The sequence below is a fragment of the Myxine glutinosa genome, chromosome 13 (genome assembly GCF_964187855.1).
Source record: "Myxine glutinosa chromosome 13, kmMyxGlut1.1, whole genome shotgun sequence".
NCBI classification, from domain to species: Eukaryota; Metazoa; Chordata; class Myxini; order Myxiniformes; family Myxinidae; genus Myxine; species Myxine glutinosa.
Window position 1 is genome coordinate 7,113,801 of NC_136273.1, and position 142,154 is coordinate 7,255,954.

Below are 142,154 nucleotides of genomic sequence, written 5' to 3' on the forward strand. Positions count from 1 at the left end.
AATGATTGGCAGATGATGAGTAGTGATTGGCAAATTTTTGATTTGTTGAAATTTGATGTGCAAAATTGGTAGTGGGAGATGCCCGATGTGGTGGGATGGCAACTCTGTCATCCCTCACAAACGTGGGGCAAATGCGCAATAGTTTATGGGGTGTATGGCAGTGAAAACTAGCCCGGGTGGGTTAGGTTATATTGTGTGTAGGTATCTAGCGAAGATGACATTAGGTGACGTTAAGGTTAGTTAGTGACTGATACCTGCAGTGGGGACGCAGGTAGATTAGTGTGGATGATAATGACGAGGGAGCGCAATAGTTTAAAGGGACGACTGGGAAGCGCAAGTTTCAGAGGGGAGTAGTTAGATGAGATGATGCCGTGTGTGTGAGGATTGAACAGGTGTGATTGAACAGGTGTGATTGCACAGGTGTGCAACTGAACAGGTGTGTGGAGCAGTGTATGAGTGAGTGATGGTGATGTGTGTTGTGTTGACCAACTGGTCCAGGAAGAGGAGGAGGGTGCAGGTGGCACCAGGTATGATTGCACAGGTGTGCAACGACAGGTGAATGGAGGACAGGTGTATGGAATAAATGGTATGGAGTATTGGAATGGATGGTCGTGGAGTGAGTATGGTGGGAATTGTGGAGTGGAGTGGATAGTGCGAAGGTGTGAATGGGGGAAGAGTGGACCCCCATCACGGATACCCGGGGCGGGTAGTGTAAGTGTTAGGTAGAGGGTACAGGTAAATTGTGGTTGGATATTGGCATCTGTGGTGCGAGTGAAAGAATGGTCTTTGGATGGGTGCATTAATGTTGTGGAAATGGCTGGGCGTGTAGCCTGTTAGTGTGTGTAGTTGGTTTGGGCACTCCACCACTGTGAGGATGTCGGCCAGGTGAGGCCGCAGGTGGGCTCTGGGAGCCGGTAGTAGTTGTGATGGATGGGGCCCGAGGATCCGGAGGACGGACCCGGGTAGCCCAGTGCCAGAGGGCACCAAGGGGTGACAGAGCCAGGAGAGGGCCTTCCCCAGTTAGTTAGGTTAGGGTGAGGAGCTAGGTAAGCTCGGGTGGCAACTGCAGTGGTGGAGGTGTGCAGGTGGGTAGACCTGCTGGGAGAGCTACACGTCGCAGCCCAGAAATTGTGCGAAGGCACCGGGAGATGAATCGGGGGAGTGAGACCCCAAATTGAGAAGCACCACAGTTTGGTCAATGGGAATTGGTTATTAGAACCCATAGTGTAAGTTGGCCAATGGATTGGCAGGGAGAGACCCCGGGGAGTGTAAAGTGTGTTAATGTCATTTAGAAAGTAGTTAGGATGAAGTCTCCTCGCACCATCTGCATCCACTCACCTGAGGTGACAGGTACTCCGCACCATGCCATGTTTAATTATTTTTACTGTGCAAATGTTTGGATTGTGAGACGCATCATGACGTGGGTGTGACATTGTGCTTTGATGTTCCATCTCTGCCTCCTTATGAGGATTGATGATGAATTTGGTGATGGCAAATTTTGAAGTAGAGGGATTGTGGTGACGAATTTGGTATAGGGGAAATATGGGGAAGACGTGACAGTAGTGACGAATTTGTAAATGTGTAGATTTTTGTACATATGGGGTAAGGGCAAGGGTAGGGTAGGTGACAGGGGGGTGACGTACGGTAGGGACGAGCTTTCTCACTTCGCCCTCCGTACGCATTTCGCCTTGCATTGCCTTATTGATGTGTACCCTTGTGACCTTACCCCTCGCTCAATTGTCTTTCCCCTTTTGTCTCCCACATGACCTGTGCGCCATTGGGTGCCGAGGGGAGCGTGCGTGGGTCGGCCATTGTGCGCCCGAAATTCCCAGAACCAGCTGTCTGCATCGATGCACCACATTATGGACCACATGTCTGTGGCCGAGCACCACTTATGGACCCCATGGGTTGGGGCATGGCCCCTCTGCTGGAACCGGCCATGAGGGCCCGAAATCTTGCTAGCGGACCTTGGCCACAGGGCACCGATGCCCCACAGGTGAACCACACTAGTCGGCCCTGTGGGCCATAAATAAAATAAATAAGAAGGACACATTGGGTGCAAGTTTTAATACAAATAGGCCGCCAGTAAGCAAAGCAAAAGAATGACAACATCTGGAAGACCAAATAATAATAACCAGCAGAGGGAGCCGAAGAGCAAGAGACCACCTGCAGGGTTAGGGGTTGTTGATTTATTTTTTATTCTTGAACAATGGTTACTGCACCGATTGGTGCTTGGGGGTGTATGGGTGCGTTTTTGGGTGCTTTCATGGTGCGTCGATGCAGAGCAGACTGTCTCCCCCCCCAGAAAGAACAATCACAGGTCCTGGGTTAGTTTTGTAAATAAAAATAGCGTCATTGTAAATAATGCTTCCCACCGTCAGTGTATAGTTTGAAGACCATTCCGCGATTCGGTTAACTGTGGGCGTAAGTCTGTTAGGCAGGGTGCAATGGAGCAGCGGGACACATTTATTTATGTTTTAAAACTGTCGCACTCAGGGTCAGGTTAAAAATAGAGGGAACTACACCTACGTGTCACACTAAAAATAAAAGTTGTAGGCCCGGGACGTGCCTAAGAGGAGGAGGGTGCAGTGTTGCGGAGATGAGGACTGTATTTTTTTTATTGTGTGCTGTATTATTATTATTATTGTTTATTCTGCGCCCCCCTACCTCCGGAGCTGTGTAAAGGTGAAAGGGCATCCCATAATTAGTCCACAAGCATACACGTCAGCCAAGTAATAGAATACCCCTGTTGATAGTTATCTCTTATTCTGTGTTCTAGGGTAAGGCTGTGTCTCCCATTAATTGAAGTACTCCATTGCACCAGTGAAAGAGAATAGATCCCCTTTCATTCCCATCCCCAAAAACCTCCATTTCCTATCACATCCCCTTTCGTCATTGCCGAGCCTCGATTGCCCATATTACATCCCCTCTCGTCATTGCTGAGCCCTCGATTCTCAATCACCTCCCCTCCAATAACCGCCATTGACCACGAGGCAGGGTCGGAGAAGAAAGGCGTGTCTCCACCTCGTCATGGAGGGGAGGAGGGGCGTACCCGCCCGTCGTCATCCAGGGCGGAGCCCGAGGGTCGCGCGACCAACCAGGGCCGAGGTGAGCACCCCGATGGGCGTGTCCAAAACGCCGGCGGCTTAATCGCTGGAGGCGCTATAAAAGGCGCAGACGGAAGTGAGTCGTGAGTTGGTCTGAGTTGGTTGAGAGTCGGTCGTCAAGTGGAGAGTGGTGAAGAGTCAGTCAGTAGAGGTGGTGGTCAAGTGGTTGCGTTGGTTGCGGTGAGGAGTCGGTGGTAAAGAGTGAGGGACCAAGAAAGAGTTGAGGGTGTGGACCAACGAGTCAGACAAGTCCTGGGAACGCAGCGGAGGCCGCAGCAGCAAGAACACCCAACAGCCAAAGGGGGCCTGAACGGCGGTTTGGAGCAGGGCCGAAAAGGAACGGCGGCTGCTAAACGCGCCGGTTGAGCTGCAGGACCCCCTTGGACCTCCCTCACCCTCCAGCCATCCACCTCCTGCCTTTCCATCCTTCTTGTATACGTGAGTTTGTTTTGTTTGTTCTGTCCCTGGGTATTTAATTAAGTCTGTAGGTAAGCTAAAATTTGCACTGTGTCACCTGCGTCTTATGTGTTGTAAATAAACCTTGATTGCTCCTTTTTGCTTGTGTAAATAATAAATCCAATTACTCTTCTGTCCGTCTATTCGTTTTATTCCTTTTCCTCTTTGCATTCGTCGTTTTAGTCTTTTCCCCTCATTGAGCAGCTGCGGTGCGATCCGGCCAAAGTCCTGGGTGAATCGGGTGAGTCAGGGATCCTGTAACGGTCGCGGCAATACCACCGCTCGGTAAATAACATCTTAATCCGCGATCAGTAACAATATAATAACTTACTCAAACACAAGAATTATAAATATGCCCTAAGAATATATATTTAATGGATATATGGACCAATATAGGTCAACATATTAAAGAAAATGAACAAATTCCTTAATATCACTTATCTTTTTAAAGATAAGGATCATATTATATTATTAGTTATAAGTTTAGAAGTAGAAATTGTTAGTAGTCATTATTAGATATAAGTTGTTATATTTGTTATTAATCATTATATGTTATAAGTAAAACATGTTTTAAATAATTAAGTAGATTAATTAAGGTGTTTTTTTTGCAGATCAGATCCAGAATTCTTGCAATATTTAAGAAATATAATTTTCTATAATTTATTGAATTGGTGTGGTTGTGTTTCTAATATAATCATTGCTTCTGTCTGTTTCAGATTGTTGTGAGTGTTAATCTAATCTACTGCTCATCATCATGAAGAAAATCTTCAAACTAGTTCAAGCTGGCAGTGATATCACCACGTCTGTGAATGAGGACGATACACCGATGGACTGGAATAAGTGTCTCGTCTGCCAGGAAAGCACCAGTGAGAAACTCACGTGCCCAGCAGACTTTGCAGAAAGGTTCCAAGGAGCTGGGTATACGTCTATTGTTCAAACTTTATCAGCATTCAACGAACTCGGTTGCTTGCCACCAAAGCTTAAGTTGACTCGAATGGACGATGGTAATGGACTGGAGAAAACTTTTTCAAATAGGAAAGCAAAATTTCATAAAACATGCAGACTTAAATTCAACCAAAATGAACTCAAACGTGCAGCTAAGCGGAAGATATGTGTAACGGACAAGAGGTCCTCTTCTGGTGAAAAGGAAAAATTCAAACGTCAAAAGGTCTCCAGGACTGGTGATGCTGTTAGCCATTGTTTCATCTGTGAGAAGCCCGCATCTGATGCCCTACCTCTCCATAGAGCCTCGACGTTTGGCCTTGACACTCGAGTGCGACAGTGTGCAATTAATCTACAAGATGAGCGTCTGTTGGCAAAGCTCAGTGAAGGAGACTTAATCGCTACAGAGGCTGAGTACCACAGCCAATGCTTAGTGTCATTGTATAACAGAGATCGAGATAGACCAACAACATCACATGACGAATGCAACACAAATATTGCTCAAAACACTGCATTTGCTGAACTTATTTCATACATGCAAACTGCTCTTGAGGATGACAACATTGGCCCAGTTTTCAAACTATCTGTATTGAAAAAACTATATACTGATAGAGTTAACCAGCTGGGAGAGGGCTCCTCTGTAGTTCACTCTACACGATTCAAAAATAAAGTTCTAAGCTACTTTCCTGAGTTAGAAGCGCACAATGAAGGTCGCGATGTGCTTCTTGTCGCCAATGCAAATATTGGGTAATCGCTAAGAAGTTCGTGCCAGCTCGACGGTGACAGTGAAGCAGTGTTCATTTCTCGTGCTGCAAACATTGTTCGTAGAGACATGTTAAGAATGAAATGCTTACCATTCAGTGGTTCATTCAAAGAGGATTGTCAAGAAAATTCTGTGCCTCACTCGCTGCTGATGCTGGTCACAATGATCATGTATGGGACAGATATCCAAAACCAAGAAAACTACTTGTCACAGCCAGCTTTGTCTGTGACATATAACAGCTGTGTGCGTCGACGACAACAACCATCATTGGAAACAAGACATACTGAACAGCGTGAGACACCACTTCCACTATTTCTCGGATCATTGATCCACTCAAGGACAAGATCTCGAGATCTGGTTGATACACTTTATAGGCTTGGATTGTCAGTTTCATACGACCGTGTGCTAGGCATGTCTGCAGATCTAGGAAACTCTGCCATTAGCCACTTTGAAAGTATTGGAACAGTGTGCCCACCTGCACTCCAAATTGGAGTATTCACAACATCGGCAGTCGACAACATTGACCATGACCCGACAGCAACAAGTGCGCATGGATCTTTCCATGGAACGGGCATCTCCTTGTTTCAGCACCCTGACACTGAAAATTGTGGGACTGAGCAAATGCGCATACCTTTAACAAAATCTGGCAAGAAGGTCCGAAAACTACCAGAAAGCTACACACTGGTACCTGCTGTCTCTGCACTGAAGAACGGGCCGCCAGTTCCAGAAGTATGTGGCCGCATGCAATCAGACTGCAGTCTAATGACTGCAGCAGTGGCAGAAGAGCAAAGGTGGTGTGATCATATTAGCAACGTTGTTGATGATGGAAATGCAGATAAGGATATACATGTGTCATGGGGTGCATATCACGCTACAAGAATATAATCATCAGAGACCACTGATAATGGCCCCACAGCAGTCAGTGCTCTTCTCCCTCTATTCCCTGACGACTCAAAGTCGATCGCAATGATAAGACATTCAATGGAGGTGGTGAAAAAAGCTGTAGCCATACTCAATCCGGGACAAATTCCAGTCATAGCGTGTGATCAGCCATTGTTCAAACTTGCCAAAAACCTTCAGTAGATGTGGCCAGAAACATATGGCGAAGGCTCATTTCTGGTAATGTTGGGTGGTCTGCACATCAAGATGACTCTGCTTAAGGCACTTGGTGATCTGTTAGGTGGCAGCGGTTGGACATCGGCAATAGTGCAAGTTGACATAGCTACACCAGGAACTGCAGACTCATTTTTGAAAGCGACTCATGTCAAGAGAACTGCTCGTGCACATCAAGTGACTGCATGCACACTGCACAAGCTTCTCCATGAATCTTATACCAACTACCAAGTATCCCAGGCAGACACTGATGCTGTATCATTTGAAGAGTGGTGCAAATGCAGAGCAGAAGCAAGTCCACAATTCTATTTCTGGCAGCTTGTGCTGGAAACACAGTTGAATATACTGGTCTGGGACAGATCTATTCATGAAGGCAATTTCCTTTTGTATGTGGATGCCTTGACACAGCTGCAATGGCTCTTCTTTGCTCTTGACCACTACAACTATGCAAGGGCTGTGTCCATTCACTTGCGGGACATGGTGGTGCTTCGCGACAAACAACCAGGTGTGTTTGCAGCTTTTTGCAAGGGAAAGTTCACCGTCAACAAGACATGCCGACCATTCTCAAGGATGTCTTTGGACGAAAGCCATGAACAGAACAATGCCTGTGTGAAAGGTGATGGGGGAGCAGTTGGTCTCACCGAAAATCCAGCAGCACTATTGAGGTGGATGGTGGCTGGACCAGAGATTTCCCGGGTGGTTGGTGAGTTTCAAAGTGAACTGGACAGGAAGGAAGCAGCATCACACCCACACCATCACGAGGACAAGCCAGGTAGGTCTTATAAGTATCTCCATGAAATTTGGCTAGTTTTTGTATTGCATTACTTGTTTTGTAAAACTAAATATTTTGACAGTTGTGTAACCCACAATTACTCTATATTTTCAGGAACACAAGTGGCATTCCTCAAGAATGTGAAGTCTCTGATTTTAACAATGAAAACTATGGGCAACCCCTTCTCTGACACCAGTGGAGATCTCTTGGTCCTCGGCACGCGAGAGGTGGTCGATTCATCTGTTGTTGATTCTGTTCGCAAAATGAAACTACTTGGTGAAAATCAACACAACGAGTTCTTTAAGAGTCGGCTGGTGGAGCGCACAACTGCACTCAATGATAGAATAACAAAGAACAATTTGCCTTTGTTCAGATGGCGTCCTGAGAAAGAAAAGTCTCGCACCCAGGAGCAGCTGCTGTCCATGAAACGTGACCGCAATTTGTTTTCAACATTGTACATTGCCAGTCAAATACGTGGAGCTGACCTGGAAGATTTTTTCCAGCATGAAAATCAGTCATTTCCACCTTCAATATCAGACTACGGGAAAATGAGACTTGGCAAAAAGTCAGACTTGCTCCAGTGACTGGAGGATCTGGTGCCACATAGTGATGATGCCGACCACACTACATCTGAAGTAGACATGGTCATCATTGATGGTGCAGCTATTGCCAACGTGATTACGCCTGGTACATCAGAGACATTCAATGAGTATTCTGAAGAGTTCATGAACTATGTACGGAGGCAATTCACAGGCTCTGTTTGCCGTGTTGATGTGGTATTTGATGTATACAGAGAAGATAGTCTGAAGGCCGCCACAAGAAAGAAGAGAGGGAAGGGCATACGGATAAGAGTGGAAGGAAACAAGAAGCTGCCTGGAAACTGGTCACAATTCCTACGGGAAGATGGTAACAAGACAGAACTTTTTAATCTCCTGAGTGAACGAGTGACAAATGAAACATTTCCTGGTATAGTGGTCATGACTCACGGAGAAGAGCTGCGTTGTTCAGAGACAATTGACTCAGACTGGTTGTCCCCTTCTACACAGGAGGAAGCAGACACAAGAATGCTGCTGCATGCAGCAGATGGGGCCAGGCAAGGTTGCAAGAACATCTTGCTTAGAACTGTTGACACAGATGTTGTCGTACTAGCAGTCAGTCTTGCTCACAAGCTTGACAGTGCACAGCTAACTGGAGCATTTGGAATGGGAAAATCGTTCCGTTACCTAGACGCAACTCACATGGCACAGACGCTGGGAAATGATAAGTGCAATGCAATACTTGCTTTTCATGCACTGACAGGGTGTGACACCACATCCAGTTTCACCGGCATAGGAAAAAGAACAGCCTGGTCATCATGGAATGCGTTTGTTGATGTCATGCCAGACTTGTGCAGACTCGCACAGACTCCAACAACAGCTAGCATAACCCAGCTTCTCCCAAACATCGAGAGGTACATTGTGCTTATGTACGACCGTGGAAGCTCTGATGATAATGTGAACATGGCCAGGCAGACTCTGTTCACACAGAAAGGCAGGAGTGAAGGAGCTGCGCTCCAACACGAGTCGAAAGAATTGACGCGACCAAAGACGGAATTCGTCCGAGTTGCTTTATTGAAACAAAACAGCTCAGGTATTCTGACAAAAGCCCGTTTATCGGGCAGCAATATATATACACATTTATGTCGGGAAGTTTGCCCGGCAAAAGCTATACCGGGCATGCCCGGGTGTCAAGGGCGAGCCTTGGAAAGGTAAGTCTGGACCTGCCCGGGCGTGTTTGGCTGCGGCCTGGCAAGTCGAGGCTGGGCGTGCCCGGGCGCTCTGGACGAGCACTGGAAAGGCGAGAGCGGGCATGCCCGGACGCTCTGGGCGAGCCCTGGAAAGGCGATAGCGGGCATGCCCGGACGCTCTGGGCGAGCCCTGGAAAGGCGATAGCGGGCATGCCCGGACGCTCTGGGCGAGCCCTGGAAAGGCGATAGCGGGCATGCCCGGACGCTCTGGGCGAGCCCTGGAAAGGCGAGAGCGGGCATGCCCGGGAAAGACGAGAGCGGGCATGCCCGGGAAAGACGAGACCGGGCGTGCCCGGGAGGTTCGGGCGTGCCCGGGAACAGTGAGTCCGGGCATGCCCGGGAGAGGCGCGTCTGGCCGTGTTCTGGCCGGTGCAAGGCGATTGTGTGCATCCAGCGGTAACCGCTACACACGCCCCTCCAGAATCGACCTGCACCGGCAGGGTCAATTTAAGGGGCTCCGGATGACCCAGCCGAAGCGACCCCTGGAGGGTCGTGGGGAGGGGTCCGACGTGGTGGTGGGTGGTCGAGCGGGGGGAACTGTGGACGGGGGGCGGCCTCGCCGCGGAGGAAGGGCCAACCGTGGTGGTCGGTCGACGTCCATGTGCGCCGGTTTGAGGCGGTCCACAGAGATCCGGTCCGACCGGCCGCCAACGTCGACGACAAAGGACTTGTCGCCCCGTCGCAGGACCCGGAAGGCCCCGTCATACGGCGGCCGGAGTGGCCCCCGGTGCGCGTCATGACGCACAAAGACGTACTCCGCTGTGCGAAGCGCCGGGGGGACGTAGGACTGGGGGCCACCGTGGCGGGACGTTGGCACGGGGGCAAATCGGCGGGCGGCCTCCTGGAGGTCCGAGTGCTGGTGTGCGGCGGACCAGGCACTGGTAGCGTCGGGCATGAACTCGCCCGGGACGCGGCGCGGCTGGCCGTAGACGAGCTCGGCGGCGGATGCCCGGAGGTCCTCCTTGGGGGCCGTGCGGAGGCCCAAAAGGACCTACGGCAGCCGGTCGGTCCAACCGTCGTCCTGAAGGCCGGCCATGAGTGCGGCCTTCATGGAGCGGTGAAACCGCTCGCACAACCCGTTGGCTTGGGGGTGGTAGGCCGTGGTGCGGTGCAGCGTGACCCCCAACGAGCGGGCGACCGCGCCCCAAAGTTCGGACGTGAACTGTGGGCCGCGTTCGGACGAGATGTCCGCCGGTGCGCCGAAGCACGCGACCCAGGTGGCGATGAACGCCTGCGCCACGTCGGCGGTGGTGGTGGAGGTGAGGGGCACGGCTTCTGGCCACCTGGTGGTCCTGTCCACCATGGTGAGCAGGTGGGTGAACCCCCGCGATGGGGGCAGGGGACCCACCAGGTCCACGTGGACATGGTCGAAACGCCGTGCAGGCACGGTGAAAGGTGCCAGCGGGGCCTGGGTGTGGCGGTGGACCTTGGCCCGCTGGCAGGCCGTGCAGGCGTTGGCCCAGTCGCGGACGTTCCGTCGAAGGCCGTGCCAGACGAAACGCGCCGACACCAGCTTCTGAGAAGCTTTCCGGCCCGGGTGAGAAAGGCCGTGGATGGAGGCGAAGATGCGGCGCTGCCAGGAAACGGGCACGATGGGGCGAGGCTGGCCCTGGGAGACGTCGCAGAGCAGGACGGTGCCCGCGAAGGGGATGTCGGCCAGGCGGAGGCCCGTGTCCGCCGCCCGGAGGGCCTGCAACGAGGTGTCGGTGGTCTGGTCGGCCGCCATGAGCGCGAAGTCCACGCCGAGGTGGACCGCGTTCGCGCTGGCCCGAGAAAGACAGTCGGCCACAGTGTTGTCTTTGCCGGCGACATGCCGGATGTCCGTGGTGAATTCCGACACGGCGGAGAGGTGGCGCTGCTGGCGGGCCGACCACAGCTCCGTGACTTTGGCCATTGCGTAGACCAACGGCTTGTGGTCGACGAAAGCCGTGAACGGGCGGCCCTCCAGGAGCTGTCGCAAATGGCGAATGGCCAGGAATAGACCGAGCAGCTCGCGGTCGAACGTGCTGTATTTTAACTCGTTCGGCCGGAGCTGCCGGCTGAAAAAAGCGAGTGGCTGCCAAACCCCGTCCACCCATTGTTCATGGACGGCGCCCACCGCGTAGTTGGAGGCGTCCGTAGTGAGGGCGATGGGCGCGTTGAGCACTGGGTGAGCCAGCAGCGTTGCGTCAGCGAGGGCCCGTTTTGCGCTCGCGAAGGCCGCGTCCATGGCCGCGGACCAAACTATGTCATGCTTGGCCGGCTTGCCCCGGAGGGCCTCATAAAGGGGCCGCATGAGCTGAGCAGCGCGGGGCACGAATCGGTGATAAAAATTCACCATGCCGAGGAACTCTTGTAGGGCCTTGATGGAACGGGGACGCGGGAACGTGGTGATGGCCTCGACCTTGGTCGGCAGCGGCACGGCCCCGGTCTTGGTGATGCGGTGGCCCAAAAAGTCAACGGTCGTCGTGCCGAAGTGGCATTTGGCCGGGTTGACAATTAAGCCGTGCTCGCTGAGGCGACCGAACAGTGTTCGGAGGTGGAGGAGGTGCTCGGCGCGGGACGTGCTGGCGACGAGGATGTCGTCCAGATAGACGAAAAGAAATGGCAGGTCGCGCAGCACGCCATCCATTAAGCGCTGGAACACCTGGGCCGCGTTCTTGAGGCCAAACGGCATCCTCAAAAATTCGAACAGGCCGAACGGCGTTATGACGGCCGTCTTCGGGATGTCGGCCGCCCGGACAGGTACCTGGTGGTATCCCCGTATCAGGTCAATTTTGGAAAATATGACCCGTCCCGCCAAACGGGCGGAAAAGTCCTGGATGTGCGGGATCGGGTACCTGTCGGGGGTGGTAGCGTCGTTGAGGCGGCGGTAGTCACCACACGGGCGCCATCCGCCCCCTGGCTTTGGCACGATGTGCAGTGGTGAGGCCCACGCGCTATTGGAGCGCCGCACGATGCCGAGGTGCTCCAACGCGTCGAACTCGGCCTTTGCCACGGCGAGCTTGGCCGGGTCGAGGTGGCGGGCCCTGGCGTAGACCGGCGGGCCCGTAGTGGGTATGTGGTGCTCGATCCCATGCCGCACTGCGACGGCCGAAAACGTCGGCCGTGTGAGGGCCGGGAATTCCGCGAGCAGGCGAGCGAACTCGTTCGCCGTCGGGAGGGCGCACGCCAGTTCGGTCGGCACGGAGCTGCTCATCGTGCACGCCAGGGAGCTGAAGGTCTCGGCGTTGACAAGGCGACGACGTTTGACGTCGACCAGCAGCCCGTGCGTGCAGAGGAAGTCGGCGCCCAGCAAAGCCATGGGGACGCAGGCGGTCACAAAGGTCCACTGAAAGCGCTGGCTGCCGAAGCAGAGGGTGACGTTGCATGGGCCGAAAGTGCGTATGGCCGAGCCATTAGCAGCGACCAAAGAGGGGCCGCAAACGGCGTCCCGCCTGTCCTGCTCGGAGGCGGGTATGACGCTCAGTTGGGCGCCGGTGTCACAAAGGAAAAGCCGCCCGGACGCTTTGTCCCGAATAAAAAGCAAGTTGCCCGAGTGGCCGGCGCTCAGGGCTGGGAATGAACGCCGGCCCGGCCGTTTCCCGACTTGCCGAAAGTGCACGGGGGTCGGCACGTCCGAGCCTTGTGTCCGAACCTGGCGTGGTAATAACACCACGCCTGGTCAGGTGGAGGCCCCGGCCGTCGTGTCGGAAGCGTTCGGTGCGGCGTGGCGGCCGCCAGTTTCACCGGCAGTTCGGCCTCCAACCGCGCAGGGCGCTCGGGCGTCGTGGGCGTCGCTTCGGACGGCGGCAGGCTCCAGGTAGCCGCGCCGATGTGTTGGCCCGCCGAGGAGATCTTATCGGCTTCCCTGGCGAGGGCGCGGGGATCGGTGATCGACGTGCCAGCCAGGGCGAGGCGTACCGGGTGAGGCAGCTGGCGAAGGAACAACTCGTGGAACAGAAAATCCGGAGAGTGCTCACCGAGCAACGAGAGCATGTAGTCCATGCGCTCGGACGGGCGCGTGTCGCCGAGCTCGGGCAGGTCGAGCAGGCGCCGTGCGCGTGCCGCCGGTGAGAGGGCGAAAGCGTCGAGGAGGAGCGTCTTCAGTGCGTCATACTTGTCGGCAGCCGGCGGGTGCTCGAGGAGGCTCAGGGCGCGGGCCGCGGTGGCGGAACCGAGTGCTGCCACGACGTGGTGGAAGCGGGTGTTGTCCGCGGTGATGCCTCGCAGGGCAAACTGGGAGTCCGCCTGGGCGAACCAAACAGCCGCGTGAGCCTCCCAGAAGGTAGGCAGTTTAAGAGTCACTGCCATGTCCATGTCGGTAGGTCACCAGTGAAGGAGCTGCGCTCCAACACGAGTCGAAAGAATTGACGCGACCAAAGATGGAATTCGTCCGAGTTGCTTTATTGAAACAAAACAGCTCAGGTATTCTGACAAAAGCCCGTTTATCGGGCAGCAATATATATACACAGTTATGTCGGGAAGTTTGCCCGGCAAAAGCTATACCGGGCATGCCCGGGTGTCAAGGGCGAGCCTTGGAAAGGCGAGTCTGGACCTGCCCGGGCGTGTTTGGCTGCGGCCTGGCCAGTCGAGGCTGGGCGTGCCCGGGCGCTCTGGACGAGCACTGGAAAGGCGAGAGCGGGCATGCCCGGACGCTCTGGGCGAGCCCTGGAAAGGCGATAGCGGGCATGCCCGGACGCTCTGGGCGAGCCCTGGAAAGGCGATAGCGGGCATGCCCGGACGCTCTGGGCGAGCCCTGGAAAGGCGAGAGCGGGCATGCCCGGGAAAGACGAGACCGGGCGTACCCGGGACGTTCGGGCGTGCCCGGGAACAGTGAGTCCGGGCATGCCCTGGAGAGGCGCGTCTGGCCGTGTTCTGGCCGGTGCAAGGCGATTGTGTGCATCCAGCGGTAACCGCTGCAGGAGCATTGAAAACATACCTCCGACTCAAGATGTTCTCTATCGGCATCTACTTCGAGTTGGTTATCAGGCTGGCCATGTATGGGGTCAGGCCCTGTTAAAAGCACCTCACCTGCCCAGCCCAGCAGAGTTTGGATGGACGCGAAAGAACAATTTGGCCGAATGGGAAGTGATGTGGAGGAACCTGCCCCCTGCCGGTGCAGCATGCCGTGCTGTTATTAAGTGTGGCTGTATTAAAGGCTGCAGAGGAAGATGTAAATGTGCGGAAGAAAATCTACCCTGTACATTACTCTGCAAGTGCGGTGGTTGTGAGCGAGAAGGGTGACAAGAGAACGGTTGACATTGAAACATGAGTGTTCTTGGACGTTATTGTTCTATCTCATGCACACCAAAAAACTTTTGTACTACTACAGTGTAATTTTCTGAAGTGTTTTCCTAAATGAAAGGAAAATAACACTTTGTACAAATAAACTAGTTTATCGAAACCAGTTTGTGCTACTTTATTCCTGGAATTTTGCATTTTTCCCCTCCAAATGCCCTTAAAGTGACACCTAGAGGTCCCCAAAACAATGAAAAATGAATATTTATGTTATCATATATAATCCTTGGTGATACTTTAGTGTGCAGATGATATTAAAATAACAATTTGATATTTTCTGATGTAACATAAATTTATTCTAGCTAAATAATGATTCTATGTAGGAGCTATGCTCCAACGTAAATCGGAAGAATGGACGCGACAAAAAGCTGGAATTCGTCCGAGTTTCTTTATTGTGTCAAATCAACTCGGGTACTCTGAAAAGCCCGTTTATCGGGCAGCAATATATATACACATTATCCCGGAGCGTTTGCCCGGGAAAGGCGAGAGGGGGCGTGCCCGGGCGTCCTGGAGGAGCCCTGGAAAGGCGAGGCTGGGCGTGCCCGGGCGTTCTGGGCGAACCCTGGAAAGGCGAGTCTGGACGTGCCCGGGCGTCCTGGACGAGGCCTGGCAAGTCGAGAGCGGGCATGCCCGGGCGTCCTGGATGAGCCCTGGAAAGGCGAGGCTGGGCGTGCCCGGGCGTACCCTGGAAAGGCGAGTCTGGACATGCCCGGGCGTCCTGGACGAGGCCTGGCAAGTCGAGAGCGGGCATGCCCGGGTGTCCTGGACGAGCCCTGGAAAGGCGAGGCTGGGCGTGCCCGGGCCTCCTGGATGATGCCTGGCAAGTCGAGAGCGGGCATGCCCGGGCGTCCTGGACGAGCCCTGGAAAGGCGAGTCTGGACGTACCCGGGCGTCCTGGACGAGGCCTGGCAAGTCGAGAGCGGGCATGCCCGGGCGTCCTGGACGAGCCCTGGAAAGGCGAGGCTGGGCGTGCCCGGGCGTCCTGGACGAGCCCTGGAAAGGCGAGTCTGGACATGCCCGGGCGTCCTGGACGAGGCCTGGCAAGTCGAGAGCGGGCATGCCCGGGCGTCCTGGATGAGCCCTGGAAAGGCGAGGCTGGGCGTGCCCGGGCGTCCTGGGCGAGCCCGGCATGGTGATCGCTCCGCGTCCTCGGTAGGTGCAAGGCGATTGTGTATACCCAGCGGTAGCCGCTACATTATCTATCTATAATTCCAGTAATCTCTGTGTGTTTGTTTGTACGTTTGTACGTTTGTACGTTTGTACGTTTGTACGTTTGTACGTTTGTTTGTCTGTGACCGCTGTTTCTCGACAACCACGAGTCCGATATACTTTAAACTTGCCAGGTATATTGCTGGGGACCCGAGGATGTGCCTTTTCAAGGTTTCATATTAATCGGACAATTACTTACCGAGCTATGTCCAAAAAACGATTCAACCAATCAGAGAGCAGCGAGCTATCGCGTGTGCCGAACGTGGCGGACACACTCTGCCTCGGATGGCACATTTGAGAGCGTATTCATTTATTTCACGTTTGCAAACTATGTTGGCGCTATGTTGGCGTTAAACTATGTTTTAAAACTAATAAAAACCCCGGGGGGATTGTCACTGTACTCGCAAGCCGTTCGCCGTTCGCTTTGGCGTTGCGAATGGACCAAAACATTTCATGCACCAAACCATTTCATGTAAAGCGTTCGCCGTTCGCTTTGGCGTTGCGAATGGACCAAAACATTTCATGAACCAAACCATTTCATGTAAATAGAGGGGGGGATATAATTTTAGATATAGATATAGTACGGGCATGCCCTAGTCATATATAATCCTTGGTGATACTTTAGTGTGCAGATGATATTAAAATAACAATTTGATATTTTCTGATGTAACATAAATTTATTCTGGCTAAATAATGATTCTGACTAGCGGCCATTTTTAAAATGGCCGCCACGGGTGACACAGGACAGATCCAGAATGCCTCCAATCTTTAAAATGTTCCCCATAATGTCTGGTATTAGTGTACCAAGTTTCATGCTTTAATCATAAAATGCACGATTATTCACCTATCCGCTGGACTATTGGCTAAGTCTCCCATAAAGTCCAAAGAACAATGAGAAAGAATCTGAAAATGCAAAGCCCATCCACGTCCACTTTGTATTCGGACTTCTTCTTCTTCTTGCATATACGAAACATGACAAAAACAGCTAAAATAAATACAAAAAGATTGACTATTTAAGGCAACCTTGATGATTGGACCTCAAAAGCAATAGGCTTCCGGGACCCAACATGCAAACTCTGTTGAAACTAAGTCAATCAGATGAAAAGTGCCAATTTTGTGACCTTGACCTTTGACCTTCTTGACAGAACATAGGAACACTAGATGAATTGGGTCATATTGCGTCACTGACATTGATATGACTGACAGTGATATTTAGCAAAACGAGTACCAGCTTACTGGAAACATCACGGGCACGACACAGCAGCACGGACACAGCATGACAGCAGCATGGGCACGACACAGCAGCACGGGCACAGCACGACAGCAGCATGGGCACGACACAGCAGCACGGGCACAGCATGACAGCAGCACGGGCACGACAGCAGCACGGGCACGACAGCAGCAGCACGGGCGCAGCATGACAGCAGCATGGGCACGACAGGCACAACACAGTAGCACGGGCACGACACAGCAGCACGGACACAGCATGACAGCAGCACGGGCAAGACACAGCAGCATGGGCACTACACAGCAGCACGGGCACAGCATGGCAGCAGCACGGTCACGACAGGCACAACACAGCAGCATTGGCACTGTACGACACAGCAGCATGGGCATGACAGCAGCACGGGAACGACAGGCATAACACAGCAACATGGACATGACACAGCACGGGCACGACACAGCAGCACAGACACAGCACGAGATAGCAGCAGGGGCATGACAGGCACAACACAGCAGCATGGACACGACAGGCACAACACAGCAGCATGGGTACGACACAGCATGGGCACGACACAGCAGCACGGGCACGACAGGCACAACACAGCAGCATGGACACGACAGGCACAACACAGCAGCATGGACACGACACAGCACGGGCACAACAAAGCACGGGCATGACACAGCAGCACGGACACAGCACGAGACAGCAGCACGGGCACGACAGGCACGACACAGCAGCACGGGCACGACAAGCACAACACAGCAGCAGAGACACGACCCTGCAGCACGAGACAGCATCACGGGCACGACAGGCACAACACAGCAGCATAGGCACGACCCTGCAGCACGGACACAGCACAGGCACACACAGCACAGCACGAGGCAGCAGCACAGACACGACAGGCACAACACAGCAGCATAGACACGACCCTGCAGCACGGACACAGCACGGCAACAGCACGGGCACAACACAGCAGCACGGACACAGCAGCATGGACACAGCAGCACGGACACAGCACAGGCACGACAGGAACAACACTGCAGCATGGACACGACAGGCACAACACAGCAGCACGAGCACGACAAAAGCACGACACATTAGCACGGGCACGACAGCAGCACGGACACATCAGCACGGGCACGGCAGCAGCACAGACACAGCAGCATGGGCACGACACAGCAGCACGGGCACGACAGGGCACAACACAGCAGCATGGACACGACAGGTACAGCACAGCATGGGCACAGCACAGCACGGGCACGACACAGCAGCACGGACACAGCAGCACAGGCAAGACAGGCACAACACAGCAGCATAGGCACGACCCTGCAGCACGGACACAGCACAGGCACAACACAGCACAGCACGAGGCAGCAGCACAGACACGACAGGCACGACACGGCAGCACGGGCATGACAGGCACGACAGCAGCACGGGCATGACAGCAGCACGGGCATGACAGCAGCACGGGCACGACAGCAGCACGGACACAGCAGCACGTACACAGCAGCACGGACATAGCAGCATGGACACAACAGCACGACACAGCAGCATGGGCATGAAAGCAGCACAGGCACAACAGAGCAGCATGAACACGACAGGCACAACACAGCAGCATGGGCACAGCACGGGCACGACACAGCACAGCATAAGACAGCAAAACGGGCATGACAGGCACAACACAGCAGCACAGACACAGCAGCATGGGCACAACAGGCACAACACAGCAGCATAGGCACGACCCTGCAGCACGGGCACAACACAGCAGCACGGACACAGCATCACAGGCACAACACAGCAGCACAGGCACAACACAGCAGCACAGGCACAACACAGCAGCACGGGCACGACAGGCACGACACAGCAGCACAGGCACGACCGCAGCACGGGCACGGCAGGCACAACACAGCAGCACGGGCACAACACAGCAGCACGGGCATGACACAGCAGCACAGGCACAACGTAGCAGCACGGGCACGGCACGATACAGCCACCTTGGAGACCCCCAACAAATACTTCGTCCCACCATCACAGGTTGACCTGGTGTCCTGTGTTGTGGGATCATCCCATTTAGTACTTTCCCGGGACGCAATTTGTGTCTCCATTTAAATCTCACATGTCCATGTGCTGGTAGCTCAGTAAAGATGGTGTTGTAGCGTGGTGCTACGCACGCAACTTGTTTGGCAAAGAAGGTAAGCCACAACGCGTAGGGTCAAAAGAGTCTTTATTGTAAAGCTCAAACTGTAGCACTGACTTGCTCGGGGCTGCGAGCCCCGTGTATATCCCGAGGCCACGCCTACCCCTCGGGCGTGGCCGACACCCTCTTGGTGCGCGGAATGATGTCAGCGAGCCATCGTGTCCGCCACACGCGCCCCCCAGAATTCCCGCGCACCTGAAGGGTCAGTTTGCGGGGCAAACGGATGACCCGGCCGAAGCGCCCTCTGGCGGCTGGCGGCGTCTGGGATGCCGTCTGTGATGCCATTGGCGGCATCTGGGATGGGTGCAGGCCAGGGTGGTGGCGTGCCAGCGGGGCTGGGCGGTGCCGGGGGTCCGCCCGCCGGGGGGCGGCCCCGACGCGGGGGCCGAGCCACTGGCGGGGGGTGGTCCACATCGAGGTGGGCCGGCTTGAGGCGGTCCACGGAAACGCGGTCAGGAGTACCGCCGATGTCCAGGGTGAAGTGTTTCACCCTGGTCTCCAGCACGCGGAAGGGCCCGTCGTACGGGGGCCGCAGCGGTGTCCGGTAGGCGACGTGGCGGACGAACACGTACTCCGCCGTGCGAAGCTCCGGGGCGACGTGCGTTGGCGGGCACCCGTGGTGCGCTGTCGGCACCGGGGCGAACCTCTGGGCGGTCTGCTGCACTGCGGAGCGCTGCTGCGCCGCGGACCATGGTGCCGTGGAGTCGGGGAGGAACTCGCCCGGCACCCGCAGCGGTTGTCCGAAGACGAATCCCGCCACAGATGTGCGCAGGTCGTCCTTGGGCGCCGTCCTGAGGCCCAGCAGGACCCAGGGGAGCCTGTTGACCCAGCCGCCGTCGCGGAGGGTGGCCCGGAGCGCGGCCTTTAAGGAGCGATGGAAGCGCTCGCACAGGCCGTTGGCCTGAGGGTGGTAGGCCGTGGTGCGGTGCAGCTGGGTGCCGAGCCCCCGCGCGACCGCCCCCCAGAGCTCCGAGGTGATCTGGGGGCCGCGGTCGGACGAGATGTCCGAGGGGGCGCCGAACCGGGCAACCCAGGTGGCGATGAACGCCTGCGCGACGTCCGCCGCCGTCGTCGCCGCCAAAGGCATGGCCTCCGGCCACCGGGTGGTGCGGTCCACCATGGTGAGGACGTGGGTGAAACCCCGCGAGGGGGGCAGAGGTCCCACCAAGTCCACGTGAACGTGGTCGAACCGACGTTCGGGCACAGTAAACGGGGCCAACGGGGCCTGGGTGTGGCGGTGCACCTTCGCACGCTGGCACGCGAGGCACGTCCTGGTCCAATCACGGACGGTCTTCCGGAGGCCATGCAGACGAACTTGTCGGCGACCAGCCTCTGGGAGGCCTTCGTGCCCGGGTGGGACAGGCCGTGGATGGCGTCAAAAACCCGGCGCTGCCAGCCCGCGGGCACGATGGGGCGAGGCCGGCCGAGGGAGACGTCGTGCAAGAGGGCCGTGCCCGCGCCGTCGAACGGCACCTCAGTGACGCGGAGGCCCGTGACGGCGGTTCGCAAGGCCTGGACGTCGGGGTCGGCGGTCTGGTCCGCCGCCATCCGGGCATAGTCGATCCCGAGGTGGACCGCGTGGGCGACGGACCGGGAAAGGCAATCCGCCACCGGGTTGTCCTTCCCCGCGACGTGCCGGATGTCCGTCGTGTACTCGGACACGGCCGAGAGGTGACGCTGCTGCCGGGCCGACCACGGCTCGGCGACCTTGGGCATCGCGAAGACCAGGGGCTTGTGGTCGACGAAGGCCGTGAACGAACGGCCCTCGAGCAGATGGCGGAAATGCCAGACCGCCAGGTGAAGCCCGAGGAGCTCGCGGTCGAAGGTACTGTACCGCCGTTTTTGCGGGCGGAGCTGCCGGCTAAAAAACGCCAGCGGCTGCCAAGCTCCCTTCACCCATTGCTCGTGCACCGTGCCCACCGCGTAGTCCGACGCGTCGGTGGTGAGGGCGATCGGTGCATCGGGCGCCGGGTGCGCGAGCATGGTGGCGTTAGCCAAGGCGAGCTTCGCGCCCGCGAACGCCGCGTCCATCGGCTCGGTCCAAGCAACGTCACCTTTGCACGGCTTCCCCCGGAGGGCCTCGTGCAGGGGGCGCAGGAGCTGGGCGATGCGGGGCAGGAACCGGTGATAAAAGTTCACCATGCCCAGGAACTCCTGGAGCCCCTTGATCGTGCGGGGGCGCGGAAACCCCCTGACCGCCTCCACCTTGGCCGGTAAGGGGATGGCCCCGTGCCTGGTGACGCGGTGCCCCAAAAAGTCGATTTCGGCGACGCCGAACTGGCACTTGGCGGGGTTGATGATCAAGCCATGCTGGCCCAGGCGTTCGAAGAGCATGCGGAGATGGCGGAGGTGCTCCTCAAGGGACGCGCTTGCGACGAAGATGTCATCCAGGTAGACGTAAACGAAATCCAAGTCGCGCAAGACGCTGTCCATCAGCCGTTGGAATGCCTGAGCCGCATTCTTCAACCCGAAGGGCATCCGCAGAAACTCGAAGAGGCCGAATGGTGTAATGACGGCTGTCTTCGGTATGTCCTCCGGCCTGATGGGGACCCGGTGGTAGCCGCCGATGAGGTCCACCTTGGAAAAGAGGGACATTTTCGCCAACCGGGCGGAAAAGTCCTGGATGTGAGGGACCGGGTAGCGGTCGGGGGTGGTAGCATCGTTGAGGCGGCGGTAGTCACCGCACGGCCGCCATCCCCCGCCGGGCTTTGGCACGATGTGCAGCGGCGATGCCCAAGCGCTCTTGGAGCGCCGCACGATGCCCAGCCGCTCCAGCGTAGCGAACTCCGCTTTCGCCACCGCGAGCTTCGTTGGCTCGAGGCGGCGTGCCCGGGCATAGACCGGTGGCCCGACGGTGGGGATGTGATGCTCCACCCCGTGCTTGACGGCCACCACCGAGAAGGTGGGCCGCATGAGGGCCAGGAAACTGGCGAGGAGGCGGGTAAAGTCATCCGCTGCCGGAAGCGTACAAACCAAACTCGCCGGGACGGAACCGTTTTGCAAGCCGCTTGGTGAGCCGCTCGGTGAGCCGCTCAGTGAGCCGCTCAACGAGCTGCTCAGCGAACAAGCGAGCGAGCTAAAGGTTTCGGCCTGGACGAGCCGTCTGTGCTTTACGTCGACCAGCAACCCATTTGCACATAGGAAGTCCGCACCGAGCAATGCCATGGGCATGCTGGCGGTTACGAACGTCCATTGAAAGCGCTGCCCTCCAAAGCGCAGGGAGAGGCAGCGCTTCCCGAATGTGCGTATGGGTGTACCGTTGGCTGCAAGCAACGCGGGGCCCCGGCCCGCGGTTCGCTTGTCGGACGTGTGGGCTGGGATGACACTTACCTGCGCTCCTGTATCGCAGAGGAAGCGGCGCCCGGACAAGGTGTCCGTGATGAATAAGAGGCTGCCGGAATTGGCGACGCTCAGGGCCGCTACCGAGCATCGGCTCGGTCGTTTCCCGACTTGCCAAACGACCATGGCGGGCAACACTTCTTAGCCTTGTGTCCGAACCTGGCGTGGAAACGGCACCAGGCTTGCGGCGGGAGCGGCGGAGGCCGCGGCTTTCACCGCTGCAGTGGTGGTGGGCGGGGGGGGGGGGGGGGGGGGTGGTAGCATCGTTGAGGCGGCGCTAGTCCCCGCACGGCCGCCATCACGTTGGGGTCACCAGTGTAGCATGGTGCTACGCACGCAACTTGTTTGCCAAAGAAGGTAAGCCACAACGCGGTCGCGTAGGGTCAAAAGAGTCTTTATTGTAAAGCTCAAACTGCAGCACTGACTTGCTCGGGGCTGCGAGCCCCGTGCATAGCCCGAGGCCACGCCGACCTCTCGGGCGTGGCCGACGCCCTCTTGGTGCGCGGAATGATGTCACCGCGCCAGCGAGCCATCGTGTCCGCCACAGTGTTACAGTTTCGAGCGACGGCTGTTTCATCTTCATCATGGAGATGGCATCCCCTCAATCGTGGCAGTGAAGAGCAGGGCCCTTGCTTGAGACGGACGAAGTGACGGGCAAGACACAAACTCGTCCGAGAAGATGTTTATTGTAAACACCAACTCGGGAACTCTGAAAAGCCCGTTTATCGGGCTGCATATATTTCAAAACCAGAAAGCACAACCGAAACCGAAAGCCACGCCTCTCAGGCGAGGCGCGCTTTGGTGGTCACGTGACCGACAGGTGCAAAGGATTATAACCGCACGCGCGGCACGCTTTGGTGGTCACGTGACCGGCCAGCCCGGCGCCGTGGTTTGCCCGCCGGTTACGTCACCGGCTGAAGCAAGGAGATTCTGTTGCTGGTCTCGCTTTGGGGACCCATGGGTCGCTACAGCAGATAACCAGAAGACCTAGCCATCTCTGTTGTTTCATGAAAGTTCTCTGTAAAATGTTCTGAACACAAAAGCGAACATTTTGTGGGCCTGATCCAAACTCGGGCATTTCGGATAAACCTCATCTAATTTCTGACAACCCTCAGATCTTTCTGCCATTCCATTGGTGTAACATTAAACCATCTCGGTTTGTATTACTAAAACCACCAAGTATGAAATGACCCGACATATTTCTATTTGTAAAAATTCGAAAATTATTCGCCATTTGAGTAAAATCGTTCCAACATTCGTTCTTTGCGATGCAAGTAATGTAACCCGTAAACATCATGGATATGGCGGTCGACTTGAGTGTGACGTCACGGCCACGTCTGAAGAAGAGGAAGATTTAGGCTTTTAATCGCAAAATTACAGACTTTATAAATCGGTAAAAAAAAAACACCATGTCTATTAATATGTCGAGTATCAATGGATAGATTAGTGTCAAGGTGGTCTGAGTGTTTGGGTTCCCTTTTAATTGATGTCGGGGATGTGAAAAATGATGTCAAATGTCCATCCAGTCAGAAGCCCTGAGGGAGACAAAGAGCGGGCATTGTAAAGTTCCATTTATCAAAGCAAATTAATCCTTTACACAGTTACACAATGTTATATGAAAAACCAAACATCTTCAAGAGAAGGCATGGCGATTACGAATAGATAAATTACGAATACGTACTGTTGAAGGAGCTGGGGCTCCCACGTCGATCGGAAGAATGGACGCGACAAAGCGCTGGAATTCATCCGAGTGACTTTATTCAAACCAAACACTCAGGCACTCTGAAAAGCCCGTTTATCGGGCAGCAATATACAGTATATACATATTATCCCGGAGCGTTTGCCCAGGAAAGGCGAGAGGGGGCGTGGCCCAGCGTCCTGGCTGCGGCCTGGCAAGTTGAGGGCGAGCCTGCCCAGGCGTCCCGACCGAGGCCTGGCAAGTTGAGCGCGGGCCTGCCCGGGCGTCCTGGACGAGCCCGGCATGGTGATCGCTCCGCGTCCTTGATAGGTGCAAGGCGATTGTGAAAACCCAGCGGTAGCCGCTACACACGTCCCCCCAGAATCGACTTGCACCGGCAGGGTCAATTTGAGGGGGGTCCTGATGACCCGGCCGAAGCGACCCCTGGCGGGTCGTGGGAGGGGGTCCGGTGTGGTGGTGGGCGGTCGAGTGGGGGGCACCGTGGACGGGGGGCGGCCTCGCCACGGCGGAAGGGCCACCCGTGGTGGGTGGTCGACGTCCACATGCGCCGGCTTGAGGCGGTCCACCGCAATCCGGTCCGACCTGCCGCCGATGTCGATGACGAACGACTTGTCGTCCCGTCGCAGCACCCGGAAGGGCCCGTCGTACGGCGGCCGGAGTGGCCCCCGATGTGCGTCGTGACGCACAAAAACATACTCCGCTGTGCGAAGTGCTGGGGGGACGTAGGACTGGGGGTCACCGTGGTGGGATGTTGGCACGGGGGCAAACCGTCGGGCGGCCTCCTGGAGGTCCGAGCGCTGGTGAGCTGTGGACCAGGGACTGGTAGCGTCGGGCACGAATTCGCCCGGGACGCGTAGCGCCTGGCCATAGACAAGCTCGGCGGTGGATGCCTGGAGGTCCTCCTTGGGGGCCGTGCGGAAGCCCAAAAGGACCCACGGCAGCCGGTCGGCCCAACCGCCGTCTTGAAGGCCAGCCATGAGCGCGGCCTTCATGGAGCGGTGGAATCGCTCGCACAACCCGTTTGCTTGGGGGTGGTAGGCCGTAGTACGGTGGAGCTTGACCCCAGGTTGCGGGCGACCACGCCCCACAGCTCGGAGGTGAACTGTGGTCCATGGTCTGACGAGATGTCCGCCGGTGCGCCGAAGCGGGCGACCCAGGTGGCAATGAAAGCCTGCGCCACATCGGCGGTGGTGGTGGAGACGAGGGGAACGGCCTCCGGCCACCTGGTGGTCCTGTCCACCATGGTGAGCAGGTGTGTGAACCCCCGTGACGGGGGGAGGGGGCCCACCAGATCCACGTTGACGTGGTCGAAACGTCGTTCGGGCACGGTGAAAGGTGCCAGCGGGGCCTGGGTGTGTCGGTGGACCTTGGCCCGTTGGCAGGCCGTGCAGGTGCTGGTCCAATCGCGGACGTCCCGACGAAGGCCGTGCCAGACGAATCGCGCCGACACCAGCTTCTGGGAAGCTTTCCGGCCTGGGTGGGAAAGGCCGTGGAGGGAGGCGAAGATGCGGCGTTGCCAGGTGACGGGCACGATGGGGCGAGGCTGGCCTTGGGAGACGTCGCAGAGCAGGACAGTGTCCGCGAAGGGGATGTCGGCCGCCCTGATAGGTACCTGGTGATATCCCCGTATGAGATCAATTTTCGAAAAAATGACCCGTCCCGCCAAACGGGCGGAGAAGTCTTGGATATGCGGGATCGGGTACCTGTCGGGGGTGGTAGCGTCATTGAGACGGCGGTAGTCGCCACACGGGCGCCATCCACCCCCCGGCTTTGGCACGATGTGCAGTGGCGAGGCCCACGCGCTATCGGAGCGCCGCACGATGCCGAGGTGCTCCAACGCGTCGAATTCGGCCTTCGCCACGGCGAGCTTGGCTGGGTCGAGGCGGCGGGCCCTGGCGTAGACCGGCGGGCCCGTGGTTGGTATGTGGTGCTCGATCCCATGCCGTACTGCGACGGCCGAAAACGTCGGCCGCGTGAGGGCCGGGGACTCCGTGAGCAGGCGAGCAAACTCGTTCGCCGCCGGGACGGCGCATGCCAGCTCGGTCGGCGCGGAGCTGCTCAATGTGCATACCAGGGAGCTGAAGGTTTTGGCGTTGATTAAACGACGCCGTTGGATGTCCACCAGCAGTCCGTGTGCGCAGAGGAAGTCGGCGCCTAGCAGAGCCATGGGCACGCTTGCGGTTACAAACGTCCAAGCAAAGCGTTGGCCGCCGAAGCAGAGGGGCCGCAAGCCGCGGACTGCCTGTCCTGGTCAGAGGCGGGTATGACGCTCAGTTGGGCGCCGGTGTCGCACAGGAAGCGCCGTCCGGACGCTTTATCCGTGATGAACAGTAAGTTGCCCGTGTGGCCGGCGCTCATGGCTGGTAATGAATGCCGGCCCGGCCGTTTCCCGGCCTGCCGAAGGTGCACGGGGGTCGGCATGTCCGGGCCTTCTGTCCGAACCTGGCATGATAGTAACACCACGCTTGGTCAGGTGGAGGCCCCGGTCGTCGTGCTGGAGGTGGTCGGCTCGGTGTAGTGGCCGCCAATTGCGTCGGCAGTTCGGTCGTCGACCGTGCCGGGTGCTCGGGCGCCATGGGTGTTGCGTCAGACGGCGGTGGGTCCCATGTCGCCGCTGCGATGCGCTGGCCTGCGGCGGAGATCTTGTCGGCTTCTCTGGTAAGGGCCCGGGGATCTGTGATCGTCGTGCTTGCCAGGGCGAGGCGTACCGGGTTAGGCAGCTGACGGAGGAACAGCTCCCGGAACAGGAATACCGGAGAGTGCTCGCCGAGCAGTGAAAGCATGTAGTCCATTCGCTCGGAAGGGCGCGTGTCGCCGAGCTCGGGCAGGTCGAGCAGGCGCCGTGCGTGTTCCGCCGATGGGAGGGCGAAAGCGTCGAGGAGAAGCTTCTTAATCGCGCCGTATTTGTCAGCGGCTGGCGGGCTCTCGAGGAGGCTCAGGGCGCGGGCCGCGGTGGCCGAACCGAGCGCTGCTACCACATGGTGGAAGCGGGTGTCGTCGGCCGTGATGCCTCGCAGGGCGAACAGGGAATCCGGCTGTGCGAACCAAACCGCCGCGTGAGCCTCCCAGAAGGTAGGCAGTTTAAGGGCGACTGCCGTGTCCATGTCGGTAGGTCACCAATGAAGGAGCTGGGGCTCCCACGTCGATCGGAAGAATGGACGCGACAAAAAGCTGGAATTCATCCGAGTGGCTTTATTCAAACCAAACACTCAGGCACTCTGAAAAGCCCGTTTATCGGGCAGCAATATATATACATATTATCCCGGAGCGTTTGCCCAGGAAAGGCGAGAGGGGGCGTGGCCCAGCGTCCTGGCTGCGGCCTGGCAAGTTGAGGGCGAGCCTGCCCGGGCGTCCTGGACGAGCCCGGCATGGTGATCGCTCCGCGTCCTTGATAGGTGCAAGGCGATTGTGAAAACCCAGCGGTAGCCGCTACACTGTCATACTTACCGCAGCACAAAAATGGATGCTGCACATACACCGCTCCATTCCTATTCCATCCTCAGGATTTGCATGACGTCATCACCAGGCACCGAAGGGGGCTTGTCTTCATTCTACATTTTCGTCATGTCGGTTTGTCTCGTTTGTCTGTGAATGCGATAACCCACGAATGCTTTCAGCTATCTTGGTCAAACTTTTCCAGAGGATTCCGAAGGCCAAAAGTGAGGCTGTCAATGTTTGCCTATATAGGTCAAGGGTCGAGGTCAAAGGCAACGCTTTCTCTCGTTTGCCCGGGCGACATCTCAGCCATCATTCGAGCTCGGAAGCTGAAATTTGGACACAGTGACGCAAGTCATTTGATGATAAAGGGTATTTTTGATTTATTGATTAATCAATCATTTATTTATTGATCAATCGATTTTATTTTTTTTGTATACAAGATCGAGGCTCGTGTAAGAGCTAACATCAATCACAAAAAAAAAACGGACACACAAAACATATGATAAAGGGAGCGGGCGACAAGATGGGGAGAGAGGAAAGCACACAAGCACAACATTTGAGAACAGGGACAACGGGAGATCTGTGGGAGGCAGAAGGCTGGGGGGGGGGGGTGGAGGAGGTATGGGAATGGGGGTGGGGGGTGGGAGAGGTATAAAACACATGGGCACTGCTTGCACTTCCAGAAAAGAAGTTGGTATTTCAAAAAAGTGTATCTGGGATGAATTAACGGGGGTAGAAAAGATCAAGGTTTTGGATGGGGGAAGATAAGAGATGGTGGATGAACAGCTGTTTTGAAGACCTGGAGGGAGGAGTGGGATTGAAGAGAGTGAGGAAGTTTGTTCCAGAGGCGGGAGAAAAGAGGAATGAAGGAGTGAAGGTGAGCAGAGAGTCTTGATTTTGGCAGTTTAACCATAAGAGGGTTGCAGGCTCCCTCTTTTTGTATACTTTGTTTGTCTGGTTGAGTTGTTTGTGAAATAAATGTTAGCTCTTTCACGAGCCTCGATTCAGTGTACAAAATTTTTTTTCGCCCCCCTTGTGTTTTATACTTCTCCCACACCCCCCCCCCCCCTTCCCACGCCTCCTGCCCCCAAGCCCTCTCCCTCCCACACTTCTCCCTGCTCTCAAATGTTGTGGTTGTGTGCTTCCCTTTCTCTCCCCATCTTGTCTTCCGCTCCCTCTTTTTGTATACTTTGTTTGTCTGGTTGAGTTGTTTGTGAAATAAATGTTAGCTCTTTCACGAGCCTCGATTCAGTATACAAAAAAAATAATATTTCGGCCCCCTTGTGTTTTATACTTCTCCCACACCCCCCCCCCCCCCTTCGCATGCCTCCTGCCCCCAAGCCCTCTCCCTCCCACACTTCTCCCTGCTCTCAAATGTTGTGGTTGTGTGCTTCCCTTTCTCTCCCCATCTTGTCTTCCGCTCCCTCTTTTTGTATACTTTGTTTGTCTGGTTGAGTTGTTTGTGAAATAAATGTTAGCTCTTTCACGAGCCTCGATTCAGTATACTAAAAAAATAAAAAAATATAAAAAAGGCAGATCTTGTGCGACCTGTAGGAATATTTGGGGAACAGAGCACAGAGAGAGCTAGGGGAACAAGGCCGGAGAGGAGTCGGTAGAAGACGGAAAGACCACCAACCTGCCTGCGGTGAGTAAGTGAAAGGCCCCCGGAATCAGCTTCATCGCGGGAGATTACAATGATGCTGAACGCTTTGGTTTCAACAGCGTGAAGCCGAGCTAGCTGTGAAGCAGGTGAAAGCCTTGCCTGTGGTGAGGAGCTCAGGATGCCGTCGGCGACTGGCTTTGGACGTCAGCTTAATTTCATTAAGCATTTAATTAGATGATCATAATGGCTTTAGAATCATAATCAGATTAATCATTTAATTAATTTTCAAAAAGTTAGATTTGGGTGAAACACTGGTGGTTTCGGTATGCTTATAGTTAATTGATTAAAATTGATAACTTTACTAATTTTTTTTTTTTTTACGCAATCAATCAATCAATTATTGTGCACCTCTCCCTCCCAATGCAGTGTACGTGCTGCACGGCGGCATCTCCGGCGCTAAGGACAGCCCGGCAATGCCGCGCGCCAAAGGACGTTATTTATTTATTCTTTCATGGGCGATGTACTTTGAATGTAGAGACTAGTTTTCTTGTACCCTTTAGAAAAACAAGTACAAAAAGTTTTAATTAAAACAAAAGCCGCGTCGATGTTACACAATGCCTAGATGCAGCTGTGCCTATAACGTCGATGTTATAGGCACAGGACATTCCTATTGATTCGATTACTTGATGTTATTTTTGTGCAAAGTGAAAATATATCTCGGCAATTTCCCGTGTGTGGCGACGAATTTTTAATATATCTCGGCATTTTCCCGTCTGTTATTTCAGGCGGTGTATGATTGACCATGCCGCGATTTTAAAAAAATATATCTCGGCAATTTCCCGTGTGTGGCGACACGTGAACGAAGCTATGCTCCTCTCTCCACATTATTGTAACGACGTATAAATTAAATATTTCATCGTGACGATTGTCATCAAATCGACGAATTTTTAATATATCTCGGCATTTTCCCGTCTGTTATTTCAGGCGGTGTATGACTGACCATCCCGCGATTTAAAAAAAATATATCTTGGCAATTTCCCATATGTGGCGACACGTGAACGAAGCTATCTCCTCTCTCCACATTATTGTGACGACGTATAAATTAAATATTTCATCGTGACGATTGTCATCAAATCGACGAATTTTTAATATATCTCGGCATTTTCCCGTCTGTTATTTCAGGCGGTGTATGACTGACCATGCCGCGATTTAAACAAAATATATATATCTCGGCATTTTCCCGTCTGTTATTTCGGGCGGTGTATGACTGCATGCCGCGATTTAAAAAATATTGTTACGGTCCGCGGATTAGGATGTTATTTTTACCGAGCGGAGGTATAACCGCGGCCGAACAGTTGTTCCCCGACTCAACCCGATTCACCCAGACGTTGGCCGTATCGCGCCACCGCTATTCAATCGGGAAAAGACTAAGACGACACGGATGTGAAGAAAAGGAAGACGAAGGCAAAGAAAGGTTTGAAATACGATTACTATTTATTACTATTTACAGGCTCAAAGTAACCAAGGAGAAGGAAAGATAATAAAATAATATACAGAAGCTTTTAGAGACACAGGGAAAATACTAGCTTATCTAACAGGCTTACTTACTACCCAGGACAGAACAAACGAAGACACAGACTCACGCGGGGAATTGCAGAGTGGATTGGCTGGAAGGAGGTGTGTGGCTGGAGGGGGGAGGACGGCACGGAGCTGGCTGGAGCTTGATCCCGCACGGGACGTCGGGCTGGACCTCGACGGCCGCTGATGCCACCGAGCCTGTCGTGTGCGCAGGATCACAGGTCGGAGCTGCTTGGTGGAGCCGACGCGCTGGTGGGGGGTCTGGCGTGACGGGTTCTCTCCTCTCTCTTTCTTGGTCCAACCACTCTTTCTCCACCGACAACTCAACGCAACCACTCAACGCAACCACTGACCACCCCTGACGACCAGCTCAGCTCTTGTCATGGACCTCTCTATGCGCTCAGCTCAGCCTTTCAGCTCATCTCTTGGACTCATCTGCTTGTCTGTCAGGGAGCGTCCCGTGGCGGGTTATATAGGCCCGCCCCTCAACCTTTTCGAACCTCCCCCAAAACGTTCTCTCTCCGCCCTCTCAAGCCAAACCCCTTGTTCATGGTTGGTCGAGTGGGGCTGGCTCACTCCTCCCCTCTCTGATGAGGTGGGGACCCGCCTTTCTTCCCCAACCCTGCCTCATGGCCAATGGCGGCTTTGGAGGGGATGTCATTGCCAATCGACGAAAGGTGGAATGGAGGTTTTTGGGAATGGGAATGAAGGGAATCTACTCTTATTTCACTCGGTGCAATGGAGTGCCATTCTAATGGAAGACAAGGCCTTACTCTAATACACATAATAAGATATAAGCTACTGAACAAGGGTTTTATCGTGTCCTGCAATGTGGTGTTTATGGAATAACTACCGAGACGCCCCTTTGACCTTTACACTACGGAGGTATTTACAAGGATCATGACATTTACAAAGGGTGATCTTTACAACAATTTACACTACAACAACAAAAAAAACAAACCATTCTCATATCCACAACACTGCACCCTCCTCCTCTTAGGCAAGTCCCGGGCCTACAACTTAAATTTAATGTGACACGTAGGTGTAGTTCCCTCTACTTTTAACCTGACCCTGAGTGCGACAGTTTTAAAACATAAATAAATGTGTCCCACTGCTCCATTGCACCCTGCCTAACAGACTCACGCCCACAGTTAACCGAATTGCGGAATGGTCTTCAAACTACACACTGACGGTGGGGAGCATTATTTACAATTGACGCTACTTTTATTTACAAAACGCAACCCAGGACCTGTGATTGTTCTTTCTGGGGGGGAGACAGTCTGCTCTGCATCGACGCACCATGAAAGCACCCAAAAACGCACCAATACACCCTCAAGCACCAATCGGTGCACAGTCATCACTGTTCCATGCATAAAAATAAACTCAACAACCCCTAACCCTGCAGGTGATCTCTTGCTCTTCGGCTCCCTCTGCTGGCTATTATTATTTCTTCCAGTTGTTGTCTTTTTCCTTTGCTGGCGGCCTATTTGTGGAAATAAAATGCACCCAACGTGTCCATTGTTATTTATTTATGGCCCACAGGGGCCGACTAGTGTGGTTCACCTGTGGGGCATCGGTGCCCTGTGGCCAAGGTCCGCCAGCAAGATTTCGGGCCCTCATGGCCGGTTCCAGCAGAGGGGCCATGCCCCAACCCATGGGGTCCACCAGTGGTGCTCGGCCACAGACATATGGTCCATAATGTGGTGCATCGAAGCAGACAGCTGGTTCTGGGAGTTCCGGGCGCACAATGGAGGACTAACGCACGCTCCCCTCGGCGCCCAATGGCGCACAGGTCATGTGGGAGACAAAAGGGGGAAGACAAATGAGCGAGGGGTAAGGTCACAAGGGTACACATCAATAAGGCAATGCAAGGCGAAATGCGTACGGAGAGCGAAATGAGAAAGCTCGTCTCTACCGTATGTCACCCCCCCCTGTCACCTACACTACCCTTGCCCTTACCCCATATGTACAGAATCTACACATTTACCAATCCGTCGCTATCGTCACGTCTTCCCATATTTCCCCAATACCAAATTCGTCACCACAATCCCTCTATCCAAAATTTGCCATCACCAATTCATCATCAAACCTCATAAGGAGGAAGAGATGGAACACAAAGCACAATGTCACACCCACGTCATGATGCGTCTCACAATCCAAAACATTTGCACATAAAAATAATTAAAACATGGCATGGTGTGGAGTACCTGTCACCTCAGGTGAGTGGATGCAGATGGTGCAAGGAGATTCTTCATCCTAACTATCCTCTAAATGACTTTAACACACGTTACACTACCCGGGGTCTTTCCCTGCCAATCCATTGGCCAACTTACACTATGGGTTCTAAAAACCAATTCCCATTGACCAAACTGTGGTGCTTCTCAATTTGGGGTCTCACTCCCCCGATTCATCTCCCGGTGCCCTTGCACAATTTCTGGGCTGTGACGTGTAGCTCTCCCAGCAGGTCTACCCACCTGCACACCTCCACCACTGCAGTTGCCACCCGAGCTTACCTAGCTCCTCACCCTAACCTAACTAACTGGGGAAGGCCCCTCCTGGCTCTGTCACCCCACTCGGTGCCCTCTGGCACTGGGCTACCCGGGTCCGTCCTCCGGATCCTCAGGCCCCATCCACAACAACTACCGGCTCCCGGAGCCCACCTGCGGCCTCACCTGGCCGACATCCTCACAGTGGTGGAGTGCCCAAACCAACTACACACACTAACAGGCTACACGCCCAGCCATTTCCACAACACTAATGCACCCATCCAAATACCATTCTCTCACCCGCACCACAGATGCCAATATCCAACCACAATTTACCTGTACCCTTTACCTAACACTTACACTACCCGCCCCGGGTATCCGTGATGGGGTCCATCCTTCCCCCATTCACACCTTCGCACCATACACTCCACTCCATAGTTTCCACCATACTCACTCCATGACCATCCATTCCAATACTCCAGATATTCCACACTACCATTTATTCCACATAGCCACATACACCTGTTGTTGCACACCTGTGCAATCACCTGGTGCCACCTGCACCCTCCTTCCTTCCTGGACCATTTGGTCAACACCACACGCAATCACCACTACTCCCTCATACACTGCTCCATACACCTGTTCAGTTGCACACCTGTGCAATCACACCTGTTCTTCACACCTCCAATCCTCAAACACACGGCATCATCTCATCTAACAACTCCCCTCTGAAACTTGCGCTTCCCAGTCGCCCCTTTAAACTATTGCGCTCCCACGTCATTATCATCCACTCTTATCTACCTGCGTCCCCACTACAGGTATCCTTGTCACTAACTAACCTTAACGTTACCTAATGTCAATCTCTAGGGCCCTACACACGATATATCCTAACCCACCCGGGCTCGTTTTCACTGCCATCAACCCCATAAGCTAGTGCTCCTTTGCCCCCCGCTGTGAGGGATGGTGGATTGGCCATCCCATCACATGGGGCATCTCTTACTATAAATTTTGCTTACCAAATTCCAACAAATCAAAAATTTGCCAATCATCTGCCAATCACTGTACCATTACCAATCACTTTGCCAATCATCAAATTTCGTTTTCCTAATTTCGGGTCCAGACCACTATCCTCATCATTACAGTCTATACTCTAGTGCCTCTCGGTGCACCAATTCACTTCTACAGCCCGGCTTTGTAAAGCCGAGCGATGAATGCGGGTTCTTTGGTGCCAGCGGCTGGATACGTCCCGCATTCGGTGCAGGGAAGGAGGTTTACCCGGGCCGAGATCCCACGCACCACCTCGGCACGGAGCCATCCAATGTCCCGATCTCGACCTGCCGGAACGCTTCAACAAAAAGGGGTCGCCATGACGACCCTTCCTATCGGGCTGCCCGCTCCGCCTAGTGGAGCACGGACGCGGCCGTTCCAAACGCGGCCCAGCGTGGGTCATGTACGGCAGTCCTTTCAAACCCGCCGTGGTTCGGATCCCCGCTGGTCCTCGCGGCACACGAAACCCGGCATGCACCGAGGGCCCGATTCGGCTATAAGTCGCTCTAACCTCTAACCCGGTTACCATCGATGCCTCACCTGCATGCTTACACCCAGCAGCCCGTTCCTTGCTCATACATCCAGCTGTTCCCATGCTCCTCGTCATTGCACCTTCTCTTACACACCCAGGTACACTCATTCCGCTCACAGACTTGGTCGCACACCTGACCACCGAACACCTTGGCACACATTCGTTGTTCGCACACCTCACCAACACACCTCTTCGCGCCCCCTTCTCTGTTACCTCCTCTGTGACAATCACAGATGTGCTCTCACTCGCACACCCAACCACGTGCCTCACGACCAAATCAAGTGTGCATTCCCACACACGCTCTACCATTCCAGGTGTGCATCCTTCCATTCCAGGTGTACATCCTCTCTCACCTGTCACAACCAACTCACGCTCCGTGTCACTCTCACTACTTTCACCTCCACTCTTGACAGCGCACTCACCCTTACTCTCGACAGCGCACTCTTTCCTCATGCACCTGTCCGTTACACACCTTTCTCGCGCAGACTCTTGCGCACACTCTCCCGTTACACCCTCTGTAACACTCACCACAGGCATGCATTCTCCTTCACTCTTGACAGCGCACTCTTTCCCCATGCACCTGTCCGTTACACACCTTTCTCGCGCATCCTCTTGTGCACACTCTTTCGTTACATCCTCTGTAACTCTCACCACAGGCGTGCATTCTCCTTCACTCTTGACAGCGCACTCTTTCCCCATGCACCTGTCCGTTACACACCTTTCTTGCGCATCCTCTTGCGCACACTCTTTCGTTACCTCCTCCATAACACTCACCACACCGCGCTTCCATGTGCTCCCTCGCACACACGCTACGACCGACTCACTCTCGACAGCACACTCACTCCTTGGCGCGCACTTTTTCGTCACACACCCCAGAGTCGGACATTCTCGCACACCTCCTCCTTCGCACACCGTACCTGTCGCACACTTCACCAACGGCCTTTCACGAACACCCGGATCCGAATCAACCCCCAAGCCGACTGAAGCTTTCCTCACATCATATACATTGCCGAATATTTCGCCACTCACCTTGGCACCTCGTCTCCGCACCTCCTTTGCCACCTGCAAACTCTTTATTTGGTTAGTGAGCACAACTTTATGAGTTGAGCACCGACCTTGTACATATTCCATCACCTCCTCCTGTATTTCCCTCTTAGTTTCTGTCCGTCCCTTCTTAATTTCACTCACCTCTTCTTCCACTTCCTCTAATTTTTGCTTCACCTCTTTTATTTCCCGGTGCGTCTCCTCAAGTTCGTCCTCTAAGGCTATCTTGACCGTTTCTATGTGCGTCCTCACCTGCCGGTCCTTCGTCTCCATTATCTCTGTCACCTCGTCCAACCTCATTGTCAGTCCCTCACGTACCATCTGACATTGCTTCTGTGTCGCTATTGTTACATATTTATGTGAATGTATGTGAATTACCATTCAGGTCTTTGCTTATCCATGCGTAGTAGATTAAGGGTTGTTGTGGTTGGAGGGTCAGGAGCCCTTCTGAAAAGTGTCCGGAAACGGAAGTGACCGGAAACGGAAGAGGAAAAGACACGAGGAAGAAAAGCGACGATTATTCTTCTTCCTCGCCCCGCTCCGACGAAAGGTGGGATCGACCTTGCGCTGCGTGGAAAAGCGGCGTTCCGAAGCCCGTCTGGCGAGAGGAGTTACCGGGACGTGTACCTACCCGGTGGAGACGTCAAGTTGACGTGGGGCCGTGCATTGACCCCGCGTCTGGCACCGTTCGCGGCACCGTCTAAACAGATGCGTACGGGTCGCACGTTGGGGCCTAACACGCCTTGCAAGCGGCGTGGGGCTTTTGGCTTGCTTTGCCGTGCCCGCTTCGCGTGGCCACGAGGGGCTGCAGCCGCGGTGCCTGGTACGATACCTGCCCGGTGGAAACCCATCCACCCGGGGTTCGTTCAACCGCCCGAGTGCGGCGACGCCGACCAGCATCTCGGTCGGGAGGGGCCCAGAGACATTGTGAGGGGCAGAGACCAAAAGGGGGTCGTGAGTACAGAAGTGGACACACATATATAAGATGGCCATCTTAATCATATAGGGAATTGATTGTGGATTGGGAATTGTTGATGGTTGTTTGTTGTTGATTGCTCGGGGAATATCCGTGATTGTATCATTGAAATTGTATGATATCCTTACCCTGGAAATATATCATTGAACATCAGTTTCTCTTGGGTGGAATTCATAGGGATTGCGTTGCGAAAGCGCATATATAATACTACTTTCTGGCGAAGGTCCTCTCACGGTCCGGGGGTCACCGAGACCAGGTAGTCACCGAGGGGACCACGTAACAGAATTGGGGGCTCGTCCAAATTACGATTTGCGGTTTCGCAATTGGGTCTACGTCCGGGATCTAAAATTGTATAAAATAATAAAATAATATTTTTATTAATTAAAATTTATTAATTAAGTATTAATTGGAAAATTTTTGGGGAAATTGGGGTAAAGTCTTGGGTGAAGGTTAACAGGTGTTAACGATAGTCACCATGGCGTTTGTGGCACAGAACTTTGCGGTAACACCGAGTGAGGCACAGTTCCGAACGTTACTAAAGTCGGACCTCTTGAAATTGGCCAAACATTTTAACTTGGAGGTCCGAACTAATTTGAGGAAGGCAGAGTTGCAGGCCACGGTGATACAATCTATGGTGGGATTAGGAACATGGGACGAGTTAGCCTGGGAGTGGCTACCCGAAGAACCAGAAGATGTTGAGCTCCGGAAACTGGAGTTGCAATTACGGAGCCAGGAACGGATTAAAGAAGAAGAAAGGAAAGCAGAAAAGGAAAGAGCAGAAGAAGAAAGGAAAGCAGAAAAGGAAAGAGCAGAAGAAGAAAGGAAAGCAGAAAAGGAAAGAGCAGAAGAAGAAAGGAAAGCAGAAAAGGAAAGAGCAGAAGAAGAAAGGAAAGCAGAAAAGGAAAGATCAGAAGAGGAAAGGAAAGCAGAAGAGAGGAGAGAAGAGAAACAAGCAGAGGAAAGGAGAGTGGAACGAGAACTCCAGGAAAGGTTAAAAGAAGAAGAAAGGAAAGCAGAAGCGAGGAGAGAAGAGAAGCAAGCAGAGGAAAGGAGAGTGGAACGAGAACTCCAGGAAAGGTTAGAAGGGAGAAAAGCAGAGGAGAGGAGAGCTGCAAGGGACCTCGAAGCAGAGGAGAGAAAAGCGGAAAGGGAATTAAAGGAACGTGACATGGAGCTTCAGCAAGAAATCAAATTCAAGGAGCTGGAGTTAATGAGAGAACGGGGAGAGGCACCACCCTTGCTGACGGGGTCGACACCTAACCAGAAAACCTGGGATGTGGGCAGACATGTGAGGCTGGTTCCACCGTTCAGTGAAAAGGAAGTCGCGAAATTTTTTCCACACTTTGAGAAAGTGGCTCGACAATTAAACTGGCCGGAGGAGGCCTGGACCATACTCGTGCAAAGTGTGCTGGTGGGGAAAGCTCAGGAAATTTATTCGGCGCTACCAATGGACCAATGTGCAGATTATGAGGTACTGAAGAAGCACATCCTCAAAGCCTATTAGTTGGTTCCGGAAGCTTACAGGCAAAAATTCAGGAATGCCAGGAAGAGGGAGAGTGAGACCCATGTGGAGTTTGCCAGAGTGAAAGAAAACATGTTTGATCGGTGGTGTGAGTCAAAAGGAGTCGGGAAAGACTTCGAAACATTGCGGGACTTGATCCTGGTGGAGGAATTCCAGCAGTGTGTCCACGAGGACATCAAAGTGTACCTGCAGGAAAAGAAAGTACCAAAGTTGTGGGACGCAGCCACCATGGCAGATGATTATGCCTTAACCCACCGAATAGGGGTCCACAAGCCTAACTCCTCGCCTAGACTTCAGCAGGGGAGTTATGGAACACCCGGTGCGGAGAACGACCTTACATGGCGGCGGCCTCGAGATGATTATGGGGACAACTATGATACCCCAACTGTTAGAAATCCGAGAGCTACGGGCCCAAGACAAACTTATTTTTCGGGGGGCTCAAGGCCGACCCCGAGGTTCTCCCCCGGGCCTACTTGTGCTTTTTGCCATAAAACTGGACACTTGATGTCCCAATGTTACCTCCGGAAAAGGGAGAACCCGGAACGGAATCAGTCTAGTGCGACTCCGAATGCACTGGCAAGTGTGAGAAATCATTCTTGGAGAGCAGAGCTGGGGGAAGATTCCCCTGTCAAAGGTACGGCGTCCCGGGAGAACCTTGTTCAGGAGGGCTACAAACATTTCATTTCAGAGGGGTTCGTGTCGCTGGATGGCGACCCGAGTAACCAGAAGCCAGTTAGGGTATTGAGGGACACAGGAGCCCACCAATCGTTGATGCTGGAGGGCATTTTGCCATTGTCGGAGAAGACGGCAACTGGGGTTAGTGTGCTTTTACAGGGGGTCGGGGGCTATGTTAAAGCTCCGCTTCATGTCATCCAGTTGAGTTCTGAGTTGGTATCCGGGCCGGTCACCGTAGGCTTACAAGCCACCCTTCCTGTGGAGGGAATCTCTTTTATTATCGGGAATGATTTGGCCGGGGGGCGAGTTTCGGGTAATCCAATAATGGTGGACAAGCCCAGTAAGAAAAATAACACCACTCGGTTAGAGATGGAGATTCCGGGTATCTTTCCATCCTGTGCAGTGACTCGGGCTATGGGTAGAAAGCACGCGGAAGAGAAGGAGGAAGAAAGAGAGGGGGAGTTGGAACCCTTAGAGGTACGGGAAGACAACTCGGAAAAGGGAAATAACCAGGGGAGGGATTCCCAGGAATTTCGAGAAATGGTAGCGTCTGGAACGCAAGGGGACGTGGAGTGTCCGTCGGAGACCGCGGAGAACGAAGTGGAGCAAACCGCGCTGGTCCGAAGGAGACTAGTGGAAGAACAACACGAAGACTCGGAGATCCAGAGGTTAATTGAGAAAGCCGTTACGGAAGAAGAGGCTACGAAGATACCTGTGGGGTATTTCATGAAGGGGGAAACCCTAATGAGGAAATGGAGGCCCCCAGCGGTGCCCGCAGATGATGAGTGGAAAGTTCACTATCAGATTGTGGTGCCACCGCTGTACCGGAAGGAGATCTTGAGTTTGGCACATGAGACCCCTTGGGCCGGGCACCTGGGAGTGAACAAGACCTGTGACAGGATATTGGTACATTTTTTCTGGCCGGGACTGCGACGGGATGTGGCGGAGTTCTGCAAGTCCTGCCATTCTTGTCAGCTGGTGGGAAAGCCGAATCAAAAAATCCCACCCGCCCCGTTAAAGCCAATTCCAGCTTTTGAAGAGCCATTCAGCCGAGTCATTGTGGACTGTGTGGGCCCTTTACCCAAAACCAAAGCTGGACATCAATACTTACTGACCATCATGTGCGCGTCCACCAGGTTCCCCGAGGCAGTGCCTCTGAGGAAAATAACGGCGGCAGTTATTGCAAAGGCCTTGATTAAATTTTTCACTTGGGTTGGTCTACCTAAGGTCATCCAATCTGATCAGGGGTCCAATTTCATGTCCACGCTTTTCCAGCAAGTGGTACACCTGTTGGGGGTGGAACAAGTAAGATCCAGCGCCTACCATCCCGAGAGCCAAGGGGCCCTGGAAAGGTTTCACCAGACTTTAAAGAATATGATCCGAACATATTGTTTGGAATGTGCCAAGGATTGGGATGAAGGGATACCCCTATTGTTGTTTGCGGCGAGGGAGTCCGTGCAGGATTCCTTGGGATTCAGTCCGTTTGAACTGGTGTTTGGACACGCAGTGCGGGGACCGTTGAAATTGGTGAAAGAACAGTGGTTACTACAGGAGTCCCGGACACCGATGGTGGAGTATGTGTCCACAGTGAAACACCGATTGGCAAAGGCGTGTGAGGTGGCACGACGGAACTTGAGAAGGGCCCAGGGGAAAATGAAGGAGAGACATGACAAGACCTCGCAGATAAGGAATTTCAGTCCTCAGGACCGGGTGTTAGTATTGCTGCCCGTTCCAGGTCAGCCCCTCCAGGCTAGATATTTCGGTCCTTATGCAGTGGAGGAGAGGGTGAATGAGACAGACTACATGGTGACCACTCCCGACCGACGAAAAAAGCGACAGTTGTGTCATGTCAACCGACTGAAGAAATATCATGAGAGGGAACCGGTGGAAGACGTAGTTCCTGTCTCACCGGTCGTACCGGTGAAAATGGACGGAAACGCCGGTGTGAAGTTTGATAACTTGGATGACCAGGCCTGCCCCAAATTGACGAACACCGAAGTGTTGAGTCATTTGGATGAGAAGTTAGGTCATTTAACAAGGGAACAGCAAGGACAACTGTCCAGCCTAATGTTCGAATTTAAACATTTGTTCACAGATGTACCTGGTCGTACGGACTTAGTATATCATGATATCGAGGTGGGGGAGGCCACTCCAGTGAAACAACACCCCTATCGGATGAACCCGGTGAAGATGGAGTATCTTCGGAAGGAGATGCAATATATGTTGGACAATGACATCATCGAAACAAGCAACAGTGAATGGAGCTCCCCATGTGTGTTGGTTCCGAAACCCGATGGCAGCTTCCGGTGTTGTACAGATTTAAAACGGGTGAATGCAGTGACCAAGACCGACTCCTATCCGCTCCCGAGGATTGACGACTGTATTGATCGAATAGGCCCAGCTAAATTTGTTACCAAATTTGACTTGCTGAAAGGGTATTGGCAGATCCCTCTTACCGATAGAGCCAAAGAAATCTCAGCTTTGGTCACTCCGAATGGGTTATATCAGTACAAGGTCCTCCCTTTTGGATTGAAGAACGGGCCGGCTACATTTCAACGACTGATTAATAGGCTCATTGCAGACCTGGAGGGGGTGGAGGCATATCTGGATGATGTAATCATCCACACCATGACCATGGAAGACCACATTAAGCAAATCCATGCATTTTTTCAGACAATGTCCGAGGCAGGTCTGACCATCAACTTAGCCAAGAGTGAATTTGTAAGAGCACAGGTAGTGTTCCTCGGCCATGTAGTAGGGCAGGGTCAAGTACAACCAGTGACCGCCAAGGTAGAAGCTATCGATCGCTTCCAAGTCCCAAAGGGGAAGAAAGAGCTGATGAGATTCTTAGGTATGGCGGGGTGGTACCGGCGGTTCTGTAAGAATTTTTCGGATGTGGTAGCCCCTTTAACGAGTTTGTTGAGAAAGTAGACCCCATTCGTTTGGGATGGCAAATGTCAGGCGGCCTTTGCCCATGTCAAAGCGATACTAATGAGTTCTCCGGTCCTAACCGCTCCGGACTTTCAGGCACCTTTCAAGTTGGCCGTAGATGCAAGCGATGTGGGGGCTGGAGCGGTCTTGTTACAGGAAGATGAGGATGGGGTGGACCACCCCGTGTGCTACTACTCCAAAAAGTTCAATAAACATCAGGCAAATTATGCCACCGTGGAGAAAGAGACCCTGGCTCTCCTGCTAGGGCTTCAACATTATGAGGTGTATTTAGGAATCACGTCCTTTCCCATAAAGGTCTTTACGGATCACAACCCCTTAACCTTCATTCAAAGAATGAAAAATAAAAATCAGAGGTTTATGAGATGGAGTTTGGCTTTGCAGGGGTTCAACTTGGAAATTGAACATGTACGGGGCTGGGACAATGTCGTGGCGGACGCTTTGTCCAGATTGAGTTAATCTGGGGGGGGGGGGGGGGGGGGGGGGTTGAGTTATCTGGTTGGTTTCTCCAAATTGGCCGGCAAAGAAAGTTTTCGCTGGGTTCGAACTTTCTTTCTTGAAGGGGGGGAGTGTTACATATTTATGTGAATGTATGTGAATTACCATTCAGGTCTTTGCTTATCCATGCGTAGTAGATTAAGGGTTGTTGTGGTTGGAGGGTCAGGAGCCCTTCTGAAAAGTGTCCGGAAACGGAAGTGACCGGAAACGGAAGAGGAAAAGCCTCGAGGAAGAAAAGCGACGATTATTTTTCTTCCTCGCCCCGCTCCGACGAAAGGTGGGATCGACCTTGCACTGCGTGGAAAAGCGGCGTTCCGAAGCCCGTCTGGCGAGAGGAGTTACCGGGACGTGTACCTACCCGGTGGAGACGTCAAGTTGACGTGGGGCCGTGCATCGACCCCGCGTCTGGCACCGTTCGCGGCACCGTCTAAACAGACGCGTACGGGTCGCACGTTGGGGCCTAACACGCCTTGCAAGCGGCGTGGGGCTTTTGGCTTGCTTTGCCGTGCCCGCTTCGCGTGGCCACGAGGGGCTGCAGCCGCGGTGCCTGGTACGATACCTGCCCGGTGGAAACCCGTCCACCCGGGGTTCGTTCAACCGCCCGAGTGCGGCGACGCCGACCAGCATCTCGGTCGGGAGGGGCCCAGAGACATTGTGAGGGGCAGAGACCAAAAGGGGGTCGTGAGTACAGAAGTGGACACACATATATAAGATGGCCATCTTAATCATATAGGGAATTGATTGTGGATTGGGAATTGTTGATGGTTGTTTGTTGTTGATTGCTCGGGGAATATCCGTGATTGTATCATTGAAATTGTTTGATATCCTTACCCTGGAAATATATCATTGAACATCAGTTTCTCTTGGGTGGAATTCATAGGGATTGCGTTGCGAAAGCGCATATATAATACTACTTTCTGGCGAAGGTCCTCTCACGGTCCGGGGGTCACCGAGACCAGGTAGTCACCGAGGGGACCACGTAACAGAATCTAGTCCTTTTTTATGTCGTTTTGTGTCGCTTTTAACCCTCCTAGTACCGCAGTGTTCCTTTGAACCTGCTCCGTTAGTTCTTTTTGTCCCACTGTCAGCTGTTCTACTCCCTTCGTCAGACCCTCTATGCCCCCCTGTAACCTAGCCGTATTATTCCTCACCTCTTTCTCCATACGCTTTTCACCTCGCTTTACCTCCTCGCGTACCCCCGAGACCTCCTCACTTACACCTCGTCGTATCTCCTCTTTCATCTCCTCCCTCTCCTTTGTAGATGCCACCCTCATCTGTCCCAATTCATCCCTCTGAGCATCCAGTTTGGTTTCTACCCCGATTTTCACCTCCTCTATCTGCTCTCCCATTTGTTTAATTTCTCGGGCGGATTGCTCCCCTATCTCCCGCAATTTGTCTTCCATCCTATTTTCTAACCCCATTAACCCGTTTTTCACCCCCTCTAACTGATTCTCCTGGGCAGCCATTCTATTTTCCACCCCCGTTAACCCATGTTTCACCCCTTCTATCCCATTGTCTAACCCCTCAAATTTCTTGTCTAATCCCTCAAATTTCTTGTCTAATCCCTCAAATTTAGCTTCTAGCCGTTCCCCCATTTCTCCCATTTTGCCCCCCAATCGCTCGCTATCAGCCCTCGCTTCGTCCCTCATTACCCCCATACTGTTTTTCAAACCTCCAATTTGGTCTCCCATTTTGGCTTCTAGCCTGTCCATAAGGGCCCCCATTTGTAACATAAAAAGGTCCGAATCCCCCAGCGGCGCTGCTACGGTCACGGGCGTGGCTAGATTTGGTGCCGCTGTAACCGCTTGCGCAAAGGCGCCATTTTGCGCGCCTGAAACCTCGTGTGCGAGAGCGCCATTTTGTGCACCTGATACCCCCTCAACCACATTGCCAATGTTCTCCTCCTCTCTTTCATCCACATACATTTCCCCGAGGTCCTGGGTCGATTCTACCCCGTCTATCTGTATCTCTCCCACCGGCATCCCGTCGCCTTGACCAGCCATGGCGCGCTTTCAAAATTCTGGTTTTGCTTTACAACACAAATTTCCAGCAGCTTGTTATTTTGAGCGCGTTTTTTCTAGATGTTTTTAAAATTTGGTTCGGGCCTCGAATCTCACTCCCAGACACCAATTGTTATGGTCCGCGGATTAGGATGTTATTTTTACCGAGCGGAGGTAAAACCGCGGCCGAACAGTTGTTCCCCGACTCAACCCGATTCACCCAGACGTTGGCCGTATCGCGCCACCGCTATTCAATCGAGGACTAAGACGACACGGATGTGAAGAAAAGGAAGACGAAGGCAAAGAAAGGTTTGAAATACGATTACTATTTATTACTATTTACAGGCTCAAAGTAACCAAGGAGAAGGAAAGATAATAAAATAATATACAGAAGCTTTTAGAGACACAGGGAAAATACTAGCTTATCTAACAGGCTTACTTACTACCCAGGACAGAACAAACGAAGACACAGACTCACGTGGGGAATTGCAGAGTGGATTGGCTGGAAGGAGGTGTGTGGCTAGAGGGGGGAGGACGGCACGGAGCTGGCTGGAGCTTGATCCCGCACAGGACGTCGGGCTGGACCTCGACGGCCGCTGATGCCACCGAGCCTGCCGTGTGCGCGGGATCACAGGTCGGAGCTGCTTGGTGGAGCCGACGCGCTGGTGGGGGGTCTGGCGTTACGGGTTCTCTCCTCTCTCTTTCTTGGTCCAACCACTCTTTCTCCACCGACAACTCAACGCAACCACTGACCACCCCTGACGACCAACTCAGCTCTTGTCATGGACCTCTCTACGCGCTCAGCTCAGCCTTTCAGCTCATCTCTTGGACTCATCTGCTTGTCTGTCGGGGAGCGTCCCGTGGCGGGTTATATAGGCCCCGCCCCTCAACCTTTTCGAACCTCCCCCAAAACGTTCTCTCTCCGCCCTCTCAAGCCAAACCCCTTGTTCATGGTTGGTCGAGTGGGGCTGGCTCACTCCTCCCCTCTCTGACGAGGTGGGGACCCGCCTTTCTTCCCCAACCCTGCCTCGTGGCCAATGGCGGCTTTGGAGGGGATGTCATTGCCAATCGATGAAAGGGGGAATGGAGGTTTTTGGGAATGGGAATGAAGGGAATCTACTCTTATTTCACTCGGTGCAATGGAGTGTCATTCTAATGGAAGACAAGGCCTTACTCTAAAACACATAATAAGATATAAGCTACTGAACAAGGGTTTTATCGTGTCCTGCAATGTGGTGTTTATGGAATAACTACCGAGACACCCCTTTGACCTTTACACTACGGAGGTATTTACAAGGATCATGACATTTACAAAGGGTGATCTTTACAACAATTTACACGACAACAACAACAACAAAAAACCATTCTCATATCCACAAAAATATATATCTCAATGGACTTGAAGTTACAGGCCTTTGAGAATTCATTTCGTTCTATAAAGGGCAACTTTCATCGGATTTTCTTCACGTTTTTTTTCAACCGAGTCTAAAACTGTTAGCGACTGAAAAATGAAATGATATATCGAATTTGATTTGAAATAAAACTGTGTGAGAGAGCAAGACACCACGGGCCTACAAAACAGGCCTCAAAGCTATGCGAGTTAATAAAATGGTGGATATTTGTTTATATGAAGCCTCTCCCACAATGGGTGGAGCTATGGTTCCCAGAATGGGTGGAGCTTTGAGGTTTTGTCTTCTCTGCAAGAACAACAACAAGAAGAAGAAGAACAACAGCACAGGGCACTATGAGCAGCGTCTGCGGCGCAGCTAAAAACGTTTTCAGGTTGGGACTGCGACAAGGACAAATTGCTTTGATTTTAGTGAAGATTCGAATACGGTAATTTTTAAAGTGATGCTTCACAATTGAGAGAAAAAAAAAAACACCTTTAGAGGCCATTTTTCCCCGCAAAGCGGGGGTTGGCCTTTTTCGGGCACCGTGGTTGTTGTTTTTTTGGTCCCCTTTTTGAAGCAATGTTTTACGGCCGGATGCCCTTCCTGACGCCAACCCTTTTTGTCGCCTTTTACGACAAACAGGGAATTACCAGTGAACTGGTACTCAAATTAGCCGACCTCGGAAGGATGACAGGCTGAGTCAACCCCCCTGGCGTTAATTCAGCGATCGACCGGGATTCGAACCCAGGATCCGAAGCTGGCACCCTAGCCGCTAGCCCAACACCACAATTGAGAGATGGGGTAAAAATGACACGTATTGTAAAGCACGATATCTCAAAATGTTGTGCACAAATTATGATAAAACTTGATGGATTAGTGGGGGGGGGGGGGGGGGGGAGGGGGGGGAACAAGCTGATTCAGATTTTGCTTAAGGTTTGGATGCAGATCTGGCCTATCAGTGCAATACGAAATGTAAACCATCAAACCTGGAGGAGGTATGCGCTCCACAAGTGCCATTCCATTAAGAAAGGTTGACCCACCTTTTTGCCTCCTCTGCATTCCAGCCAGGTTCGACTTTATTTGGGTGAAACTTGGAGAATCATCACAATACTCCTGAACATAGTGTGACATTCAATACTGTTTCTGCCACTCGTGGGGGTTGTAACCCTCGCTCGGTCTGTGCGTTAAACAGTCGGTCTGACGTGACAATATCTCCTAAATCACCTGTTTGTATGGTATGAAATTACTTTCACTCGGGAGATACCCGTGCCATGCACGGGTGGGAGGCCAGAAGCAAACAGGCAATGCGGATACGGTGAATGCTAAAGCATGAAACCAATAAATTCCACATTCCTGTAGCACCTTCAGTCGCACGTCAGACATAGCCAGCAAGTTCGTGAAGGACTTCCATGAAAAACGTACCCGTTCGCAAACAAACAGGTACGTGTGTTCCATACCCAGGCAATGGCGAATCTGTTTGTCGATCCACCAAATTCACGTTTAGAAAGTAGAAACCGTCACTGCATTTCGTCATTCACTTGAACTCGATATCTTTTTTTATTCCAAACAGCATAACTCCAATCACAAATTAAATAACAACAACAACAACACAACATGCATTTTAAAAGGCCATTTTCCCTGCTAGAGCGGGGGTTAGCCTTGCGGTCCCCATGACAATCTTCTCCATTTTGCCCTATTTTCTGCATCTCCCCTTGTTAACCCCCTTGCCCGCATTTCTTCTTCCACCATCTTTAGCCAAGTCTTTCTCGGTCTTCCCCGTCTTCTACTTCCTTCTACATTCATTTCCATCACTCTTCTCAACCAGCCACTTTCATCCTTCCTCAACACATGACCAAACCATCTCAACCTGTTCCTCTTCACAGCATCAATCACAGGCTCTATTCCCATCATCTTTCGCAATTCATCATTTGTCTTCCTCTCTCTCAACGATACTCCGCACATCCGTCGAACCATTCGCATTCCACCCTTTCCAACCTTCGTTGCTGCTCTACGTTCATTACCCATGTCTCGCTCCCATAAATCATAACACTTCTCACACATGCAGCATACACCTTTCCCTTCAGCTTCAACGACACTCCCCTCATCATCAGCACGCCACTCAATTCCCGAAACTTCTTCCATGCACATCTCACTCGAGCAACCGTTGCCGAGTCTGATCCACCTTCTCCATTCAGCATGTCTCCGAGGTAGCAAAATGTTTTCACACCTTCCAGCTTCACACCGTCTCCAAGATCCAACTCAACATTTCCTCCATCTGCAGCTCCCTCTGTGCACACCTTACATTTGAATGTAGCTGCCACACTGGTTAATGACCCTCTTAGACCACTACATTTTTGATGAACCCACTCAGCGCACATTGTACATTGAATGGAGTTCACTCCGACACCCTTCCTACACACAGCACAGGGCCACTTCCCAGTTCTTTCCACCTCACCACATGCTTTACCACTTGCCATCACCTTCGTCTTTCCGATATTCACCTTCAGACCTTTCGTCTCCATACATTCCTTCCACGTGTTCATCTTTTCCTTCAGTCCATCCATACTTTCCGCAATCAACACCAGATCATCTGCATACAACAACTCCCACGGTAAACCCTCCTTTACGTTCTGAGCCAGCACCTCCATCACAGCTACAAGTAGTAGTGGACTTAGTACCGACCCCTGATGCACTCCCACCTTCACCTCAAACTCACCACTGTTCCCATCCTTCGTCCATACAGCTGTGCGCGCTCTTTTGTACATTGCCATCACTACTCTGATCAACCATTCCTCCACTCCTAACTTCCTCAATGCCCATGTCAATACTTTGCGTGGAACCCGATCGAATGCTTTCTCCAGATCAACAAACCCAAGAAACAACTTCTTCCTCTTCTCCATGTACTTCTCCTGCAACTGCCTCACAATGAAAAGCGCGTCTGTCGTTCCTCTTCCTGGCATAAATCCAAACTGCATTTCGTCGATCTTCACTTTCTTCCTTATCCTCCCCTCCAACACCCTTTCCAATACCTTCATTCCATGCTCCAATAACTTTATCGCTCGATACGAGCCACACTCCAGAGGGTCACCTTCCCCCTTGTATAGAGGGACGAGGGTACTCAGTTCCCAATCCACTGGAATGCAGCCTTCTTTCACCACCAGATTACAGATCTCTGTCATTCTCTTCACACCCCAACTTCCTGCTGCCTTCAACATATCTCCCACAACTCCCGTCGGCCCTCCCGCTTTTCTACCCTTCATTGCTTTTATCGCTTCCTCAACTTCCTTCTCAGTTATCTTCTCTGCCGGTCCTAAAACTGGGTTACTCTCTATGTTGCCATCCCATTCATTCTCTGTATTCAACAGCATTTCCATATATCTTTTCCATCTTCCTTTAATTCCATGTGGGTCGACAACGATTTGTCCCACTTCATCCTTCAAGCAGCTCACCCCCATCACATCACACCTCTCTTTCGCTATCTGCTTTGCAATCCTGAATACCGCTCTCTGACCCTCTTCCGAATCCAAGCGTTCTCCGAACATTTTCCTACATGCCTCCGGCACCTTTGCTATCTCTTTCTTTGCAGCCTTCCTGGCTGCCTTATAACTTTCATGCTCTGCTGTTTCTGCTCCCGTACCCTTCGCCTTCCGCCACTCCTTGAACTTCTTCCTCTTCTCGTCAATCCTCTTTCCAACTTCATCATCCCACCACCATGTTTCCGAGTGCCTCGGTGGTCCTTTTGTCCATCCACATACCTCACCAACGGCTCTCTACAGACTAGCTTTCATTGACATCCAACCACTTTCAAGCTCAACCACATCATCCTCGACCCTACTCAGCCTCTCTTTTAATGCCTCCCTTACTGTCCCCTCTTTCAACCTCCACACCTTCATTCTCAGTTGGTACTTCACCCGCCGAGCTCTCCTCGCACCTTTCACCCTTACGTCGCAGACAACCAAGTGGTGCTGTGAAACAGCCTCCTCCCCCGGGATCACCTTTGTGTCTCGGAGGTGCCCCCTATCTCGCCTACGCACCATCAGGTAGTCAACGGTTGTCGTCGACCCACCTGACGTGTATGTAACAAGCTTATTATCCTCTTTCTGGAACTGAGTATTACAAATCAACAAATCAGCTCCATCAGCAAACTCCAAAATCCTTTCACCTTCTCCATTTCTCACACCATATCCGTAACCCCCATGAACTCCGTCAAAACCATCCATACTCCTTCCCACATGTCCATTTAGGTCTCCTCCTACCACAACTTCCTCATCTTTCACATTTTCCATCAGCTTCTCTATCGCACACCAGAACTTATCCTTCTCTTCATCGCTCCGACCAACCTGCGGAGCATATCCCGAGATGACGTTCACCAAGAGCTTTCCAATCATCATTTTCACCATCATCAACCTGTCACTCACTCTAGTCACACTCACCACACTGTCTACAAACTCCTCAGAAAACAGGACACCAACACCATTCACGCCCTCCAGGCACCCTTGCCACACAAACTTGTATTTCTGTCCCTGCCTACCCTTCACCATTCTCACACCACTTCCCTTCCATCTCGTCTCTTGCACACAACATATGTCCACTCTTCTTCTGACCAATACTTCCACAACTTCTCCTGATCTCCCTGTCATTGTCCCTACATTCCATGTCCCAAACCTCAGAAACCGATCTCCACTTCGGGCTGTACCCTGCCCACATGTAGTTGTAATTGTCATGGTTCTCTTTTTGAGGCAATGTTTTTTTTTATAGCCAGATGCCCTTCCTGATGCCAACCCTCTTAGTCGCCTCCTACGACACGCAGGGATACGGCATACCTATTCTTATCCAGGGTACACACTGGGAAACGTTTAAAACATGGAAATCCTAGGGGGGGGGGGGGGATCACCGCTGCGGTTTAAACATATTTAAATAAATATTTAAACAAAACCATGAAAACAATCTGGGAAAAGTCTCCAAGTGAGAACGTGGATTTGAGAAAGCAGGAGCAGAGGTGAAAGAACAAACGAGAATATAGGGGGCGGGGCACAAGTCGAGACGAGGAGGCCGCACGAGACACCAGGCCGCACGAGGCGCGGACAAAGAAACGACTAATTACACACAAATTTGCAACAACTACAAAACCAAAACCAAATAGAAACACACAATAACACACACAACAAAATACGCAGCGGAAATTTGACAAAGAAACGAACGGGAAAACACTCAAACTTTGATGCCGTGGAGAGATCAAAGCAAGCCCCGTCGCTCGAGGGACCGGAAGCGGAAATCACAAATTAAATAACATTAACATAAATTTAAAAAAAACTTTTAACAACATTCATGACAGAAAGAAATATTTAAATCCTGATGTGAAGTTCTGTATGGTTGGGTGAATACAATTACAAATTCAAAATCGTAATTGTATTCACTCAATACCAATCATTCATTGATACTTTAACAAAAGGATTAACACGATTAACATTTAACCATTAAACATTACGATTGAATGACGGTTGTATTGGGATATTATCAAACCTGCGCATTACCGTCATTTGTCCACTTCCGCATTCGCGGCAGGTTCGTAATTCTCATCAAAATCGAAACAGTATTTGTAGAATTTCAACAAAAGCCACATCAATGTTCATATCGGTAACGATATTATTCCATCATGTTTGGAAAAACTGGAAAATTTTGGAACAATATAGCCTATTTTACTCCCAGGGGTCCCAGGAATACCCACCCAAAATATCGTTGCGATTGGTTGAGCCGTTTTTGCGGTACCTTCGAACGGACAGACAGACATTTGGTGAATTATTACTTTCATACAATGCTATTGGAGCATTGTATGAAATCAGTGTTGATGTGGAATACAGCAATTGCCTCGATTTAACTTGTGGAAAAATAAAATTGTGAAATTCCTTCCGTCTGCCATCATTCAGGAGAAGCATATTTCATTACACAAGAAATAAAGATCCAAACAAAGTCAGTTGCGCAATGTTTATTCGGTGACAAATGAAACCAACAAAGCAAAAATCAAACGTTACAAGGCAGTTGAAAATATGCAGATTAGTAATGGAAAGAAAGTGTTACGAAAATGATCCCAACGAAAGTATTTGAAGCACAACATGAAGTGACCAGGTGAAATCACAGATACACAGATTGTGGAGCGCAAAAGGGAATGTTGGAAGAGAAGCAAGCGCAATGGATAATTCATGATGAAAATTCTAATTCAATGAAAACGCACAAGGGAGTGCGCGTCAGCCACACAGACAAGGTGGTTAATGCCTGTAATAACATCAAATGAAGCAACCACAGAGAACCTCACAGCTTGCCACAGTCGGAAATAATAACTTTCTTCTTGGTAGTACCGTCCTCTTTCCCATATTTTTCCATTTTCTCGACTACATCCAAGCCTTCCACAACCTTTCCGAACACGACGTGCTTTTTATTCAACCTGAAGCAAAAGAGGAACAGGACTCAGGTCAGGGGTAAAACTGCAAAAACTCAAAACACGATCTAAACACTTCTCAGAACGTTTCAACAACTGTAAAAGAACAAGATGTTTGCTCACCATTTACCATCACGTTGATGAACATTGAAAAAAAAAAAAAAAACCCAAAAGAAGTACTAACACACCACCAATAGAACTCCTGATGATAATTTCCCATCTCTAATTTAAAAAAAGAAAACAAAAGATAATCGGGGAGAAGAACAGTCATTAAATGATCAATAAAGAACAGAGCGGTAACAGGAAAACAACACTGGAGAATAGGTAATCATTAAATGATCAACTTGATTGAGCGATAAAGGTAAATTAATGTTAAGCAAACAACATTCAACATGAACTATGTTGCCGCCGCCACCACCACCACCACCACAATACTTCTTGGTTAGGTGGAAAACCACTAATGTTGATCCTCATGATAACATTGATGTTTAACCATGGTACGGTTTTACAACATGCCCCGGGACCAGTTATGTTGCGTCTTACCGTTTCATTTTTAGCTCACCTGGAACGAAGTTCAAACAAACAAACAAAAAAAACCTGTTTTGGGGGGCAACCTCCTCCCCTCCCCCAACCCCATATACCTCACCCACCAATTTTTCTTATTCCTTGAACAAACTTTGGTACAGCATGGGGTGGTGAAGGTTGTGATCAAGTTCCATCAAAATTGTGTTCAGGGAAGTTCACAACGAAGTTCAGGTGAGCTTATGCGATGGTGCATCATCCATAAACACTTGCAACTTATCTGAAACCGCTGAAGGGATTGTGACCAAACTTGGCACAAATTATATTTGTTGTGTTGTGACTAAAGTTTGTTCACAGCATTAAACAACAAAATAAAAATTCGGGGTCGACCGGGGTCAAAGTTGATAATGGTTTTTGCTCCTTTTATCCCAGGTACTGTTACTTCTGATCCCTCAGCCCAATCTATTTACCCATCTTCCTCAATCATACACAACATCGTTCCTCCTTCACTCAGAAAAACCTTAAAAACCAACCAACAACAACAACAACATATCAGGGGAACGGGGACGACGACGGAGGGTCATGGGTTGGGGGAGGGAGGGCGGTGCTCAGTTAAACTCGTCTCAGTTACTCATTTCCCTATCCCTTCTTCTCAAGATCCCCAAACTGAATCTTCACTGAATAAAACGTTTCTCTTTAAAACCTCTTCACAACATTCAATTTTTAAAAAACCGTTTAAAAATGCATCATAAAATGCCTAATTCTACTGTTTAACTCCATTGGGAACAACCATTTCATTCTTCTTCATCAAAATCTTCCTTTATCTTTGACAAGGAGTATTTCCAAAAACCTAAACACAGAGTTCATGCAACCTCCTCTTTCAAATTACAGCTGCGAGTCTGTTGGTATAGGTCTCTACCAACTGTGCACACCTTGATTGGGCAATATTTGCCCATTCTTCTGCACAAAACTGTTCAAGCTCAGTCAAGTTGCGTGCGGGGCGTCGATGGACAGCAATCTTCAAGTCATGCAACAGATTTTCCATTGGATTTATGTCGGGGCTCTGACTGGGCCACTCAAGGACATTGATCTTTTTGTTCCTTAGCCACTCCAGTGGAGCTTTGGCTGTGTGGTTCAGGTCATCGTCATGGTGAAAGGTGAACTTCCGTCCAAATGTTTTTGTATTTTGCTCCATCCATTTTCCCTTCTATCCAGACAAGTGCCCCAGTCCCTGCTGACGAGAAACAACCCCATAACATGATGCTGCCACCTCCATGCTTGACAGTAAGGATGGTGTTCTTTGGGTGATGTGCTGTGTTGAGTTTGCTCCAGACGTAACATTTTGCATTTAGGCCAAAAAGTTCCATCTTGGTTTCGTCAGACCACAGAACTTTTTGCCACATGGCTTCAGAATCTGCAGAGTGGTCTTTTGCATACCTCAAACAGGACTCCAGGTGGGCTATTTTGAGTAATGGCTTCCTTCTTGCTACCCTACAGGCCAGACTTGTGGGGTGGTTGAAATATTGTCACATTCACACAGTCTGCCATAAAGGCCTGTATCTCTTACACAGTTGCCATTGGCCTCTTTGATCATTCTCCTCCTTGCTTGGTCATCCAGTTTGGAGGAACGGCCTGATCTAGGCAGGGTCGTGGTGGCACCAAACACCTTCCACTTCTTAATGATCGGCTTGACTGTGCTCCAAGGGATATTCAAGACCTTTGAAACATTTTTATACCCATCCCTTGATCCGTGCATTTCCACAACTTTATCTCAGAGATCTTTTGAAAGCTCCTTGGTGCTCATGGTTGAGTCTTTGCTGTGAAATGCACCACCCAGCAGAGGAAACCTACAGGAACAGCCGATTTTATTCTGAAATAATCATAATCACTACAATATAACAGTTGGAGACCAATTAACTTGGTGTGTGATTTTGAAGGTGACTGGTTACACCTGAGCTAATTTACAATTGCTATTATAAGGGGGGTGGACACTTATCCAAACAAGATAATCTAGTTTTGTATTTTTAAATAATTTTCTGAAATTTGTACAATTTATTTTTCACTTGGAAGTTGTGGGTTGCGATGTGTAAATAAAGGTGTTAAAGTCTGATTTAATGCAATTTGATTCCAGGCTATAAAGTAACAAAAGGTGAAAATTTTGAAAGGGGGTGTAGACTTTCTATAGGCACTGTACGTATAATATATAAATAAAGAAAAATATTTAAATTTAGAGCTAATATTATCTTGGCCTTGTACACAGAATGAGAGGGTTGAGGCCGCAACTTCAGCGAAGTTTACTTTTTAAACCGATATTAAATTTTTTTGATGGAATAAAATTAGCAGGCAGAAAGATAAAGATAATTGAAAGGGAATGTTTTGGTGACTTGCGTGAATTGAAAGGGAATGTTTTGGTGAGTTGCGTGATGCAGACCTGCATTTACGGTGTCAAAACGGTGGCACTGACAGGCAACAGAGGTTGCAGGTGTGCAATAATTACTGGGCCAGCATGGATTGCAGAAGTGAAGAAGGTGGATAAAAGGAGGATGGATGAACTGAGGGAGGAGATTAGTGTGCCGATAAGCTTGATGATGACATTGGTAAAAAGATGGCTGAAATGGGCTGGAGGAAGAGAAAGGCAAAGAGTGGATCGGTTGAGCGAGCAAGGTGGGAGGAAACGAGGTACATCGTGGTCGAGATGGGAAACATGTGAGGAATGATACCAATAAAGAGGGGGACGGGGGTTAGAGAGTGGAGATAGTTGGCCGAGGACAGCTGAAAGTGGGTGGAGGAGTATCTTGGGCAAGGCAGGGCAAAAGCTTGGTGCAATTGCACCTCACACCTTATAAAGGGAAGAGGAGGAGGACGAGGGATAAAAGCAATAAATCATCTTATTTGTTCAATCCATCGTTATCATTTTCTGAAGGAACCAATTGGACAACGGCTGCAGATATGACTGATTGGTGATTACAATCTGGAACAAAACATTGTACCAATCTTTAAAGCCTTGACATCCATCTTTTACGAGCGCAAAACGAGGCTGTGCGTTATGATAACGTCATCGCTTCGGTGCTCTTTTGTCATATATTAATTTTTAAATCAGACAAATTTTTGTTGTGGTTTGGATGCAATACCCAAGAGAGAATATCGTTTCCTTCAGTTGAAATCATTGCAATTGCTTCAGTCGTTATTGTGCTCGGCACGGTGACATTTGTCAACAATTCTGTGGATGAACAAAGCGGTGATTTTGTGACGTCGCTGTGGCGTATCCTTAGGCTATGAGCCAGACCCTCAAATTTTCGACATTATGCTCAATCAGAGGGAGGATGGCTAACAGTTATTTTTGGCAAGGCCAGGGACCCTAGTGCTGAAACAAATGTGATAGCAGTGTGAAACTCTTAGCCGTATCTGTGTTATCATCACATTTGTCAGACCACCCCAATAACGCTTTCGGTAATTTTTCCGCCTAAGATTTAGGGGGTAGGGTTCGTTTTGGGGCTTTCAAATAATATCTCCTATATGTATCAGTTAGTGTTGTATACCAGGTGAAAGGTAATTGAATTATCTTTCACATGATGTATAGAAAGTGCCTGTGTGATATATAGTAACCTCTTTATGATCATTAAAACATAATTATTTCCGCCAACCCTCAAAAATTTATCACAAAATCCCCAATGAAAACAAAATTAGGCAAAAATTCAGTTTGGCGGATATTAAATGAATTTTTGAATTTGAGAAACACAGTATGATTAAAGTCAAATTTGGGCCTTAAATCTCATACACCTTGATAAAGATGAGAAAATCCAATATACAGTAGTTGCTGTAACCATGACCTAAAATCCATAAATGTATATCTTTCCGCTCTTATGATATATTGATTTACATTTTACGATTTTTGACCGACAGCATGTATATAGTTTGTATACCATTATTGGTCTAAAAATAGTATATATAATATTGGGATGTCAGCCATATATAGGCCAAAAAGTACTGAAATTGGTGTCAGAAATGTCTAATTCTAAAAATATGAAGGCATTATGACCAAACTATGTGGTGTTCTTGAATATACCACAGACGTATGATGCATGTGATGATTAACCTACTCCATGTATATGTATGTATCCTGATGTACCCTAACTTGGCGAGATAATTTACATCATATTCATGCAAACGTTTTTAGTCTTGTAGTGTTGTATGGTTCTCTTATATTACCAGCTATACATAAAGTAAACCAAAGGAAAACAACGTACTTTCTATTTAAGCAACATATATTTATAGACATTATACCATAAAGTACACGAGTTATCAATTCAGCGTACACCATATTTGTTACACATATGTACATGATCTTTCTCCATACAGTTCTACAATTCAGAAGTTATCCTCGTCATCGTCGTCGTCTTCTTCATCGTCTTCTGCCGAACTGTCATCACTCTCACCATACACTCTCTGGTTGTCACATGTGGTGAGTTTGCACATGTCTGTGCACTTCAAACCACTGGCCATGCAGACACACATGGGTAGTGTGCATCTTTTCGAACAGGTGCATGCCAGTAAATCCAGAACCGCCTGTGGTGCGGGCTGTCCTTGCATCCAGTCGACTGCCAGCTGCACACGACCATCCTGGGTATCCCAGTGCCATCCTTTCCCGATTGGACTCGGTACTGCTGGATCCATCTTGAGACTCCTCTTCCAAATAGCGGCTTGATAGTTGGCTCGCTGTGCATGTTTGGTTAAGCAGTCTTTGCACGGAGGTAGCTGGTGACTGTCGATCTCTCCCCTCTTGGCACAGAACAGGTGATATCTCAAGTCATTCACCTTCACTGTCCCCGACTTCAGTGCGTACATGAGACAAGTGAAGTTCTCCAATTTATCCATCAGTTCCTCACTGACGTCCCAGTCCTCTCCCAGCTGTGTACATGCATCCTGCACATCTTTGTTGGTTCTGATGAGTTTTAGTGCAGTCAGTTTTCCTCGTCCAGCGAACGTGCTGACTGTGTCGCATCCGGTATAGGCATGCATTCCAATTAGGGCCTGACATACATTTGTGCCGACTGACTTTCCTATTTTCCCTATGTCTAGGATTTTAGCCCTTGCTTTGGTGCCACATTTCTGAAACAACTTGGCATGAATCTTGGTATGAAATGCCAAGCCAATGACAAGTACGTCGGTGTCATCTGAGCTAATAAGCACAGACTGGTATCCATGTGCGGCAGCATGGGCAGCATGCAAGAACAGACGACCATCTGCTTCCTCGTGTGTGCTTTCCAGGGCCACTACTTCTTGGCTAGCATCAGATGTGATCTGATAACACTCGTCATCGCATGTTACAAAGAGAACCTTTCCCTGTAGGCGTCTGATGTACTCTGGTTTCTTCCACTCTTCGACCAGGAACATGATAAGACTTGACTTGTTCCCAACATAGCTGAGAAACTTGCGCCATTACCTTACAATTTGAGATGCCGTGATGTTTTTCAGCTCAAGTCCAAGTTCTTCCCCCCTGGTTAACCGTTCGCTGTTTTTGATGGAAGTCTCCTTGTAGGTGTCAAAGACGACATCGATCCTCTGGCTACTGCATCCATCGTTCAGGGCCATGGATAGGACAATCATGGCCACTTCGGCAAATGTAGTTTGATCACCTGCCACCTTCTGTATAAGGAGCATCCCGTCAATAATTGTTGCCGAATTGTCGGGTATCCTTTCAGCCGGGGTCACAGTCCTTTGCAAGGCCGTGGCTAGGGCAGCTTTGTTGGTTTTCCGTAGAAGGCCTTTGGGTGTTGCCAGGGCCCATGGCAAGGGACCTAGAGGATGAGATAGCACCTCTGCCATGTGCCATCACGATAATTCTACCAAATAGAGCTCTGTCTGCTTGAAGAATTACTGCCCTGCCATTGCTTCTGCATTCCTTCTTCTTAGTGAGGTTGCTGAAAGTCTTCAGCTTGTTCAGTTGCAAAGGGTCGTGGAATTTCTTGATTGGTGGGTTGCTCTCAAGTCGCTCAATCTTGAAGTTTGTGTCGCACTTGTGTCCGACTTCCCATGCTTTCTCCAGATCCTTGGCAATATTTGGAGGGGCTGCGCGTGCGGTGGAAATACTGATGAGAGAGCTGGCCATAGTGAATGGGTTCACCCAACTCTGGATCAGAGTTATCAGTGATGATACAGCGTCCTCATCTTTCTTGACCCGTGTTTGCTGCAGATCCGCGTGTTGTACATGTGTGTTGCTCACATTCACTATTTCCCTCATCTGGCAGAGAAACGCACTCCTGTGTTCGGATGTGACATAGTAGCGCTTCACTGCTCCAGATTTCAAGTTGAACCTGGTAGTGCCAAGTTCAACTACACTACACTTCAGTGTAGTCAGATTCGTTTGTGGCGGCCGTGTTTCTGTCATGTGCATCTTTAGTGCTTGGTCTCGTGTAACTTCTGTAGCAAGAGAAATGGTATCGTGCTTCAGCTGCCACAATGTCTCTACTTGTGGCAGCCATGATTTTCGTGTCACATTTACGCACGGCACTGTTTCGCAGTGTTTCATCTGCTCTCAGATCAACAGCCTTGCTCAACTTTTCACGGGATGACGTTCCCTTGCACCACTTGGTCTTTCCACAGAATATACAATCCGGTTCATAGATGCGTGATTCCGAAGATGCCTTCTGGCTTGTCTCTTGCTCGCTGAACATGTTGCAGCAGCATCGTCAGTTAAATTGGATTCAGCTTTTCGTTTCAGTGCTTCCAAATCTCGCTTCATGGTGAACACGCTCCTGCACTGCCTGTGGTAGAATACTCGGGGAATCTCCTTCTCTGGCAGCGACTGAGCAAGGTCGAGAATGGGTGCATGGTTCCGTATTTTGGCCGCATCCAGCAATGTAGTCCACGAATCGAATGTTTGAGGGCTTATGAGCGGATCTTCTGGTTTGACATCTAACGATAGCTTATGAATGATACAAACGTCCTTGGGAACTTTCTGAGTGATCGCAATCTCCATTGCAAGTATTTGTTCAATTGTCTATCTGCGGTACACTCTGTTTCACCACCACCAATATCACCACCACCGTCTCACCTGGAAAGACACATAATATCGAATGAGACCACCACCACCACCACTACTACAAATTAGCATCAGTTGCTATAGTTGCTTAAAAATGTATTCTGCACCAACAAATCTACAAAGAGAAATACATTAGATGTCGTGCACCGCTGTCATGGTTGCAAATCACCTAAAATATAATGAAAATATTGACATTGATGACAACATTCGTATTAGCATGTCTACACATATTGCATTGAATTTCATAGCACATCATGATCATATGTGTGAGGATATTGACTCTAATTATATTGTATGTGTGTCTCAAATCGAAACATACCTTTTACATACCTTTTGATTTTTGCCTATTTTTGATCCTAAAATTGGGGATTTTGTGATGAAGTTTTGAGAGTTGGTGGAAATAATTATGTTTTAATAATCATTATAAAGGGGTTACTATAGATCACACAGGCACTTTCTATACATCATTCGAAAGGTAATTCAATAACCTTTTACCTGATATACCACACTAGCTGATATATACACGTGATATTATTTGAGAGCCAAAAAATAACCCCACCCCCTAAATCTTAAGCGGGAAAAATGACCCGAAAAGCGATAAATGGGTGATCTGACAAATGTGATGATAACACAGATACGACTAAGAGTTTCACACTGCTATCACATTTTTTTCAGCACTAGGGACCTTGGCCTTGCCAAAAATAACTGTTAGCCATCCTCCCTCTGATTGAGCATGGTAGACCCCTCAGCTCATAGCCTACCTAGCGCTAAACTGTATTCTGGTGCATTTTTTCATTTTTGTTCGTTTTGAAAACGTTCAAGAACAAAGATATTGCTTTTAAAAGCTGATGACCAAACTCTATAGTTTTTAAACGTATCATTTTGTACACATTTGAATGGGCGGCCATTTTTTCCCCCCATACCATCCCTACATATGGAGAACTATCGTACTCCATCCTTGGAAAACAAGCAATTCATTGTGTATTGAATCATATACATGTAAGTGTTAACATCACACTACCATATATAGTAATGCCTCAGACACAAGTTTGTAAGACCAGTCTTTTAGGTGCTTCATTCCTGAGACACCAAAACAACTCACTTTGAACCCTGTCACAGGCTTTCCTCCAAATTAAAATCCATAATACAACAAAAGCTCAAACTTACCAAGTGGTATCTTTCAGACAGATGAAGAACTGAGAGCCATTCGTGTTTTTTCCAGAATTCGCCATCGAAAGGGTTCCTGCAAAAACAAAAATACAATAAATAAAAATAACATCACTGAAATGAGGCATGCCTTTCCGTCGCTTCACTGTCGGGTTTCATCACGAGACAACACGTTGTATTTCAAACATTACATGTCTATCTGAGCGTCAATGAGGACGCAAAAGCAAAGTGATATGCGTGAAGAAGGATATTTTACAACATGGAATTGTTGTTGTGCTTATTGTTGGTTTACTCCTCCCAATGTTCTTGGAAACAGTTCTTGCTGTGATACAATAATAAATGTTATTGTTGGAACCAACACATTAAAACTCGAGGTCCCACTTCATCAATTCCGGAAACACGGGCTTTTAAAATAGGAAAGTTTGTGATTGAAGGAACAAATATTTTGCCAAAGTAAATCGATTATCACCTTTCCAATGCCACCATTTATATTATTCTCCGACAGCAGAAACTCTTTAGAATAAAGCTTTACGGATGAAGAAACTTGTTTTTTTTTTATTATACAGATTAACATTCAGCAAGTGCATTATTTTTGAAGTCCTTTTTATTGGCATTAGTGAGCTTTTCACCACATACAAAGCTTTCATCCGCAGCCTGATGGAGTACTGCTCTCCCCTCTGGGCTGGTGCTCCTGCCTCACACCTAGCTCGGCTTCACGCTGTAAAAACAATAGCTTTCAGAATCATTGGAATCTCCCGCGATGAAGCCGACAGCCTTTCACTCGTTCACCGCAGACAGGTTGGTGGACTTTGTCTTCTGCCGTCTCCTCTCCGGCCTTGCTCCCCCTGCTCTGTCTCTGCTTTGTCCCCCAAATATTCCTACAGGTCGCACAAGACCTGCCAGTAACCCTCTTCTGGTGAAACTGCCAAAATCAAGACTCTCTGCTCACCTTCACTCTTTCATTCCTCCTTGCCCCCACTGCTGGAACCAAGTCCCACACTCTCTTCAATCCCACTCCTCCCTCCAGGTCTTCGAAACAGCTGTTCACCACCATCTCTTATCCTGCACCATCCAAAACCTTGATCTTTTCTACCCTCGTTAATACACCCCAAATCAACCTCCTTCAAATTCCGTTTTCTTCTCTGAAAGTCTGAGTAGTGTCCATCTTGTTTATCCTGTGTACTCCGCCCCAGCCCTCTCCCTTCCACAGTTCTCCGATATGCCTGTTCTCTACTGTTATTGTACTTCCCTCTCTCTCCCTCTCTTATATGTTCAATGTGTTAGCTCTTACACAAGCCTCAAATGAATAATGTACACAAATAAATAAATAAATGAAAAATCGGTCAGAGACCGAGGACTTGCCGGAATTTACTTTTTTATCGCCCATTTAGGACAAATATGGCTGCCGAACCACGTGACCGATGACGTCATCAAAACATATTTGATTCCCCATGGAGAGTTCTTTACAATGAGCCATGGCTCATTTTTTCTATTCAGCACTTTCGAATATATGGAGGTGCAAAGTTTTTCGGTTTTTCCAAGATGGCGGCCGAACCACGTGACCTATGACATCATCATTAACATATTTGATTCCCCATGGAGAGTTCTTTACAATGAGCCATGTCTCATTTTTTTTTTTTTTTCTGTTCAGCACTGAGATAGAGGTGCAAAGTTTTTCGGTTTTTCCAAGATAGAGCCGAACCACGTGCCCGATGACGTCATCAATTGGGCACAGTCTATTCCAGGGCGAGACAAATACGTGTGCAAAGTTTGGCGATTCTACGTGCAACGGTGTAGACGTAGTGCTGCAAACAGACAGTCAAACAGACAAACGAACAGATCAACATACTTGCCGGAATCTTTTCCGGCAAGTAATAAAAACCCAAAACATCGGTTCAAATCTCACAAATCCAAGCCTTTATTTTCTGAAAACTGAAAAGGAATTGCGAGTTTGGATCAAATTTCTTCATTTGCTCTATATAATGGGATTCAGACAGACAGGTAAGAATCAAAATGAAGGATCACCCCCACCCTACCAAAAAAAAAAAAAAAACCTTCAATGTTTGCGTGCGCGTCTGTATCTGTGCTTGACTCTGTAATCCATACGTCCGTATCCATCTCTGCTAGTGCATCCCTGTCCGCGTGCATGGCCCCCTGCTTGTCCACTTTACGTTGACGCACGCATACAGAATTTATGCATCATTCAGACCAAAATCACCGAGCAATGACACCTCAATTAGCAATGCCTTATTTTAGTTTTTCTATCCGAGCAGTGATGTACAGTCGGACCCCTCTATTCGCGGGGGATAAGTTAAGGGGGGGGGGGGGGGGGGGGAGATAGCTTCCCCAATCGCGAAAATCCGCAAATAGAGAGGAACAAACCGCAAATAGCGAAGCAAAATTTGCGAATGGTGAGGCAAATCCCAAGAATGTCGGCGATAATCCACGAAGGTCGATGAAAGTCCCAGAAATGGTGAGACAAAACCCGCGAATGTCGACGAAAATCCCGTGAATGTATGCCGCGGCATTGTTTCAATGGGGAAAAGGGGGATACATTATAGGTTCCCAGCAGTTGCTGATTCAGAGGAATTTTTTTTTAAACTTTAAAATGTTTGACCACAAATGCACACGATTACAGTTTCACAAAAAAAAAATATATATATATATATATAACAAAAAAAAAAAATATATATATATATAACAAAAAAAAAAAATAATAATAATAATAATAATAATAATAAATAAACATCAGGTAGCATTTCCAATTTATTGAAGGAATGCGCTTAGTTTATTAAAAGTGCTTAACCACCTTAACCACAATGTACCATGAAATGGAACATCACTGATGGAACATCCCCTGAAGTTTTTTCATAGTGCAACATCTCTGATGATGCTTTACCATAAATTGCAAACTGTAATCGATTTAATGAAGCCTTCGCATTCTAAAATTGGGGAGAGTTGACATCCCGTGAAGCTCGCCTAAACTGTGGCTAAGATTCACGTCCACGAAAGCCATGAAAACGCAAATCACAAAGCAGTGAATGTATGGAACCGTACTGTACTGTATAAGCAGGTCATGCTCGTGGCTTATACAAGATGTTTTTTTGTGTGCATGCAGCTGCTTTATGCATAGTTGGTGAAAGACGTTTTATAAACGCGTCGAGCTAACGGCGCGTTTAATTTTTTTTTTTGCGCCCCTGAAAAAACGGCGAATTTGCAGAACATGGCCGCGAATAGGGAGGAAAAAAACCCCGCGATTTCACGGAACACAGCGGGAAATGGGGGGAAAAAAAACCTGGGAATTTACAGGACATTTTTCCACAAATAGAAAAACATGTCGCATTTTATCAACCGAGAATACGCGGATCCCGCGAATAGCAGGGTCCGACTGCATTTATTATTTACAGCTGCAAGTCTAAATTAAATATTGCTAGTCCAGAGTCCGACCACAACAGACGGTCTAGGGTCTGGGGCCTCAGGGCGGTCCCCAGAGGGTCTCCTGCAAAATGTTGGCTTGACTTTAGCACGCCAACATTTTGGTACTTTTAAGCATAATCTAATTTTAAAAATCAGAATTTGTTTTACCAACACTAATCACGAACACTTTTTGCTCAAACATAACATGAAGTGCATTGCTCTGCACAACACACAAGACTCAGATGTGAGATGTTCCCCGAATACATTGAATTATGTACGAATCAATATGAAACGTCGAAATATCAATATTAAATGCCGAAAATTAAATATCGAGGAGAAGGAAACGGATTGCAAACCCCCCTGCTGTCTTGCAGGGTATGTCTCTTTAGACAAAGGCTAGGTCCACCCACAGCTGATTTTGTGGTGGAGTCAGGAAGGGAATCCAATCTTATGCACCTCTAATTGATAATTAAAATACTTTAAGACCAACCTCGGCCCGCACGGGCCTGGTTATCTTCAACGAAAATCGTCACCAAACACCGGAACCAATGAGATTCGAGCATTTGAAAAAATATTTCTAAAACCAAATCACTCAATGGAGGCCGCCATCGACCGGATGCGGAAGTTTGCATAAAACAATTGCGAAAAAGTTCAATAGGAGTTTGTTTCACCCGTCTTTGTTTGATTCACAATCGAATGCACCTCTAATTTGTAATTAACATACGTTAAGACCAACCTCGTTATCTTCAACGAAAATCGTCACCAAACACCGGAACCAATGAGATTCGAGCATTTGGGAAAATTTTTTTTAAAGCTTATTACGCGTTTCGGAGGGTGAAAACGGCGTCAAATATTCTAAAATTGACGAATTCTTTTTTTAGAAATCTCGCGGCCGTCGGGGATAGTTTTTCACGGCCGGAAATATCCGAAGTTGAGACGGAATTCACCGAATTAATCAAGAAGTAAATTTATCAATTTTAATCTCATCCAGAATGCAAATGGTGTCATTTTGAACGAGGTACGTACCTACTACACCTACCTACTACCAACTACCTAACCTACTGATGCCACGGTGATGGGTAAAATAGTGGCAAGAGGCTTTGGCTTCGCCGGCTCATTGCGGCTTTGCAGTCGGGTACTAGTATTTAATTTATACATACGATGATACGAGTCGCCATTTGCCGTCATCGGCGATCGTAGTTCGATTTTACATTCTGGATTAATTGCGACAAAACGGCCGGCATTTCCCCAAAGATTTTATTATTTTTCCTTATTACCTTCCTTAATTACTATTTAATTTATATACACGCGCAGCACGAGCTGCCACCTGTCACCATCTCCAAACCTGCCGCCATCAAGTGAACTTACGTCGATCATTATGGCTCCCATTGTCGATCACCCAAACCTCCAACAACCACCTCACAATAAGGTGAGTTATTTGGCAATAATACAATACTATTATAATAATAATAATAATAATTCATTTATTTTGTATAGCGCTTTTCCAGAAGCCCAAAGGCGCTTTGACAGAGTGGAAAACATAATGCATAACAATACATGAAAACAACAATTGCAAAAAGACAAGAATCAAGAAAACAAACAGCAGCGATATACGGCATATATATATAAGACAAGAATCAAAAAGACAAGACAAGAATCAATAGGGAAATATTTAAAGCAAAAGGAGGGAGAAGGAGAAGAGATAGTCAGGGGTTAAATGCTGTGGGTTGAATGTTGAATGCAGCGTTGAACAGGTGGGTCTTTAGTGATGTTTTGAATGTGGTGAGTGAGGAGGAGTCTCTGATGGTGTGAGGTAGTGAGTTCCAGAGGGTGGGAGCAGCGATGGAGAAGGCCCTGTCCCCCCAGGATCTGAATTTGGTCCGGATGGAGGGGGTCAGGAGGTTGGTACCAGCAGAGCGGAGGTTGCGGGTGGGAGTGTGTCTGGAGAGGAGGTCAGCCAGGTAGGATGGGGCCAGGTTATGGAGGGCTTTGTATGTCAGGAGGAGGATTTTGTACTGGATTCTCTGGGGGATGGGGAGCCAGTGAAGCTTGTAAAGGACGGGGGTGATGTGGTCACGGGTCCGGGAATGAGTGAGTAGACGGGCAGCGGAGTTCTGAATGTATTGGAGTTTATTGGTGATTTTTGAGGGTGAACCATAGAGGAGGCTATTGCAGTAGTCCAGACGGGAGGTGATGAAGGCGTGGATGAGGGTTTCTGCAGCCGTGGAGGAGAGGGATGAGCGGAGACGGGCAATGTTTTTCAGGTGAAAGAAGGCTGACTTTGTGATCTGTTTAGTGTATTTGTCGAAGGAAAGGGTTTGGTCAAAGATGACGCCAAGATTCCGGATGTGAGGGGAGGTGGATACTGGGATACCGTCGATGTTGAGGGCAAAGTTATGGGTGGATTTTGTGAGCGTTTTTGGGCCAATGATGATTATTTCGGATTTATCACAGTTAAGCTTGAGGAAGTTGATTTGAAGCCAGGATTTTATTTCAGTGATGCAGTTTGTCAGGATAGAGTGGGTGTCGGTGGAGACGGACTTGGTGGAGATGAAAAGCTGGATGTCATCGGCGAAGCAGTGGAATTGGAGACCATGACGGCGGATTAAGTGACCGAGCGGGGACAGGTAAAGGATGAAGAGGAGGGGGCCAAGAACTGAACCTTGGGGGACACCTTGGGGGAGGGGAGCAGTGGGGGATTTGCAGTTATTGATGGAGATGAACTGGCATCTGTCAGAGAGGTATGATTTAATCCAAGAGAGGGCAGTGCCGGTGACGTTAAAGGTGGATTCAAGTCGGGTGAGGAGGATAGTGTGATCGATGGTGTCAAAGGCAGCGCTGAGGTCGAGGAGGACGAGAATGTTGAGGTTGCCAGCGTCAGAGGAGAGGAGAAGGTCGTTGGTGATTTTGAGGAGAGCAGTTTCAGTACTGTGGTTGGAGCGGAATCCGGATTGGAATGTTTCATACAAGTTATTGGCAGAGAGATGATGTTTGAGTTGAGTGGCTACAGCGCGTTCCAAAACTTTTGACAGAAAGGGTAGGTTGGAGATGGGTCTGAAGTTGTTTAGGGTGTCAGGGTTTAGACCAGGTTTTTTTAGAATGGGGGTAACAGCAGCAATTTTGAGGGAAGGTGGGACGATGCCTGTAGACAGGGAGGAGTTTATTGTTGCAATGATAAGTGGAGAGAGAGCAGGGAGGGAGGCTTTGACAAAGCTGGAGGGGATGGGGTCAAGAGTGCAGGTGGCAGTTTTCATTCCTATGAGGAGTTCAGAGAGGTCAGTAGGAGAGATTGGGGAGAACCGAGACAGGGGATGGCAGGACAAGGGGGGGCAGGTGGTTGGAGGGGGAGCGGGTGCGGCGGTGGTCAAGCTGTTGTAGATGTTGTCAATTTTGCGTTGGAAGAAAGAGAGGAAGGAGATGCAGTTGTCTACTGTGAATGACTGGGTGGTGGTGTTCAGGGGGCGGAGGAGTTTGTTTATTGTCGAGAAGAGTGCTTTTGGGTTTCCGGAGCCAGAGTGGATAATTTGAGAGTAGTAGGCAGAGCGGGCGCGGGAGAGGGCATCTTTGTAGTGTTGTATGTGGTCCTTGTAGGCTTGGGAGTGAACTGTGAGACCCGTTTTATTGCGGAGTCTTTCAAGTTGGCGAGCACGAGTTTTCATCAGGTGGAGTTCAGGGGTAAACCAGGGAGCAGAATGGGTGAAAGAAACTGTTTTGGTTTTTACAGGCGCAAGCTGGTCAAGGCAGGAGGAGAGAGTGTGGTTGTAGTAGTCAGTGAGGTCGGAAGGGGTGTGGAGGTCAATGAAGGGAGAAGTGGACATTTTTTCAGAGAGGGTGGATGAGAATGAGGTAGGTGAAAGAGCGTTTAGCTTACGGAAGTTGATTGTGCGATAATGCCTTGGTGTTGGGGCGGGGATGTTGATGGTCAGAGTGATGGCTAAGTGGTCAGAGAGGGTGAGGTCGGAGCCATAGAGATGGTGCAAATTTAATCCAGTGGAGCAGACAAGGTCCAAAATGTGACCACGGATATGGGTAGGAAAGTCGACATGTTGAGTGAGGTTAAAGCAGGTGAGTAAATCAGTGAAGTCAGTGGTTATTGTGGAGTCAGTGGAGTCCATGTGGATATTGAAATCACCAAGGAGGAGGATTGAGGGGGAGAGGGAACATAGCTGGGTCAGAAAGTAGGAGAAGTCAGACAGGAATGATGGGTGTGGTTTGGGAGGGCGGTAGACGACAGCCATGACTGACTGCGTGTGACCAGAGAGTTTTAAAGCCAGGTGTTCAAATGATGGAGCAGATGAGATGGAGATGAGGTTGGTCTTGATGTCTTGACGGTGGATAACGGCAATTCCACCACCTCGGCCCTCCGAGCGTGGTTTATTGACGTAGGAATATCCATTGGGTGTGGTGAGGTTGAGTGTGTAGTAGTCCAGAGGTTGTTGCCAGGTTTCGGTGAGACAGAGAAAGTCCAGTTTGTTATCCAGGATGTATTCGTTCAGGATGAGGCATTTATTGTTGAGGGACCGGGTGTTGAACAGGGTGAGCTTGATGTTGTTTTGAACAGCAGGGATGAATTCAGGTGATTTAGCCAGGGTTCGTAGGCAAGAGGTGCGATCGTGTGGGTTGCTGTGACCAGGTGCGCTGGGACGAAGAGTGAGAGTGCGCTGAGCCGACCAGAGGACGGGGATGGAGTGACCTGATTGCAAATAAACAAACTTGCGACCGGAGCCACGGTGAATGTACCTGGGTCGTCGGAGGAGTCCATTTGATTTGATGGCAGAGATGCATGATGGGGTGGAGCGGGTATTGAGCAGAAGAAGCCTTGCGGCGGAGTACTTCAGAGCCATGCCAGGCAGGAGCGAAGGGACGAGTACGAGGCCAAGGTCGAGGAGGCAAAGCGGCAAACGCAGCGGCAAACGACTGCAGCCGCTAATCAAGACCACAGCGGCAAACAAGGCCACAAGGCCACCAAGACCACAAGGCCACCGGCAAACAAGGCCACGGCCACAAACAACGGGAGCGGGCCTTTCGATTCCGTATTCCGTACCATCAAAAGCAGATTCCGTTATCCAGCCGGAGAACACGCGGCACGTGCGGGTGTGAAAAGGCAGGACAGGTGTGAGATGTCAGGTCAGAAAAGTAGAAGCAGACCCTGTACATCCATCCAGTCGGAGAAGCGGCGAATATGCAACGCCAGCGTCCTCTCGCAACCGAACCCGCAATTATGATACTAACACTTATTTTAATGTATATTTAATAATGCTGCATGCATTAATATTTAATAATGCTGCACCATTCCATACAAAGAACATGTAAAAAAAAAAAAAAAAGCAAGAAAGTCTGTTTTCGGGAGCCTGTAACTTATCCCCAATTTCCCCATACGCTTAATGATTCCACCAACGCGAATTCCTCCACCACGAGGTTATCCCAGAACGTATCCCCTGCATTTGAGGAAGTTTTACTGTATGTATGTGTATATATATATATACACATGTCAAGTCGTAGATTCTTTATTGCTTAGAATTCTGTTTTAAACGTCGGTCGAATAATATTGTTACTGACACGACTTTGATGTTAAGGTGGGCCGAGCGGAATGGCCGCCGTGTCCGCACAAATTACCCGATTGTACTCGAACGTCGACGAAGCCGCGCTACGCTGGCTCAATAGGAAAGAGAAGACACCCGGCTGGGTTATAATGACACAATACGACACCAGGGGTTCAGTTCTCAAGACCTCCGGAGGAGGTTATATTAAGGCGGAAGGTTAGATTACAACTACAAGAGGTACATCATAGGAAGACAGGCACTTAGACACAACCTTATATTATTCCCGACAGACCACAGAGAAACAGGACAAAAACTGACTCACACGGGGATTGATGGCTAGGAAAGCGGGTATTCGATGGCCAGCACAAGGTGCACCTTGTGCTCAGGGACAGGATGGCGCGGCCCAAAAGATGCAGGAGGTCTCTCAGCGCTCGAGGTGGCGTCTTGTCGTCTCAAGCTGGGGGCGCATCTGACGTCACGTCCGGCAAGCGGCTGCGTATATCCGGCGGGGAGTGACACGCCCTCGGCTCGTTAGCTCCGCCTCGTGGAATCGGCACGTTTCTTCTCATTGGGTGCGTGCGGGGGGGGTTACTGGCTCCGCCCCTGACGAGGAGCTGACAGCCAGCCCCTTCGGGGTAACCCCGTGGAGCGCATGGTCTGGAGCTAATCGAGCCGGTGTGAGGACGCATCCTCCCCCGCTCCGCCGCCATCTCCTCTGTTGTTGTTGTAATTGTTGTTGTAGTTGTTGTTGTTGTTGTTGTTTGGGGAAGAAGATGGGAGGAGGTATGGGAAAGGTCCTAAACTCACTACTGATGCCATATAATCACATTCTGGTGCAACGAAGAGTCATAATTAATGGAGACGAGGCCTTAACTGACATAGAATAAGAATAACTAGGAAGATGTCCGAAAGTTGTCTACCTGTGGTGCGGTGGACCTGGGCACGACATTTAATGGGGGAATAAGGGGAAGGTCGGCTCTACTGATTGTTATTTACATGCAATGGGACTAGGGAATGGGGGATCGGGGAAAGTTGGGGAGTATTGGAGAAAATAGGGGAATATTTACAAGCGGATATGGAGGCCAAATTCCATATTCGCAACATTGCACCCTTCTCTACCCTCGGGGCGTCCCGACCCGATAAATTTTTACCTACTTTAGTGTGGCACGCAATGTAGTTCCCTCTACTATTAACTCTACCCTGAGTGCGACAGTTTTACAGATATTCACAAATGAGTAAATATGTCCCCCTGCGACGTTGCACCCTTCTCCTCACAGAAACACACCCACAGGATAACCGAATCCGGAAAGAATCCTCAAACTAAACATACAGCCGGTAGGGAGCATTATTTACAAGACTACGCTGCTATTTACACTACGATCCAGGACCTGTTTTTGGAGGAACACATGCAGATGTTATGCATAGAGAGAGCGCGCTTGCCAACATCGATACACCAACCCACGAGTGCTCTGTGGCCGACGGCCTTTAATAACGTGCAGAGCACCCTTCCCGAGCATCAAAAGCACCACCCCACCACCAATCGGTGCAGTCACCATTGTTCATTGGAATAAAAATAAATGCGACAACCCCTAACCCTGCAGGTGTCTCTTGCTCTTCGTGTGGTGCACTTGGTGTTAACTAAAAGTGGTTCACCTGTATGGCATAGGTGCCACGTTGACCCATAGGTCCTTCCACGGGTGGTGCTTGGCCGCAAAAGAGCTGCGGTCCATTGTGGGTGGCCACAAACATTGCGGTCCATATGGTGTATCGATCCAGGCAGCCAACAGCGAAAGTGCAGGCCCACAACTGCGTAGCCAGCACCTCTCTCTCCTCTCTCTCTACCCCAAAGCCAGATCCTCGGAGGTGGGAGACAAAAGAAGAAACAAGTGAGTAAGGTGGTAAGGGCGCAAAAGTGCACGCAATATAAGGTAATGCACACTGGGGGCACATGGGAACCAGGTGAGACAGGTACGTTCCTATCGTACGCCCCCCCCCCCCCCACCAGGTAACCTACATGGCCCCTCCCTTACCCCTTACTGTATCCACAAAACACAACACTACCCATAAACATCTACTTTACAAATCAACAAACATCCCTACTGTCTTCCCCGTTCCTCCCATATACCAAATTCGTCTTCTCTCCCTCCTAACCAATCAAATTTGCCATTTTCAACTCTCATCAAAATTTGCCATCTCCAACTCAACATCATAATTTGCCATTACCAATTCATCATCAGTCCCTCCTAGGGAGGGAGAGATGGAATCACCCCAATGTCTCATCCACGTCGTGATGCGTCTCACAAATCCACAGCAATCTCATTTCCTGCACACAGAACAAAGAAAACACAGGTGTGGAGTCATCATCATCACCACAGGTAAGTGGCTGCGTATGGTGCGACAGGTTCTTCAATCCTAACTATTTCCTAAATGACTTTAACAACTTTACACTACCCGGGGTCTTCCTCCGGCCAAACCATTGGCCCTCTTACACTATGGGTTCTAAAAACCAATTCCCATTGGCCAAACTGTGGTGCTCTTCAATTTGGGGTCTCACTCCCCCGATTCATCTCCCGGTGCCCTCGCACAATTTCTGGGCTGTGGCGTGTACCTCTCCCAGCGGGTCTACCCACCTGCACACCTCCACCACTGCAGTTGCCTCCGAGCTTACCTGCTCCTTACCCTAACCTAACTACCTGGGGAAGGCCCTCTGGCGCTCTCCCCACTCGGTGCCCTCTCTGGCACTGGGCTACCCGGGTCCGTCCTCTGGATCCTCGGGCCCCACTGACACTAACGGCTCCCAGAGCCCACCTGCGGCCTCACCTGGCCGACATCCTCACAGTGGTGGAGTGCCCAACCAACTACACACACTAACAGGCCACACGCCCAGCCATTTCCACAACACTAATGCACCCATCCACAACACCATTCTACAACCGCACCACAAATGCCAATATCCAACCACAATTTACCTGCACCCTCTACCTAACACTTACACTACCCGCCCCGGGTGCTCGTGAAAGGGGTCCACTCTTCCCCCATCCACACCTTCGCACCATGCACACCACTCCGTACCACTTACTCCAACTCTCTCCACACACCTGTACTTGCACACCTGTGCTCACACCTGGTGCCACCTGCACCCTTCTCTCCCCAAGCGCATTCGCGCTGATCCACACACTCACTACTCATACACTGCTCCACACACCTGTCCAGTTGCACACCTGTGCAATCACACCTGTTCAATTCTCACACACACAGCATCATCTCAGCTAACTACTCCCTTCTGAAACTTGCGCTTCCCAGTCGTCCCTTTAAACTATTGCGCTCCCACGTCATTATCATCCATACTAATCTACCTGCGTCCCCACTACAGGTATCAGTCACTAACTAATCTTAACGTTACCTAATGTCATCTTCGCTAGATCCCTACACACCATATCCTAACCCACCCGGGCTAGTTTTCACTGCCATACACCCCATAAGCTATTGCTCCTTTGCCCCCCCATGGGAAGGATGGTGGATTTGCCATCCCACCACATCGGGGGTCTCTCACTACCAATTTCGCACATCAAATTGCAACAAATTAAAAATTTGCCAATCACTGCCCATCATCTGCCAATCACTACTGCCAATCCCTTGCCAATCATCAAATTTTGTTTTTCTCTGATTTTGGGGTCCAAAACACTAACCTCATCACCCAGTCGACTCACTAATACCTCTCGGTGCGCCAATCCCTGTCCAAAGCCCGGCTTCGTAAAGCCAAGCAATGGATGCTGGTTGTTTTGTGCCAGCGGCTGGATGCGTCCGGCACTCGGTGCAGGGACGGGGGCTTACCCGGGCCGAGATCCCACGCATCACCTCGGCGTGGAGCCATCCAATGTCCCGATCTCGACCTGCCGGCACGTCTCAACAAAACGTGGTCGCCATAACGACCCTTTCTATCGGGCTGCCAGCTCCGCCTAGCGGAGCCTGGACGCGACCGTTCAAAGCGAGGCCCGGCACGCACCGAGGGCCTGCTTCGGCTAAAAGTCGCTCTAACCTCTAACCCGTGTAACGTCGATGCTTCACCTGGACGCTTACACCCCGCAGCCCGTTCCTTGCTCACACATCCAGCTGTGCCCATGCTCCTCGTACCCTTCCTTACACACCCAGGTACCCTCATTCCACTCACAGCCTTGGTCACACACCTGACCACCGAACACTTTGGCACACATTCGTTGGTCGCACACCTCACCAAAACACCTCTTCGCGCCCCCTCCTCAGTCACCTCCTCTGTGACAATCACAGGTGTGCTCTCATTCGCACACCCAACCACGTGCCTCACCACCAACTCCAGCGTGCATTCCCACTCACGCTCTACCATTCCAGGTGTGCATCCTTCCATCCCAGGTGTACATCCTCGCTCACCTGTCACAACTAACTCACGCTCCATGTCACTCTCACTACTTTCACCTCCATTCCTGACAGCGCACTCACCCTTACTCTTGACAGCGCACTCTTTCCTCATGCACCTGTCCGTCACACACCTTCCTCGCGCACACTCTCCCGTCACACCCTCTGTAACACTCACCACAGGTGTGCATTCTTCCTTGCCTTTGACAGCGCACTCTTTCCCCATGCACCTGTCCGTCACACACCTTCCTCGCGCACACTCTCCCGTCACATCCTCTGTAACACTCACCACACCGCGCTTCCATGTGCCCCCTCGCACACGCGCTATGACCGACTCACTCTCGCCAGCACCCTCACTCCTTGGCACGCACTTTTTCCTCACACACCCCAGAGTCGGACTTTCTCGCACACCTCCATTTTCGCACTCCAGACCTGTCGCACACTTCACCAACGGCCTCTCACGAACACCCGGGTCTATCTCGACCCCCAAGCCTCTTAAATCACCTGGCGCATCATACGCACGACCATATTGGTCACCACTTACACCGGGTCCTCTTCCTCTTCGCTTCTGCTCCATCACCTGCGAATCCCTCATCCGGTTAATGAGCACATCATCACGATCCAAACACAGACTTTGGACCAATTCTTTTATCTCCTCTTTTATCTCTTTCTTATCCCCTCTCCGTCGCTTCTTAATTTCGCTCATCCCTTCTTCCACTTCTTCTAATTTGTGCCTCACCTCTTTTATTCCCCGGTACGTCTCCTCAAGCTCGTCCTCCAAGGCTACCTTGACCGTTTCCAGGTGCGTCCTCACCTGCCGGTCCTTCGTTTCCATTACCTCTACCACCTCGTCCAACCTCGTTGTCAGTCCCTCACGTACCATCTGACATTCCCTCTTTGTCGCTATCAAGTCATCTTTTAGTTCTTTCTGTGTCGCCTTTAAACCTCCTAATACCGCAGTGTTCCTTTGAACCTGCTCCACTAACTCCGTCTGTCCCACCGTCAGCTGCTCCACCTCCTGCGTCAGGTCCTCTATGCCCCCTTGTAACTTTACAGTCGCCTTTCTCACCTCCTTTTCCATGTGCTCCTCACAGTGCCTCACCTCCTCGCGCACTCCTCCGACCTCCTCACTCACACCTCTTCTAATCTCCTCTCCCTCTACCCCATTTTTCACTCCCTCTATCTGATTCTCCTGGGCAGCCATTCTATTTTCTACCCCCATTAACCCATTTTTCACCTCCTTTATCCCGTTGTCTAACCCCTCAAAATTTTTGTCTACCTTCTCACCAGTACCCCTCGCTTCGTCCCTCATTACCCCCATCTGGCTTCCCATTACCCCCAATCGCTCACTCCGAGCCCTCGCTTCGTCCCTCATTACCCCCATTTGGTTTCCCATCCCTTTGAAATTATCGTCTGTTTTTACCATAAAGGCCATCATCTGTTTCATAAACAGGTTCCAATTCATTGGCATCTCGGGTTCGGCTACCGCGACCACGGCCGCGGCTAAATTTGGTGCCGCTACACCCACGTGCGCGACCACGCTATTTTGCGACCCTGCCGCCCTCACTGCTTCGCTCTCCTCGCGTCCCTCAATTTGGTCCTGGACCGACCCTGCTTCACTCTCCCCTACCGGACCCCAGCCGTCTTGATCCGCCATAGCGCGACTTGCAAAATTCGAGTTTCGTAAAACAAATCCAAATTTTTTTTTTATTTTTTTTTTCGTTATAATTTCGTCGAGCGCAGTACGCGCTCCGAATCGATTTTCCCTCCCAAAATTTGGGCCTAACTAATTTAGTCCCGGGTCCGAATCCAACTCCTCGACACCAATTGTTACAGACACGACTTTGATGTTAAGGTGGGCCGAGCGGAATGGCCGCCGTGTCCGCACAAATTACCCGATTGTACTCGAACGTCGACGAAGCCGCGCTACGCTGGCTCAATAGGAAAGAGAAGACACCCGGCTGGGTTATAATGACACAATACGACACCAGGGGTTCAGTTCTCAAGACCTCCGGAGGAGGTTATATTAAGGCGGAAGGTTAGATTACAACTACAAGAGGTACATCATAGGAAGACAGGCACTTAGACACAACCTTATATTATTCCCGACAGACCACAGAGAAACAGGACAAAAACTGACTCACACGGGGATTGATGGCTAGGAAAGCGGGTATTCGATGGCCAGCACAAGGTGCACCTTGTGCTCAGGGACAGGATGGCGCGGCCCAAAAGATGCAGGAGGTCTCTCAGCGCTCGAGGTGGCGTCTTGTCGTCTCAAGCTGGGGGCGCATCTGACGTCACGTCCGGCAAGCGGCTGCGTATATCCGGCGGGGAGTGACACGCCCTCGGCTCGTTAGCTCCGCCTCGTGGAATCGGCACGTTTCTTCTCATTGGGTGCGTGCGGGGGGGGTTACTGGCTCCGCCCCTGACGAGGAGCTGACAGCCAGCCCCTTCGGGGTAACCCCGTGGAGCGCATGGTCTGGAGCTAATCGAGCCGGTGTGAGGACGCATCCTCCCCCGCTCCGCCGCCATCTCCTCTGTTGTTGTTGTAATTGTTGTTGTAGTTGTTGTTATTGTTGTTGTTTGGGGAAGAAGATGGGAGGAGGTATGGGAAAGGTCCTAAACTCACTACTGATGCCATATAATCACATTCTGGTGCAACGAAGAGTCATAATTAATGGAGACGAGGCCTTAACTGACATAGAATAAGAATAACTAGGAAGATGTCCGAAAGTTGTCTACCTGTGGTGCGGTGGACCTGGGCACGACATTTAATGGGGGAATAAGGGGAAGGTCGGCTCTACTGATTGTTATTTACATGCAATGGGACTAGGGAATGGGGGATCGGGGAAAGTTGGGGAGTATTGGAGAAAATAGGGGAATATTTACAAGCGGATATGGAGGCCAAATTCCATATTCGCAACAATATGTTTTGATCTAAAATGTTGCTTAATGTTTTACATAAGTAAATAAAGGGGTTTTCGCTTTGCTGGGGATAAATGGGAAAGTACTCGATGCATTTCGTGCTGGACGGATGGCTCGTCCTCCATGTGCCCTCTCGATGCAAGATAAAGCCCGGTCATAGATTCTCTGATTCGGTCCGCAGATGGCGCCTCGAGCCGCGGGCTGGCGGACGTTTATACGCGCGTGGAATGTGTAGTTTCAAGTGGAGTGCTCGAATTGCAGATATAAACTTAAAAAACATTAATTATATTCCATATAATCATAGCGGCGCCTGAATTACAATAAACATGCTTCAGTTTGTGTTTAAAATGAGGAAAGGCTCGCTTCGGTCGTGCTGGACAATTGTATACGTGTGCTTTTTCGAGGCTAGATAAGGCCGGTCGTAAAATCACGCTCACATGCGCGTGATTTTGTGTAACGCTAGTAGAATGATTAGATTGCAGACATAAACCTATTGTTTTTACCATATATATTTTGTATTAATCACAGCGACGCTTGACTCTGTATAAACATGCTTTGAATTACTCATGTGAACAAACCCATATATTTTATGGTCTTATCTGGCTGGCCAAGCATGGTCTTATCTGGCCAAGCATGCACTCTTCTCTCTGTGAGTTACATTTTTCGTCACCTCGGAGCTTTTGAAACTATATCTGGTCCGAATGATAAGGAAGGGCTGACTCCCCCGAATGACAGAGCGGATGACGGTGGGGGCTAGGATGACGGTGAGGGACTCTCGCCAGTCGCTTTGTTCTCTCGGAGATTTTCTGATAATCGTATTCCTATATAAGTGAATGAGAATCAATGCGTTTCCAGGAAGGCTGGACGTGGCATGAAGCTGGTTCTTGCTGTAGATGTCTGGCTTCTTCCGGATCTGTATAAGTTGGTTTTTAATAAAAGCTGCGTCATTTCAGGCTATTTGTGGACTTCTTTTGCAAACGAAGAGCTGCTTCTTCACAGATGGTACCAGGAGTGGGGTCGCAACAGACGCGGAGGACGGGAAGCGGAACCCGGGCGACAGGAGGAAGGCTGCCCGAGGCCGGGACGCTGGCACTCTAATTTGATTAAGGTGAGCAATTGTTTTATACCAGAGGGCTATCTTTCCAAATTTGTACCTTGCTTCCTCGAACGGTTTCAGTCCGCTTCCCTGTCATCCGCGCTGCCTGCACTCGAACAGAAATTGTAAGTAAAGGCTCATTTTAGGCCTCAGAATGACGTGGCTTTGTTAAAGCCAGGATAAACAATTAAGGATACCAGTAAGGACTTAACAGTAAGCTTAAAGTTACAGTTAGCACCAGGAGGGGAAAATGAGGTCGGACAGCCATATAGGTTGAAGCCAGGTGGCCAAGATTTTTCCAGGAAGGAACAGCCCAGAGACAAGATGGGGTATGCCATTGCATGCCAGGGAACGAAGGGCTGTGGCTAACTTTAGAGGGCCATAAGAACATGGCCAGTAAAAGGATTGCGCAGGATATCGGTAAAGATAACGTTCGATAAGGGTAACATTATAAGTTAACAAGGGAAAGGGGAAAGTGAGGTCGGACAGCCGTAAAGGTTGAGCCAGGCCGAGAACTTTCCAGGAAGGATCAGCCCAGAGCAATAAGATGGGAAGCAAGCTAATGAAAGAAGGGGAACCCCTTAAGGGAACCCCGGCATCTTTCATGTTTAAGAGGCATCATTTTGCCGCGGTAAGACCAGTAAAGGACTGGGCTGTGTTAACTAAAGATTTAAATAATCCCTGGCCAGAGGAGGGGTCGTTTGCGCTTGACAAGTAAGTAAGCAGTTAAGCAAGTAAATCAGCGATTGATGCCGCTGGACCAGATGCCAGACCAAGACCCCCCAACCCCCCCAAGACCTGAGCTCAGTCCCGGGGCTCTAGGCAACACCCCAACACCCCGCCCTGCCTTCCCTTTTTCACCTCAACCCACCCCGTCCAACCCGTCCCAAAAATCCTTTTCCTTGAATGAGAGACGTAACATGAATGAGGAAAGATTGTACATGGGAGTGGCTGGAGAAAGGCATGATTTGAGTCGATCTGAGTTTCGCGCGAAGTCTGGGAGACTCACTCGTATATGAATGAGGAATGAATGTATATTGGGATGTTAATTGACGTGTGTATCTGGCCAATGTATTTGTCTGTATGACATATGCAAAGCAGAGGGTTTCGGTGTGAAGCTTTGTAAGTGGTCTACTTGACATTCCCTAGCGACTATCCGAGGGAACAGGCGAGGTCCTGAACTGAGTCCGGATTTTCATCTGTTTGGGAGTTGTTTGGGAAGCGAATTGATATAAATCGGGTCAGGAAAGCACTCGGAGTGCCCTTGTCGACCTACTGTTGATATGAAGCGGTTTCTTGGAGATGGTTGCAGGATGGGCTGCTTTGTCTTTCGAGCGGCAGTCGGACGGAGGTTTGGAGTTTGTGGAACTGGAGGTTCAGAGTTTGGGTCGAAGTGTGTGTTTGACTGGAATCGAAGAATTCATTCAATGGCAGATATTGTGGATTGTATGTGTGGGATGTATCGCTGAGGCAGCTCACCTTTGGAATTGGTGTCGTATGGTGCATTTGGGGTCGGGGAGGTGGAGCGTCGGAGATCCTGTTTTTTTGCGATGTTTACGAGCTAGGGATGAGTTCTGACAGCTCACTGTTATGACGGCCCTCATTCGAGAGCGGCGCGCAGTTTTGGTTGCCACGGCTACGAGCCTCGCAGGAAACCGCGAGGCGGGAGTGTTGAGATTCGTGTGGAGGCACGAGGGTGCGCGCCAGGACGGAGGGCGGCGTGGCGTCGTCGCGTTGAGATGGTTGTGCCAGGTCGATCGGCGATCTCTGAATTTAAATCGGATTTTTGTCGTGTGTGTTGTGAAATTAACGTCTATCCGAGAATCCTGGCGATGTTCGTTTAATTAAAGTGTGGTACAAACCTGTGTTTCCGCCGTGCGGCTCCGTGGAAGTTTGGGCAGAGTTATTGTGCGTTCGGGCAGGAGCCGAGCGAGCCGCGAGTCACGGGTGTGCTGTATGAGGTTGCTCGGAGGATGTGTGCCCAAATGCATTGTGGGTCAAATGTCACGTTTTCAACAGAACGCTTATCCGAGGAAGGAGGACGGTCGAGGTTTCAACTGTCGGTATGTGGTGTGGCTTCATGCCAAGGTGTGGGCGCGAGGAGGTGTGTTGATGAAGCGTTGTGCGAACGAGGAGGGATGTGCGAAAGGTGCACCAGGTAGCAAGGGTGCTGCATTGTAAAGCACGCCTCGTACGGACGTTCCTGGACGGATTGTGACGGTTGTTGGATTCGTAGGAGCTAGCATTTTGCGATGTAGAGCCTCAATAATGGTCATTTGTCTGTCCGGATGCGGAGTTCTTGCAGGGAATGTCGCCGGACTTGTATTATTTGCGGAATAATAAAGCGCTGGTTACCCCAATTGAAGTTTGACCTTTTAAAGTTTAGTTGACCTTTGTTCGAGATATGCAAGGGAAAGGTCAGAGGGAATTCACTAACCTTGGAAGAACGACAGGCGGAGTCAGTCTACAGGGTGTTGCTTTAACGACAGGATATAGAACCTAAATCTGGAAGGAAAGGACATTATATTGTTGGTTAAACTGAAGTCATGTACGTAATTAGTGGACAGAGAATATCGAGTTTTTTGTTGTTGTGGAAGCGTCAGGTACAGTACGCTTGAGTTTAATTTAACCGGGCCGAGTACAGTGACGTGTTCGATCGAGCTGTGGGGATTTGAGATGGATTTGAGTCACGTTAAATGGAGGACATTTGGGAGGATGAAGAGATGCAAGTAACGTGGATTAAATTGTGGTATCACGAGTTGGGTGCCAGAGATATTGTGGTTATTATAACTCGCTGATTATGGGGGCGCACCGAGTACAGATCGGGTTGCATGATGGAGCACGCATGCATGGATTTTGGCTTTGCGAGGCTTCAGGTAGAAGCTGGCATTTCGATACTGTGGATTATATTGTGCCTGTCTGGAGAGGTGATGTCCTTTGCTGGGGCTTGTGATACGCCTCTGTTATCTGTCTGTCTGTCTGTGAGTTACAGTGTGTCTGGAGAGGAGGTCAGTCAGGTAGGATGGGGCCAAGCTATGGAGGGCTTTGTAGGTCAAAAGGGAGGATTTTGTACTAGACTCTCTGGGGAATGGGGAGCCGGTGGATTATAATGACTGGGTAGCGCAATAGTATAAGAGGCGACTGGGAAGCGCAGGTCTCAAAAGGGAGTAGTTAGCTTCGATGATGCAACAGTGTATGAGTGAGTAATTGTGATCTGTTTAAGTGTAAGAGGCGGTGGAGATGGAAGGAGGTGATGAAAGCATGGATGAGGATTTCTGCAGCCATGGAGGAGAGGGATGGATGCACGGGCGATGTTTTTAAGGTGAAAGAAGGCTGTCTTTATGATCTGTTTAGTGTATTTTGTCAAAGGAGAGGGTTTGGTCAAAGATGGTGCCAAGATTCCGGTTGCGAGGGATGTGGATACTGGGAAACCATCGATGTTGGGGGAAAAGTTATGGGTGAATTTGGTGAGCGGTTTTGGGTAATGAAGATTAATTCAGATTTAGCGTAGTTAAGTTCGAGGTTGCTGATCTGAAGCCAGGATTTTATTTCAGTGATGCAGTTTGTCAGGATGGAGCGAATTGTGGTGATTAAGCTGTTGTAGATGCTGTCAATTTTGCTTTGAATGCAAGAAAGGAAATGCAGTTTCTACTGTGAAGGACTGGTGGTGGATCGACCGAATGGTCCAGGAAGGAAGGAGGGTGCAGGTGGCACCAGGTGTGAGTGCACAGGTGTGCACCAACAGGTGTGTGGAGCAAGGTGGTGGTATCCAGGGCGCTGAGGAGTTTGTTCACGTTGTAAAGTTTGTTTATTTAGTTTGTTTATTGTAGAGAAGAGTGCTTTTGGGATTCCGGAGCCAGAGTGGATAATTTGAGGGTAGTAGGTGGAGTAGAGGACATCTTTGCAGTGCTGTAGGTGGTCCTTGTAGGCTTGGGAGTGAACTGATTTGGGTTTAATAGGCACAAGCTGGTCTAAACAGGGTGAGGAGGATGGTGTGATTGATGATGTCAAAGGAGGCGTTGAGGTGAGGAGGATGAAAATGTTGAGGTTGCCGGCATCAGAGGAGAGAAAAGGTCGCTGGTGATTTTGAGGAGAGCAGTTTCAGTACTGTGGCTGGAGCAGAATCCGGATTGGGATGTTTCATACAGGTTATTGGCAGAGTGGTGATGTTTGAGTTGAGTGGCCACAGCACGTTCCAAAACTTTTGACAGAAAGGGTAGGTTGGAGATGGGTCTGAAGTTATTTAGGGTGTCAGGGTTTAGTCCAGGGTTCTTCCAGAATGGGGGTGAAGTTTCACGAGTTTTTGGGGAAATCGGTATGTGAAGCTGGATTAAGTTGGAACTGCTTGGTGAGCCATGGAAATGGATTGGATGTTCCGTTGTTGGTTGTCTGGGAGTTCGGTTGTTGCATTGCCAAAGGTTTCTGTGTGGTGGACACACTGGTTGGCTGTTGTCTTGTGTGACGTGGGTGGAGATGTATGTGGCTGTGTGTGGCTGCCTGGAGGGGAAGGCGGCTACAGTGGTTGATATTGGTTGTGGGTTGTCCGGGGTGCTTCGATTTGCATAGGGGGTGAAGATTGGGATATTACATTATTTTAAGTAAGTATTGGCATGAGTAATTACATAAGTAATTATGAGTTATTATGAGTATTAGTTATGAGTAAGTGATTATTACCTTTGCAAAAGCGGAAGGTTATGTTTTGATCGCTGTGTATTTATTTGTATGTCTGTGTGTGTGTGTATGTGTATGTTATTCGCATAACTCAAAAAGTATTCAACCGATTCGCATGAAATTTGGTGGGATGATAGGTTATTATCCGGGAACCATTTGATTAGATTTTGGAATCGATCGGGTCAAAGGTCAAGGTCAAGAAAAGGTCATGGATGTGATTACAATATCAAACTTTTGGCGGGATAGAATGGTTTAATTTGAAACAAATCTTCCCGCATGACAACGTAGGTGTGGCTTTGCTACACAGATCTTGTAGTCTTTTATTTTGGCAACAAAAGTAGCTGCGGCGAAGGTATGCGCTCTACCGAATGCCCGTTCTAGTTTTAGTAAAGTTACATGTTTCGCTGTGTTGTGGATCTGGGGACAAGCTAGTTTGATGGGTACCCTGGGGTCTTCGGCGTGTCTATGTGTTTGGCTGTCTGTTACACCGGACTCTTGAATGGGTTTTCATGAGACGAATTTCAGACATAACAGTGAGAATCTATTTTGAGCGAATCACAGTGGGTGAGGAAAACATTGTGTGTGACCAGACACCAGAACTGACCAGAATTGAAATTGGAAGTAGACCAGGTTATTTCTATTATTTGTTTATTCGTGAAAATAAATAAATAATAGGGGGAGGTTAATGGAGGTTAATGGTGGTTTGTTTGTGTTAATGGAGGTTAATGGTGGTTTGTTTGTGTTAATGGAGGTTAATGGTGGTTTGTTTGTGTTAATTCTAGTTGAAACTCTAGCTGAAGTAATTTTCGTTTATTTTTATTATTTTATTGATTATTGATTTTTATGATTTTGATTGATTTTTTGATTTGATTTGAGATTTGAGATGATTGATTTTTATTAATTTTATAATTTTATTTCTATTGATGTTGGAAACAGGTAATGGGATGCTGAGAGAAGGATTGAATTTAATTTGAATTGGACTGGATTAAATGGGATTGAATTAAAAAATTGAATATTGGATAAAATTGGATCCACTTGAAAAAAGTGGATTAGGAAATTGGAGAAAAGGTGTTCTATGAAACTATGAATTGAATGAATTGAATCTAGATAGATGAATTGGAGACCTGTAGACCAGGCGTTCCCAGGAGACTTGTGGACCAGGTGTCCCACCAGAGGAAAAAGACCAGGTGTTCGTGGAGCACTTCACCTGCAAGAACGCCTTGGAACCAAGGTGGAAGGGACCAGTCCAGGTGTTGCTGACTACACCAACGGCAGTCTTTTGCGAGGGCAAGACCTCGTGGATCCACGCCACGCACTGTAAGTTGGCCATACAAGCACCAGACACTACACCACAGCAACCACAGTAAGGATGGGCCTAATCATAGGTGCGATACTATTGATAGCAACAGTAGCTAGGGGAAGCTGGGACAAGGGAGCTCGGGGATTACATTACGAATAGTACTGCAAGATAAACACAACCACAACATAACGGCTATAACATTCTCTAGGGGGGTTAGTAGGATTAATGGGGTGGTAAAGGGACTCCAGTGCTTATCCACCCACCTGGTCCCACCCCATGGGACAATGTTTATATGCGGCGACAAGGCTTACCCCTATTTACCAAATAATTGGGGGGGCACATGTTATCTGGGTTCAGTCCTTCCTGACGTTGAGATACTGGATGAGCTAGACCCAAAGTCCTTGGACAGGCGTTATAAGAGGTCAGTCATGAACGAAGATGGAACCACTAAACTACACGGGAGCCTATGGGAAAAGGTGTTCGGTTTCTTCTTCCCAGGAGCGGGCACAGTCATGGATAGTTTCCGGATAGATAAATTGGCTTTGGCCCTAGAAAAGGTGGCAAACGACACCGCTACGGCTCATGACATACTATTGGATACGGTAATTCACATGCGTACAATGGTGATGCAGAATCGGGTGGCTTTGGACATGCTCTTGGCAGAGAAAGGGGGGGTATGCGGAATTATAGAGGGAAAATGTTGCACTTACATACCCGATCCATCTGAAGGAGTGTCAGCCGCAATAGTGAGACTAAGGGAAACTAGCCACGCCCTGACAATCGATCGGATCGCGCGCGAGAACTCTTATAAATTTAGCTGGCTCACTGACTGGTTCCAGGGATGGACGGGCACCATAGTGAAGTGGTTATTGACCGCACTGGCTGTGATAATCGGGGTAGTAATTTGGGGGGCACTAATGAAATCTCTAGTCCTCCTCTGTATGAGAAAGTATTTTACAGGATGGAAAGTGAAGAAGCCGCCGACAATGACTATGGCTCTGACCACAGAGGCCGTCGACCTGAACGGGTCCTTCAACAAGGCAGTTGCGACCAGCGCTCCAGAAAATTGTATTGAATTTTGTGACGACTGTGATACTTGTGCGGATCCCATGTGGGAACTGGCTGCTGCCTGTAACGGTGTCTGTGATGACTGTGATACTTGTGCTATAAACCCCTTGCGTGTACTGGCTAACGCTGCTTATGTATTACAAGCTGACAGCTGCACGCCCCCTTCCGACCCAACTATGGATCTGATTGCGACGCTGGGTCTGGCGATCGAGGGACCCGACGTGGATATCCTAGACCCGCAAGCCGACCAGGCGCCCAAGGGAGACTTTGACATAAAGGAAGTTCCTCTCTTTGCTCCATATGTATTAAGTTCAAATGCTTCAAGTGAATCGGATTTTTACGCTCTGTACCCTGACCAGGAAATTGAGACACAAGATACTGACAATATTATGTATTCCCCAGAACAGCAGCACGTGAGGGACCTCATGGGCATGATCGTTGATTAACTTCAAAGATCTGCAAGGACTGAGTCGGCAAAGGGTGGGGGGAGCAAGTTCCGCAGGGGAGGTGATGGGCCCTCTGGCGGAGCAGAACCTCATCTGGACCAGACACCTTCGTTGTGGATCCGAAACGTTAATGGACTTTCATGTTCTGAGCCCTCAGATTCCAAGCACGCACCGCACGACACGCTCGCCAAATGCACGGGCGAGGCGCTTTGGGCGCACGATATGCCCTTGGGAGATACCCGCATTACACAATTATTTTTTCAATACCCGCATTACACAATTATTTTTCAATAAAGCCCGATGTGGCACGTTGTCTCTTAAGATACTTTGTCTCGACGAGACAAGAGGAAGGAATGTCAAGTCGTAGATTCTTTATTGCTTAGAATTCTGTTTTAAACGTCGGTCGAATAATATGTTTTGATCTAAAATGTTGCTTAATGTTTTACATAAGTAAATAAAGGGGTTTTCGCTTTGCTGGGGATAAATGGGAAAGTACTCGATGCATTTCGTGCTGGACGGATGGCTCGTCCTCCATGTGCCCTCTCGATGCAAGATAAAGCCCGGTCATAGATTCTCTGATTCGGTCCGCAGATGGCGCCTCGAGCCGCGGGCTGGCGGACGTTTATACGCGCGTGGAATGTGTAGTTTCAAGTGGAGTGCTCGAATTGCAGATATAAACTTAAAAAACATTAATTATATTCCATATAATCATAGCGGCGCCTGAATTACAATAAACATGCTTCAGTTTGTGTTTAAAATGAGGAAAGGCTCGCTTCGGTCGTGCTGGACAATTGTATACGTGTGCTTTTTCGAGGCTAGATAAGGCCGGTCGTAAAATCACGCTCACATGCGCGTGATTTTGTGTAACGCTAGTAGAATGATTAGATTGCAGACATAAACCTATTGTTTTTACCATATATATTTTGTATTAATCACAGCGACGCTTGACTCTGTATAAACATGCTTTGAATTACTCATGTGAACAAACCCATATATTTTATGGTCTTATCTGGCTGGCCAAGCATGGTCTTATCTGGCCAAGCATGCACTCTTCTCTCTGTGAGTTACATTTTTCGTCACCTCGGAGCTTTTGAAACTATATCTGGTCCGAATGATAAGGAAGGGCTGACTCCCCCGAATGACAGAGCGGATGACGGTGGGGGCTAGGATGACGGTGAGGGACTCTCGCCAGTCGCTTTGTTCTCTCGGAGATTTTCTGATAATCGTATTCCTATATAAGTGAATGAGAATCAATGCGTTTCCAGGAAGGCTGGACGTGGCATGAAGCTGGTTCTTGCTGTAGATGTCTGGCTTCTTCCGGATCTGTATAAGTTGGTTTTTAATAAAAGCTGCGTCATTTCAGGCTATTTGTGGACTTCTTTTGCAAACGAAGAGCTGCTTCTTCACACACACACACACACACACACACACACACACACACACACACACACACACACACACACACACACACACACACATATATATATACACACACACATATATATATATACACACACACACATATATATATATATATATATATATATATACACATATATATATATATATATAAACACATATATATATATATATACACATATATATATATACACATATATATATATACACACACCACACACACACACACACAACATGCATTTTAAGGCCATTTTCCCTGCTAGAGCGGGGGTTAGCCTTGCGGTCCCCATGACAATCTTCTCCATTTTGCCCTATTTTCTGCATCTCTCCTTGCTAACCCCCTTGCCTCATTTCTTCTTCCACCATCTTTAGCAAAGTCTTTCTCGGTCTTCCCCGTCCTCTACCTCCTTCTACATTCATTTCCATCACTCTTCTCAACCAGTCACTTTCATCCTTCCTCAACACATGACCAAACGATCTCAACCTGTTCCTCTTCACAGCATCAATCACAGGCTCTATTCCCATCATCTTTCGCAATTCATCATTTGTCTTCCTCTCTCTCAGCGATACTCCGCACATCCACCGAACCATTCGCATTTCCACCCTTTCCAGCCTTCGTTGCTGCTCTACGTTCATTACCCATGTCTCGCTCCCATAAATCATAACACTTCTCACACATGCAGCAGACACCTTTCCCTTCAGCTTCAACGACACTCCCCCCCTCATCAGCACACCACTCAGTTCCCGAAACTTCGTCCATGCACATCTCTCTTGCAACCGTTGCTGAGTCTGTTCCACCTTCTCCATTCAGCATGTCTCCGAGGTCGCAAAATGTTTTCACACCTTCCAGCTTCACACCATCTCCAAGATCCAACTCAACATTTCTATTATATATATACACACACACACACACACACACACACACACACACACACACACACACACACACACACACACACACACACACACACACACACACACACACACACACACACACACACACACACACACACACACACACACACACACAGTCATACCCCGTTTTACACCATTTCGACCTACGTCAAATCCGACTTTACGCCACTCTTCTAGAGTAAATTTCAGTTCAGCGAACGTCATTATGTGCGACTTTACATCACTCCTACATCGTAATCTCCTTTATCTCGAAGGAGGAGAAGAAGACCATGCCAGGCTACAAAGTCGTGAAGGAGCGGCTAACGCTAATGCTTGGGGTTAATTGCACCGGCGACTTCAAGCTGAAGCCGCTCTTGGTGTATCATGTGTGTGAGTATGAGGATGAGCTTTCGGCACAAATGAGGAATTGAATGAGGATCTGTGGAATGAACTTGGTGAAATGGGGCATTGGTCGAGAATGGTTGTGTGTGTGAGAATCTGGTTATCGTTGAACTTGGTGAAATGAGGCAATGGTCTGGGATGACCGGAGAAAGTGTATGCGGGGTGTATTGAGGACATGTGTAATGGTGTTGAGTGATTGACTTGCATGGGGGTGCAAGTGGATAAATGGAGAGAATACTTGGTGTGTGGGAATAAATGGTGTGTGGAGTGAGTAGTGTGGATTAAGTGGTGTGGAGTGCATGGTGCAAAGGAGTGGATGGGGGAGGATGGACCCCTTCACGAATACCCGGGGAGAGTAGTTTAAAGTTAGGTAGAGGGAGTAGGTAAATTGTTTGGAAATTGACATCTGTGGTGCAGGAAGTAGCAAGTTGTTGTTGATGCATATCCTTGTAAAGAACCGATCGACGTGTGCATGTGCACATGTGCATGGATTTGCAAATGCCTGCCTGTACGTCGTCGTTTCTGCGTATATCGCATCGTCCAAAAATAAAGAAGCAAGCAACTTCGGCCGCTCGAGGAAAGACGGGGCACGCCTACGACTCGGAGGCGAGCGTCGATCCCCGGGGCGGCCGGGTTCACGGAACCCTGAACTCGTTCGTTCGTCACAGACGACACGACACGACACGACCACCGGTGAAACTGCTCGGACATGTTGGGTAAAGCACGCCGTGGTGAAGCGGGCCGCGGAGCCACTCGGCACACAAGCCAGCTCACGGTCGACACGTCCGTGCCAGTCACCCCGTTCGAGGAGAAAACCCGACCGATAGGAAACAACGGAGGGACTCCCGACGGGGAGCGGCAAGGATTCAGGACGAAGCCGCAGCCTCCTCCCGTTATTTACTCTAGTTTTACGAATTACGTTGTTTGTCTTCATTGTAAGGCATTTTTAAGACATTACGCCCGGTTTACGTCAAAAACCGAGTTACGTCACGGCTTATGGAACCAATTAATGACGTAGGCCGGGGTATTACTGGATATATATTGTTACGGTTTCCACGTGACCCTCCTGCCCTTACCAAGGGGAGATTAAGCCCCTTGTTCTTTTTGGGTCGTCGCAACCGAGACTTGTCGCCACTTCTGGTCGAATGCGAGACAGGGTTTCGGGATGATGTTGGCACGTACCTAAGTACTCATGCCGCCGCGGAAGCGGGGATCAAGTCTCGCACGAACCACGGGTAATTCGAGTACGTCCGAGCGGATGGCGTACCACGAGGTCCGTGCAGTTATCTTATATTGGAACCCGATTCGAGCGGTTTTATTCGTACCACGCTTAGTCAAGAGATGGAAGGGACAAGACGATCAAATGGAAGGAAGAACACAGGTTTAATAATTATTATATAAGGCGAAGAGACAGACCTTAAACAGTCTTAGCTTATCCCCAGACTCGGGCCCGTTCACACTCACAGGGGGAAATGAAGACAGGATGGTGTTCAGGTGCTGAACGCGCCGGTTTGGCCGTCCAGAAACAACTTCGCCCGGCGTGGCCCTCCCCGGTCACAGCACGTCCCTCAATGAAGGCAAGCAGGCAGGCGGGAAAATATACGCGTCTCTCGCACGGCTCGATGGTTCCTCACAGCGCTATTAATCAGCGGCTCGCTTTTACTCGCGTAACTCAATCGAGAGGATCCGCCTCTAGCTCAACCGAGCCATTAACGTGTTCAAACAACTCTTCCCTCAAAACCCGTTTGGCTTCTTTCAGCGCACCTCTCAGAACTTGTTCACTCGTCAAGCGCCTCCCATAACTTGTTCAAGCGCCTCTCTCCCCAGAACTTGTTCAAGCGCCTCTCCCCAGAACTTGTTCCCTCTCAAGCGCCTCTCCCCATAACTGGGGTGGGGGCTTTGCGCAAAGGGTTTTATTGCCACGCCCTTAGTCCGCATCAAATGTTCTAACCATGCCTTTTGACGGTGCTAGGCCACTCCCTTCGAGCCCTGATTGGCGGCTCGCGCTTACCGGCTTCTCCTCCACCTTCCTTCAGTCTTGCCTCGACTTGTCAGGCCTGCCTCGTGTTAATTTGCGCCAAAAACCACAGTATCGAGGCAGCATAAGCAATGGAAGGACCTAACTCATTATTCTACTCAACGCAAAACGAACACAGGAAAAGGACTATGCTTACATTTACTAAGACATAACTGAACTATCGCGAGGCTACGCGTTGTAGTGTGACTAAACTATGAGGGGGAAATTAGCCTTTATTGTACAAACTCAAAACCGCAACAATATATATATATATATATATATATATATATATATATAGTTGCGGTTCTCTCTATGCCGCCCTTAATCCCCTTGTCTTTGCTGGGCTTGGCGGAACCGAGACTTACAACGTCCCTTCCGGACAGACGTGGAGTAGGGTTTCGGGACCACTTGTCGCTCGTACCCAATTCCCCGTGCTGCCCTGGGAGCGAGGAAACAAGCCTCGCACGAACCACGTGTGGTTTGAGTACGCCAAGCGGATTGCGTACACGTGGTCCACGCAGTTACCTAGATATTGGAACCCGATTAGAGCGATCCTATTCGTGCCACGCTTAGTCAAATGAGGAAACCACAGGAACGATCGAATCAGGAAGAAAGGAAGAACAAACGGTTTAATTATTTCCCACACGTATATACAAGGTTCAGGGACGCAGAGACACAGAGCAACCTTAAGCAGTCTTAACTTATGCCTTGGACAACGGGCCCGTCTCACACACACAGGGAATTGCAGATGGGTAGATGTTCCCCACGCGTCGCCATGGTCGTCCAGAGATGGTCCCTGTCCGGCTCTCCACGGCCCCGGCACGTCCCGCGAAGATGGTGGATAGGCGAAGGCAGGGACTCGTAGCACGTCTCCCGAACAAAGCAGATGATGGGGCGGAACGGCAAAGGGCAGACTTTAGCGTGGCTGGCAGTTACTCAGCCGTTCTCACTCGCGCATCTTAAATGTACTGTATTCGGTTCAAGCGCGTCTGGCTGCGCCCACGTATCTGTACCGTTCTTGTGCAAGTGCGTGAAGTTCATAAAGTTCATCAACTGCCGCAAGTCCTCCTTTATGCACATCCCTCTCTCGCGAGTCCTCTCTCTTTGCTGCAGTCCTTCGCTTCAGTCCTTCGATGCAAGTCCTCTCGAGGACTTTGCGCAGCGTGTCTTATAGCTTAGCTACGCCCCCCGAACCTTCTAGAACACTCTCGACTCTTCTCACCATGCCCTGTGACGCAACGCCGCCGTCACCACCTCTGAGCTCTGATTGGTGGCTCGTGCTGACTGTCGGCGCTTCTGCCGCTCCGCCCCGGTCCTCCTAGCTTGCCTCGTGTTAACTCGCCCAATAATCAACCAACATTTAGCAAAAGGGATTGAGCCAACGGACGTAGGATGATCGGTAGAAGTAGGGCCTATTCTCCTGACTCTACATAAATGCAGAACTAACAATGGAAAGGAACTAAGCTCACAAATACGAAGACATAATAACATCGCGAGGCTGCATGTTGCTTGTGACTAACTATGGGGGGCAAACTTTAACCTTTATTAGGCTCACTTTACAGCCTCAAAACCGCAACAATATTATATATATATTTATTGGGAATTGTGTGTGTAATTTGATGTAAATTTTCCCCTTTTGTATGCTGTAAATATTCCCTGTAAATATCACCCTCCAATTGTAGTGTCAAAGATCAAAGGTCGTCTGTAGTTAGGCCATCGCACACACGTAGCAAATCTATGATTTCCCTCATTAGTTATGTCCTTAGTAAATGTAGTTGAAGGTTCTGTGATCCACTAGTTCATTACGTTGCATCAATTAAATAAGATAGATCCCTCCGACATGGTATCTTCAAAGTGGCAGGTTTGGCCACTTGGCTGCATTTTGACTCCTTTGGCCACTTGGCTGCATTTTGACTCCTTTGGCCACTTTGCTGCATTTTGACTCCTTTAGCCACTTTGCTGCATTTGACTCCATTACGCACGAGGTAACCTCGGAGAAGAAAGGCGTGTCTCCACCTCGTCATAGAGGGGAGGAGTGAGTCAGCCCTGCTCAACCAACCAAGAACAAGGGGTTGGGCTTGGAGAGGGTGTGGAGAGAAACATAGAGGAGCTTCGCGAAGGTTCAAGGGAGGGGCATATATAACCAGCGGTGGCACGGCCCCCAAAGAGAAAAGAGACGGAGATGAGTCCTGGACAGAGGGAGACGAGAGAACAAAAAGCCGTTGGAAAGCACGCGACGCAGCGGTACGCAGGAGCAGCTTGAACCAGCGGAGCTCGAACAGCCGCAACAGCTTGAACCGGCGGAGCTCGTACCACGGCGGCTCGCACGACCGCAGCTTGGGCGTTGACGGCGGCCCGACCGTGACCGTTCCCGTGGACCCTCCTCTCCCTCCAGCTATCCACCTCTGGCATTCGTTCGTGCCATTATCCCCCGTGTAAGTGTGCTCGTAGTCTGTCTTTTGTCTTGTCCCTGGGTTTATAAGCAAGACTGTTTAATATAAGCTAATATTGCAGTGTCTCCTTGCTCCTTTCTGTTCAGTTATTTTCTTATCCTTTCCATTCTCCTTGGTTATTTTTTGTCTTAATAGTTCGCAATAAATCATATTTGTTCTTCCTACTTCTTCTTCTTCTCTTCTTCACATTCGGTCGCTTTAATGATTTCTAGATTGAGGGTACGTGGCGCGATTTGGCCGACGCACATAAATCGGGTCTAGTCTTTGGTAACCGGCTCACGTCGCAGTTTGCTTCGCTCGGCGTTATCCATCCATTACGCTGCGGCCGTGAGCAGGGGAGTATTTCCTCGCGTACCGGGAAGCGCTGGTATTTAGGTCATAGGACGGTTGGGCCTAATACCCGACCCAGCGCCGACCGGGCGTGGCGTCATACCCCCGGGACCACGTCGGTCAGTCATAAACGAGGGGATTAATCCCCCCTCGGTAAGGGGAGAGAGGCCGACGTTGGCGTCCGTAACAATTGGTAGTCAGGAGTTGGGATTCGAACCTGGGACTAAATTTATTTAGCCCAAATTTTGGACACCAATTGTACTATTGGCCGTAACAATATATATAGTTGTGGATTTGGGAATTGTGGTTTTGTATTGTTGTAAGTGTAATGAATTCTTGTAAATATCTCCGTTTTGTGTGTAAAGGTCAAAGGTCGTCCTCCTAGTTAAGCCATATACATACACGTAGCAAATCATATATCTCTCTCCTATAGTTATCTCCTTATTCTATGTAGTTTAAGGCTGTGTTTCCCAATAGTCGACTCTGCATGGCATCAAATGAAATAAGATTAGGTCCCTCCGAAGCCCCCATGACATCTTCGAAGCGCCAGTAACTTTGGGTGGGGTTAATGGCATCACCATCGCAATTCGCATTGCCAATTGCATTCGCCGTCCATTACGCACGAGGTCATCTCAGAGCAGAAGGTGGGAGGAGTCAGCCCAGCGCCAGGAACAAGGCGTGGCCTTGCCAACGCCTCCTCTAGTGGCGGGATCGGTGAGCCCTCGCGACCAATCAAGGCCGAGGCGAGCTCACCGATGGGCGTGTCCTGGAGGCCGGCGGCTTGATCGCCCCAGGCACAATATAAGCGCATGCACAAGATCTTTGAGAATAGAGACAGCAAGCCATTTGTGAAAGAGAGAGGCGTCAGAGTTGGCAGTCCACCGAAAGTGCGTAAGAGTTCAGCAGAGGATTGAGGGAGTCAAAGGAGCGAGGGAGCAGGAAGGCAGTTGCTGTAAGGAAGGCGCTTGAGTTGGTGAAGAGAGACGTGCAACCTGCGGGAGTACGAGTGAGGGAGACGCTGTTTCCAACCAGCCTTGCCACAACGGGCTCCAACGCGTTGCTGGGAGCATCCCGGCAGTGTGGACCAGAGGGCGGAGAGCCGGCGGCTGCTCGCTCCCGGCCCGGTCGTCCTACCACCCCACTTGAACCTTCCTCTCCTTCCAGCCATTCATCCCTATCTATCATCATCCCCCGTGTAAGTCTGATTGTTCGTCCGTCTTCTGTGTTGTCCTGGGGTTTAAGTAAGACTGTTTATAGGTGAGCTAGTATTTGCAGTGTCTTCTTACTCCTTCTGTCTTTATTTTCTTATTCTTCCTCCTTCCTTGGTTCCTTTGATTTGTGTAAATATCTATCTATAATTCCAGTAATCTCTGTGTGTGTGTGTGTCTGTGTGTATGCGACCGCTGTTTCTCGACAACTACCGGTCCGATATACTTGAAACTTGCCAGGTATATTGCTGGGGACCCGAGGATGTGCCTTTTCAAGGTTTTAAATTAATCGGACAAGTAGTTACCGAGCTATGGCGATTTCTTTACCAAACTCCGCAAGCCGTTCGCTTTGGACCAAACCATTTCATGTAAATAGAGGGGGGGGATTGTCACCGTACTCGCAAGCCGTTCGCTTTGGACCAAACCATTTCATGTAAATAGAGGGGGGGGGATATAATTTTAGATATATATATAGTACGGGCATGCCCTAGTTAGTAATAAATTCCATTTGTATTTCCAACCTTCGTTCTTCTTCTTCATGCTAGTCCGGTCGTTTTTGTGATTTCCCTCATTGAAAACCTGTGGCGCGATTTAGGCCAACGTTCCAGGATCGGGTTTAGTCTCTGGTAAGGGCTCGAACGTCATGTTGCTAACACCGCTCGGCAATCATAACATCTGAAAACGGGGTTCGAGCGGGAGTCCCTCCCTTGCTCGCGGTCAGGAGTGGCACTCAGGTCCTTGGGACTTTTTGTAGACCAAATACGCTGGCTGCTCCCAACCGGGAGGAGCGTTGGGACCCCCAGGACTCACGTCGGTCAGTCACGGACAAGGGGACTAATCCCTCCTTCTTAAGAGGAAAAAGGCCGATGGAGAGATCCATAAATATATATATATATATATATATATATATAGTTGCGGATCTCAACGCCGGCCTTTCCCCTTACCAAGGGAGGGTTAGTCCACTTGTCTTTTACTAGCCGACGGGACCCGGGACCTATGACGTCCTTCCCGGGCAGCGTTAAATAGGGTTTTAGGACTATGAATTCGCTATTACCTAAGTAAGCTGACAGGAAACGAGGAAATAAGCCCCGCTCGAATCACGGGTGTTGGTGGAAACGCCGAGCGGTAGTGACCCGAGCCGTTATCAATGACTAAACCCGATCCGAGCGGTTCTTAATCGTGCCACGCTTACCCAATGGAGGAAATGACTAATACATATATATATATAACCACCTTTAGAGGCCATTTTTCCCCGCAAAGCGGGGGTTGGCCTTTTTCGGGAACCGTGGTTGTTGTTTTTTGGTCCCCTTTTTGAAGCAATGTTTTACGGCCGGATGCCCTTCCTGACGCCAACCCTTTTTGCCGCCTTTAACGACAAACACAGATTTACCAGTGAACTGGTACTCAATTAGCCGACCTCGGAAGGATGACAGGCTGAGTCAACCCCCCTGGCGTTAATTCAGCGATCGACCGGGATTCGAACCCAGGATCCTAGGATCCTAAGCCGGCACCCTAGCCGCTAGCCCAACACCAGGGCTAGGAAATGGAGGAAATGACTGAAGCGGTCAAATTTGGGAAGAAAAGGTATAACAGATTTATTTACACTTTGTACAATAAAGAAGAAGCATACACAGTGCAGCCTTAACTTATCCCTGGACAAACGGGCCCGTCACACTCACACGGGGTTGCAGACGAACAGGTCGATGGTCCAGGGATGGCGTCCAGGCAGCTCTTCCTCCGGTCCCCAACTCGAGCCGCGAAGGAGATGAACAAACGGCAGTGACCACCAGGAGCTCTCCACGTGTCGAGACCAGGAGCCCCAGACACCCCCCCCCCCCCCCGCTGTCTGCGGGGGGGAGGGGGGGTGTCTGGGGTCGGCTGGTCCGACCCGTACCAGGCAGAGTTGATGGTCCCGGCTGCCGGGGTCCGTACCGGCGCATGGCTCGATACTCCCACGCACGGTGACCCAGCCGGCTACAGTTAAAGCACCTCACCTGGTAAGGTGCTTGCCTCTGGAAATCCAAATTGCCCCCCCTGAAGGTCCCAATTGGGGCATTTGTCCGTGGCCTTCCGTGTGCCACCTCCGGAGCCACCTGCCATGGTCCAAATCTCGCCAGGCGCTGGTCCACCAGCCTTCGGACCATGCTTACCAGGTCAGGGCCCCTTTCGGGGGCGGACCCTCTCAGGGGGCCGCCACCGGCCCTACCTGTCACACCGCCACTGCGTGGCGCTCGCTCCCCCGGGCCAGGGGCCTCGCTGCTTCCCAACGGGCCGCAGCGTCGGTCGCCTGGCTCAAAGTCCGCGGGCGCCACAAGGCGAGCTGTTACCGCAGCTCGGGATCCGGGAAGGCCTGAATGAAATGGTCCAGTGCCAGGCTTTCCTGGGAGGTCGCTGCCATGTCTGCGTGTGCGATCCACACTGGGCGGCGAATGTCATACGCAAGCTCCCCGATGGTCTCCTGGGGCTTCCTTTTTCGCACTGTGAGCTGAGCTTTAACAAGCTCGCTCTGCTGTTCTATACCATGGTCTGGTGCACTGGCCGCAGCATGGTCGCTGATTAATTAAGGCCGCACGGAGGTCTGGCAGGGTGATAGCACCCGGTGGTAAGGCTGCCAGAACCTCCGACGCCACGCTGCGCAGTGCCCCCACAAGGTGTATTCCACCTTCGTCCGGGTTCCAACCGTTCCCCCTACACACGTGGTCGAATTGCGCCAGGTACACCCTCAAATCACTCTTGCTGTCATACGGCGCGAGTGGAACCTTATGGCTGCCCGAAGGCCGGACCCCGTGCGTCGCTCCCTGTGGAATTAACGCGGGGCCGAAACGTTCGGGCCCCCATTGTACACTACTCCCTGGGGGCTCGCGTGTGTCCCCCATCCCTCTAACGACTGCCCCGGTCGGTGTCGATGCTTGGGTCGCCTCGTCGCAACCCGCTACCCATTTCATACTCACACACCCCGGCTCACCAACACCTCTCGCACTCCTCATGGTCGGACATCCCTGCGCACACTCTCTCTCCACGCACTCCGGACCAGTCGCACACCTTACTATCGGCCTCTCACGAACGCCCGGGTCTATGCCAACTCCCAAGCTCGTCGAACCTCCCCTCACACCATATACATTTCCGACATTATCACCACTCACCTCGGCGCTTCTTCACCGCCACCTGCAAACTCTATTTGGTGAGGAAGCACGTCATCACGATGTGAATAGACCTTGTCTCGCGCCAAGGGTTTTATTGCCACGCCCTTGGAACCCTCTCAAACTCACCAGACGTTTCTTGCCACGCCCTATCATGCCATGCCCACCGAGCTCTGGATGGCTGTTGCCCTTACCATCACCACCTTTGACGCGCTGCTTGACGCGGCCACACCTCGACACGCGCGCTCCTAGCCCTTTTCAGGCCTACCTCGTGGTTACCTGACTAGTTTGAGCGAGCAACGGGCAGCTAACGCTGCTAACGGCCAAAGCGTAACAAACTTGAGGGATGCCAAATGGGGCGCGGGATAGCGTTTGCCCATGATGGAAATTGGAGGGTGGCCGCAAAATGAAAGGGCCTAAGCTTATTATTTCTTTACACAACGCAGATGTTACTAGTGAAATGGCCTACTCTTACACATACTATGACATAACTCATTCTAATGGACCTACGTGTTGCTTGTGGACTAACTATGGGGGGCAAACCTTTAATGATGTTATATGTACAATTCTCAAAACCTCAACAATATATATATATATACATACAGACTTGGCATTTAATATGGAATTTTTTTTTCTTCTCGACTTGGGTTTACTTTCTGAACTCATTATATCAATCTGGTGAGTTTATTTTACCCTTCAGTGATGTCTTTGTTGAAAGAACCATGTCACTGATTGTCTTTCGCAGCAAGAAGTCAATAACAGGATTATATCACAGGTGGCGTGACAAAATGTAAGGACAGGTACATTTGACGATTGGCTTCACAATTGGGTATATAAGGGTTGTTGCGTTCTGTATTAGTGGAAAACAACTGCTGCACGTCTACAAAAGTTATTGCCACTTCCTCTGGAGATGGTCCGTCAACTTGACAATGCTGTTTGTCATGGAGTGGTGGCTTTACGAAATTCTGGCATGAAACAGCGTGCTATTGCTCGGCAGTATGGCAACACTCAAGGTCAGGTGTCAAAGATCCTGAAACGAAATGCTCAGAGGGGTGTCACTACTCCAATACCGAGGCCAGGACGTCCACGCAGAACCACAAGGAGAGATGATCGCCAGCTGCACCGGTTAGTCCGCAATGGCCGTACCAAGTCAGCTAATCGGCTTAGGGCTGAGTGGCAGCAACTGACAAAAGGGGCCTGTATCCAGGCGGCTCGTCAACCAACGACTGGTTCAAGCAGGCTATCGTGCCAGGTGTCCCCTGAGAAAGCCACGCCTGACCAGACAACACAACCAGCGCCGATTGCAGTGGGCCAGAGAGCACCGTCAATGGCAGCCAGGACACTGGAATCACGTGACCTTCAGTGACGAGTCTAGATTTCTGGTCTATCGTCAAGATGGCCGCGTCCGAGTGCGCAGACAAGTGCATGAAGCCCACAACGAAGATTGTATAGTGCCAAGAGTCCAAGCTGGAGGTGGTGGGGTGACCGTTTGGGCTGCTTTTCATGCAGGGGGCAAAACTGACCTGGTTGTTTGTGAATGGAAACCTGAACCAGTTCAAGTACAGGGCCATTCTGGAAGAAACATTGCTTCCATTTGCTCGTGCAGCCTTTCGAGGAAACTTTGTCTTCCAAGATGACAATGCACGGCCTCATCGTGCTCGCATGATCCAACACTTTCTTGCTGACCGTGGTGTAGAGCATATGGAGTGGCCTGCCATGTCCCCGGATATGAATCCGATAGAGAACTTGTGGGCAGAATTAACGTGTCAAATCGACAACTTGGACCAGCAGCCTGCCTCTGTGCGTGAATTGCAGCAGACGATTGTCACTGCATGGCAAGCGATTCCTGTCCAAACCTTGGCAAATCTCATGAACAGCATGCCTCGACGTGTACGTGCTCTCCTGAATGCTCGTGGGGGTTACACGAAGTACTGAACTGTCATTTTACTGTCCGTAATCCCAGTCATAATTTAGCTTTTGTTTTTGTTGATAAAAAAATTTGGCGAATGTGTAAAATAGAGATACTTCTGGAAAACGTACAGAAGTTTAACACAGTACTGTCTGTAAATTGAGTTCGATATCAGTTTACATCACTTTCAAGGATCAATTTATTTGTTTCGAAATGTCAAATGTGGTTTTTGTTTCTTTTAAAGGTCACATTAACAAAATCTAGAATAATTTCAACATAATTCCAATGAACTTTTGGTTCTAAGTCATCTTGAAAAGTAAGTTCACCCCCACAAAAAAAATATTCCATATTAAATGCCAAGTCTGTGTGTATGTATATATATACACATATATATATATTATACACATATATATATATTATATTATATTATATATATATATATATATATATATATATATATATATATATATATATATAGTTGTGGATCTGCCGCCAGCCTTCTCCCCTTACCAAGGGGGGATTAGTCCCCTCGTCTTTGACTGACCTGGCGCGACCCGGGACCTATTACGTCCCTTCCGGACAGCGCTAAATAGGGTTTCAGGATCAAATTTGCTGTTACCCAAGTACGAGCGCTGCCCCGAAACGAGGAGATAAGCCCCGCACGAACCACGTGTGTTGGTGATACGCCGAGCGGTTTGCGTACACGTGATTCGCGCTATTATCACTTACTATACCCGAATGGAGCGATCGTATTCGTACCACGCTTAGTCAATGGAGAAATCACAGGTACAATCGAATCAGGAAAGAAAGAAAGAACAAATTGTTTAATTACTATTGCACATATTTACAGTACAGGATGCAGAGAGACAGAGCAGCTCGTACAGTCTTATTCTTAATCCCAAGGACACGGGCCCGTCACACACACACGGGGATTGCAGATGGCAGGACGGTGTTCAGCGCGTCCAGGGATGGCTCCCGTGCAGCTCTCTCCGGCCCCCGGCACGTCCTTTGGAGATGGAAGTAGGTGAAAGCAGGAGCTCGCCGCGTGTCATCTGAACGGAGCGGGTCATCACGGGGCGAATGGTAGGGAGCGGACTTTGGCGCCTGGCGGTTACTCACTTGCGGCTATGGCTGCGCTTACTCGCGTGGCTGGAAATGCGCTATATGCGTTACCGGCACGTCTGGCTGCGCCCGCGTACTTGTACGGTTCAACGCCTCTTCTTCTCTCTCTCAGCGCAAGTCCTCAAACAACGCGCATATCCTCTGCAAGTCCTCAAACAATGCGCGTATCCTCTGCAAGTCCTTTACGAGCAGGTCCCTCCCAAAAAGTCCTTCTCAATCAAGTGTTCCCGCGCTAGTCATGTTCAAGTCCTATCGAGGGCTTTTCGCATGGGCTTATATAGACCCGCCCTGCGAACCTTCTGGAACTCACCAGACGCGCTTCACCACGCCCTCTCACTCCATTCCGCTCGAGCTCCGATTGGCTGGTGGCTCTTACCGTCTTCGCCTCGCCGCTCCCACCTTTTTAGGCCTACCTCGTGTTACTCGACTAGTGGTCAGCCGAATGGGGCGCGGGCTGGATAACGCCCATAGAGGTAGAATTGGAGGGTGGACGCAAAATGAATGGGGCCTACTCTCCTGTCTTTACACAACGCAGGCACTAAGAGGGGAAATGGCCTATTCTTACACATACTAAGACATAACTATACTACAATTGGGCCTTTATGTTGCTCGTGTGACTAACTATGGGGGGGGGGGGGGCAACCCTTTAACGACTTCAATGTGCCAATCTCAAAACCGCAGCAATATATATATATATACAATTATAAATGTATGTTTATATATATATATATATATATATATATATACCCAAATGATTCCATGGTAAGATCTCCAACCTTTAATTGAACAAACAATGACAACGTTTCGATTAACATGTGACAAAGCCACACGCCTCCGTTAATCTTCCTAAAGAGTGATAAAATCATCTCAACATCCCCTTATATGCAAAGTGGGCGGGGTATATGCAAAGTGGGGTGGGCAAAGCTGGACAGCCAAAGAAACCGTATCACACCGCTCTCGTGAACAGAGACGTTACTGAGCGTTCATGAGAGCGGTGTGATACGGTTTCATTGGCTGTCCAGCTTTGCCCACCCCACTTTGCATATACCCCACCCACTTTGCATATAAGGGGATGTTGAGATGATTTTATCACTCTTGAGGAAGATTAACTGAGGCGTGTGGCTTTGTCACATGTTGTTAATCGAAACGTTGTCATTGTTTGTTCAATTTAAGGGTGGAGATCTTACCATGGAGTCATTTGGATTTACTCCCAACCGCAAATCTTTGCATATATATATATATATTTCAACAGAGTTCAGGGATTTGAAAGTACTAGGACGTGCCCGTACGTGGGTGCCCGTACGTGCGTGCAAAAAAGCATGCGTGCAAACAACAACAAAAAAAAACTTTGAAACCACGTGGCAGTAACGACCACAGAACCCCCCCCCCCCCCCTCTATTTACATGAAATGGTTTGGTCCATTCGCAAAGCCAAAGCGAATGGCGAACGGCTAAATCGCCATAGCTCGGTAACTACTTCTCCGATTAATTTCAAACCTTGAAAAGGCACATCCTCGGGTCCCCAGCAATATACCTGGCAAGTTTCAAGTATATCGGACCGGTAGTTGTCGAGAAACAGCGGTCACACACACACACACACACGCACACACACACACACACACACACACACACACACACACACACGCGCGCGCGCGCACGCACACACACACACACACACACACACACACACACACACACACACACACACACACACACACACACACACACACACACACACACACACACACACACACACACACACACACACACACACACACACACACACACACACACACACACACACACACACACACACACACACACACACACACACACACACACACACACACACACACACACACACACACACACACACACACACACACACACACACACACACACACACACACACACACACACACACACACACACACACACACACACACACACACACACACACACACACACACACACACACACACACACACACACACACACACACACACACACACACACACACACACACACACACACACACACACACACACACACACACACACACACACACACACACACACACACACACACACACACACACACACACACACACACACACACACACACACACACACACACACACACACACACACACACACACACACACACACACATTACTGGAATTATAGATAGATAACTTCGACTTTGTTCAGCACCAACAGTTGCCTGTGATGGAAAGACATCTACATATCTCTTTGCAGTACTGTGTAAATACCAACTTGGGGATAGGATCTGTGAATGCTTTGTCTTACAAAACAAACATCTTCTGGCGCTCCTACTTTTTGTGATTAAATTGTGTTCCTTGTTGACCAACTAGTAAGATAATGTCCGACTCAGTATTATCAAGAACTACCCGTCCTCCGATCTCCCCCTCCCTTCATCCTGCCACTTTGAAGACAAACCGATCATGTCTCATCCTTTGTCTTCATTCACTATAAAGGGAGTGAAGTCAGCTGAATCGACAGGAGATTCCTGGAACGTTCATGTTGAGTCCTGTTCAATGTACGCCGGCAAAATATTTTGTTGTAACCCTTGTTGTATCTAGAGTGAATTTCCTCCAAACAATTAAATCTTCAAAATTGTTATTGGTGTGGCCATTTTAGTCTGTTTAAATTCCACTCGACGCAGCATTCCCTCCTGCATATCAGACACTGGTGGATTCTATACCATGGCGCATACAGGCCGTACTGACAACTCCCTATTAAGCCACTTTACATTTGCGTTTCCTTTTTTTTGTCCACTACCTGTACATTACGTGTGCAACAACAGACGTCGGTGGCATTATCAACAAAAACAATGCATATTGTGAAGTACATTGAAGATTTTGTTGCAATAAATTGTTTGGTCATCATAGAAATCTTTAAACTTTTTTTTTTTTTTGCAAGCAACACTTCAACAAGCAGGGTAGTTTTGTTAAAAATAAAATCATTCATAATTACCCAACAACACAAGGAGATATGTACCATCCACAAGCAAGAACTTCCTATGCAAACAAAACTTATTTATGCTGGCCCAAAGTTATGAAATTCACTTGAATAGAGCATTCAATTAAGCAAACTCTTGCTGTTGTTAATAATAGCTACAAACACAAGCTCATAAGTTCAGTTATTGGAGTCCAGTATTTAACCAATTGTTGGAGTAACCACTGACGATAAATGAGTAAAGAGTGATATTGCAATGCTAATGGAAAGTTTTGCATACCAGCTGATTCTTCCTCTTCCACCTCATTTGCGTTCCTCTCTATTTTTCCTCCTTATTGTTCTCATTATAGGGATCTTATTTCTCAATCCCTTTGTTGGTTTTTTTTTTTTTTTTTGTATACAAGATCGAGGCTCGTGAAGGAGCGAACATTTATCACACAAAGACAAACCGACACATAACCGACAAACCGACACATAAAACAAAAAGCATCGGGAGCGGTAGACAAGATGGGGAGAGAGGGGGAAGGACACAAACACAACATTTGAGAGCAGGAACCGAGAGACATGGAGACATCGAGAGATCTGTGGGAGGGAGAGGGCTTTGGGGGGAGGCATGGGAAAGGGGGTGGGAGAGGCATAAAACATATGGACATGTCTAAACATGTTGTAACACTGTAACATTGTAACTGTAACACTAACTAACTAATTGTAACTTGTAATTGTAACACTTGTAATTGTTACAATTGTAAACAATTGTAATTGTAACTGTAATTGTAACTGTAACTGTAACATGTAACACTAACACTAACACTGTAACATGTAACATGTAAACATGTTGTAAAACATAAACATGTCTAAACAGACACTGCCAGGACTACCAGGAAAGAAGTTGGAATTACAAACAAGGTGGATCTGGGGTGAATTAGTGGGGGTAGAAAAGATCAAGGTTTTGGATGGGGGAAGATAAGAGGTGGTGGTGAACAGCTGTTTTAAAGACCTGGAGGGAGGAGTGGGATTGAAGGGAGTGAGGGAGTTTGTTCCAGAGGCGGGAGAAAAGAGGAATGAAAGAGTGAAGGTGAGCAGAGAGCCGAGATTTTGGCAGTTTAACCATCAGAGGGTTGCTGGCAGATCTTGTGCGACCTGTAGGAATATTTGGGGGACAGAGCACAGAGAGAGCTGGGGGTGCCAGGCCGGAGAGGAGTCGGTAGAAGACAGAAAGACCACCTACCTGCCTGCGGTGAGTGAGTGAAAGGCCCTCAGAGATAGCTTCATCGCGGGAGATTCCAATAATTCTGAAAGCTTTGGTTTCAACAGCGTGAAGCCGAGCTAGGTGTGAGGCAGGAGCACCGGCCCATAGGGGAGAACAGTATTCCATTGAGCTGCGGATGAAAGCCTTGTATGTGGTGAGGAGCTCAGGTGTGCCGAGGAAGGACTTCGCACGACGGAGGATGCCCAGTCGGCGACTGGCTTTGGAGGCCAGCTTGGAAATGTGGTTTTCCCAAGAAAGATCATGGCAGATAGTGAGACCCAAATGCTTGAGCGACAGAACTTCTTGGAGAGGATTGTTGAGAAAGTAGATGGGAGGGTTGTCCAGTCGATCTTTTCAGAGAGACATAGTAAGAGTGTGAGATTTGTCAGGATTGAAAGACATGTTCCACTTGTTTGACCAGTCTGTGATTTTGTCCAAGTCTTCAGAGAGTGAGGAGGCTGCAGACTGCCGATCTGAGGGAAGAGGAATGGAGCGTCAGAGAGTGGAGTCATCAGCAAAGAGATAGAGAGGATTTTCAAGAGAGTCAGAGAGATCATTGATGAAGACCAGAAAAAGCACGGGGCCCAGAACACTGCCTTGGGGAACTCCAGCCTGAACAGGAAGAGGAGATGAGAGAAACCCATTCAGGGCCACACGTTGACGACGACTAGAGAGGAAGTCCGCCAGCCATGTGTGGAGATTTCCATGGATACCAAAGGAGGAGAGTTTGGTGAGCAGAGCGGGGTGCCAGACCATGTCGAAGGCACGTGATATGTCGAGGGAGACAGCTCTAATTTCCTGTTTGGCATTGAGGACCTCCATCCATTGTTGAGACAGCAGAAGCAGCATGTCCAGAGTATAGTGACCTGGTCTGAAACCAAATTGATGATCAAGCCATTGGAGAAGTGGAAAGATTTCATATCCGAAGCAATGATGGATTCCATGACTTTGCTGATAATTGGGAGAAGGCTGATTGGTCTGTAGTTGCTAGGATCTGTTTTTGCACCTTTTTTGTGCATAGCGGTGATGTTGGCTGATTTCCAAGCAGATGGCAGTTGACCTTGAGCAAAGGAGAGGGTGAAGAGAACAGAGAGAGGGTGAGATAGAGCGGCAGAGCAGGATTTTAGGACCCGTGGGCTGATGCCGTCAGGTCCAGTTGCAGAATCAGAGTCGAGGGTTGACAGAAACTTTTCCACCTTGTCAGGAGGAAAGGACACGGAAAGGACACGGACACGGTTGTCTTCATATTTTTAATCAATCCATTACGATAGGGACCTGATTTTTTTTTTACAAGCCATGCATTTATTCAGATTCCTCCACTGTTCTCACAATATCAAGTACATTTCTTGTATTTAAAATCGATTAAAGGTTTCGAAAAAAGAATATTAACTGAACAGAACTTGACATTAACTTAAAGGATCAGCTTTGTAACACCAAATCAGATTCAAGTACACACACTAGGGTGCATCAAACGCCCAACTATTTAAAAAAAGATGTTGGATTGATCTGTCCCAAATTTTATTTTGTTCCAATCATAAAATAAAGTTGCTATGCAAAATTTGGTAAGGTTTGGACATCATCTTCTGGGTCCACCTCACCATTTCATATTTTGAGTCGGTGGTATCAGAGTTGGAAATTTGACACGCAGCTGTTTTGAGGCCCATAAATAAAAATGAAAGGATTGACTGATTGCTTCATATAATAACTCTTTGTAAAGGTATTATTGTGCTCTGTAGCAATATATCATCATCATAGGGATAGGGATACAATTCATTTATATACAAAGTCAAAATAATGATTTTTTTCAAAATATGGATATAAAGCTAAATGAAGAGTATTTTTAAAATATAATATATAAATTAAAGAATATCCTGAATGTTGTAGTCATCTTGTCTTTACAGAGATCTTTTAACTAGACAAGATGATTAAAACAATTATTAGGCTATACTCTAATAAAATTGGATAATTGATTTATTTGTTGTACATAATTATGAAATGACATTATTGTTACTAATACTACCTTTTTCTTTCAGATAAAACAATGGATGGCACAGTAAAGAAAGCATCTGTTGCAACAAGAGAGTCCACCAAGGTGTTTGGTCTTGGAAGTGCCATAACTGAACAAGATTCCCAGATCAATGGCACCAGACTTCCAACTTGTTTACAAGTACTACGTTGTTTCATGTGGCACACGGAAGATGGCAAACTTGAACGACGCTCTCGGTGGGAATCAGCAAAGCTTGTACTGCAGAAAGTGACACCATTTTATGGCAAGGCTAATATTCCTATCATCTCTGAACGCAAGGCTATTGAGAAAATTATCAAACTTGCAGATGATAATTCCAAGCTTAGATCAATCCCTATCAACCGAAGAACAACTCCAGCAAGCATCACAAAGGTGAATCAAATGGAGATGAAATTTATGGAGACATTTCCCTTGTGGCCCAATGATGCTAGTTCTCACATCAAGAATCCTGAAGACTTAGCATTCCTGGAATCTATGAAGACAGATCGCTGTGCAACATTTGGCTGCCAAGATAAACTGTTGGCAGATAAGATGCAGCATAAAGTGAACCGCGAGGAAAAAGAATCAGAGAGGCGAGCAAGTATGGAGCTGGAGTTCCACATAAATACTACAACCACTGTGTATAATATTAGTGACAGTGATGAAGAAGTAACTCTTGGACCTTCAACAAGCACACCAACAACCTCAAGAAGTCATCATCGTTTAGTTAGACCGGGCACATCAGTTTTCATTCCACATGACATCCTGAAGAGGCCCAGTCTTGTTTCACTGGCAACAAGGATGAAGATGACACCAACCCAACAGGCTGCTTTCACAGAAGCTCTTATTGAAGAAACAGGAGGGGATGTAGCGAAGGTGTCAACATCATATGCTACAGCAGATAAATCAAGACGCAAAATTGGACAGCATATTGCTACTACCTGTAAGGACAAATGGATACCTCCGAAGCTTGCTACGTTGCACTGGGACTCAAAGCTGCTTCCATGCTTAACTAACCAAAACACTTTTGAAGAACGCCTGGCTGTGCTTTTGGGTTCTCAAACTGATATGAAGCTGCTGGGTGTTCCATCCTACAAGCCTGGAACAGACCGTAAATCTGGAGATATAATTGCTCAGCTGACTAATAACCTACTTGAATCATGGAACTGCCAAGAGAATGTTGTCAACTTGACATTTGACACAACTGCATCTAACACCGGCCACATCAGTGCAGCTTGTGTAACAATTCAACAACGGCTTAACAAAGCTCTTCTGTGGTCAGGCTGCAGACACCACATTGGTGAAGTCATTCTTACGCACATTTTTACTGATCTTAAAGTTGAAGCATCTAAGTCACCAGATATCTTCCTCTTCTCAAGGTTTCGCAAGAACTTTGAAATGTTTCCACACACATTCAATGAACCACTTTCACGATTTGATCCATCTCAACTAAATGAAGCAGCAACAAGTTTGACAAGTGACTGGCAAAATAATGTTCTCAGACTCTGTCACACCGAGCAATCTCTAAGACGTGATGATTATTTGGAATTTGTTGATCTGTGTACTGTATTCCTTGATGGTGAAGTAGCTGAACATCAAATAACCTTCAAGCGTCCTGGTGCACTGCAAAAAGCCAGATGGATGGCGAAGCTCCTCTACTCAATCAAATTATGTCTCTTCGAAAAACAAATCGCTGATCTTCCAGCAGGTACAATTACCACAGAAAAACAAGTGCCAAAGATCAGAGAATTTGTCACGTTTGTCACTCTAGTATACAGCTCCTGGTGGATGACATGTACCTCTGTCACCGATGCCCCATGGAATGACCTGCAGCTCATCTCTAAACTGAAACAGTATGAAGCTGTCAATGCTGGAATCTCAAGAAGTGCCCTGAAAGCCTTCAAACGACATCTCTGGTACCTCACAGAAGAGATGGTTCCACTTGCCCTCTTCAGCTCAGTTGTTCCTCATGACCATCGCCGTGCTCTGGCAGACAGACTTCTGGAGGTTCAGCCAGATTTTCCAGTAACCAACCCACAAGGACGGTTTGGTACTGGGTTTGGAAAGCCCAGATTTCCTGATGACTTGACTGAGAAGACCACTCTGGCTGATTTTGTTGGACCAGATTCATGGTACCTATTTCATCATCTGAAGCTTGACTGGGCATTTCTAGTTACCGATGTTCAAGAATGGACTAACTCTGCAGCCTACCAGACATCATGGACTAATGTTGAAGCCTTGAATGTGGTGAATGACTCTGCAGAAAGGGGAGTTAAGCTTAGCTCTGACTTCCTTTCAGCAGCCAGAAGTGAAGACCACTACCAAAATGTGCTACAAGTTGTTGAGCACAACCGCAAGGAGAAACCGAATCTTCGAAAGCGAGCAGCTCAAGACTAAACTGTCAGAAATATCCATGAAAACTACAGTATCTTCGTTTTGTTTCTATTTTCATGTTCATCCATAGTCAGATGTACTCGTATTAAGATGATAAATGCTAAGATTGTGTATATATGATTCTACTGTAATAAAAATTATATCATTCTGGTATCTATAATACATATGATTATACCAATAAAATCATGATTTTGACTATTTGTGTATAAGTGAATTATATCCCTATCCCTATGATGATTATATATTGCTACAGAGCACAATAATACCTTTCCAAAGAGCTATTGTATGCAGCAATCGGTCAATCCTTTCATTGTTATTTACTAGGACGTGCCCGTACGTGGGTGCCCGTTCCTTGCCAAAAAAAAAAAAAAAAATGTCTTCGCCCATGCATGCATGGGCGTGCCCATGGGCCCATGGGCGTGCCCGTAAGTGCGTGATGTGACCGTACAATGAATGTATCGTCCCGACGCCGCAGCTCGGATGGCGCTGCAGTTAATCGGGCCTGTATCGGCAGAGTTATTATAAACGTGTACTACAATCGATCGTACCTTACAACAATCAACACAGATTGCAACGTCAAATAAATGAATACACTCTCAAATGTGCCGTCCGAGGCAGCGTCTGCTCGCCACGTTCAGCATCAGTACGTCGTCACTATGACTATCCGTAAGTCCGGAAGTGACGTCCTCATTTGACTGTCCGGAAGGTCGCATATCGCAGTTACGATGAATCGCAAATTAGTTTTAATTAGTTTTAAAACATAGTTTAACGCCAACATAGTTTGCCAACGTGAAATAAATGAATACGCTCTCAAATGTGCCGTCCGAGGCAGAGTCTGTTCGCCACGTTCGGCACACGTGATAGCTCGCTGCTCTGATTGGTTGAATCGTTTTTTGGACATAGCTCGGTAACTACTTCTCCGATTAATATGAAACCTTGAAAAGGCACATCCTCGGGTCCCCAGCAATATACCTGGCAAGTTTCAAGTATATCGGACCCGTGGTTGTCGAGAAACAGCGGTCACAGACACACAGACATACACACAGAGATTACTGGAATTATAGATAGATGGGCCTCAAAACAGCTGTGTGTCAAATTTCTGACTGATACTACCGACTCAAAATCTAATTTGCTGAGGTGGACCCAGAAGGTGATATCAAAACCTTACCAAATTTTGCATAGGAACTTTATTTTATGACTGGAACAAAATAAAATTGGGGACAGATTGTTTTCTTGACATAGGGGCGTTTGATGCACCCTAACTAACACACACACACACACACACACACACACACACACACACACACACACACACACACACACACACACACACACACACACACACACACACACACACACACACACACACACACACACACACACACACACACACACACACACACACACACACACACACACACACACACACACACACACACACACACACACACACACACACACACACACACACTACTTTTTTTTTTTTTTAAAGGACAACATGAGCTGTTTTAAGCCTTGCCTATTCCATCATGCGTGAGCGTGAAATTCTCATCATCAAACTTTTCTCCATATATAGACTTCCCTCCAGTGCCATTACCCCGAGTGAAGTCACCACCCTGAGGAAAAAAACAAAACATCACAATCAAAACACTCCATTTACACTTTGGAAATATGCTTACAAACTGGCAATGGCTCAGTTATACGACATTGTGGAATCACCTTTGCTCGAGTAGCTGTTGGACTCTCGTAGAAGGGGTTAGCAAAAAATAAATAAAAGTAAAGAAAAACATTTGACAATGAGAACCTTTGCTGGATTCCAAAACAACAAAAGCATTCGTCCCCCCCCACCTAAAGTACATACACTACTCACAATAAGTTAGGGATATTGGCAGGTTTTTCGGTGTGGTTGATTTTGTGTATTAATTACATTGAAAAAAGTTGTTGGTCCTAACTCTATGGTTATTAATGTGTGAAAAAACACAGCATTCTTGATTTCAATACCCTAACCCTAACCCCGATAAAAAAATAAAAATAAACACTCCCACAATATCCCTAACTTATTGCGAGTCGTGCATATACTAGCAGTAGCAAGTTGCAATTACAAGCCATTTTGTATCCATCAAATGTGGCGCACCGAACCTGCATCCACTATGCGTTGCAAAAAGGCAGGTTATAGCTGCACAACTGCAATGGCCATGTAAACAGCCTCAAGATGGCCATCGACTTCATGACTGACTAAAGCAACAGACATTACAAGATAGTCATCAAATGCCAATTGACGGCCGTCAGCACCAGAATAAACTTCGGGCAGAACAGTATGGACAACTTCGTGGTCCACTCATGGTCAGAGATGGAGATCCAATTGTTGTGGGCCTGAAAGTGGTTCTGCCAAAATCATTAACTGGACCACAGTACGTACATGAGAAACAACAAGATGCCATTTGCTACGTGCAAAAATTTGTCCTACCCCCTCTTTTCCTTACTTTTACATGCAACGCCACCTGGCCAGAAATCCACAACACCTTGCTTCCTGGCCAAAGGCATGAGGATTGACCTGAAATAGTTAAGAGTGTTCTCCCTCAAAACAAGAGGTGATTGAATATTTAATTAACAAGCCGGTGTTTGGTACAGCGATTGCGTGGCTCGACAGTGTCTTCCTCATGGTCACATACTCATATGGTTGTCTCATGAAGATGAAATACATCCTGATAATGTTGACTCTGCAATATCAGCTGAACTCACAAATCGACATGAGGATGCCATACTTCATGCAAGCATCCTCATCGTTACCCATATGGCCCATGGCTCAAGTGGTCATCAACTTTTGAAGCCTTTGCATTAAGGATGGAGCCTATTGAAAGGGCTTCTCAAAGCCATTCATTCAGCACACACAATCAGGCAATGATGGGTACTCACTTGACGCCAATGGAGGCCAGGAAGCTGAGAAAATGTTCAAAGGAACACATACCCCATTGACAGACGGATTGTACCTTACAACCCATATCTGACATGAAGAGTTAGCTCCCACCTCAATGTGGAGCTTCGCAGCAACATCGAGTCTATCAGGTATGTGCTAAAGTACATCCACAAGGGTTGTGACATAGCCATCTACAGACTCCAATGTGACAAGCGTTACGCCTAGGTCGCCCGTCGGTGAAGTGATGCGAGTTGACAAAGTGGAAGACGCAGAAAACATGCTATGATATGATATTTCGCTCACAAGGTTCAGACATACATGGAGGCGGCCATCTTGGATTTTGACGTGGCGACCCAATTTTCAATGGCGTTCTTCCTTATGCCTAGATAAACCCACACACCAGATTAGAAGTTGGTACTTCGCTTATTTTTCAAGATATTCCGCTCACAAGGTTGACAAGGTTCGAGAAGGATTGACAGACAGAGCTCTTTCACGATTCTGTGGGTGGTGGTGCATGGCCGTTCTTAGTTGGTGGAGAGATCCGACTGGTCGATTCTGATAACGAGCGAGACTCCGACACGCTAACTAGTTCCGCGACCCTGGTGTGGCCGGCAGACTAACCTCTTAGAGGGACGAGCGGCTGCAAGCCGTGCGAGATGGAGCAATAACAGGTCTGTGATGCCCTTCGATGTCCGGGGCCGCACGCGCGCTACACTGGACGGGCCAGCGTGTACCTTGCCCTTCGCCGTCAGGCTCGGGTAAACCGCTGAGCCCCGTCCGTGATGGGGACTGGGGCTTGAGACAGTGTCCCATGAACGAGGAATTCCCAGTAAGCGCGAGTCATCAGCTTGCGTTGATCAAGTCCCTGCCCTTTGTACACACCGCCCGTCGCTACTACCAATCAGACGGTTTGGTGAGATCCTCGGATCAGCCCCTGCACGGGCCGTTCTCGGCTCGTGCCGGTGCGCTGAAAAGATGAGCGAACTTGACTGTCTAGACTCTAGAGGAAGTAAAAGTCGTAACAAGCCATACATGGCGGCGGCCATCTTGGATTTTGACATGGCGACCCAATTTTCAATAGCCTTCTTCCTTGTGCCTAGATATACCCAAACACCAGATTAGAAGTTGGTACTTTGCTTATTTTTCAAGATATTTCACTCACAATGTTCAGACATATATATGGTGGCGGCCATCTTGGATTTTGACGTGGTGACCCAATTTACAATAGCTTTCTTCCTTATGCTGAGATACACCCACACACCAAATTAGAAGCTAGTACTTCGCTTATTTTTCAAGATATGCATCTCAAGGTTCAGACATACATGGCGGCGGCCATCTTGGATTTTGACGTAGCGACCCAATTTTAAACAGCGTTCTTCCTTATGCCGAGAAACACCCACACCAAATTAGAAGTTGGTCCTTCGCTTATTTTTCAAGATATTCAGCTCACAAGGTTCAGACATACATGGCATCAGATGTACACGGCGGCGGCCATCTTGGATTTTGACGTGGGTTGCACCCACACACCAAATTCGAATGCGGTCCTTCGCTTACGCATGCCCGCACGCACACACGCACGGACGGACGGAGGGGAAAACCATAGTCCCCCTTTCGCTCCGCTGTGCGACGGGGGACAAATAAGCCAAGAGATGAGGTGTAGATGTATCAGACTGCCAGATATGTCAGTGCCACCGAAACCTGCTGGAGGTTGTTTGAATGTCCAGTGCACGAGCACAGCCCTACGGTGATCCCACTGCAAGTTCATCTGGAGAATGCACAATAGGTCATCTTCACCGAGGAGAGTGCCAGACAGAAAGCACAAGATCCACCCAAGACGACCCTCATCTTTATTTGACCTTTGCACTTCTTAGACAAGAACCAGGGCCAGTCCAGCTTTTTGTCCAAAATCAATTATATGCAAGTGTGTCAGAGTTGTTCACGTGGAACACATCAAGCAAGTGGCAAAAGCGCCATGTATGAGAGGATGTCTTCTATGATGGTGAAAAAACTACTTTTAAAAGAAGCAATGCTCTTGGAAGAATGCATAATGTCCATCCTAGGCAGCACAAATGCTTTTATGTATTGTTATGAATTAGGGGTCGAGGAATATCGAGACGCAGGTATATCTGCATAGGTAGGTGCTCGACTGTTGTGATAGGGAATCTAGATGCAATAGGTTCTGTAGCCCGAATGTCGGATTAAGCTTGTATCTTTGTCCCCGCCACGAGGGGCGGGGCATGCTAATTAGTACAGGGATTACGGGTAAAATTCCCTTGTGCGTCGTTCCCTCGGTGAGCATCCCAGTGTCCCTTATGGCAATACATCCAATAGACATTAGATCGGCCCATTAGCGCACCACACATTAAATAATTCCCCTGCCGCCACAATGACTTTGGAAGAACCAACAAGCAATAGCCACGCCCAGGAGAATGTGTGATCGGTTGGGGTAAGAAGCTGGCCACTGATTGGTGAAAGGAAGGTGGAAGGAAGCGGCACACCGATTGGCCACCGACCGTTGACACCTCGGCCAATCTTGGAGAGATCTGAACACTGAACAGGCTCCTCCAACCAAGAGCATTGAGGGATGTCAGCAAAGAGCATCCAATCAGAATGTCTTGATAGGTGGCCGACATTTGTTCTTCTTCAACGTCTCATTCATCTTGTGCGAATATCTCCTGAGTAATCCACAAAGGGTAACCTTGGTGAAGTCTGCCAGGTGCTTATGAGCTCTGTTGTTTCGTGCAATTTTTCATTTCCCCGTCTTGTCTGCATCTTATTTTCCTTTCTTGTCGTTATTAGTCCTGCATTTTCATTTGTTTCTCCCTTCCAGCTTTTCCCCTGGCCTTTTTTCCTGTCTGGCGGCCCCACCCTCCAAGTCGGTAGAGATCCTCACACCTCCCTGCTACCACTTCCCTCCCTCCCCTCATTCCTAGTGTTGTCCTCCGCCCCTCCCTAGGACCCTGGCATGGTGAGCAGGCGCCATAACTGCGCCTGCTTCAAGTTTACGAAGGAGGGACCCATTCCGCCAAGTGAGGTATTTGGATGGACGGTATTGTTGGGCGTGCTGGAGTTTAAGGTTGAGGATTGTTACTCCCTTATCTCCTAGGCTTTTTACTCCCATATCTCCTTGGCTTTTTACTCCCTTATCTCTTCCACCCCCCTCTACCCCCACAGTAAGGGAGGATGAGGAGGATGGAATCAAAGAAGAGGCTGAAATTCCCTCACGCTCAAGCAGTGCTAGACCAGTGTGGTGTCATTGACTGGTTTGCTATCCTCACACCCCCCCCCCCCCCCTCCCCAGAGTTGGAGAAGGAGAGAGGGGAAAAGGGAGAAGAAGGGGAGAAAAGAGGAGAGGGGAGGATGATGCCAAAGCTCCTCTGTTCCACTCTCCACATGTTTTTTTTATTTTTGGAATAGCACTTGTTGCAAAAAGAGCTCAGAGACCACTCTTGCCAATTTATTGATCTCTATTGGAAAATTGGCAATTTATAAGACAAGGAAAGCGAACCTCATTGCAAATGCTGATATTTTAAGGTTCTTGTCATGGCAAGGCTACATATCGAATTTTATTTTTGTCAAATGAAAGATGATTTGCAAACCTTTGCACAAAGATGGTGTGTAACGGGTGGTTTTTGTAAATTTGAAAATGGTGCGTTAACATTTTATTTTAGTGTCAAAGGCGTTTTTAAATTACATGGTGGAGGACATCCTCATGGAAGAGTTATAACATGATGAAAGGATGCAAACGAATCCTTCCTCCAATTCACAGACATGTGATCGTTTGTCGTGCTAGTCCTCCAACAGTTCTGGACCAATTACATCCAGGCTTGCTAAATAGGATCAGCATGACTCCATTTTTTTTTTTTTTGTTGTTATACTGAATCGAGGCTCGTGAAAGAGCTAAAAATGAAAATGATTTCTTTATCTTTGTCAGTGGTGTTCGTGGGAGAGGTGATGCAAAATCTCGATGTAAATATGTATCGTGTAGCACAGCCTTGAGGTTGGAGAGGGTATGACAAGTCCCCACCCTTTACGGCACAGTATTCCCATCCCCACGTTTTCAGGTTCAGCGAGGCGTTTTTAATTGATTGAGAGGTATTTTTAATTACATGCTGACCCACACCGAGCAGGTGCTTCTAAGCAAGCCAAATTTGGTTTGTTGCAAATAAAAGCAAAGCAGAATGGTTTATAAATACCTGATAAAATTGTCACATGGTCCAAAGCAGGAAAGTATTTATATTTGTTTATTTACACTTCCGTTCACGTCTTCCAACCTTTCAAACAGCATTTAAATCTCCCAACCCAACAAACCTGACACATAAACTCAGGGATGATGCGATGGAAAGGACAACCCTTGTATCCTTTTCCTTTTTCTCTGGTGCAGAGCTGAAGGAAGTTTTCTGGATTGCAGGAAAGGGTAGAAATAATACTTCAATTACAAAAAAGCCAAACAGAAAAACCATTAATTTATTATTACAGAATTCTAAAATCTCAAACAACCAAATATTCTACAATCAATACTAACCAGCCGTCCTTGGGACAACATCGCTTCGCAACTGCAAAACAAATCCGGAAAGATTCAGTACAAGGAAAACTACCACTTAGTCCAGTCAATCTAGACAAAAATAATTAAATAAAACTGCCCGACCTCAAGAAAATGGCAACAGAAACAAACTTTGCGGGAAATCAACCCCCAGACACCAACCAGACATCATATAACAAAAAGTAGAGGTGATAACATAATTGGGGCAAGTTTCCCAATTTGCATATATCCAACATGGCTGCTCTGCACCATTTTTATTGACCAATATATACACCCGGACCCCGACATTCGCTGGGGATACGTTTCTGGAAAATGCCATGAAAGTCAGAACGGCAAATGTGGGGGCATTGTTTCAGTGGGAAAAGGGGGGTGGGAGGGATAGGTTCAGGGAAGTTCAAAATCCGCAAATGTCGGGGCATTGTTTCATTGGAGAAAAGGGAGACAGCTAATTGCACTAATAGTAATAGATGCAGTAGAGCATTTTCATTCTGCACAGTAACTCATGGGGGATAATGTGTTCTGCAGCTTGTGGGATATCCCGTGAAGCAATGTATACCATGTGTGAATGGCGGGATATCCCGTGAAGCAATGTTTACCATGTGAATGGTGGAATATCCCGTGAAGCAATGTATACCATGTGTGAATGGCGGGATATCCCGTGAAGCAAAGTTTACCATGTGAATGGTGGAATATCCCACGAAGCAATGTTTACCGTGCGAATGGTGGGGTATCCACACTTGTAGTGTGGATAATATATTTTTATGTGCCCGTAAAAAACGTGAAGTGCATGGCCAGGAATGTCATGCACGCGGCTTGTGGATTTATTTTTCTTTGCGCCAGAGAAAAACCGCGAATTCAGGGCCACAAATGCAGAAGCCGTTCGCAATTTATCAACCCTAAATACGTGGGGGTCTGTGAATGTTGTGAACGCGAATGTCGGGCCCGAAGTGTGGTGAACTGGTTAACAACATGACATGGTCCATGAAAAGTTAAATTCCAAAATAATTCAGGATCCATTTGTCTTCAGCCTCAATGTGCAACAAAAACAACTTTGAACAAGATAGAATTGCTTTGCAATACCTGTCCCCTACCAATGTGATACTTTAAGTCCAAAAAGGGCATAACTCAAAAATTGACGAAACGCCCTGAAACTCATACTTATCCTGTAACCCATCATATAAAGCCATGTACCAAGTTTCATTTGAATATGTTATAGGGTATAGGGTATCGGGAAAAAAGTCTGAAAAACCACAGGTTTGTGGGACAGGTGGATGAACAGACAATAAACCAATAGTCCCCTTCGCCGAAACCAATTGGGGACTAACAATAATTGAAGAAAGAAAAAAAAAAAAGTATAAGAATCAGAAGAGCGAGAGAAAAATAGAAGAGTAATTGAAAGAATTAACAAAATGTGGGAAAAAGAAAACCATGGAAGAGAGATTTACTGGGAATATAAAAGAATGAAGGATCGCATGCATGTTGTCAGCATGTGTGAAGGATCACATGCACCGTTTCAGCACATGCGAAGGATCACATGCACCTTGTTAGCATGTGTGAAGGATTGCATGCATGTTTTTAGCAAGTATTAAGGATTACATGCACCGTTTCAGCACATGCGAAGCATTAAATGCACACAAATTTTTCAGTGGTACAGTACTTATGTTAAAATAAAGACGGAAAACAAAATTTGGTCACAGCTCATCTGATCTCCATTTTACAAGTAATACCTGTGGCTCATCTTTTATTAGCCCATCCCCTGCGCATTGGGTTTTGCAATCACTTCTGTCTGTCTGAGCCTTAAAAAAAAAAAAAAAAAAATTTAAATAATTAAAAAATCCTCAAAAATTTCAACCAAGCTTTATAATTGAGAATATTGAGAAGCCAAAGTAATAAATTTGGCAAAAGGTCAAAGGTTAGAATCACCTAAAACATCAATTTTCATACAATTGACCTGAAATTTTAATTTAACATTTGACCTGTCATCAAATTTTCAACATAGCTTTATTATGAGAACATGAAGACAAATTAATAATTTGATCAAAAGGTCAAAGGTCAACATTGAATAAATTCGCCAATTTTCATCCGATTAACATGAAATTTTAAGAATGTGCATATTGGGTCAACAAATTTGTTCAATCAAAAGCTGGAAGCAGATTTTTTATTTACTTCATAGAACACAAGGTCAACGGTTAAGGTTGCATTAAATTGCCAATTTTCATCGGATTGAATCGATTTGAGCAGGGTTAGTATATGGGATCACTGAAACCTATTGCTTTTGAGATTTAAAATAAATAAATAAGTCGATAATTTTTGTATTTTTTGCCGTTTGTCATGTTTAGCATCGGGAAGAAGAAGTCTGAATACAAAGCAGACGCGGAAGGAAGGGCTTTGCATTTTCAGATGCTTTCTAGTTTGATTTTTTGTTATTTCTTGATCTCTCATTTCTTGTTACATTCAATTGGATAACCTGAAAGACTTTCCCTATCCACACCTTCTGAAGCCTCAAGCGATGATCTGGAAATGTACACTCATCGCCAAGCCATCTGGCTTGGGTTTGAATCCTGACCCACCTATAAACCGTCACCCCGGTGTTTCACAGGCAGGTAGATTCATGAACGTGTGTGCCGTCCCTTGGATGTACGTTTAGCCGGGTGTCCCGTGTCTGCCATCATTAGTTAATACATGTTAAAGAACCGACAGTGTCCTTGAAAGGCAATCACCGGCATCCTGGTCAAATTAAAAATTCCTGCACCGACTAACTGCTGGAAAGGCAATGGCAAACCACCCAGTACCACGCTTTCCAGGCAGTCAAGGACCTGCCTTCAGGCAGAGAGCACACAATCGATCCATCAATTCAATATTTGGTTGGTTGTTTTTTTTTTCATTCATTATCTTTTCTAATTGCTACTTTGATAGTGTGCACATCTGGCATGAATGGTGTGCCTCCATTTCCTTCTGAATTAGTTCAAATGTCTCCATCCTTTCACTACCTGTGTGTTTCTTCTGCACACTCGCTCGCTCCGTACACCATGCGTTACACTTCATTTTGCCACGGTTTCTGTGACATGTTTTAATGTTAAATCAATCCTGTCCGAGTCTATGCTTATTCTGACGTGTTGGGAGAACGACATAATTAATATAACATTTCATTAGATTGAAGAGAAAGCTCGATTATAAAATGGACACTTCATGCTTCACACATGAGAGGTGCAGGTTCTGTGCCCAGTGCCTGATGGAAACAAAATGGCTTCAAATTACAAGTTGTCGCTATTCCTAGTACATAGGGGTTGATGGGAAGTGGGTGTATGGGAGGTGGGTGTAGGGGGAGGTGGTGGGTAGATGACACCACACAAACCATCACACCACCCAAGCCCAAGGTAGACGGTCTTTGACCCCTTCGACATAATGTGGATTAGCATCACTCCAAAAGTAAACATCGCGTGGAGAGTGAAATCTTGTATAAGCAGCTAAAACCGTGTCCTGGGACTTACGACTCACACTGTAGTTTGGGGTTGGGGTGGGAATGTCATGCACCGACTCCTACTCCTAGTATATAGTGACTCAGATGGGGTGGGGTGGGGTGTGATTATGGGGACACCATCAACTGCAAGGACTCCTAGCATAAAACGACTCAAGATCGGGGTGGAAACGTCAACTGCACGGCCACGCCCAGCAACGGCCACGCCCCCCAGCAACGATGCATTTCTCGACCTGTTCGTGCAGGCAAAACGAGCGATCAAGAACAAAGCATCGGTGGAGAAATGTAATGCGAATGTTCTTGGTGTATAGTGGTAGTTTTAGCACCAGGTTTTCAATCCGTGATATTTTGATATTATAACCAACAGTTCAACAAGACCAATTCGTCCCAAAGACAAAGGATCCGCCATGGACATGTCATGTGTGCGTGGTGCTGCATCAGTCCCGACAGCGTTGGTGTCGCTTTTCATTGCATAAGGTGCAGCATTTGTGGATCACAAGCACCAAGACACGAGCTATGACAAAGTGATGCGTGAAACACGACGTCGAAATCGACAAACCAGGAAGAAGGAAAAAAAAAAAAAAACCGCGCGGGAGAGGGAAGGGCCGGGAATACGGGAGACGGGGAGAGGGAAGGGCGGTGAGCCGGGAGGGGGTGGCAGTGTGGCACTAGATCTATAACTTGTCACACATCGCTACCAATTATTATAATAATTGGTAGCGATGTGTGACAAGTTATACACACAAGATGTGTGACAAGTTGTATAATTATACACACAAAATACTTCAATTAAAAATACAAAACCAAATCGCATGTGCACAGGTAACCGAACCTAACCCCCACCAAACGCATCGCCCTCCAACGCCGCTCACCTCCATTACGATGCGACCCAAGTCCTTGCCTTCCACATCGATTTGGAAAAAACACTTCGGAAGAGCCATTCTTGCAGAGCGAGCTACAGCGGACAAGAAAACAATTTTGAATAAACAAGAATTCAATTGCTCTAGAAAAATACAAACAAAACCCTTATCGTCGAAAATGGAAAGTCGAAGCGAACAAAACCCGCACGAATGACCGAGCGTCGATAACCGCGCAAAGTATCAATGGGAGCGGAGTGATGCGGTGGGTGTGGCGGTGTGATGCGGCTTTGCGGTCCTATATCCGTCCGCCTCGACGAGCTAATCCTGCACAGTGTGCATTTTAAACCATTATTTGTATGATATATATGATGGGCAATGCATGTTAAATTCATTTAATGGGGTACATGTTATGATGTGTTGCAAAAAAAGAAAAACGTCAAAGCATATCAAAATGCGACAGTGGACGGATTACTTTTCAATCGGAAATCTGTCATACTCCGACTACCGGCACCGGGTGTTGCGCGGGGAAGAAAATTCTGTCTGGAACTTTCCACGCTGTGAGCACGTGCGCGTGTGGGGAAGGCGGGTGGTGGTCCGAGCGGCACGTGTGGTCAAAATCATTCACCTCAGATGAACATTTCCATTTTGTAGAGAAACGTGTCACACAAACGTGTATCAAAGTTCCGATATTTCATTGAATGCGACCTATGTAATGTATATATATATATATATATATATATATATACGTAAATACGGAATTTGTGATCCACCGGTCTGGTTATTTGTCCATTTATTTCATGTTCGCATCAATGGCAAAAATCGATCTGTTGGTGATTTGGTGTCTCTTGTTGATTCTTAAATGTAAACGAAAAAAAAAAAAAATCACATCAAAAATGCGAGTGACGTCACGTCCACCCAGGAACGTCAGCGGCGGAAGGTGCGACGCCGACTCACCAATGGACTCCACAATACAGTATTGAGGAACGACACACCGATGAGACTGCATTTGCTGATGAAGCCACCCGACCGCCATATTGGAACTCCCTAACGACTGAACATTCCACAGTAGAAAACCACGGACAAAAAAAAATCATGGATGAGCAGGTTTTAAAATAAACAGGTTTTTTTGTGAGAGGGTGTTTTCATGTGGTGAGTACAAGATGGCGGCCCGTGACCAGTGACCAGTTTTTTTTCAACAAACCAGTGGTCCAGTTATATTTCGATTAGTGATACTCACACATCTTCGTTATTTACCTCTATCTATCCATCCATATATATATATATATATATACAACCGGTCAAAAGTTTTAGAACACCTCAATTTTTCCAGTTTTTATTGAAATTTACACAGTTGAATGTTCAGTCAATAACCTGAAATGGTACAAAGGTAAGCAGTAAACTGCTCGAGGTTTAAAAAAAGTTTAGGTTAGCAAAAACGGGGAAATAATGTAAATTCCACAGTTATATTGTAAAAAAAGGTCTTCTTCAGGGAACAAGTAATGGGTTAACAACTTACACCTGTTCTGCAGCAATGTAAATAAATTAAGCCTTGAAAGTTGATGCAAACAATTCCTACAGGTGTCCCAACCTCTGCCGATTACTTGATTACAAACCCCCTGTCTGTATAAAAGCAGTGTTGGAACAGACTGTTATTACACCCTATGAAGCATTGTTTGGACAATATTGCACTGCAGGAAGTAGTATATTGGAAACTGGAGGAAACTCTGACAGGAAGAGGTCTGGCAGACCCAAAGCCAAAACAGAATCAGAAGACAAGTTTCTGAGAGTCAATAGCTTGCGTGATAGGCGGCTCACAGGACAACAGCTTCAAGCACAGCTTAACACTGGTCGAAGTAAGCAAGTCTCAGTTTCAACTGTGAAGAGAAGACTTTGAGCTGCAGGTTTGACAGGTCAAGTGGCAGTAAGAAAGTCATTGCTAAGATGGAAAAATAAGAAAAAGAGGCTTGCCTGGGCCATGAAGCACCGCCAGTGGACTGAATCAAAATTTGAAATCTTTGGTTCATCACGCAGGGTTTTTGTATGCCGTCGAGTAGGCGAAAGGATGGTTCCTCAGTGTGTGACACCAACTGTCAAACATGGAGGAGGAAACGTGATGGTCTGGGGCTCTTTTGCTGGATCCAGAGTCGGCGACTTGCACAGAGTGACTGGCACCCTGAACCAAAAGGGCTACCACAGCATTTTGCAGCGCCATGCAATACCCTCTGGTATACGCCTAGTTGGTCAGGGGTTCATCCTACAGCAAGATAATGACCCGAAACACACCTCCAGGCTATGTCAAAACTACCTTCAAGGAAAAGAACAAGACGGTAGGCTTCAAATCATGGAATGGCCAGCACAGTCTCCAGACTTAAACCCAATCGAGCTGGTTTGGGATGAACTGGACAGAAGGGTGAAAGCAAAGCAACCTACAAGTGCAACACATTTGTGGGAACTTCTGCAACAGTGTTGGGAAGAACTTCCCGAACAATATTTGATTTCCATTGTAGAAAGAATGCCACGAGTGTGTTCGGCGGTTATATCTGCAAAAGGTGGCTGCTTTGCTGAGTCAAAATTTTTAATTAAATCTTGTTGAACAAAATGATTCTATGATTTCTTTTTTATCTCCAATTGTATATTTGTTCTATGCTTCATTTCAGAGTACATTGAGACATTAAACTGCGTAAATTTCAATAAAAACTGGAAAAATTGCGGGTGTTCTAAAACTTTTGACCAGTGTATATTGTTGCGGATCTCGAGCCCGTCGACGTACAGAGGGGGGGGGGGGGCGGGGTTAAACCCTTTTCCCCCTCGGGCCTTCAAGTCCACGAGGCCGCGACCCACTTTACACTCATGGGGGGGATTGCAGAGCAATTCCAGCCGCCACCCCCGTAGCGAGCGTGCGGAAGGGTATCGGGTCAAATCCCCACGTACCTTCTATACACACGCCGCCACGAGAACGGGGACTGGACCTTGCACGAGTCATGCTGGTCTGATACGCCCGAGCGGTTTGCGTGTCACGTGACTCGTGCCATTAATTCTTATTGAACCCGATTGAGCGGTTTTATTCATACAGTGCGAAACCAATGGTGGGAAATGACGTGAACGGCCAAATGGATGCGAAAGAACACAGGTTTATTATACAGTTCATATTGTTACAGACGCGGTGGTGGATGTTGGTTCACCGAGCGGTTTGGTATGACCGCGCCTGCACGTTTACCCGATTATGCTCGAACGTTGACTAAGTCGCGCTATGCTAAATCAATGATGGAAAAGGACACAACGGCTGGGATTAAAATGACACGACACCAAGGGTTCAGTTCTCAAGACCTCCGGAGGAGGTTATATTAGGGCGGAAGGTTAGATTACAGGAATGAGAGGGACAGCATAGAAAGACAGGCACTTAGACACACTTATCTTATTCCCTGACAGACGACAGATAAACAGGACAAAACTGACTCACACGGGGATTGATGGCAAGGAAAGGCAGAATCGATGGCTCCAGGTGCACCTGGGCTCAGGGCAGGATCGACCCGGTCCGGTCTAGAGATGCGGGGAGGTCGCAGCGCTCGGATGTGGTGATTGTCTTCTCAAGCTGGGGGCGCATCTCACGTCACATCCGGTAAGTCGCCGCGTATATCCGGCGGGGAGTGACACGCCCTCGGCTAGTTAGCTCCGCCCCAGATGGAATCGGTCCGCCCTTCTTATTGGGTGTGGGGGGCGGGGGGGTTACTGGCTCCGCCCCTGACGAGGAGCTGACAGCCAGCCCCTTCGTGGTAACCCCGTGGAGCGCATGGGCAATGGCGGCTAACCACGCCGGTGTGAGGACGCACACTCCCCGCACGCCGCGCCGTTGTTGTAGTTGGTGTTGTTGTTGTTGTTGTTGTAGTTGTTGTTGTTGTTTGGGGAAGAAGATGGGAGGAGGTATGGGAAGGTCCTAAACTCACTACTGGTGCCATATAATCACATTCTGGTGCAACGAAGAGTCAGAATTAATGGAAACGAGTCCTTAACTGACATAGATTAAGAATAACTAGCAAGATGTCCGAAAGTTGTCTACGTGAGATGCGGTGGACCTGGGCACGACATTTAATGGGGGAAAAAGGGGAAGGTCGGTTCTACAGAGTGTTATTTACAGGCAATGGGACTAGGGAATGGGGGATTGGGGATAGTTGGAGAGTATTGGGGAAATAGGGGAGTATTTACAAGCGGATATTGAGGCCAAGTCCCATATCCGCAACATTGCACCCTTCTCTACCCTCGGGGCGGCCCGACCCGATAAATTTTTACCTATTTTAGTGTGGCACGCAGATGTAGTTCCCTCTACTATTAACTCTACCCTGAGTGCGACAGTTTTACAGATATTCACAAATGAGTAAATATGTCCCCCTGCGACGTTGCACCCTTCTCCTCACAGAAACACACGCACAGGATAACCGAATCCGGAAAGAATTCGCAAACTAAACATACAGCCGGTAGGGAGCATTATTTACAAGACTACGCTGCTATTTACACTACGATCCAGGACCTGTTTTTGGAGGAACACATGCAGATGTTATGCATAGAGAGAGAGCACGCATGCCAGCATCGATACACCAACCCACGAGTGCTCTGTGGCCTTACGGCCTTTAATAACGTGCAGAGCACCCCTTCCAAGCACCAAAAGCACCACCCCATCATGTACAGTCAGCACCATCCGGTGCACCAATAAAGTGTTTATGAATCACCGGTGGTGTCACAGCCGGCCGATGTTCTTTCGCTGGTCTTGCCTTCGTGTGGTGCACTTGGTGTTCTTGCCTCTTTCAAAAAATAAAGAAAGGCGCCAACCGCGTCCATTTCTGTATTGTGGCCGTCAGGGGCCAACTATAAGTGGTTCACCTGTATGGCATAGGTGCCACGTTGACCCATAGGTCCATCCACGGGTGGTGCTTGGCCGCAAAAGAACTGCGGTCCATTGTGGGTGGCCACAAACATTGCGGTCCATATGGTGTATCGATCCCGGCAGCAAGCAGCGAAAGTGCAGGCCCACAACTGCGTAGCCAGCACCTCTCTCTCCTCTCTCTCTACCCCAAAGCCAGATCCTCGGAGGTGGGAGACAAAAGAAGCAGACAAGTGAGTAAGGTGGTAAGGGCGCAAAAGTGCACGCAATGTAAGGTAATGCACACTGGGGGCACATGGGAACCAGGTGAGACAGGTACGTTCCTACCGTACGCTCCCCCCCCCCCCCCACCAGGTAACCTACATGGCCCCTCCCTTACCCCTTACTGTATCCACAAAACACAACACTACCCATAAACATCTATTTTACTAATCAACAAACGTCCCTACTGTCTTCCCCGTTCCTCCCATAAACCAAATTCGTCTTCTCTCCCTCCTAACCAATCAAATTTGCTATTTCCAACTCTCATCAAAATTTGCCATCTCCAACTCAACATCAAAATTTGCCATCACCAATTCATCATCAGTCCCTCCTAGGGAGGGAGAGATGGAATCACCCCAATGTCTCATCCACGTCGTGATGCGTCTCACCAATCCACAGCAATCTCATTTCCTGCAACAAAACAAAGAAAACACAGGTGTGGAGTCATCATCATCACCACAGGTAAGTGGCTGCGTATGGTGCGACAGGTTCATCAATCCTAACTATTTCCTAAATGACTTTAACAACTTTACACTACCCAGGGTCTTTCTCCGGCCAAACCATTGGCCCTCTTACACTATGGGTTCTAAAAACCAATTCCCATCGGCCAAACTGTGGTGCTTTTCAATTTGGGGTCTCACTCCCCCGATTCATCTCCCGGTGCCCTCGCACAATTTCTGGGCTGTGGCGTGTACCTCTCCCAGCGGGTCTACCCACCTGCACACCTCCACCACTGCAGTTGCCTCCGAGCTTACCTGCTCCTTACCCTAACCTAACTACCTGGGGAAGGCCCTCTGGCGCTCTCCCCACTCGGTGCCCTCTCTGGCACTGGGCTGCCCGATCCACACCCGGGATCCTCAGGCACCCACTCACAACTACCGGCTCCCAGAGCCCACCTGCGGCCTCACCTGGCCGACATCCTCACAGTGGTGGAGTGCCCAACCAACTACACACACTAACAGGCTACACGCCCAGTCATTTCCACAACACTAATGCACCCATCCACAACACCATTCTGCAACCGCACCACAGATGCCAATATCCAACCACAATTTACCTGTACCCTCTACCTAACACTTACACTACCCGCCCCGGGTATCCGTGATGGGGGTCCACTCTTCCCCCATTCACACCTTCGCACCATGCACACCACTCCGTACCACTTACTCCAACTCTCTCCACACACCTGTACCTGCACACCTGTGCTCTCACACCTGGTGCCACCTGCACCCTTCTCTCCCCAAGCGCATTCGCGCTGATCCACAACACTCATTACTCACACACTGCTCCACACACCTGTCCAGTTGCACACCTGTGCAATCACACCTGTTCAATTCTCACACAGCATCATCTCATCTAACTACTCCCCTCTGAAACTTGCGCTTCCCAGTCGTCCCTTTAAACTATTGCGCTCCCACGTCATTATAATCCACACTAATCTACCTGCGTCCCCACTACAGGTATCAGTCACTAACTAAACTTAACGTTACCTAATGTCATCTTCTAGGGCCCTATCAATATAACCTAACCCACCCAGGCTAGTTTTCACTGCCATACACCCCATAATCTATTGCTCCTTTGCCCCACATGGGAAGGGCGGGAGGGATGCCAGCCTTACCCACCGGGCCCATCGCTCACTACCAATTTTTGCACATCAAATTTCAACAAATCAAAAATTTGCCAATCACTGCCCATCATCTGCCAATCATTACTGCCACTCCTTTGCCAATCATCAAATTTTGTTTTTCTCTAATTTCGGGGCCAAAACACTAACCTCATCACCCAGTCTACTCACTAATACCTCTCGGTGCGCCAATCCCTGTCCAAAGCCCGGCTTCGTAAAGCCAAGCAATGGATGCTGGTTGTTTTGTGCCAGCGGCTGGATGCGTCCGGCACTCGGTGCAGGGACGGGGGCTTACCCGGGCCGAGATCCCACGCACCATCTCGGCGTGGAGCCATCCAATGTCCCGATCTCGACCTGCCGGACTGCCTCAACAAAAAGTGGTCGCCATGACGACCCTTTCTATCGGGCTGCCCGCTCCGCCTAGTGGAGCACGGACGGGGCCGTTCAAAGCGAGGCCCAGCACGCACCGAGGGCCCGATTCGGCTAAAAGTCGCTCTAACCTCTAAACCGGTTACCGTCGATGCTTCACCTGGACGCTTACACCCCGCAGCCCGTTCCTTGCTCACACATCCAGCCGTGCCCATGCTCCTCGTACCTTTCCTTACATACCCAGGTACACCCATTCCACTCACAGCCTTGGTCACACACCTGACCACCGAACACCTTGGCACACATTCGTCGCTCGCACACCTCACCAATACACCTCTTCGCGCCCCCTCCTCGGTCACCTCCTCTGTGACAATCACAGGTGTGCTCTCATTCGCACACCCAACCACGTGCCTCACCACCAACTCCAGCGTGCATTCCCACTCACGCTCTACCATTCCAGGTGTGCATCCTTCCATCCCAGGTGTACATCCTCGCTCACCTGTCACAACCAACTCACTCTCCTTGTCACTCTCACTACTCTCACCTCCATTCTTGACAGCGCACTCACCCTTACTCTTGACAGCGCACTCTTTCCTCATGCACCTGTCCGTCACACACCTTTCTCGCGCACACTCTCCCGTTACACCCTCTGTAACACTCACCACAGGTGTGCATTCTTCCTTGCCTTTGACAGCGCACTCTTTCCCCCATGCACCTGTCCGTCACACACCTTTCTCGCGCACACTCTTGCGCACACTCTCCCGTCACACCCTCTGTAACACTTACCACACCGCGCTTCCATGTGCTCCCTCGCACACGCGCTACGGCCGACTCATTCTCGCCAGCACCCTCACTCCTTGGCACACACTTTTTCCTCACACACCCCAGAGTCGGACTTTCTCGCACACCTCCTCTTTCGCACACCAGACCTGTCGCACACTTCACCAACGGCCTCTCACGAACACCCGGGTCCATCTCGACCCCCAAGCTTCTTAAATCCCCTGGCGCATCATACGCACGACCATATTGGTCACCACTTACACCGGGTCCTCTTCCTCTTCGCTTCTCCTCCATCACCTGCGAATCCCTCATCCGGTTAATGAGCACATCATCACGATCCAAACACAGACTTTGGACCAATTCTTTTATCTCCTCTTTTATCTCTTTGTTATCCCCTCTCCGTCGCTTCTTAATTTCGCTCACCCCTTCTTCCACTTCTTCTAATTTCTGCTTCACCTCCTTCATCTCCTCGTGCGCCCCTTTAAGTTCTTCCTCTAACTCCACTTAATTTTTTTCTATGTGCTCCCGCACCTCCCGCTCTTTAACCTCCATCACCTCTACCACTTTGTTCATTTTTCTCGTCAAGTCCTCATGTACCGTCTGACACTCTTTTTTAATTACCCCTACGTCCTTTTTCATCTCCTTCTGCGTCGATTTTAACCCCTCTATTACCGCTGTGTTCTTCTTTACCTGTTCCCCCAACTCCTTTTGTCCCACTGTCAGTTGTTCTACTCCCAGCGTCAACTCCTCTATACCACTTTGCAATTTTACAGTCCCCTTTCTCACCTCCTTCTCCATGCGCTCCTTACAGTGCCTCACCTCCTCGCGCACTCCTCCGACCTCCTCACTCACCCCTCTTCTGATCTCCTCTCCCATCACTTGCATCTCCTGCCCAGATGCCACCCTCATCTGCTCCATTTCCTCCCTGTGAGCATCCAGTTTGGTTTCTACCCCCATTCTGACCCCCTCTATCTGCTGCCCCATTTGTTTAACTTCCCTTTCCGCTTGGTCCCTCATGTCCCTCAATTTGCCTTCCATACTGTTTTCTAACCCCTCTAACCCCTTTTGCATCCCTTCCATTTGATTCTCCTGGGCAGCCATTCTATTTTCTACCCCCGTTAACCCATTTCTCACCTCTTTTATCCCGTTGTCTAACCCCTCAAAATTATTGTCTAACTTCCCAAATTTCTTGTCTAACTCCTCAAAATTATTGTCTAACTTCCCAAATTTCTTGTCTAAACCCTCAAAATTATTGTCTAACTTCCCAAATTTCTTGTCTAACTCCTCAAAATTATTGTCTAACTTCCCAAATTTCTTGTCTAAACCCTCAAAATTATTGTCTAACTTCCCAAATTTCTTGTCTAAACCCTTAAAATTATTGTCTAACCCCTCACCGGTACCCCTCGCTTCGTCCCTCATTATCCCCATTTGGCTTTTCAAACCTCTAATTTGGTCTCCCAATTGCTCACCCATTTGTTCCATAAGGGCCCTCATTTGCAACATGAAAAGGTTCGGATCCACCAGGGGCGCTGCCACGGTCGCGGGCGCGGTGACCAGCGAGGCGCCATTTTGCGCACCCGCAATGTCGGGCGCAACGACGCTAATTTGTGCGTCTGCTACCCTCGCTGCTTCGCTCTCCTCGCGTCCCTCAATTTGGTCCTGGACCGACCCTGCCTCACTCTCCTCTACCGGACCCCAGCTGTCTTGATCCGCCATAGCGCGACTTTCAAAATTCGGGTTTTATTTTCGTAAAACAAATTCAAATTTCGCCGTTATAATTTCGAGCGCGTAAACGCGCTCCGGGTCCAATCTCACTCCTCGACACCAATTGTTACAGACGCGGTGGTGGATGTTGGTTCACCGAGCGGTTTGGTATGACCGCGCCTGCACGTTTACCCGATTATGCTCGAACGTTGACTAAGTCGCGCTATGCTAAATCAATGATGGAAAAGGACACAACGGCTGGGATTAAAATGACACGACACCAAGGGTTCAGTTCTCAAGACCTCCGGAGGAGGTTATATTAGGGCGGAAGGTTAGATTACAGGAATGAGAGGGACAGCATAGAAAGACAGGCACTTAGACACACTTATCTTATTCCCTGACAGACGACAGATAAACAGGACAAAACTGACTCACACGGGGATTGATGGCAAGGAAAGGCAGAATCGATGGCTCCAGGTGCACCTGGGCTCAGGGCAGGATCGACCCGGTCCGGTCTAGAGATGCGGGGAGGTCGCAGCGCTCGGATGTGGTGATTGTCTTCTCAAGCTGGGGGCGCATCTCACGTCACATCCGGTAAGTCGCCGCGTATATCCGGCGGGGAGTGACACGCCCTCGGCTAGTTAGCTCCGCCCCAGATGGAATCGGTCCGCCCTTATTGGGTGCGGGGGGGGGGGGGGGTTACTGGCTCCGCCCCTGACGAGGAGCTGACAGCCAGCCCCTTCGTGGTAACCCCGTGGAGCGCATGGGCAATGGCGGCTAACCACGCCAGTGTGAGGACGCACACTCCCCGCACGCCGCGCCGTTGTTGTAGTTGGTGTTGTTGTTGTTGTAGTTGTTGTTGTTGTTTGGGGAAGAAGATGGGAGGAGGTATGGGAAGGTCCTAAACTCACTACTGGTGCCATATAATCACATTCTGGTGCAACGAAGAGTCAGAATTAATGGAAACGAGTCCTTAACTGACATAGATTAAGAATAACTAGCAAGATGTCCGAAAGTTGTCTACGTGAGATGCGGTGGACCTGGGCACGACATTTAATGGGGGAAAAAGGGGAAGGTCGGTTCTACAGAGTGTTATTTACAGGCAATGGGACTAGGGAATGGGGGATTGGGGATAGTTGGGGAGTATTGGGGAAATAGGGGAGTATTTACAAGCGGATATTGAGGCCAAGTCCCATATCCGCAACAATATAAATGATCAGGGCAAAGAGACACAGAACAGAAACTTATCGTCCTTAACTTAATCCCCGGACAAGGGCCCTTTCACTCACGCAGGGAAAGGAAGGAAGAGAAGAGAACGCGCTCAAGCACGGCCTTGGCGCCATTCAGCTCATTGGACGCGTCCCTGGGATGTTCGCGGCACGTGCAGGGAGCTCAGGCAAGGAGATCGTTGGCGTCTGTGGCCCCGGGAGAGATCGTCCTCACAAGCGCTATTAACAGGCAGCAGAGTGCAGGGCAGGGAGAGTTCGTGCACAGAGAACCTCAATCACAGAGAGAGTTCCAACCACACCTCTTCTCCTCTTCTCTCTCACCTCTCGACTCTCACCTCTCGACTCTCGACTCTCGTTCAGGGGGGCCCGGGGCAGGGTTTTATAGCCCCTCCCCAGAGTCCCATTAGAATGTTCCAAGCCCCACCCTTGGCTGTCGTTGTGAGCCACTCCCCTTGAGCTTCCATTGGCTGCTTGCCGCTTACAGGCCACTCCCCTGCAGCTCCTCCCTCGGGCCTCCCATACTTGTTCCAGGCCCTAGCACATGGTATTCCAGCCCAAAGAACACATGGCATTCCAGCCCAAGGAACAATGAAGCCTACACTTACTGCCTGCTCCAACGCATACTAACACAGGAAAGGAGACGATGCTTACATTTAATAAGAAATAACTGAACTAAGCGAGGCTACATGTTGTGGTGCAACTAACTAAGAGGGGGGGTTATCTTTATTTCTCACAACCGCAACATTACCCCCCTCTCTCACCAGACTCGTCCCGAGTCGACCCCAACATCGGAACGACCGGTAGAGTCTGGCATGCAATTTTACCATTACCTTTAATGTGACACATAGGTGTAATCCCCCTATCATTTATTCTGACCCATGTGTGCGACATTTTTAACACTAGATATGTCCCCCCTAATGCGTTGAGCAGCTATTCTATCAGAATCACACCCACAACTATCCGAGTATTTCCGGAATTTTGTAAACTAAACACAGAGCCGGTGGGCACATTCTTATATTTACAATCACAGAACCTAACCTTTATTTACAATTCTACGACCCAAGACCTGTACTTTAGGAAGAAATTGGAGGAAAGAAAATGAAACACTCAGTATGGCACTTGCTGCTTGCATCTTGCATCTTGCATCTTGTGTGTGCGGCTAACAAAACCGGCTGGCCGTGAATGGCATGCAGGCCATATGAAGCATCAGGGCCATCTAAATCTTCTCATCTTGACAACTTGGCACACTGCACACAATATTGCACACACTCTCTTTTTCATTGGCCAGCAGGGCCACTCTCACGTGGTCCAATTGCGTGGCGTCAGTGCCACTCAACAAGTGGTCCGAAGGTGCAAAATAATTTGCAGCAAGATGCTGCACAGCAGAGGTGCATGCCACAACGCTTGTAGTTCATAAATGCAGCAAAGGTGCAGCAAGGTGGGTTTGGCAGCAGAGTGCTGCACAGTTCGGCTGCACAGGTGCAACACGGCAGAATGGGTGCTGCACAAGTGTGTTGGTGCTGCACAGGTGCTGCTCAGTTCGGCCTCCAAACGGTCCTGGGAAGGGGAGGGAAGACAAGGCGCAACAAGCAAAGGGAAAGGCACACGGTAGCACACGAAAAACAAGGTGACCAGGCACCACCATACCTGGTGCGGTGCGAGGGACGCGGTAGAGCGAGCGGAGCAAGCTCGTCCCTAACCGTCCGTACCCCCCACCATTGGCTACACTACCCTAACCCCCCTTGTATTTACAATCCGTCTACGTCTTGTCCCCCATATCCCCCTCTATCTCCGAATGTGTCTCCAAATCCCTCCCAAGAAGGAAAGGATGGAACAGAACAATGTCTCACTCACGTCATGATGCGTCTCACTACTCAAACAGCTTACAGAGCCCTGGTGTGAAGCTCGTCCTCCTCGGTGACTGGCTGTGGATGGTGCGAAGGAATTTCTCATCCTAACTACACTAATAGCATTACTCATTTAAACTACCCAGGGTCATACCCCACCAATCGGCCTCTTTAAACTATGTGGTTCTAAGAACCCGAATTCCCATTGGCCACACTGTGGTGCCCTCCGAATTTGGGTCTCACCCCGCAAATTTTCTGTCTGTGCCCTCGCACAATGTCGGGGCTGGGTCATGTGGCTCCACCAGCAGGTCCACCTACCTGCGCACCTCCGCCACTGAAGCCGCCTCCCGAGCTTGCCTGATCCTTGCGACTACACTAACCGGGGAAGGCCCTCCCCTGGCACTTACCCCCTCTATGCCCACCTCGGCATCGGGCAACCCGGGTCCTCCCCTGCGATCCTCGGGCCCCACTCACACACTATCCTAATCGGCTCCCAGAGCCTACCTGCGTGACGGAGTGCCCCAATAACCATACTCACTAATTAAGCCACACGCCCAGCCATTCCACAGTCTACTGCACCCTACAAAACACTACTTTATACTACCCGCACCACAGGCATCAATATCCATGCAATTTACCTATGCCCTCTACCTGGCTTTACACTACCCCCCCCCCCCCCCAAGGGCTTTCGCGAATGGGTTCCACTTCCCCCCATTCAATCCTTCGCACCATGCATTCCACACCTTTTACTTCCACACCAACTACTTTCACACACCAAATATCTTGCACACCGTTTTTCTCACACTCCTCAAACACAATTCCATCTATTCTCACTCACAATTCGTCAAACACACAGCATCATCTATCTAACTAATTTCCCCTACAACTCGTGCTTCCCTCGTCGTCCCTTTACACCAGGGGTGGGGAACCTTTTTCCTGTTGAGGGCCATTTCGATTTTTAGAACATCCTTCGACGGCCATGCTAAATTATTGAATACATATATCGGACTCACCTAATGCGATGGCTGGAACTGTTTCTCTTTGGCGAGGCGTTTGGTGTCAGGTGGTCGTGATGATGATGCTACTCGCAACTGGTTTTGCAGGTTTGGGTCAGTCAGTATTGAGCGGAACCGAGTCTTTGCAAGAGTCAGTTTTGAAAAGAACTGCTCACAGCTGTTGGTCGTCCCAAACAGTGATGCAAACTTCAGTGCATGTCTCCTCAGAATGGGAAAATCCTCAGCACGTACATACAGTTTGTAGAACTCGAGCAAAGGGAGGTTGTTGTACCTAGCTTTGAGCTCGTCATTGCTTTGCAGCTCAATGATTTCGTGTTGTAGGTTGTCAGGCACATCAGCTGGTTCCACATTAAACGGCGTGGCAAATATGTTCAGTTCCCTTTGCTTACTTTTCATGTCCTGGAACCTTTCATGTCCTGGAAAGCGCGACATTCCGCGTGTACCTTTCTTTTCTTGTTAGTCGCCATGTTTGCATATACTGAATGAAATGATGACATGAGATCACGCGATCACTTGACTGTCCGGAAGGTCGCATATCGCAGTTACGACTGTCCGGAAATCACTTGACTGTCCGGAAGGTCGCATATCGCAGTTACGATTAATCGCAAATTAGTTTTAATTTGATGGCGATTATTCTGTTAGCACCAACATATTTTGCCAACGTCAAATAAATGAATAAGTTCTCAAATGTGCCGTCCGAGGCAGCGTCTGCTCGCCACGTTCGGCATTCGTTGACTGTTACAACACGTGAAAGCTCGCTCCTCTCTGATTGGTTGAATCGTTTTTGGCCATAACTTGGTTACCCTTTGTCCGATTAATTTAAAACCTTGAAAAGGAGAGATTACTGGAATTATAGATAGATGAATTGCCTCGCGGGCCAGATCAAACGGTCTCGCGGGCCGTATACGGCCCGGAGGCCGGAGGTTCCCCACCCCAGATTTACACTATGCACTCCCTTTTCTTTAACATCCACCTAAACTCTCTACGTCCCCTCTACAGTTCAGGTGTCCTACTTACATCTTGTCCCTAAGGTCTTCTAAATCCCTATCATTATCCGAGCCCTCCCTCGGCTAGCTCCGGTGCCCCATGGAGGCAACCATTGCTGGCCCCTCCATGGGCCTAACACTGCCATCCCCATAAACTAATGCTCATGGGCCCCCTGTGGGAGGAATGGTTACACTACCATTCCCCCACGTGGGGTACACTACTCTCAATCCTCTACGCTATGGGCCCCTCCATGTGGAGGTACATTGTCACAGCTTGGCCTCGTAGGGCCGAGCGATCCATGCGGGTGGTTGGTCGCCTGAATGGGTTATACGTCTGGCATTGACGATCCGAGGGGGGAGGGATTGATGGGCCCAGATGCCGGACTCCATCCCTGCGCGGGGCCTCGTGGTTCGATGCACGATGACCCAACCGGCCACGGTCGGAGCACCTCACCCGAAAAGGTGCGTGGCTCCGAAAACTCATACCTCCCCTAGAACCCGGCCGACCGCCCTTGCTGCCATACAGCGCCAACCAAAGTGTGCGGGTGCCGGAGGCACGAATCGTGCACACCGGTCCTTGCGAGACCGACGCAGCACCGATCCCCTCCGGTCCCCGCACCACACAACTCCCCGGGGGCTCGCGTATGCAACCCGTCCCACTAAGGACTACCCCGGTCGGTGTCGATGCCTGGGCCACGTCCTCACCACGTGTGACCCACTCCACACTCGGACAACCAGGCGCATACGCACCTTTCACACACTCCGTTACCGCACACTCCAGTGCACACTGTTCCCACACACACTCCGGTGTGCATTCCTCTCTTACACACTCGGCCATCGCACATGCCGGTGCACACTTTTCTTTTACACAATCGGCCATCGCACACTCCGGTGCACACTCCCTCTCCACACACTCGGCCATTGCACACTCCGGTGCACACTTCTCTTCTACAAACTCCGCTATCACACACTCCGGTGCACACGCTTCCCACACACACTCCGGTGTGCATTCTTCCTCGCACTCCATACTCATACTTGCACAACTAGGTGCACTCACACCTTTCACACACTTCAGTATGCACTCCTTCTCCACACACTCCAGTACGCACTCTCTCTCACACTCCATAACACACTCTTGCTCCACGCGCTCCGGTACGCACTCCCTCTCATACCACGTACCACTATCACTCGTCCACCGCACAATGGGTCCTTCGCGAACGCCCGGGTCTCGCCTCTCTCCCAAGCGCGCCGAGCACCCGTTCACGCCAAACACATTCCCGCCATTTGTGCCACTCACATTGGGGCTCTCCTTCCCCTGCTTCTCCGCCAGCACCTGCAAACTTTTTATATCGTTAGCAAGCACGGCATCACGGTGCAAACACGAACTTTGCGCGGATTCCATCACCTCCTCCCGTGATTTATTCCTCGTCTCTCCCGTCTCTTCAACCCCAATTGTTTCTTCTTCGAACACGTCTATCACCGGCACCCCTAAAATTTCCTTTTCCAACTCAACCATCGTCGGCGCCCCCAAAATTTTATTTCCCAATTCGACGATCGTCAGCTTCTCTACTTTCCCCGTCGCTGCTCCCATAGCCCCAGTCAATTTGGCTGTTCTCCGCTTTATCCCGCTCTCCACGCGTTCTCCGCACCGCTTCACCCCGTCGCGTACCACCACGACCTCCTCGCTCAGCTTGCGCTCAATGTCCTCCCCCATTTTTTAAATATCACTTCTCATTTCCCTTCTTGCTTTGGCCCCCTGGGTATCCATTTTGTTTTCCAACCCTTCCATGTTACACCTTGCTTCGTCCCTCATCTTCTGCATATCGCACCTGGATTCCTCCCTCAATTTTTCCATGTCCCTGATGGATTTGTCCCCTTGCATCTCCAGGGATGCTTTTATTTGAGCCAAGAGCAGCTCAATGTTACACCCGGCTTGCACAGCGGGCCCAGCTTCCGCCGCCGCGTGCGAGGCGCCGTCATTTTCTTCCCCGACTGCCGCACCCTCTTCAATTTCCTCTTCTACCAACCCTTCCTGCTGGTCCTGGGCCATTAATTCTTCCTCACTTATTATTCCCACGGGCATTTGGTTGTCTTGGCCAGCCATTGTACGAATTTAAATTTGTTTTTAAAGCTAAATTTCGTGTGCTCGTAATTTTCGAGTGCATGAAGCGCACTCTAGGTCCAAATATCCCACTCCTGACACCAATTTGTTGCGGATCTCAAGCCCGTCGACGTACAGAGGGGGGTTAAACCCTTTTCCCCCTCGGGCCTTCGAGTCCACGAGGCCGCGACCCACTTTACACTCGTGGGGTGGATTGCGGAGCAATTCCAGCTGCCACCCCCGTGGCGAGCGTGCGGAAGGGTATCGGGTCGAATCCCCACGTACCTTCTATACACACGCCGCCACGAGAATGGGGACTGGACCTCGCACGAGTCACGCTGGTCTGATACGCCCGAGCGGTTTGCGTGTCACATGACTCGTGCCGTTAATTCTTATTGAACCCGATTGAGTGGTTTTATTCGTACAATGCGAAGCCAATGGTGGGAAATGACGTGAACGGCCAAATGGATGCGAAAGAACACAGGTTTATTACACAATTTATACAAATGATCAGGGCAAAGAGACACAGAGCAGAAACTTATCATCCTTAACTTAAATCCCGGACAAGGGCCCTTTCACTCACGCGGAGAAAGGAAGGAAGAGAAGAGAAGAGAACGCGCTCAAGCGTGGCCTTGGTGCCGTTCACCCCGTTCAGCTCGTTGGTCGGGTCCCTGGGATGTTCGCGGCACGTGCAGGGAGCTCAGGCAAGGAGATCGTTGGCGTCTGTGGCCCAGGGAGAGATCGTCCTCGCAAGCGCTATTAACAGGCAGCAGAGTGCAGGGCAGGGAGAGTTCGTGCACAGAGAGCCTCGATCACAGAGAGAGTTCCAACCACACCTCTTCTCCTCTTCTCTCTCACCTCTCGACTCTCACCTCTCGACTCTCACCTCTCGACTCTCGACTCTCACCTCTCGTTCAGGGGGGCCCGGGGCAGGGTTTTATAGCCCCTCCCCAGAGTCCCATTAGAATGTTCCAAGCCCCTCCCGTGGCTGTCGTTGTTAGCCACTCCCCCTGAGCTTCCATTGGCTGCTTGCCGCTTACTGGCCACTCCCCTGCAGCTCCTCCCTCGGGCCTCCCAGACTTGTTCCAGGCCCTAGCACATGGTATTCCAGCCCAAAGAACACATGGTATTCCAGCCCAAAGAACACATGGCATTCCAGCCCAAGGAACAATGAAGCCTACGCTTACTGCCTGCTCCAACGCATACTAACACAGGAAAGGAGACTATGCTTCCTTTTTTTTTTTTTTTTTTTTTTTTTTATACAAGATCGAGGCTCGTGAAAGAGCGAAAATTAATCACACAGAAAGACAAACAGACACATAAAACAAATAACATCGGGAGCGGTAGACAAGATGGGGAGAGAGGGGGAAGGACACAAACACAACATTTGAGAGCAGGGACCGAGAGACATGGAGACATCGAGAGATCTGTGGGAGGGAGAGGGCTTTGGTGGGGAGGCATGTGAAGGGGGGAGGCATGTGAAGGGGGGGAGGCATGTGAAGGGGGGGGGGGGGGGTGGGAGAGGTATAAACATATGGACACTGCCAGGATTTCCAGGAAATAAGTTGGAATTTCAAACAAGGTGGATCTGGGGTGAATTAGTGGGGGTAGAAAAGATCAAGGTTATGGATGGGGGAAGATAAGAGATGGTGGTGAACAGCTGTTTTAAAGACCTGGAGGGAGGAGAGGGATTGAAGGGAGTGTGGGAGTTTGTTCCACAGGCGGGAGAAAAGAGGAATGAAAGAGTGAAGGTGAGCAGAGAGCCGAGATTTCGGCAGTTTAACCATCAGAGGGTTGCTGGCAGATCTTGTGCGACCTGTAGGAATATTTGGGGGACAGAGCACGGAGAGAGCTGGGGGAGCAAGGCCGGAGAGGAGTCGGTAGAAGACAGAAAGACCACCTACCTGCCTGCGGTGAGTGAGTGAAAGGCCCTCAGAGATAGCTTCATCGCGGGAGATTCCAATGATTTTGAAAGCTTTGGATTCAACAGCGTGAAGCCGAGCCAGGTGTGAGGCAGGAGCACCAGCCCATAGGGGAGAACAGTATTCCATTGAGCTGCGGATGAAAGCCTTGTATGTGGTGAGGAGCTCAGGTGTGCCGAGGAAGGACTTCGCACGACGGAGGATGCCCAGTCGGCGACTGGCTTTGGAGGCCAGCTTGGAAATGTGGTTTTCCCAAAAAAGATCATGGCAGATAGTGAGACCCAAAAGCTTGAGTGACAGAACTTCTTGGAGAGGATTGTTGAGAAAGTAGATGGGAGGGTTGTCCAGTCGATCTTTTCGGAGCGACATAGTAAGAGAGTGAGATTTGGCAGGATTGAAAGACATGTTCCACTTGTTTGACCAGTCTGTGATTTTGTCCAGGTCTTCAGAGAGTGAGGAGGCTGCAGACTGCCTATCTGAGGGAAGAGGAATGGAGCGGCAGAGAGTGGAGTCATCAGCAAAGAGATAGAGAGGATTTTCCAGAGAGTCAGAGAGATCATTGATAAAGACCAGAAAAAGCACAGGGCCCAGCACACTTCCTTGGGGAACTCCAGCCTGAACAGGAAGGGGAGATGAGAGAAATCCATTCAGGGCCACACGTTGACTACGACCAGAGAGGAAGTCCGCAAGCCATGCATGGAGATTTCCATGGATACCATAGGAGGAGAGTTTGGTGAGCAGAGCTGGGTGCCAGACCGTATCAAAGGCCCTTGATATGTCAAGGGAGACAGCTCTGATTTCCTGTTTGGCATTCAGGACCTCCATCCATTGTTGAGACAGCAGAAGTAGCATGTCCAGAGTAGAGTGACCTGGTCTGAAACCAAATTGATGATCAGAGATCAAGCCATTGGAGAAGAGGAAAGATTTCATATCCGAAGCAATGATGGATTCCATGACTTTGCTGATAATTGGGAGCAGGCTGATTGGTCTGTAGTTGCAAGGATCTGTTTTTGCACCTTTTTTGTGTAAAACGGTAATGTTAGCTGATTTCCAGGATGCTGGCAGATGACCTTGAGCAAAAGATAGGGTGAAAAGAACAGAGAGAGGGTGAGATAGAGCGGCAGAGCAGGATTTTAGGACCCGTGGGCTGATGCCGTCTGGTCCAGTTGCAGAATCAGAGTCGAGGTTTGACAAAAACTCCTCCACCTTGTCAGGAGAGAAGGACACAGAGTCCAGGAGCATTTGGGTTCGACTGGGAAAGGTGGGAACAGAGAGAGATGGGTTTGGGACTAAGGATTTCGAGGCGAACACAGAGTTGAGGCATTCGGCTTTGTCACGTGCGATGTCAACTGTGTGGCCATTTGAGGTAAGGGAGGGGATGGAGGGGGAACAAACACCAGAAACGGATTTGACCAGACGCCACCAGGATTTGGAGGAAGGAGACAGGTTTGAGAGTTCATTCTTGAGTGAGGAGAGATAGTGCTTCCTGGCACTCCTGAGGGTAGACACACACTTGTTCCGAGCTTGGTGGAAGGAACTGAGATTTCCTTCAGTTGGATTAGCCTTCCAAGAGGCAAAGGCAAGTTGTTTCAGGGCAACTGCCTCACCACAAGATTCAGTGTACCATGGACGGGAGGAAGGGTAAGACAATTGAAGGCGAGATGGGATAAATCTGTGCATGAGAGAGATCAGTTTGCTTTGGAAGAATTCCCAGGAAGAATTGATGTCAGAGGCAGTGGAGATGGGAGAAATTACATTTAATAAGAAACAAGCGTTATGCCTAGGTCCCCTGTCGGTGAAGTGATGTGAGTTGACAAAGTGGAAGACGCAAGGCGGCCATCTTGGATTTTGGCGTGGCGACCCAATTTTCAAGTGTTCTTCCTTATGCGTAGATACACCCACACACCAGATTAGAAGTTAGTAGTTCGTTAATTTTTCAAGATATTTCGCTCACAAGGTTCAGACATATATATCGTGGCGGCCATCTTAGATTTTGACATGGCGACCCAATTTTCAATAGCTTTCTTCCTTATGTGTAGATACACCCACACACCAGATTAGAAGTTGGTACTTCGCTTATTTTTCAAGATATTCCGCTCACAAGGTTCAGACATACATGGCGGTGGCCATCTTGGATTTTGACGTGGCGACCCAATTTTCAATAGGTTTCTTCCTTATGCCGAGATACACACACACACACCAGATTAGAAGTTGGTACTTCGCTTATTTTTCAAGATATTCCGCTCACAAGGTTCAGACATACATGGCGGTGGCCATCTTGGATTTTGACGTGGCGACCCAATTTTCAATAGGTTTCTTCCTTATGCCTAGATACACACACACACACCAGATTAGAAGTTGGTACTTCGCTTATTTTTCAAGATATTCCGCTCACAAGGTTGACATATATATTGTGGCGGCCATCTTGGATTTTGACGTGGTGACCCAATTTTTAATAGCTTTCTTCCTTATGCCAAGATACACCGACACA

General features: G+C 49.3%; 1 protein-coding gene across 1 annotated transcript; it reads right to left on the reverse strand.

Moving 5' to 3' along the window:
• Positions 1-51,577: 51,577 nt before the first annotated feature.
• LOC137438547 (peptidyl-prolyl cis-trans isomerase) lies at positions 51,578-121,208 on the reverse strand. The gene is made up of 7 exons (XM_068133685.2): positions 121,178-121,208; positions 120,961-121,043; positions 116,593-116,623; positions 116,379-116,467; positions 110,670-110,766; positions 60,774-60,849; positions 51,578-52,048 (listed from the first exon to the last, which is right to left on the reverse strand). Exons 2-7 carry the CDS (start codon positions 121,027-121,029, stop codon positions 51,916-51,918), a joined length of 495 nt encoding a protein of 164 aa, XP_067989786.2. The 5' UTR covers positions 121,030-121,043; positions 121,178-121,208; the 3' UTR covers positions 51,578-51,915.
• Positions 121,209-142,154: the final 20,946 nt, after the last annotated feature.

What these genes read in the sequence shown, in the direction of transcription:
- LOC137438547 (XM_068133685.2), bottom strand. Translation starts at nt 121,029, where the DNA reads ATGGCTCTTCCGAAGTGTTTTTTCCAAATCGATGTGGAAGGCAAGGAC. An exon ending in TCCCTGAGTTTATGTGTCAG is followed by an intron (nt 110,767 to 116,378) that starts GTTTGTTGGGTT and finishes TTTTTTCCTCAG; the next exon opens with GGTGGTGACTTCACTCGGGG. An exon ending in TGTCTGAAAGATACCACTTG is followed by an intron (nt 52,049 to 60,773) that starts GTAAGTTTGAGC and finishes CTTTTGCTTCAG; the next exon opens with GTTGAATAAAAAGCACGTCG.